Consider the following 141,410-nt stretch of genomic DNA (forward strand, 5'->3'; position numbering starts at 1 on the left):
TAACCAAACTTAACAAAGTTATTAAGATTTCCATAGCAAGAAACTATGAAAGCATACAAATGTATATATTTTTTGAATTTATTTTACTTGGTACGAATATCTTTAGCGTTACAAATTTATTGAAATTGTTAAAGAAACGAAACCCCAGAAATGATACAAAGGTCTGACGCAAGCCGCAAGTAGATTTACAAATCGACGTAACTAACAAAATTTCGGCACAATAAACTAAGATCTAGAGCCTATTAAATAAAGGTTATTTTTAGCAAAGCGCACCTGCGACATTTTATTGCTAACATTGAAACAGTCGAGCGCAATTAATTAAAGCGTCCATAAAACCTTCTGCTTTTCAATCACGAAAAGACAGGACTATTAAATCTCAGATAACATTTTATTAAATGCAGATTTGAATTACAAATGACGAGGGTCGCTCATAGCTCCCATTTCAACTGTTTTGTAAATTAGCAAATTATTGAATCAAAGTAACTGAAACTCAGGAATATACAGACAGCTAGAATAGATAAACAATCAATTGATTGGGCAATATCGGATTGTGATTTTCATAAATTTAAATACTTTGATACAGTGGATAAGTTGAATGATAAGTTTGGTGCTATGAGAGACCCTGAAGTAATATCAATATCTCTGCCGAATTTTTAACAAACATGATAAGCGTAGTAAAATGCGTGATATCGATTATGCTCGATGTAATTAAATATTTTATTTCTAATAGTGTTAATATTAATGTAAATAGTGATTGTTTTTGTAAATTTGCCTATATCATTTACGTAAATTTTATCTTTCTGAAACCCTGCAAATTATTGTTCACACTCCTTCTTCTTTTTCTCCACCTTATCCCACTAGGTGGGGTCGGCACAGCTAATTTTTATCTTCCATTCTCTTCTATCAGCCGTCATCTCAACACTCACTCCTCTCTCTCTCACATCTCTCTCATTTTTTATACATTGGTCTACATTTAAATTAGTCTGGTGTTTTCCTCCTTTCTTTATGCTCTTTCTTGCTTGCTGTTCGTTTTTAATTTTTTCGTTTCTATGTTTTTGTTTCTCTAGTGTTTTTAATTTGCTTATATTGGTGAGGACCTTTAATTATTGGCTTTTTGATTCTATTATTTGTCATATTATTATACTATGTTAGTTGAATGTTGGTTCTCCTTGTAGTAAATAAATAAATATTGTCATTCACACACTCCCTCCATGTCTTCTTTGGTCGACCTCTTCTCTATCTATCTTGCACAACCATTTCCATACATCTCCTAATAACATGCATCTGTTCACACTACATGTGCCCTATATGCTTAGAATATACAAATTAAATATACATTTACGTATAATGCAAAGATAAAATTATATTTTTAAAATTTAACACAATATTTTTGTATTTGATTTTTCATAACCATGTTTAGTGGAAACTTGGTAAGTATGATTTTTAGCACTACCAAAGATCTTTGGCTCAGTACGATCAACCTGTATAGTTATAACAATCACAGAGGATCAACTTTTGTCAATTTTTACTATTTTAATTTATCCATTTTAAAAGATTTAAATAAATATTATTGTCATTAAATGTTGATAGGTCTAACAAAATAAGTTTCCTCATTTGTACCGACTTTCAGAAATATGGCTTTCGCGACGTCGGCAGTAGGAGATCTGGATTATTTGAATTTAAAATAATCCCCCTAACTGTAATTTGCTAATTGCTGATATAGCTGTAAGGAATAAGGTTAGGTATCTATTTGTCACTACTATTGTCAGTGTAATATTATTATTTTATTATGAAATAGTGTTTGATTCTGACAGACAAAAAGCTATTAAGCTAAGGTAGCTCTTAAGCTAACAGGTATTAAGTAGATTATTTTTTTACATTCTCAAAAAGGAAGAGGTTAGAAATATTACGAAATTAATTGATAAACAGTTCCAAACTATTAAGAAACACTAAATTAAGTATCGCTTTCAGCATAAGCCAATTCCGTCAGAGAGAAAAAAAACGATCGACTCTATTTTTGAATTACTCTTGTACATCACTATTTTAATTTAAAAGGACCTTAACTAGATGTAATTAAAGCCACCTCCACACCAAAGTGTCTTTTTATTTGTTTTTTTTTTATGCCACGTTGTTTTCCTGTTCTTTTAATTAAAGAATTTTTACGGCGTCACATAATGTATACTTAAATTCTATTAGTTGCGGTACCGCAGGCGTACTCGCGTTCCAGCTATAGTTGAGTAGATTCTGGCTGTTAGTAAAACATGAATAAACATATGAGTCTCTCTCATTAAACGAGTGGATTGATTCGCGACAGAGCAAAGTCATCGATGGTCTTACAAGCTAGTCCATAATTAGAATTTCGGACTTTTTGGAGGGAACGCGAGGAGCGAAGTTGTGTGATTGGTTTCATTTTGTCTATTTAGTGTTTCTTCAGGCTTAAATGTGTAATAACGATTGTTTATTAACTGTTTAGTATTTGTAAAAGTGCACAAATGTCGAAAAATGAAACGAAGCCTTAATTTCGCGGGATCCTCCAAAAAGTCCACTAAAAAAGTCTCAATGAATGACTACAATTTTATTGAAATTGTGGTCATTCACAATTCACAATTATATTTCATCTCATATCATTACATCTTATTTTATTTTATTTCATGCCAATTGATTAGGTTTCTTTTGTTTTTTATTATTCATAAACTGTGAGTAGTTAAAATGGCGAATTATAAAACTCTTATTACTTGACGCTGGCCAATGCACAAACCGTGCCGGAGTAAAAAAAATAAAGAAGAAATAGAAGAATTAGAATTCCCTATACTACCAGTTCTCAGTATAGGAATAGGTAGAGGAGGGTAGGTAGTAAAATTTGCATAACGCTAATTCTTAATTAATTGGACTACTTTTATCATAAGGACTACTATTGTGCTTAGAAGATTCTTTCTAATAGCATGTTCGGGATAATCCTAAGTAAGTGAAAAATAGTACTCGATTTATTACAAATACTTCGTTTTTCTCTGACGGAATTGGTTTACCCTAAGAGCTATAGTTAATGAAGTGTTTTTAATGATTTGGAACTGTTTATCAAATAATTTCGTAATTTTATAAACTCTTCCTTTAAGCATCTTGATTAACTTTTTTCTTTTTAAGAATGCAAATAAATACTTAATACCTGTTAGCTTAAAAGCTATCCGGTCATCGTTCTTGTCGAACCTGTCGCTTGCGACGAAGGGCTCGGCGAGTAAATTAGCCCACAAACACAGCCCACTAAGTTTCTCGCCGGATCTTCTCAGTGGGTCACGGTTCCGATCCGGTGGTAGATTCTGCGAAGCACTGCTCTTCCTAGGGTTATCGTTAGGAACGTCGTCAGAATTGAGCCCCGTGAGCTCACCAATTTGTTAGGGTTACGTTGAAATGGCCTCTCAAGGCTATCAGATAAGGTAGATTTTTTTTTATAAAAAATAAGATTTACCTTTCCCTAATAGATTTATGTCTGCCAGAATCAAACAAATTGACCATGTCCATAATTTACATCTAAATTTAATGTTTGTAAGGATTATAATGAGACTGCACGTTTGATTGAGTACCACCAAACAACCGACCGGAAATCGGAGTATCAAGGCAATTTAAACCTTAATACCTAATCTTCGCACCCACATCGCCCGTGACATCATTTACCCATCTTGGCTCATAAATAAATAATAGTTTATAAAAACTAACAAAATACACTTTTATAGAAAATCCAACTAAAAAATAGAAAATATTTTTTTAAAAATTTAATTTAAAAATAGTGTAAGAAAAAATAATTTTATTGTAAAAAAAAAGCGTGAGGTGCTTTTCATGATGTTATCAAAATAACGCTTCTACTCATATCTGTTCATAAAACATTTATAACTACTGATATCATGTACCCAACGCTTTTTTTACAATAAAATCATATTTCTTACACTATTTTTAATTAAAATTTATTAAAATGTATTTTTTATTTTTTAGTTGGATTTTATATAAAAGCGTATTTTGTTAGTTTTTATTAACTATTATTTATTTTTCATTTTTTTAGTTGAATTTAATTATTTTTTTTAATATTAATTTGTCATCGGTCCTTAATTTGGTATACTTAATACCAAATTTCGAGTTAACCCGAAGTTTTAAACAGGGTCAAAATCATGTTCAAATATTCCGTTACATACATACGTCTGAAGCCAATAAAAGCGTATTAAAAATACTATTAACACGCCAAAGTTACCTTGACATACATACGAGTATAATAATATATTTGTACACGAGATAATGTTATAAGTAATTGATAGCATCGAATACTGAAACTATAATCCCAATATTTAGTCCAAATGAAAACATCCATAATACCTTAAGATATAAAATTTATTAAAGCCCACATCGAGTATCAAATAATCTTCTTTCTATAAAACATCTATATATTAATACGTGAAGCAAAAACTTTTTATCCCTTTTTACGAAAATTGCGCGGACGGAGGAGTATGAAATTTTCCACACTTATAGAGAATATAGAGAAGTGCACAATGCTAATTTTTTTTTTAAATAATGCATAAAAGATACATTAAATCAATAAAGAGAACATTACACACACTACATACCATGTATTTGACGCACGCACACATGCATACTATTTACTGTCAAACTTTTGTTCTTCACGTCTGTGGTCAAATTGAGAATAGATTCAATTTATATTGTTTGTCTTTATTAATATTTTTTTATAGTGTAACCTTGGCGAAATTTGTGATTACAGAAGTTTATAATACAATCATAATAGTGTACAAACTTACAATTCCAATAAATTATAGTCGAAATTCGACTACTGCGGGACCTCTAGTATTATTAAATTAGTCAGAGATAGTGGACGTTGCTCTCTTAGAACAGTACAAGTACTAATTGCTTTTTTTTTCCATAATGGCCACTATTCTCGAAGAACTATTATGGCTTCACCCCGGGGATTTATTATTGCTTACATGGGTGGACGAGCTCACGGCCCATCTGATATAAAGTGGTTACTGAAGCCCATAGACATCTACAACGTAATTGCCTCCAACTTTGAGACAAGAGTTCTAAGGTTTTCAGTTTAACAGTACAACGACTGTCCTACCCTTCAAACCGAAACGCATTACTGCTTCACGGCAGAAATAGGCAGGGTGAAGGGTATTACTTAGTCGTGCGGACTCACAAGAGTCTTATCACCAGTAGAATATATCTTTCTTATACTCAACGTAAGATAGAATCAGAAGCAAGGCCCAGTTTATGAAAGTTTTAGTCCTAATTAGTATTTTTTACTTACTGTGACCCCGATAGCGGGTTTCTAGAATATACAGTATCGACAGTGCATTTCCAGAGGTCTTTTTTTGCCACGTACCATCCGGCTATGGAACGAGCTCCCCTCCACGGTGATTCCCGAGCGCTATGATATGTCCTTCTTCAAAAGAGGCTTTTGGAGAGTATTTAGCGGTAGGCAGCGGCTTGGCTCTGCCCCTGGCATTGCTGAAGTCCATGGCCGGTAACCACTCACCATCTGGTGGGCCGTATGCTCATATATATAATAATATATACCAATCATGAAATCCTTCAGAATGTATTTTGCATGTAGTTAACTAGAACTCTTTTGTTTGAGTGATCCATTCAGACATTTACATAGACCGCAGTTAATTTTATTAAAATTCAATATCATTACGCACAATAGATTTACAGAACCCAATTGACTTGTGCATGAATCCCACTTTGACAATATTGATGTTTCTCAATATCAAGAAATTAATGAACAATACGGATTTTGCTGCAGATAAAACGATTAAGCCATATAAACGATTAAGTCATTTAATGATGCGTACATAATCCGTTATGTACGCATTATTAAATGACTAGCAGACCATATGAATGATAAGGTGAATGATACCAGTTATCTTGAGATATAAGGTCGAAATCTTCATGATAATTTACAACAGGTACTCTACGCTTCAAAACGAAAAGCGTGATAGATTAGCAGTAGATAAATGCAAGGGAAATCGCAGTTGATAGAAGACTTTTGAAACACATTATCTCTTTGAAATTTTATTAAAAAATCTTACAATTTATCACAATGATGCACAATTAATATACATAATTATTAATTTATTTACAGTCAAATAAAGCACCGATATGTCTAGATTTTTTTGTTCATAATTTATATTTAAATTTTGAATGGTCATTCAAAGAATACAAATTGTATTTTAAAATTACGTAATCAAAAGATAACAGTTACTACTGTTTTTTGTAACAATAAATTTAAATAGGCGTCAGTCCACAAAAACAAAATAGATTAAAAATCAAGTTGCACTTTTCAATGAACAAAATTTACCCTATGACTATTTTGTTTAACATAATGTTTAATAAATAAATAATTATAAATCCTTACAACATTATTTATGTGACACCAACAACTTCTTTATAACAATGAATATATATATATTTGAAACAACGGAATTTATCCAAACGAAATATCCTCTTTAAGATTACACGTTAACAGTGGTTTTAAACATACACTTTATAAATAACTAATAATATGTAATTAATAATGTATTTAATTTTAATTACAATGACAGGTTGTGCAATTTGTTATTGTTTTAACGCGAAGCTTGATGCTTTTGATACAAGGATATGCGTCAATTTGTAAGAATCATACATACAAAGGGACCAATTTATCAAATTACGTACTAATTACGTACGTACTTACATTTTATCATAAATCAGTAATGAATATTACTTCTGTAACTATGTGACGGGATATTGATTTTACAAAAATAAATAATAAAATTTATACGTCTTGTATTATGTATATATTAATAACTATATATTGAGATTTACGACCAAAATACATCTTTCGAACACCAAATAAATATATCTTTCACAAAGACATAGGCTCCGACCGCAAATCAGATTTGTTTTTTTTTAAGGCTTAGGTGTATGAACGAGCTCACAGCCCACCTGCTGTTAAGTAGTTACTGGAGCCCATAGGCATCTACAATGTAAATGCTGCCACCCACCATGAGATACGAGTTATTAAGGTCCTAGAATAGTTACAACGGCTGCACCACTCTTCAAACCGCAACTGATTACTACTTTGCGGCAGAAATAGGCAGGGCGGTGGTACCTACCCGTGCAGACCCACAAGACGTCCTACCACCAGTAATTACGCAAATTATAATTTTGCGGGTTTGATTTTATTACACGATGCTATTCCTTCATCGTGGAAGTCAATCGTGAACATTTGTTAAGTACGTATTTCATTAGAAAAATTGGTACCCGCCTGCGGGATTCGAACACCGGTGCATCGCTACACACGAATGCACCGGACGTCTTATCCTTTAGGCCACGACGACTTCAAAATGTATATAAGTCATAAAGACGTACAACCAGTTATATTTTTGTAGTTTAATTAAAACTTGCTCTCATATTTACCTGAATTTTAGTGCTTAAAAAGGCCCGTCTTTATTATTTTACAGTAATAAACAATTTTAAACTCACCTTTATTTTTTATTCTGTCCCTTGTCCATACCCTTTACCTTATTTTGTCAGTATCTATATCAGACAGCAAAACCCTTAGCTTTGACGTTAAATTTGTCATCGTTAACATTTTAATATCACTTTTTATTTGCATATTTTTCTTACCTTTAAAATATTACCTTACTTCTGTCGTAATTTTGGATATTATTTTAGGTCCATTATTAGGTTTTATTCGGACGAAATATATTTGGAATAATGATTATCTTGAATTACTGATACAACATATTACAAAATATATAAAGTATCTTATAACAATATTATATACAAATAACTTTATGCTCTAGATTTAAAGTCTTAAAATTCTAATTTCAATTAACACAATTATTTGTATTGAAGATTAAATACAGTATAATATAGTTAACCGTGAAATCGAAGTGATATGAAGACAGTAGTACTCGGTGATATGTGAATTATATGTATGAGAAAAACTATTAATAGTTACAATATTATAATTACATTTTTGTTACACTGCAAATAGACAAGTCGTATTTACACTATCTTACTAGTATGATATTTTTAATTGATATTAGTTTAGTATCTAGGAATATTTTTCTAATATATTTATTTAGAAATGAATTTTCCACATTCATGAATACGATATAAGGAATTAAAGATATTCTCTCACAAACAGAGTTTGGTAAATCAATAATATTGAAATAATAAAAAAAAACACATTTCATTCTATATATCTATGATTCGTCAAAATGTTGTAAAACAGAATTATTTTTGTACACGCTTTTTATATAAAATCATAACATTTACGTCATAAGCTTTCCTTAGAATCTATACTAATATTATAAAGAGGAAAGATTTGTTTGTTTGTTTGTTTCGAATAGGCTTCCAAACTACTGAACCGATTTGAAAAAATCTTTCAGTGTTTAGAAGCTACAGTATTTCCGATAGACATAGGCTATATTATTTTTTGAAAAAAGTTAGGGATCCTTACTAAAACTCCAATAATGTAACCCAAAGTGTAAAAAAGTCACAGTCAGTCTATAATTTTGGTCACTCAGAGAAATTTTAAAAGGAGACTACTCAATAAACCTTAAGAAAACTGTATTAGACACCTGTATACTGCCTTGTTAATTATAAATTCAGCATTAAACATAATTAATAAGCATTTAGGACAAATGATAAAAAATAATTGAAATCTATCACAAATCTGTTTTCGTTAAAATGAATATTTAAATATGCATCAGAAGGAGTGATGCAAAAATATTGACTTTTGAAGCTCAAAGTCAAAGGAGAAAAAGGCTGCATTAACAGTATGATTTAATTACTAAACATTTATATATAACTAGCTGACCCGGCAGACTTCGTAGTGCCGCAATCGATAAATAAAAGACCTAAACATTTGTATAAAATAAACTTAAAACAAACAAAAGGAATCCGTCCGACGCGGGGGACATAAAGGGAAAAACAAAATTGTTATTTTTTTTAATTCCGAGCATTTTCATATTTATCTACCTTTTAAGCCTTCTCTGGACTTCCACAAAATAATTCAAGACCAAAATTAGCCAAATCGGTCCAGCCGTTCTCGAGTTTTAGCGAGACTAACGAACAGCAATTCATTTTTATATATATAGATATAGATTAAACGTATAACAACTTACTATACTATTATTATATAAAATGTTACACATTATGTATTTACACTCTCACTAGTGGTCCTATATCCATGCAAGATCCTCGGACGGCTAACTGATAGGTAATGTTATTAAGGAGATAAGGCTGGGCCATTTCATTTTTGGTTTTCATACTCAATAATAGTACATTGTGCACCATGGGAGAAAAGTAGAACATTTCCTCCCGCGTGTAAAATTGCCAAACACGCGGTATGAGATGTCCTACGTTTTTCCCGCGGTGCACATACTATTTTTTCTCCTGCCAGGCCGAAAGTTCGTGGAGTACCGAGCCGGGGTCCAGGGGCAAAGCCCTGGCAGGGGGTGGGGGGAGAGCCCACTTATATACTTATGGGGGGGCTACTTAATTTTTAAATAAACTACTACTAATTGAATAAGAACTGTCTGATGAACTTGTGCGGAGTTATGTGTGGGTCAGTCTCAAAGGAAAATCATATCACTCATAATTATTTATTGTATACGTGTCCGAGTGCCGTGCCGGACTCCGATGGACTGCCTCGACGTTGACATGAGCCGGCACAAACTCATCTTTGTTTAATACTTCACTATTAAATTTTATTGCCTTTGGTTTATTTCACTTTTACACTAAACACAATACTGCAAATTACCCGAGCACAACAATGGCGGAGAATTTTAGGTGCGTGAGAGCAGACGTAGACACTAATGCGTATGCGCACTTGTCAGTACCCAGGGAGGAAAAGTTGCACTTTCTTCCCTGTACAGCGGGAGGGAAACCGAACTTTCCGCGTAGGTAGAAGAAAAAACATTTCAACAATTAAAACGGATTTCCGTTTTTTTTTTTTTGAAATTAAAATTAAAAAGGTATAAATAGGTAGGATCATGGTATCTAATCGCGTGGTATCATTCTGGGCCAACAAGTAATTGCAAATATAACTTGAGGGGGTTTTTATTTAATTACAATACTATATTTCCTCAATGTACATGTCATTCGAGAATACATTCTATCCACGTATTTACTTAAACAAATCGGTAGCTTCTTGCAAGAACTAAAATATTTGCATCAGTCGATATGGTTTACATCCTTAAGGAGCCTTATTATAGGCCACGTACAATCCTTAAAACCACAACATAAAGATCGATATTTAATTAAAATAATAAGGTATTACCCATTTCCCAAAACATAATATCTTATCACTGAAGAAGGAACACTTCATTATCCACATGTCCTTTATTAAGTACTTTGATTTTTATTGGACAGCTGTTAACTGAGACATATTGATTGTTGAACGTACTTAAATTTAAGAATTTCAAACCTTTAATACGCGAAATGTATAAAAGGAAATCGGCTTTCAAGAACCATTGTTGTACACCTTAAATTCGGGCAGTTTAAAAAGTTATATATATTGTTTGAAAATTAAAAAAAAAAACTACTAAATCATTCCAACTTCAGCCTTTACAATTATGTTTGGGTCCATATCTAGATTGGTCACCTCACGTCGCCTATCAGCGTTCCAAAAGCTAACAGCAATGGCGTCAAAAGAAGTGTCACATAACTGGATTTTGTTTTCACGCCACTCTGAAGTTCAGCTAGACTTGAACCTGTGAACAAATTTTGAGATGAGTTTTTTGTGATTTTGAACGGTGTAATTAGTATTTTATTACTGTTTACACAGGTAGATATGCTTATGGCTTGCCTAGAGTTAAGTGGTTACCAAAGTTCATAGACATCAATAACCTAAATGCCACTACCCATTTTAATGCAAGGGTTCTAAGTTAAGCTTATAGAAAACCAGTTTCCCCACCTTTCAAACCGAAACACACAGCTGCTTCAAGGCAGGAATAGGCAAAGTGGTGGTACCCAGGTGGTACCACTTAACACCAGGTGGGCTGTGAGCTCGTCCACCCATTAAAGCATAAAAAAAAATAAAAAAAATATCGGTTGTCTGTAAAGTCGATTTACTGACGATAGTTGAAGGTGACAATGTCATAAGGAAATACTGATGGAATGGTTTCATTTTTCAATTATCGCAATTATCGTTGCTATAAACAATTGACACCACATTTACTCTTCACTGAACTTCATACTTGACGCAAATCATCTAAATGTATTATTGTATAGCAGCTGTCCACGCGGATGCATCGCTCACATCACCTCAGAGCGAGGTAACGCCGCATGAGTCATGTTTTTTCGTGCGTGCAGCCGGCTCCATCGAATTATAAGACGTTGTCACGTCAAAAAAAAACCACCTACGTGGACTCACAAAACGCTCCACCACCAGTAATACCTACCATGTACTAGCCACCAGTTGTTAAATTTTTGCAATGAAATCCAAAGTAAAAAAAAATAGGCAGTTATTATCTCAATAAGTTTGCAACCCCCCCTGGTATAAAAGTAGTGTTAGGGGTAAACTAACTGATAAAATACTCTTCTTGAGTCTTTTTTCAAGAAAGTTATTGCAGCGATTTGAAAGTACGATCAAGAATCAAAACGTCTATCATATAGAAGGAATGACCTCGATATACAACTTCACTGATATGTCAGCCCGATAGTACCTATTTCTCTCGGAATTCTAAAAATATCTTTGAACTAAAGATCCAGCAGTAGTCGAAATTCGACTATAATTAATTGGAAATGTATAATAAGTTTGTACACTATTATGATTGTATTTTATACTTCTATAATCACAAATTTCGCCAAGGCTTCATTATAAAAAAATATTAATAAAGACAAACAATATTTAATCTATTCTCAATTTGACCACAGACGTCAAGAACAAAAGTTTGACAATAAAGAGTATGCATGCGTGTGTGCGCCAAATACGTGGTATGTAGTGTGTGTAATGTTTTCTTTATTGATTTAATGTATCTTTTATGCATAATTTTAAAAAAATATTAGCATTGTGCACTTGTTCTCTATATTCTCTATAAGTGTGAAAAATTTCATACTCCTCCGACCGCGCAATTTTCGTAAAAAGGGATACAAAGTTTTTGCTTCACGTATTACTATATAGATGAAACGAAAAGTAATATATTACTACACAAACTTTTATATGAAATTATTTCTTTACAACTTTCTTATATCTATATCTCACATTCATAATAACCTTGCTAGTCTTATTTTTTATCATGTCCAAACTTTTATTTCATAGTGTGTAGTTTAGATTAGTTCTCATCCCTTGAATGTCATTAAAAGTGACCGACGGATTATATCACCCAATGACTTGCATATACTATAAGACACAGCACAAGTCGTTGTGGTGGTGTGGTACCAATTTTTCTAATGAAATACGTACTCAAAAAATGTTCACGATTGACTTCACGGTGAAGGAATAACATCGTGTAATAAAAATGAAACTCGCAAAATTATAATTTGCGTAATTACTGGTGGTAGGACCTCTTGTGAGTCCGCCCTGCCTATTTCTGCCGTGAAGCAATAATGTGTTTCGGTTTGAAGGGTGGGGCAGCCTAGTAACTATATTTGAGACCTTAGAACTTATATCGTAGTATATCGTATTATGTAGTAGATGTCTATTGGCTCCAGTAACCACTTAACACCAGGTGGGCTGTGAGCTCGTACACCTTTTTAAGTAATAAAAAAAAACATATTATGTATCGTCACGAAGCAATTATGTTTAAAAGATAAGACACCCATATTAAAATACAATTGAGAATCAGATCTCATATCTCAAGTAGGTAGGAGGTATTGACGCTTTATCCATAGACCGCAGTATCCAATAAACAAAAAATGTCTCTTCAAACGTTGTAATAATTACAGTTTATTATCCAAATCTATCCTAAGGCAGCTAGACATCCGAAGAAGGCTCTCTTCCATCTGCCGGGAATGTGTTATGAGCTTCTTCGGGCACATCATGCGGTCTCCCAGAAATGAATTAGAGAAGCTCATAATTACGGGTCGAATAGAAGGCAAGCGCGCCGTGGGCAGAACACCAGCCAGATGGTCAGATCTAGCAAGAGAAGCACTCGGTGTTAGTCTGTACCATGCAGCCCATGCCACCCGTGATCGAGCACATTGGAAGTACATCGCATGTGATCGCGATCCTCAGTAGTGAGGGAACGATATAGAAGAAGATCCAAATATTTATTCTCAGCGTTTATTAAGTCCAACTTTTCGTTATAAAAATCATTGCTGAAACAGAGAAACGAGTGATTTCGGTACAACATTTTGTGAGAGTTAAGTTACAATTTCCTTGAGTTGTCGCTGTATGTGAAACTAACGTAAAAAAGCTTTCCCCAAAGAATAATAATATCTAAGCTTTCAGTACGTACACAAATCTTGGTTGATTCAACGGCAAAGCGTACAAGTTCCTTAATTTCTTAACTAAAACATGTTTCTCTGTAATCAAGCCGCTCGCAATAAATACTAGAGTAACGGTGATTGTCAAAGTGACGTTTCTGTACGATTATTTTGTTCCTTCAATTACATAGTCTATATATTAATACGTGAAGCAAAAACTTTGTATCCCTTTTTACGAAAATTGCGCGGACGGAGGAGTATGAAATTTTCCACACTTATAGAGAATATAGAGTAGAAGTGCACAATGCTAATTTTTTTTTTTAATTATGCATAAAAGATACATTAAATCAATAAAGAAAACATTACACACACTATATACCATGTATTTGACGCACACACGCATGCATACTATTTATTGTCAAACTTTTGTTCTTGACGTCTGTGGTCAAATTGAGAATAGAATATGGTTTGTCTTTATTAATATTTTTATAGAGTAGTCTTGGCGAAATTGTTGATTATAGAAGTATAAAATACAATCATAATAGTGTACAAACTTACAATCCCAATTAATTATTGTCGAATTTCGACTACTGCGGGACCTCTTGTTCGTGTAATTTTTTCTTTGTCTCAAATAGCTCATATAGCATTTTGCTAACTTTAAGCTAATGCTCAATACCACCAAACTGCTTTCATTGAGTAAAACATCAAGAATTATTTACAAAACATCGTGTTCTAAGCAAACCAAAAGTTTAACCCACTCAAATTTGTTTAAATAGTTCAATTACTTTGTGTAAAGCAAGTACCCGAATATACTTCATCTCTAAGATAGTCACTTAAAAGGAGGGCATCGTAAAACTTTGAGAGCCACTAACCTCGACTATTAGGAACCGAGTAAATAAGACATCCAACACTTTGAGCTATAATATACTAGAAACTTCGTCAAGGATCTTGTGTTCAAGACTTTGTATTATACGGATGCCTCTTGTGTCAGTTTCACAATTAGAAAGTTGTCAAATTTATTTTATTATTATGACAATTGAAGGTCTGAAAATAGTTTTAATATACATTACTTGTTCACAATAAAATGGAATATCGTTTCAAGTAATTTAGTGTAGAATTATATTATGTACGACACATTTTTACATTTGTAATATGTGTAGCTAGCAAGCAGGCTTTTGTGATTCTTATCGTTTCCTTGTCAAACCCTTTTTTCTTTTAGAAACCATACAATATAGATCGAATTAGATAGAGCCAAGATTAAGATAGTTATGGTTATAATAATAATAGTTATTATAATAAGGGATCCCTTTTTTCCAAGAACATTATAATATCATTTACTTTTATTCATCTGTATAAGAAAAACTTTGACCGTTTTAAGTGGATTTCGCTATTATAATCAATTACTCAGTTTGTTATTAAACTACAAAAGAATTTGGTCAAACTTAAACTTCAAAATGTAAATTGATGAATTTAATACAAGTTATAGTTGTTTTTTTTTTTAGTTCCAAAAAAACTTGCTGTTACGAATTTGAGATAAGCTTAGTAATGGAAAAAGCTTTAGCAAAAGCATAATTGAGTCGACTATTATCAAAGCCGGCAATGTGACTTTTGGACAATTATTGGTAAATCAGAAAAACGAATTATTGACTTTGTATTCCATTGGCAGTCACAAAACTCTTCTGAAAGACATCTTAGATAAATAACAGGTTAAGTATTAACCTTTATTTAATGCAGGTTTTGAACCGTATTCTTTGAAGGAGACGATTATATTCAAATCAATCTGTATTGACATATCAATAACATTTTTTTGTCCAAATGCACAGATTGCCACCTTTGATAATAGACGACTCAATTAAGGAAACGATTTTTAAAAGGTACAATGATTTTTTAATTCTACTTATAATTCAGCAGTAGGAAAAACCAAAATCATCGATGGTGCATACGAGTGAGGTCTTGCTGTAGACATTTTTTTTTAATTTTTTTTTATTACCCTTGTATGCAGGCGAGCATACGGCCCACCTGATGGTGAGTGGTTACCGTCGCCCATGGACTTCAGCAATGCCAGGGGCAGAGCCAAGCCGCTGCCTACCGCTTAATACTCTCCACAAGCCTCGTTTGAAGAAGGACATGTCATAGCGCTCGTGAAACACCGTGGAGGGGCTCATTCCATAGCCGGATGGTACGTGGCAAAAAAGATCTCTGGAAACGCACTGTGGATGACCGCAGTGGCTCCAGGTAATTACAAAATAAATAAATAAAAATATTCAAACATCCCTTTGCTATTCAAATACTACATTTATGTCTTCAAGTACTATAATATAAAGTAGGATGTAATTACAGGCCAAACTAAACATTGAACTAATTTATTTCATCCTATGGGAAGCCCGAGATATTAAGTCTAACTATTAAAATTATTATAATATCATCGGTTCTTGATACATCTGCAAATTTTGTCGTTAATCGAACGCTTTAAGCTGGTTACTTTAATTGCATAAAAAAAATCAGTTACATAAATCTATTTATGTTGATCAGTGACCTTTTTTTTTTTCTTTTTCGGGCCGGGGGCCGAACCTCCTACGAGGTCCCCGCGCCTAGGGGGCGCGCGGGGTATGTGGGTATGTGAGACTCAACGATCTGCAGGTGTTGAGAGCAGATCGCGGGCCCAAGGATTTTAGGGCCAACCCACTTAAACGACTCCCCTGCACTCTTACACCCGACGTCCGATCTCCGTCCGACCCGTTCAGAATAGAGAGAGGGGGTTCCCGCGGTCAACACTACAACCAGACACGCGGCGCCACCCCGAGGACGCCCGACCGACGGGTCGTCGAGGCGATAGTCGACGACCAACGACGTCGGTCTCCGCGGTACGGCGGCCCTACCAGGCCGCCCGGGCGGTGCCGCTGGTGTTCCGGCATACCCCGCTGGGCCAGAACCAGCCTGCCGGGTCGGAACGCGATACACCGCCGACCGGGTTGCTCTTCAACAGTATGTTCGGCGACGACAGCGACGACGAAAATGCGGACCGCATCGCAGTCCGCAGCCGCCGACGCGCCGTCCCGTCCTCCTGGTGCCAGCGCGCTAGAGTGACGGTAGCGTGCGGCGCAGCCTCAACCCCCTTAGGTCGCCCCGTGACCATCACCGGGAGGAGACTGCCTCCTCATTTGATCAGTGACCTGTGTGAAGCTAATAATGGCGTGTTAAAAAAAAATGAATTAAACAAAATAAAAAGTCAGTTTTCTGTCCTGCGCTACTTATTAAACAATTTAACACTATACTCATAAAATTTAACAAATTGTTTCTAGATTCAAATAGCAAACATCCACAAAAGTCTAACTAGTAGTTCGGTAGGCAGCGGCTTGGCTCTGCCCCTGGCATTGCTGAAGTCCATGAGCGACGGTAACCACTCACCATCAGGTGGGCCGTATGCTCGTCTGCCTACAAGGGCAATAAAAAAAAAAAAAAAAAAGAAATACTTTCTGCAACAGATTCATCCAATTTTTTCTTCATCAAATTGAACGTCTGTAACTGACCCACGGGAACAATATCTGCTGATGCCTCGCCAGCTATAATAACATTCATTGTGCATGAACAACAATAACAAAAAAAAAGAGAAACGTACAGTATAATTGCCGGGTCGAGCGTGAAATTGAGAAAAAATATTGGCGTAACCTTAAGAAATACACAAGGAAAAGTTTCTCGCTTGAGTTAATGTGGCTCGTGTGCCAGCTGCAATGTTTTGTGGAAATTTGGGTGGGCGAGGTTGGAGTTTTCGAGCAGAAGGCAATGTGTTTCAGTTTCAATTATAATTGCTTTTTATCGTTTCTGACTACTCGACTGGTTTATGTCAGCATAGACACCTACAACGCAAATGCGCCACCCACCTTGAGATATTAGTTCTAAGGTCTCAAGTATAGTTACAGCGGCTGCCCCACCCTTCAAACCGAAACGCATTACTGCTTCACGGCAGAAATAGGCGGGGTGGTGGTACCTATCCGTGCGGACTCACAAGAGGTCCTACCACCAGTAATTACGTAAATTATAATTTTGCGGATTTGAATTTTATTACACGATGTTATTCTTTCACCGTGGAAGTCAATCGTGAACATTATTTGTTGAGTACGTATTTCATTAGAAAAATTGGTACCCGCCTGCGGGATTCGAGCACCGGTGCATCGCTTCAACACGAATGCACCGGACGTCTTATCCTTTAGGCCATGACGACTTCACAAAATCTCCCAAATTTATCTCCAAATTATCTCCCAAAACATATTTAACTATTCGGGCTATAACATAGACCTGAGATCATGATGGCTGCTTTCGTGTTTAAAGTTCATTTTTGCTCTATTTAGGCTGATGAACCACGGATCTGCCTGATATTATTTAGATATATCGATGTCACTACCACACTTGAGGTCGAAGACTTTATTGCATTGTGTAACAGTTTTCCAATCCTTTAAATTGGATCGCGTAACATGACTACTTCACTTTAGACCTCAAGACATACACATTTATAAAAAAGAAAAAAAGTACCAGCTACCAACCTTGCAATACGTGAACTCTTGTAACAGCTTTCATTCGGATTGGAGCTTCCAAAGCACACGTGTAATTGCCGGCATCCTCCATTTTTAGACGAGCGACCTTTTCGAAAGAAATTTCAAATTATAAGGCACATAATTTTCAATTTTGCGAAAATGTTTCATTCAGAGAATCATGTTTTTTTTTTTATCTTAAAAGGACAAACCAGCTCAGAATCCACTTAAGACTTAGCGCTTACCGAAACCTATGCTATATTTAAAGTTGAGAGATCAGATCTATCGATCTGTGTCTTATCTTCAAATCTGGTCAGTATTCTTATGTTATGGATGGAAGTTCTGAAAATAGTAGAAAGGGTAGCCGTATACCAGTTTTCTGCAGGTTTTCTGGAGAAAGGAAACCTGTTGGTGATTGTCTAATATCACTTCCAGATTCACGCAATGCCAGCGGCACAATAAATCTTCTCTCTATCATTGAGCTTTCATCAAAGACATCTAAAGCCATTTTTTTCTAAAATGTTTTTCCCCTACCTATGCTGATAGCCTTGAGAGGCTATTTCAGCTTCACCCTAACGTGTAGGTGAGCTCACGGGGCTCAAACAGGAGTGTTGCTAACACTGGCCCTAGCAAGAGCAGTGCTTCGCAGAATCTACCACCGGATCGGAAATGCGACCCACTGAGAAGATCCGGCGAGAAACTCAGTGGGCTGTATCCTATGGATTAATTCGCTCGTCGAGCCCTTCGTCGCAAGCGACGGGTTCGACGAGGACGGTGACCGGCGCTTGTGGTACCTAAAAGCACCGTTACTGGATCGGGGGGATCCGTAATGACGTATTTTGGGCGGTCTATTTCATAATCCTACACATTTATACTAAATTCAACAGCTCGAGTCATTCTCTTACTCCATTTTCTAATTCCAATCCATTAATATGAAAAATAATGCTTAGATTTTTCCTAGTCTACCTATATTTAGGTTTGATCTTAGATTTCATCCGATCCCATACTAAAGGCCTTTAAAAACATCAAGCCTAAAGCTTCTCAGGTCATTAATATTCACCCTTAAATATTATCTTTTAAGTGTAAGCTTCTACGAGGGGCTAAGAAAATATGGTTGGCTTCGCAACGTTATTCTCGTTGAAATTTAGGGGTGTACACCACTTACGTTGTACCCGCAAAAATATAGAGGTAATTTGGACGCACGGGTAGAAATGGCCTTGAGGCAGTAACTTTGGACCAGGGTTCGAGTGACAGCGGTGTTAGTTATAGCTTAATAAATTTGGCTGGATAAATAAATCTAATACTGATAGATATAAAATTTGCCTTTATTTTTTTAGTGACCCATAAATAAAATTTTCTCAATTATTCGAATAATCTTATTGAAGATTGCATAACAGCTGTTCTATTCGTTGATCTAGAGCCCAAAATTGTTTTGCGAGAGATTAAAGGATGACGGTGCCTATGACATGTGTGACATATGTATTAAGACAGCAAAACATTACTTGGATTTTTAGGTTTTTGTTCATGTAAAAAAATTGTTGTTTTAAATTTCTAAAATATTAATAGTTTATGAAATATTGGCAAAACACGAAATGCCATTTTTTTTATCTTTAATTGTTTATAAGTTTTGCAATTTTTTATGTGCTAATACACGCATTGGCACATTTTTCTAGGCGTCATTCCGGATCCAATGAGCTATCGCACATAATTTTAAGAGCAGTATCTCTATTTTGTACCATTTTCAACTTGTCGACTAGACTATTCCTGACCACCCGAATCGCTTCTAAACGCACCATACAATTTTGTGCCCTACCGTCGTTTCGTTTACTACCCTAAAGACATCTCCTAACTGGACATAAAGCTTTAAAGCGGCCATAGCATACTCGTTTGTACACTAATCTAGTTTATAAACTTAATTTTATCTGTTTTATCTTTGAATTAAGCCAGTTTTTTACGAGCTCTCGTTACTGTACAATTGTATTTAAAAGTGCCTAAAATTTGTATCCTACATCCCAGGGGTCATGTCCATGTAAGTACACAGGACAGCGTCGTTGTTATGAAATCTACCTAAAACAGGATTTGAGGTTGTGTGATTGCCATTAAACTTATTGGCTTGACGTCAATTTATTATTATCTTCATAGGCAGATCAGCGTACGGTCCACCTTATGTGGTGAGTGGTTACCGTTGCCCATGGACATCAGCAATGCCAAGGACAGAGCCTGCTGTATACCGTCAACCCATATTAACTCCGGATTTAGTATTTTATTAAAGCTCTTTTAGTTGACAAAACTGTCAATCTTTGGCATGAACCACTATATACTAAAATACGTCTTCGGTTCGTGAAAGTTTTCAACCAGCAGTTTAGATAGAGTGTGATGCAGGCATCAGAATTTGACGATCTTGTGCAAGCATTTGTGTTTGGACATTTGATGCGCAAGCGTGGTATGGACATGTGATGCGCAGAGAGATGATGCATGTGACTAAGAGATGTATGGAAATGGTAGTGCAAGGTAGAGGGAGAAGAGGTCGACCGAAGAAGACATGGATGGAGTACGTGAATGACGATATGAGAAAGAGAAAGGAGTGACTGCTGAGATGACGGCTGATAGAAGAGAATGGAAGAGAACAATTAGCTGTGTCGACCCCACCTAGTGGGATAAGGTGGAGAAAAAGAAGAAAACAGTGCAATCATGTGTTTGACCACATACCAAAGAATGTCTGCATTTGAAACTTATTTAGAAACTCCAGTAATTATCTAAAATACCAGCTAAATCTTAAGCTTGTGTCCTCCAATAACAAACAAAAACAATCTATTTGAAACTTTGAAATCTAATCTTAAGATGCGACTGCTACTGTGCTATTGATATTGCTATTACTATCTTAAGACCCGTACCATTGTAATAAAAACATCAAACAAACCCACCTGTAAATGACTCGTCAAAGTTAAATGGTCGGTTTCAATTAAAACACCTCCTCTTGCTTCGTCCAAAGACAGGGTACTGTTCCCTCTGTACCAATGCATTTCCGGTACATCCTCGCCTGGATGTAGATTTAGAACAGCGCATTTTAGAGACAACGTTTCGCCTGTTTCCAAAAATGCTTCTTTGCTTAATCTCATTGCGGGAACTGCAAAAGGAATGACTGGTTAGTCAATAATTAAATTTGTTATTATGTGTTTTGACCAACCATATTAACCGACAATATAAATTCGCTTTTATTAGCTTGGTATGCATGTATGTTTTCTTTAGTATGTAGCGGAATTCGAACAACTTTTTCGCCGATTTTCAAGATGTCCAATTGCACATGCATCGAGGACCGATAACCAAACAATAATTCGCTGTAATAATCCGACCGGTGTTAATGGGATAGAAATATTAAATTAACTAGTTTGTTTTGTAATTTTTTGTTTTTTTAAGCTGCATATAGAACTACATTATTTGTAAGTATGCTGGTCTACCTACGAAAAAAAAACCGCTTAAAGTATACCAAAATAAAATATGGAACACTTACGGTGCACATTTAATTGAAACCTCCTAAGCATGGGCGGATGTGTGGACACATGACAGCAGTAGACTCCTGAATCTGACACCTTAGCATCGGCAAGAGCTAGCTTCCAGTTCTCGCCAGCTAAATCGACTCTGTACCTGTATAAGGAAATGTATCTGGTACTGGTACTGGTATCGGGTATAGCAATTTGATGAATATGATGGGTTAGAAGGACAGGCGTTTTGTAATTCTTCAATAAACGCAGACTTACCCCTCATGTTTGGCTTTGAAGCCATCATAACCTAATGGATAAGTTGTAGTAGTTGTTGTGTGTTGTTGTACAAAGCGTGGCTTTAGAACTCATATGTCAATAAAAAATAAAAAAAGGCGGGTGACATTATTCATACTATGAGCCTCGTTGTCTATTTCATTCCAGGCTTGTCTTTGTATAAAAAAAATATCTTGATCTTGTGTTGAGACTCGGATTACTCATCATTTCTGCGATTCCTAATACCATGAAATGACATCATGACAAAATACCCTATTTGTTGAAAAGCTTCACTGAGCTTAGTGAGCTCCCCTGACGTTTTTCTATTCCTAAAGCCCGCCTCAAATAAATCACAGCAAAATTTTTCTAACAGTGTTAAACTTTTCTAGCCATATATATCGGTCTTGCTCGAGAAAATACACACAAAGCGCTCTTTGAGCTTGTAAGGCTACGTTCACACGATCGAACTTTCCGTTGAGCTTTTCAGTTTGTTTATTGTTTGTGTGAATTTTGAAGCTATTTTCATACAAATGTAACGAATTTGTTTAACATGGCATCTTTTGTTTCTCTACTTGTTTAAAAAAATAGGTCTTTTCAATAAACTGCTAATTAAAGAGAAGGGTGTTTAGTCTAGAACACCATGCTTGCTAGTGCCCAAATGAGAATGGTGCCCGATCGAACATTATGGCATGAAATGAGGAGGCCTTATACCTAGTAGTGGATACCAAGGGCTGAAAGATGATGATGTTGACGATGTAGTTAACATGTTAGAGTTCCATTGAATTTCTCTGATCTTACACAATATTTTTCTACTTCTTGCCCTTATCGCACATTACGTGGAGGCAGCTCAGCTATCCGATAGGTTATATGATTAGCGTCTTATTAATATAAACACATTTACATCAGATTTGCCATACCAAAACTATCACAGTTTAAAATAAGCTTTTCTTTATTTTCATCTACCCCCAAAAACTGTTATTCAAGTTATTCAGAACAATTAACAAAACTAACACACGAAAATCACGAAAAGAAAATTTTAGGTTCATATTGCTCTTGAAATAAGGACCTCGGTAGTATGCCTCCTAATATGATTTAAATTGTGACGTGTTTTGCATAGCACGCAATGTATTGAATAATCAACTGGCGAGCGGGGTCAACAACCTCGAGGGATGGTTAGTGTCGATTGCCAGCTGGCTTGGCTTTCCGTTCCGTGTACATGTATAGTGAGCTTACTACATATAATAACAACAAGCTTAATGAACAATGTTTTCCAATATTTTTGTTTCGCTTTGTACCATATGTTTATTTGCCTTTGAAACTATCTTTTTCCCCCTTTAATATTATATACACTTTGAGGATGAAATACTCTATAATCTACGTCTGTGCTAGAGTATATTAAATAATTATTTCGTTTTCATTTGAAAAGAACGTAAACTTACAAACGTATATGAAAACTAAGTGTTATACTCAAAACAGAACTAAATTTTCTATTGTTAGAAATATACAAAAACATAAAATGTATACTCCGTAATTCAATTTTTTCTGGCGTATTTTCTGCAAACGTTATGCATGAGACGTAACAATGACTTTACCTGGCGTCAGCTGTGTGTGTTTCTAAGTCTACGGTAAGCAGCTCCAAGTTTTCATTATCCGCAACACGAATCCAGGACACCTGCGATGAATTTTAAGTGTTTCAATATATTTTTTTGATACCTACATTATTATTATAGCTACAGAGTGTTTTTTTTATTCTAGAGCATTTAATATTATTATTTTTCATCCAAAACGAACTCTCTACAGCAACAACACCCTTTAACCTATGCCTGGTCTTTTAAGTAGTCGCTGGAGCCAGTGGACATCAACTACATAACGCTGCCAGCCCAACTTGAGACATGAGTTCTGAGTCTTAGGTTTTACAGTACAACGGCTGCCCCGCCCTTCAAGCCGAAATGCATTACGGCAGATATAAGCAGGGTGATAAAACCTACCCGTGCAAACTCAAACAACGCTCTATATCCCAGTACGATTGAAAATAAAAAATAAGGACCCGCGGAGAGATGGGAAGATATTAAAGTAAGCTTCGCAAACAAGATCCATTACCGTTTTGTCCCTTAAAGCAGTTACGCGACAGTCGAAGACAACTGTCGAGCCTGTGTCGGCATCGATTATAGTATCTTCGGACGTGACGTCATCAAATGATGGCGGTCGGAACCTGTAACAAAGGTATATTGTTATAACTCACAGTCCACATTCCAGTTTAGAAATTACCGAAGTCGAAAATGCGACGTGACGCCAAGTCGAAAGTGCCTTTGGATTGACAACTGCCAATATCCTTCATCTCTGATTTTTGATGGCTATAACATCGAAACAGCTCAATCATAGCTTCTCATACGTTAAACTGAATTTTCCTACAAATTCTGAAAACGTTTATGATATTTTAAGTACTTTTATTAGCTATTGAGTCGGTGGTGCAATAGTTAGCGCCCCTGAACTGCGCCGGGGGTCGTGGATTCGATTCTCACATTGGGCAAATGTTCGTCTCATGAACAGGTTTGTTTGGCTACACGGTAACCTCTCACCATCAGGTGGGTCATATGCTCGTCTACATACAAAATAAAAAAACATATTTAAAACCTATTGACATATTGACGTCAGCAATGTATTATGGGTACATCAATCGCGGCATATTACGACAATTTTTTTTTTTAATTCTTATTCATATTTCTGGAAATCTTAATTATGCGAATCAAAGTGTGCCTTTGAAGTTATTGGGGTCCTTATTCAATCAAATAGCAGGTTTTGATTTTCGCTTATTTTTGTATGCGCATATGCATCTACTACCGGACCAAAATCGCAAACCGCTGAGAAGATGCGGCTAGATATTCGGTGAACCAGTTTATTAGATTTGAAGCATTCGTTATTAAATTTAACGTAAAGTCCGTATCTTAAAATAAGCTTCCGGTATACGTAGCTGTGCGGATATTATCCTATCTCCGAAGTTCAGCTTATTGGAAGTTACCTAAATATTTGTCCACAAACATTCTGTTTTTGTATTTCCTTCTTTACTATTCTCTTGTTCATAAAATATTGTTCTTCGAATAAGATATAAAAAAACAATAAAATCAAAATACTCGAGTTGTTTCTGTATTGTTTATTTCAGAATAAACAGCCAATATGTGTAGCTCTCGCGGCCTAAGCGATGCGACTGCAATTAAAATCAGACAGGGGCCAATAATTTATTTCAGTAAATACGATTTTATTATAATATTCACAAACGACTTCCATGTTAGAGGAATAACATCATAACATAATAATTAAACACGTAAAATACTTAAATTAGCGTAGTTACATTACAATGGAGACTTGAGTTGAGAGACTTGTAAGGTGAATTTTAGCATTCAGACTTCAGCAAGCGTTATACATCGAGTGGGCTGTGAGCTGGTCCAAGCTTCTGCTTCTTCTTTATTCCTTATTTCAAATTATGTGGGGTTGGTCCAGAATGATGCTGCATTAGGATTTAGCATGAGTTTTACTTCTGGCCGCCGCCTAAGGTAAAATCTTCTTGGGTTATATATCCTATAGTATATCCATGGCAACATGCCATAGCATACCCGATTCTGTGGACCGAATGGTAAACAGTCGACGTCGCCCTAAACACGTCATTACGGATCCTCCCAAGCCAGTAATGGTACTTTTAGGTACCTCAAGCACCGGTCACCATCCTTGCCGAACCCATCGCTTGCGACGAAAGGCTCGACGAGTAAATTAACCCATAGACACAGCCCTCTGAGTTTCTCGCCGGATCTTCTCAGTGGTTCGCGTTTCCGATCCGGTGGTAGATTCTGCGAAGCACTGCTCTTGCTAGGGCCAGTGTTAGCAACACTCTCGGTTAGAATCTCGTCAGCTCACCTACACGTCAAGGAAAAACTAGGTAAGAAAAAAAAAGCCGTAGGCAGACATTCTGTTCCTTTTACATTATCTGTTTTTTGTTTTATGATTTGCATTTTATTATTACAAACATTCGTGCGCTGAAACACACATATAATTCAATAATCGAGACATAATACATTTGCTTTGGGCTAACCAAAATTTGGCAATAAGTTTTTCGAAAAAAAAAATCGTAATAATTGCGTAAAGTGATTTACGATGAACGTTTCGTCGGCACGCAATTTCCAATTTTGCTAACAGTAATTCTGCTTTTTTTACGTATAAAGCCCGCAACAACTTGATTGATACTTTTAATTTCCTGTTATCGTGGAAGCTGAATTTTAAAGCTCGTATAATCGTACACTATGTGTTTCTTTTATTTATTGCTTAGATGGGTGGAGGAGCTCACAGCCCACCTGATGTTAAGTGGTTACTGGAGCCCATAGACATTTACAACGCAAATGCGCCACCCACCTTGAGATATAAGTTCTAAGGTCTCAGTATAGCTACAACGGCTGCCCCACCCTTCAAGCCGAAACGCATTACTGCTTCACGGCAGAAATAGGCGGGGTGGTGGTACCTACCCGTGCGGATTCACATGAGGTCCTACCACCAGTAAAAAATCATATCAAATCATAAATATCTAATCATAAATGTTTCAGTTGGGTTTGCATGAAAACCATCGATTATTTTGCGGCAAGTAGAAATAGAAAGAATGTTATGACGTAGAAGCTCTTGATGGACTCCAGGGTGCCTTAGGTAATGAATTATGCTTGATTCATGATTAGTGCTTTCTCATTCAGCCCACAGACGTTCACTGCCGGACATAAGCCTCCTCTAAGGCTCGCCATAATGACTAAGCTAATAAAATTGTAATTGTTTTTTTTTCCTACCTGTTCTAGTAACTTCGGGGGGTTATACTAGATTTGCCGAATTAGTAGGTGAGCTCAAACCTGATGTGTAATTGATTTTAATATATTCTTGTTAATATTAATAGAAACGTGACCAATGTCCATAAATTTTTAAATGTAAAATAACTCAGTCGCAATTAATACGTACCAAATTGGGCACGTAAGCGTCTAGTTTTAGTTCAGGTTAGGTTAATTAATTATATAGAATAGTTTCGTTTTAAAATTCAAGTTTTTGGTCAGACGTGTTCGGTAATAGAGGTAAAAATATCCTTGGTACGTACAAAATTAACGATTTTCAAACGATATAGGACCTTTAGTAATTTTTTTTAAACATAAACCTTTTACTGATTATTAACCTAGTTAATCTAATCAAGTCACTTATGATTTATGTATAACGTAAAGAGACACAGACTAATACATATAAACTAATTTATGGTTAAACTTTTTTGTAGTGAAAAATTTATTAGGGCTCAATCCGATGAATCATATTCGAGTTTAGAGACAAAACCATGATCATTGATATGACGATGCGTTTAATAACGTTTTCGGCAACAGCTACCTTCAGCTCATTGATGATGATCACTGATGATTCTTTACTCCTCTTCTTCTTCTCAAATAAGTTTAATATCCAACTTTACCATGGGGAGTGCTTACACATATGTTCCATGGGGAGTGCTCTGAGGAATTGTTCGAGATGATACCGGCATCTCGTTTTTACCATCGCACCGCCCGCCACCGGAGTAGAGTTCATCCATACTACCTGGAGCCACTGCTGTCATCCACAGTGCGTTTCCAGAGGTCTTTTTGCCACGTACCATCCGGCTATGGAATGAGCTCCCCTCCACGGTGTTTCCCGAGCGCTATGACATGTCCTTCTTCAAACGAGGCTTGTGGAGAGTATTAAGCGGTAGGCAGCGGCTTGGCTCTGCCCCTGGCATTGCTGAAGTCCATGGGCGACGGTAACCACTCACCATCAGGTGGGCCGTATGCTCGTCTGCCTACAAGGGAAATAAAAATTAAAAATACCAGTATTTTTCTAGAACAGCTTCGATTTTATGTTAATTGCATAGTTTTATTATATTTCTTAAGATTGATGCCGAAATTTAGCCTGCGATACTATGGGTTGCTGAGACAGCTACAAAAGGATGTTGTTTCACTTAATCCCAATCCTGAAATATTTTCCAAGGTCCGAAACTGGCGACAAATATGTTTGTAAAATACTTATACGTACATACGTGTTATATGTCAGCATGTTTAAACATTAGCGTAGCTTTTCTTGTCTTAACCGAGTTCACAGAATGAATAAATAATGAACTGAAAGTAATAATCAGAACTCATAATTCACTAAGGGAATTGCGATGCTTAATTACATCGTATATACTAACGTTCGGAGCTTGCGATACATTTTGACCGGCAAAACTTGCCTTAAAGTTTTAGGTCGAGGGAATAAATTTCTTTAAAAGTTCTTCAGATTTATGTTATTAGTTATTTTCCATGCAGGGTTCGCAATCATGTAGTTTTTTTTTTTTTAATTTAATTTATAAATACGCTGTAATTACCAATGTGTTTCTTTGTTGTCCGAAAGACGCTTCAGATTATTGCATTTTTTTTAAATCATTTTATTGAATTAAAATTTAAACTATTGTATAAAAATTAGTAATTATTAAACCTCGAAAAAATCCAAACGCTATGTAATTAGTAGTGGTAGAGCGGATTCCTATGTACTACTGCCATCTAGTTAGTTTCTGCCATGAAGCAATCATATAAGCGCAGACATTGTACTACCTACGTGACGCTTATACGCTATTTGCAAATAAACCCAAACACTTAGCTGTGTAGGTCTAATATCCTCGGAAATATCCTGTAATCTCTTTCCGTGGGTGTCATTAGAAGCGACTAAAACATTCACTAATGGGCAGCTCTGTACCCTGAATATTATATATACCAGGGCACTAAATCGGAAGTCTTTTTTTATAGTTTAGATGGGTGGGTCACAGCCCTCCTGGTGTTAAGTGATTACTGGAGCCCATAGACAACTACAACGTAAATGCGCCACCCTCCTTGAGATATAAGTTCTAAGGTCTCAGTATAGTTACAACGGCTGCCCCACCCTACAAACCGAAACGCATTACTGCTTCATGGCAGAAATTGGCAGGGTGGTGGTACCTACCCGCGCGAACTCACAAGAGGTCCTACCACCAGAAAAAGTCCGACATTTGCTGGTGGTATGATGTGGGTAAATAAAATCTTCATACATATCTCTGCGACAAACATCCATCATCACATAGTGATAACAAAACCCTAGGCTTAAGTAATCGAACAAGCCCGGCCACAATCGAGGCTTATCTAATATTATATCTACTGTCAAAAAAGTAATAGATACCTCTGCTTTTTCATATAAAACGAATAAATCACAACCATCACACCCAAGACAAACCCGAAAATGTTCAAAATTCTTTCGCTAAAACATTATTTTATTCAACAAAAACTAACAGAATTTTTATTCAGGTCTCATGATATTCGTGGTATAATTTACATTCAGGAAATTCTGCAAATAAAAACACATGCCGCTTGCTTTTATTTCACAAAAGAAAATGTGACCGTACCAGAGCCGGTTTTATTCAAACGGGCAAGTTGTACCGACGTGCCAAGGATACAAATTAAATGGTCGTTTGTTACATGAAAGTGTAATGCATTAGTAAATCAAAATTGTTCGTAAACGTAATTCTGTTTGGAGAATTAAAGTTACATATACGCTGACTGCAGGCTGAAGTGGCAATGGGCCTGTCACATCTGTCGAGCCAGCGACGCCAGGTGGGGGAGGAAAGTCCTCGAATGGAGGCCACGGATGGGTACAAGGAGCGTGGGGCGTCCTCCAACCAGGTGGACTGACGACTTAGTGCGCACGGCGGGAAGTCGTTGGATGCGGAAGGCGGAGGACCGCATTATGTGGAAGGCATTGGGGAAGGCCTACGTCCAGCAGTGGGCAGATAAAGGCTGATGATGATAATGATGATGATGATACGCTGAAGGTGTAGACGCTCAGTGTATCAAGTGATGCGACTATATTTCAATTCTAAAGCAAGTAACATTTTTAACACATTCACTGCCATGTAGGTCACCGGTGCCCTACGCGGCGCACTGAAGTAATTACATCGATTTTTGATACTATGTGCCTCGATTGCCTAACTTTGCCTTCTTTTGTTTGATAATGTGTGTTTTAGTATTTAGCTTAGTCTTAAGGCCTTTAGATCTCTCAGAAAGACCCCGTCGTTTCGGATCCTCCCGATCCACTAACGGTGTTTTTAGGTACGACAAGCGCGGGTCATCGTTCTCGTTAACGAGAACGATGACCCGCGCTTGTCGTGCTTTAAAGCCGTCGCTTGCGGCGAAGGGCTCGACGAGTAAATTAACCCTCAGACACAGCCCACTGAGTTTCTCGCCGGATCTTCTCAGTGGGTCACGTTTCTGATCCGGCGGTAGATTCTGCGAAGCACGGCTCTTGCTAGGGTTCGTGTTAGCAACGTCGTCAGGTTTGAGTCCCGTGAGCTACTAGTTAAGGTTACGCTGAAATAGCCTCACAAGGCTCTCAGCTTAGGTAGGAAAAAAAAAAACTCTCAGAAATAGATTCATTCTCAGTATCTTTGGATTCGTCTTTTCCACAGTCTGCTAGATATTCCGGTGCCTTAATATGAAGAACGAAGAGGAAAATCGACATAGTTACTTCAGTGCGCCGCGTAGGGCTCCGGTGACCTACATGGCAGTGAACGTGTTTACAGAAAGAAAACGTTATCACTAGGACTGTATTTTTCAAAAGTATTTTCTCGGTGAATTGGACTTTGATGTTTCTTTGTTTATTTGAAATCCAGTGCTTCTCGTCCAGTCTTCTCATCCAGTAGTTCCGTTTCAAATTCAATCATTACGTGACTAGCAATTTTTGAATTATCCTTCACATATGAATTGACTGGGACAGTATTGATAATATTTTCCCTGAGCTGTTTTTATTTCTGTTCAAATTTTGTTGATTATTTTGATTTTGATTGATTTGTTGATTTATGTTGGCCGAAATTGTTTTCTTCGGAGTCATAACGGAGTTCACTAACCAATTACTAAGCTTGTAGTTTCTATCTCTAGTGTTGGTGCACAAACTCGCATCGATCTGGTGTGAAAGGTATCTACCTGGTATCGTTCGGCAAGGTTTAATTCTATAAATCCCAAATACTTTTGCATTACATTAATTAAGCAACAGATTATAAAGGTCTCAATTGATTTTGTACTTTCGGCAAAAAGGTAAAGAAAAGTTTTGATGATGATGCTTGATGCTAATTCAATAGATTACCATCCGCAACCAATTCTGTGTCTATTTTGATGTATGCCTCTATAAATATGATTTTAATGAAATCGAAATAAGCCATAGTGTTAGTAGGTTAAAGATCTATTTCGAAAATGCTTCGTTTACAGATTTGATCAACAGTTCAGACGGATGTATTAGTTTTCCCGAATCACTCCTGAGCTTAGTGTTTCTGAGCTAATTTTTCATGTGATCACCTCTGAAATTCCCGAAGTACCCAGCCTTTTTGAAATTATCTTAAGGGCTAATTAGTTTTAATACATTTTATTTATTTAATAAAGTGTTAATAATTTTAAAGTTTTAAGTGTGAATGCAAAACAATATCATCGAGTGTGAGTCAAAGTGAGCTCAGCACCTGGCAAATCTATATATTAATACGCGAAGCAAAAACTTTGTATCCCTTTTTACGAAAATTGCGCGGACGGAGGAGTATGAAATTTTCCACACTTATAGAGAATATAGAGAAGAAGTGCACAATGCTAATATTTTTTTTAAATAATGCATAAAAGATACATTAAATCAATAAAGAAAACATTACACACACTACATACCGTGTATTTGACGCACACACGCATGCATACTATTTATTGTCAAACTTTTGTTCTTGACGTCTGTTGTCAAATTGAGAATAGATTAAATATTGTTTGTCTTTGTTAATATTTTTATAGTGTAGTCTTGGCGAAATTTGTGATTATAGAAGTATAAAATACAATCATAATACAAACTTACAACTCCAAATTAATTATAGTTATAACGCACACATCACACATCCCTATTTACTCTACTAGTCGGTCTTGAAGGGGAATGCATGCGGGCGGAGCGGCAGAGACGTCGCCGGGCAACCACATAGTTTTTTTTCAGAAAGCTGTCAGTCGATATAGCACCAATGAAATATATTTTTACATCGTTATACTTAATTATAAAATACACCTTAAACTGGTATTATTTTAATAATTCGTTATAAGTGGCGTCCCAACTAGTGGCCGCGAACCCAGCTTAAACTGGATTTCGTACCGTAGTTATTAAAATCATAGTTCATTGTGTGTGCTAGAAAGAATGTTCTAGAAGATGCCGCCACGCAAAGTACGTGCAGGTGCTGTGAGTGATAATCAGTCCAGCTCGGAAGATGAAGCCGCAAGACCTTCGTCAGTACTTATGTCTGGGGACCAGTTGACCTCATTCCTTGCCGCCTTCGCGAAAACTCAGGCGGAAGTGAATCGGCAACTCGTCGAATCCCTCATGACATCGTACGCGAGAGGTAGCTCCGGTGCACCCCCTGAAGTTTCCGACGCTGCGATAGCATCCTCACCGACACCCACGTCCTTAACCAGTAAGTCCGGCAACATGGCTAAGTGTACGTCACGCTTCGATGGTCAGAGCCGTGATCCTGAAGTCATAGAAGCATTCATCGACTCAGTGGAGATTTTTAAAGAGTGTGCGTCGATCAGCGATGATCTTGCATTGCGAGGACTGCCTATGCTGCTGCACGGTGAGGCTGCAGTATGGTGGCGAGGGGTCCGGACCGAAGTGTCTTCGTGGCCCGAAGCCGTCAAGAGACTACGATGTATGTATGGTATTCCACGTCCAGCCTACAAGATTTTCCGTAACATATTCGCTGTCGAGCAAAACGAAGAGCTCGCGGATTCGTTTATTATTAAAATAAGGGCTATCATGTCGACATTACCATACGTATTACCCGAACAAGTGAAGTTGGACATGATATACGGCTTATTGGATAGGCGTATTCGAAAACGTTTGTCACGAGATGCGGTGTCCAGTATTGAATCCCTGATAGATAAAGCGCGAGCTATTGAAGAATCGCTCATGGAAAATGCTACTATGAGCATAAAGTCAACGTCGTCGTCGCGTGTGCAATCGACCTGCTATCCGGCGGCCGGCTCGCGAAGTTCACGCGTCGTCACATCGGATGGTGCGACTTTAGCGGGAAGCATCGGGCCTGCGTCTCCGGCGCATCCTGGATTACTGCCACAGAGTACCGCGGTAGTTCAGCGGTCATGGGTGCAGTCTCCGCAGCGTTCATCGTCGTCTTCGACTCCAATCAGTGCCGATAAAAATAATTCCGCGGTTAAAGTGAAAAGTGAGATAAATGATAAAAAGTTATTTTGTGTTTATTGTAAGTGTCGTGGTCATACACGTGATACGTGTCCTAAGAACTCTAGAAAGTCAAATGATAGTAATAAGTCTAGCTTGTTTTGCTATGGTTGTGGTGAAAAGGGTTATATTCGAGCAAATTGTCCAAAATGTAAAGAAAGTGTTTCGACATGCGATGTTATTTATCAAAATACGTCACAATCACAACATAATGTATTCCATTCACTTGATACCATTTGTAATGTTCAATGTAATGATACTAATGTTATTGTTGCTCAGGGTAGACCTATTTTAAATATCGAGATTTGTGGGTATCCCGGTACAGCGCTTATTGATACTGCCGCTCGGCGTAGTATCGCGGGTTCAACCTTGTACTCACTTTTGTTACGTTTAGGTATTAAATTTAATTCACAAGAAATGTCAGTGAAGCTTGCTGATGGTAGCATACGTACTGATATTGTTAAGTTAACGTGTGTAAATGTAAATTGTATGTCTAGGTGTATACCTGTAGAATTTGTTGTATTCCCTAACGCGTCAAATAACGAGACACTCTTAGGCATCGATTTTATTACAAAATTTGAGCTGGTCTTGAATTTTTCTACTATGACATGGTGGACAGCTGATCGACCTCGGGTCATTCACCCTCTGCTAACAGAAAGTACACGCGGGATGGTTCAGTGCGCCTCTGTCAACCTATTGAGGCAGGATGAGGGCACTTTGTTGACACAAGAGGAACGCTCCAGCTTAGAAAATCTTCTTGATGAGTATTCTGATATTTTTGACAAAGTCGGAGAGCCAACGCCCTTTGCTGAACATCATATCGATACGGGTGACCACGCCCCTATTGCTGTACCACCCTACCGAGTCACGCCCGCGAAGAAGGAGATTATTCGCGCGGAACTCGATCAGATGTTAAAAGACGGAATCATCGAAGAGTGCGAGTCTGCCTGGTCTGCACCAACCGTTCTGGTACCAAAGGCTAATGGTGGGTATAGGTTTTGTGTAGACTATCGTCGGCTTAATGCTGTCACAAAGGGTGATGCGTATCCTATGCCACGCATTGACGAGCTGCTGCAGTCAACTAAAAAAGGCTGCGTGATGAGTTCCTGTGACCTTCGAAGTGGTTACTGGCAGTGCAGTATCAAGGATCAGGATAAAACGGCCTTTGTCACACCGTTCGGTATGTATCGTTTCAAGCGTATGCCATTTGGACTAAAGAATGCGCCAGCTACGTTCCAGAGACTTATAGATAGATTTCGATCGGGATCCTCGCTTAAGGACGTTACCGTATTAGCCTATTTTGATGATATATTGGTAATCTCAGATTCATACCAACGCCACCTTTCAGATCTTCGTGCAGTATTCGACCGTCTCCGCTTGTTTAAGCTTCGAGCTAATCGAGACAAGTGCGTCTTTGCTAGAGAAAAGGTCAAGTATTTGGGTCACGTGATCTCTCAGGAGGGTATATCTCCGGATGAAGACAAGGTACGCGCGGTATTAGATATGAAGGAGCCTAAGTGTCTTCAGCACTTACGCACTTTTCTTCAAACGTGTTCCTGGTTTCGCAAATTTATACCGGACTTTGCAAAGGTAGCTGAACCACTCACACGCTTGACTAAGAAATCGTATGTTTGGGAATGGAGTTTGGAGCAAAGTAAGGCGTTTGAATCTCTTAAGAAGTTGTTGACCACGTCTCCTATTTTAGTACAAGCGGATTACACTAAGCCGTTTTTACTGAGGACAGACTCTAGTAACTATGCTTTGGGTGCTGCTCTACTGCAGGGGGAGTCGCCCCATGATGAACATCCAATAGAGTATGCTAGTCGTTTGCTTACCACAGCCGAACAAAATTATTCTACTACTGAGAGAGAGGCTCTCGCGGTAGTTTGGGCTGTCGAGCGATTCCGTGGTTACATTGATGGTCATCCAGTCCGTGTGATGACTGACCACCAACCTCTGAAGTGGCTGTTTTCCTTGAAGTCACCAAGCGGTAGGTTGGTTCGCTGGGCAATGAAGCTGCAGGCTTTTGATCTGCGTATCGAGTATACCCCAGGTAAGGCCAATGTATTAGCCGATACTCTTAGTCGACCCGCGACCAGTGATGGGGGAACACCGGCATGCGACATTTGCCCGGTTGTCATAGACGTACCACACTGGGATGCGACTTCGACCCGGGAAGCTCAGTTGGCTGATGCAGAGGTTGCCAAGATTATCCAGGACCTCGAAGGTAAGGATGAACTTGCTGTTAATCGCTGGACTGAGAGAGGTTATCTTTTGAATCAAGCGGTTTTGTATAGGTATGTGGCTGATACTGATTCCGAAGAGCCTCAACTCGTCATACCAGAAAGTCTGCGGAGTAAAGTCATGTTCGAGTGCCATGACTCGCCTACTGCCGGTCATAGTGGTATCGATAGAACATTGCACCGTATCTCGCAAGGCATATGCTGATCAAGGTCGTTCCTCTCCCGAAGAATATTTAGAAGGTGACTTGGTGTTAATGAAGACCCATGTTCTTAGTAACGCTGCGAAGGGTGTTACCTCCAAGTTCAACCCGAAACGGGATGGACCTTACGTCATCTCTAGAAAGGTGAGTCCTACTACTTACCTTTTGGCTCATAGATCCGGTGAGGTTTTTGGTAAGTACCACGTATCGGATTTAAGGCGTTATCATGCTAGAGAGGGTGAATGTCCTGAGCCGGTCGTACCTAAACGTGGTAGAGGTCGCCCGCGTAAAGTTATTGCTTAGATGTCAGTCCGCGTTATTTGTGTTGTTTGACCAGGTGATAGGTCCTCACCTGATCAAAAGGGGGAGTGTATAACGCACACATCACACATCCCTATTTACTCTACTAGTCGGTCTTGAAGGGGAATGCATGCGGGCGGAGCGGCAGAGACGTCGCCGGGCAACCACATAGTTTTTTTTCAGAAAGCTGTCAGTCGATATAGCACCAATGAAATATATTTTTACATCGTTATACTTAATTATAAAATACACCTTAAACTGGTATTATTTTAATAATTCGTTATATAGTCGAATTTCGACTACTGCGGGACCTCAAGTCTTTATAAAATATGATTTAACCCGATCGAATATCGTGAAGGATTTTCAGTGCGCTATTTTTGCTTGTTTACCTCAGTAGTTGTTTTTGTTCGTTCTAAAACCTTTTCGGGGAACTTTTACTTTGGAGGATTAAATCATGGATATTCCCAAAGCTGCTTACCATCGGTTTTGAGAAGACATACTGTACTCTTAAAAATATAAAAGAATAATATAACAAGAGCTATTTTTCTCTTTAGGATTATTTCATGCTTCTTTGATCTATTTGATACGAAAATTTATGTCAGAACCAACTATTTTTTTAAGCTTATATGTACAATATCAAAAAACAACATCAGCCGGTATTGTGAGCGGGTCGGTTCATAAATTTTGAATACATCATGATACAATTCATTGAAAATTCATAGAATTATGTTTGCCCAGTGAGGCAAGCATAATTGAAATTGAGAATTGAGATGTTACTATATCGGCCCACGTAACTACTTACAATTTTACAACAAGAACCGGCATTAGTTACATTTAACGAATATCAAAATGTTTTTACAAATAATAGTACAGGATCCCTGGTACACTTTTCATCATTTATTACTAACAACTACTCCGTTTTGACTAAACGCCCAACTTTTTTCCTTACACTAACGTTGGCAAGTGGTAGCTCACAAGGGGTAAGCAAGGATAAAATATGTTGATTTCACGAATTTTAGAATTTTTTTTTGTGAAACTTTTTTTTTGTGTGTTAATTATCGAGATAATTATCTAAGTAACGTGAAATCAACATATTTTATTCTTCACAATCGATATGAGAATCGAATGCGATTGAGGCAGAAGTCTGCCAGGTCAGCTAGTTTTAAATAATATTTGAATTTGATTTTTTTTTAACTTTAATTTTTAAATATATATTTTTTTAAATAGCTGCAGACTATCCATATACTTTATCAATCTATAACCAAACTGGAATTATCTGAATGATCGTAATTGAAAATGTTCGTTCCGGTGTCACGAAGCCCTTTCTGTTAGGCCTGAAAAGGATCTTCATTAGACCGGCAAATGAGATGCCGCAGTCGGCATTGCCAGAAATTACTGGCGGCGTTAAAATGTGTACTGCTAATGAATTGCTTAACGCCTCGCTTTGTTGTACGCATTGATGGCTCTTAAATTATTTGTGCGTTCGTGTCGTTTTCAATTTTGCGGTACCAAAACAGTAACGATATCATGAATTTAAGCTTTCTCTAATTTTTCATTTTTTTTTGTTTAGGCATTTTCAGATTAGAAAACGCTTCATCACAATCAAGTCAGTCATTTATTGATAATACTTATTTATTTATATTTTTCATTTTACGCATTTGAAAACGCCCACACGGATGACAATTTAAGTTGAAACTTTTTTTAAAAGCTTAGAAATCGTACTTCTTTGAATATTTGTTAAGTACGTATTTCATTACAAAAATTGATAACAGCCTGCGGGATTCGAACACCGCTGCATCGATATATACGAATGCACCGGACGTCTTATCCTTCAGGCCACGACGAGTTCAACTTTCCGTTTGATTATAAGTGTAGGACGATCATCATTGAATGTAATTGAGACTTCAATTGAATGTCTCAAGGTGGATAGCAGGATTTACGTTGTGATATATGTACTGTAGGCTTTGATAAAAACTTAACGCTAAACGAGCAAGTTCGTCATTGTCTATGCCTTTAGTTCCCAAAGTGGTCCATGTAGATCACTTTGAGAGACTCTATGCGGGTCTACGTTAGCGACAAAAAAATGAGGGTCCACAATTCGTAAGCGGGGATCCACGATTATTATTTTTTGTCAATCCATTATGTACATCCCTCACATTAAATATTTTTTTGTTGTGGTTTGAGCTTGGTAGAAATGTAGCTACATGGGGTCAACCGAAACTAGCTACATTTGAAAGTGGTCTATGAGACAAAGTCTGGGAACCTCTGGTCTATGCAACAAGTAAATAAAAATCTGCAGATTCAACAAAAGCCTTGTATTATTATTAGCATCAAATATTGCGGGAATAACGAAAAGAAGAACTTCCACCGAGCCGGTGAAATTGCTCGCTAGACCGTCGGTCCGAATATTGTTATTTGTACTTGTATATACGCAAGCTTATCTTGAAAAATTCGTAATCGAGATTCAGGCATCTGTCAAATGTCTTGTGTGTTCTATAATGGCTACCGCTACAGATACTCGAAGCTAAGTACTTTAAAATACAAGAAAATATGTTTAAGTGTTCTACTGGTGGTAGGACCTCTTGTGAGTCCGCACGGGTAGGTACCACCGCCCCGCCTATTTCTGCCGTGAAGCAGTAATGCGTTTCGGTTTGAACGGTGGGACAGCCGTTGTAACTATACTCTGAGACCTTAGAACTTATATCTCAAGGTGGGTGGCGCATTTACGTTGTAGATGTCTATGGGCTCCAGTAACCACTTAACACCAGGTGGGCTGTGAGCTCGTCCACCCATCTAATCAATAAAAAAAAAGGTCGCACGTACTCTGACTAAATCCCGATCTCGTTCAGTTTGTTAATGTCTTCTTTCACTGGATTCTTTACTGCATTTTTATTTTCAGCTTCCCTCTAAAAATGCGATCGTAAAGCATCTCGTTTGAGAGCAACATTACTTCAAATCGGGCAACAAACTTGATGACAGCTAAACAATTATATTATTGTTTGAATTATCTATCTTCTTATCGCATACCCTCATGACGTATCACAATATCTAATTTAGAACGTTATATTACTAAACACAATTGTTATGTAACACGTTAAAATAAATAATGCAATTTATTTTCTATTTTTTAGTTTGATTTTCTATAAAAGCGTGTTTTTTTATCCATATTTTTTTACTATTATTTATTTTTCAATTTCAATTCAAGTAGCATTATGTATCATAAATTACACGGGTCAACACCAAATTCGGCATTGATTGCAAAGCATAAAATTACGATATTTTAGATCGTAACTAGACGAAAAAAAAAAAAAATACACGGCATTAAACAGTTTGCTTTTGAACTTTAATAAATTGACCGCATAAGAAACAAAATGCATCAGCATCGTATTTACACTTTCGTGACATTTTAAGTTTTTTTCTGGGCTTGTACAAAACACCTGATCGTTGTTTATGACTCGAGTGCCGTCTAGTGGCACCGCGTAAACGTAAAATGAAAAATGAGTATTGTTACTATAACTATCACAAAAGCAAACTTTATACCAAAAAAGGTATTATATTTTCGTTTTTGTGAATAATTAACCGGAAAAACCCTTGTATAACAAAGAACGAATTTTTTTTTGTAGAGTTGTGTTATTCATTGGTGCACATTCACGTAAATACAACAGTTTCTAATTTGCCAAGTGAAAAAAAGGAGGCTCTCAAATTAATTTGTTATTTTGACTGCCGAAAGTGACAGAAGTTGAGAACGGCGTGTTTGGGACGTGTGATGAGACGAAATGAAAATGAGATTGGTAAGAGAGTGTTAACTATGAATGTAGAAGGATATAGAGGAAGAGGTAGACTTAAGAAGAAAAGGATGGATTGCGTGAAAGAAGATATGTGTAAGAGGGGAGTGAGCGAAGAAATGGTATATGATAGAGGAGTATGGAAGGAGAAAACATGTTGTACCGACCCTAAGTGAGAGAAGAAGTAAATAACCGGCCGAACGGTTTAAAATATTGAATTTTTACCGGTCCTTAATAAGTACGCCAAATTTCGAGTTAATCCGGCGTTTTGAATGGGGTCAAAAAATCAGGTTCAAAAATTCCGTTACATCTTAACACAGATACTAACATACATTTTTTTTCCTTCCCATGCTGATAGTGTTGAGATTCTATTTCAGCTTCTCCTTGACGTGTAGGTGAGCTCACGGGGCTCAAACTGGAGTGCTGTTAATACTGGCCCTAGCAAGAGCAGTGCTTCGCAGAATTTACCACCGGATCGGAAACGCGACCCACTGAGAAGATCCGGCGAGAAACTCAGTGGGCAAACATACATAATAACATACACGTATGATGCTAGTAGAAGTGTATTAAAAATCAAAATACATGATGTGTTCGTTTGTAAACGTACGACTTGATATTATTTTAGAGTATAGATTTTTTTACCAAATGAAAAACATTAGTCATCATCAAAATCAACTGACACAACCTTCTACAAGGAAATCACAAAGAATGCCATAAGGTAAGCTTTATGCATAGACATCAATTTGGTTCAGCAGAAAAATCATAAAAAAATACACAATAATTATTCGAACCCGTCAAGACATTGCAGCGCTTTATCCCTCTAGAGCCTTATCTATATACATATACAGTCTACATTTCTGTGAAAAGTTTACAGCGTTCGCGTAACAACATCCCTTGAGACTGTATCGTAAAATATCACGACTTAAAACTGTGTCAGTTCAGATTTCGTGAACAAAAGTAATAAAAGAGACTGCTTAATGTGAGATAAAATGCAATCGAGAAAATAAGTCCCTCGTTCAATTTAAGAACTTTATTAAGTACTTGCAGCGGATAAGCAAATAAAGCATAGTTTTCATTTTGAATCCTATGTTATTTATTCATAGACAACGCGAGGCCCACTACAACGCGAGACCTACTACGACGCGAGGCCTATTACAACGCGAGGCCTATTACAACGCGAGGCCTACTACAACGCGAGGCCTACTACAACGCGAGGCCTACTACAACACAAGGCCTACTACAACGCGAGACCTTTTTTTTTATTGCTTACATGAGTAGATGAGCTCACAGCCCACCTGATGTTAAACGTAAATGCGCCACCCACCTTGAGATATACGTTCTAAGGTCTCAGTATAGTTACAACGGCTGCCTCACCCTTCAAACCGAAACGCATTACGGCTTCACGGCAGAATAAGGCAAGGCGGTGGTACCTATCCGTCCTACCGGACCTCTTGTATGTCCTACTGGTGGTAACCAGTAATTACGCAAATTATAGTTTTGCGGGTTTGATTTTTATTACACGATGTTATTCCTTCACCGTGGAAGTCAATCGTGAACATTTGTTAAGGACAACGTATTTTATTAGGAAAATTGGTACCCGCCAGCGGAATTCGAACATCGGTGCACCGCTAGATACGAATGCACCGGACGTCTTATCCTTTAAGCCACGACGACTTCAGAATGCGACTATAATGCGAGATCCAATACAACACAAGACCTACTATAACGCGAGATCTACTACAACGCGAGGCCTACTACAACGCAAGGCCTACTATAACGCGAGAACTACTAAAACGTGAGGCCTACTACAACGCGAAGTCCATTATAAAGCCAGGCCTACTACAACGCGAGGCGTACTTTAAGGCGAGGCCTACTACAACGCAAGGCCTACTATAACGCGAGAACTACTAAAACGTGAGGCCTACTACAACGCGAAGTCCATTATAAAGCCAGGCCTACTACAACGCGAGGCGTACTTTAAGGCGAGCCCTACTACAACGCGAGGCCTTCAACAACGCGAGGCCTTCTACAACGCGAGACCTACTACAACGTGGGACCTACTACAACACAATTCTTATGTAACTAGGGCCATGGCGGAAAAGACAACAATAATTTCATATATTCAGTAAATCAACAACATATGACGTGATATTACTATTTTAAATAAGATATCACTAAAATATCTTGTCACTAAAATTCCATGTCACTAAAAAAAATGGATTAACGACAGGCAAATCTAATTAATTAATCTACAAAGAACAATAAATACCCTTGACATTAATTTCATTATTAACTAACTAAATTCTCGATTTTGCAACTGCGAAGTTGAAATTGCATCATTTAAAAATCTTATTTAGTTCAATTGCTTAACCAAATCTTATCTTGAAAGTTATCCTTTCTATTATAATAATAATATATGTATTATGCACAATAAAATAAAGTACAATGGGCGATGGATGAAAATTTTAAAGCAACGTTTCTAGTCTACCGTCTTTAAATATAGTCATATTATATTATATGGTTCGTAAGTTCTGGATTGGCGTCTAGATTTAAATCATATGAATGATCGTAGCTCCTCGGAAGATACCCAATCATTTTTCCCAAGAGCGCGATAAAAGTAGCGAAAGCGTTTCTTTCTAGTGTACTTTGAATTAGCATTATTTACTTTTTATTCCTCTCATAAAGCTTTAGATACGCCGGTTCATTCATGAATATAAAGCACGTTTTTATTAGTTTTAATACTTTCAATGAGGCTATTGCAACATACACAGCCATTTTTATTATTTTATTTTATTTTTATTGGTTAGATGGGTAGACGAGCTCACAACCCACCTGGTGTTAGTGGTTACCGGAGCCCATAGACATCTACAACGTAAATGCGCTACCCACCTTGAGATATAAGTTCTAAGGTAAGTATAGTTACAACGGCTGGCCAACCCTTCAAGCCGAAACGCATTACTGCTTCACGGCAGAAATAGGCAAGGCGATGGTACCTATCCGTGTGGACTCACAAGAGGTCCTACCACCAGTAATTATGAAAATTATAATTTTGCGTTATTACACGATGTTATTCCTTCACCGTGGAAGTCAATCGTGAACATTTGTTAAGGACAACGGATTTCATTAGGAAAATTGGTACCCGCCTGCAGGATTCGAACACCGGTGCATCGCTAGATACGAATGCACCGGACGGCTTATCCTTTAGGCCACAACGACTTCAAAACTTATTATCTCATTTTGTAATTTATTGAATACTTTCATGATTCCATAGTTATAGAATGATGTTACTTACTTGTCGTGGAAATGCTTGTTACTGGTCGCGTAAGAGTCGAAGATGTAATTCAACATGGGAGAGTCAGACTTTCCTGGCTTCTGGCGTCTCGGCTTGGCTGTAACCCTCATGCTCTTGAAGACGACCGGTAAAGGCATCGAAGACGATGAAAGCGATACTGATTCGGTTGCTAGTGGACCTGTAGAAGATATTGATTTTTAGTATTTGCTAATATTTCTATTGTCCAATTGGATCGGATCAATGAGCTCAGTAACGACCCGGTATGGCTACTGAGCTCTATAGACATCACAACGTAAACACCTTGATCCGCCTTGAGAAATGAGGTTGTAATCTCAATAGCTCACAGCTGTCCCATTAATTTGGACCGCATAACTGCTTTGTGGCACAAATAAATAGGACAGTGGCAGTCTGTTCCGGCTAACAATACGAACTGCAGTCAGCAATTATAAAATTTAGAGAGAGCGAGAGAGAGAGAAAGAGCGAGAGAGAGAGAGAGCGAGAGAGAGAGCGAGAGAGAGAGAGAGAGTATTCTTTATTGTACACCAAAAAACAAATAAACAGTGTGAAAATTTAATGAATTTTACTGATTTTACCGATTTAATTTTTATAATGGGATGAAATTCGTTTATCATAGAAACTCTTCGTCAAGACGTGGTAATGAAATATTTCCTTAGGAAAATTGTTACCTGTCTGCGGGATTTAAAAACGGAGAGTATGCTGCTTGTCTTATCCATGACGACTATATTGGTACTCATTTTTGGGGCTACTATACACATGTACAATAGTAATTATTTGGGTGCTCTTGATACTCAGACTTCGTGCCTCTGAGCAGATATGGGTGGAAATCGGTAATGTGTCTGTGACTCCTAAAACAGCTCTACAACAGGTTGGCCTAAAATACATCTGGCGAACTACGATGTGTAATAAAAGCCATTATATTTACTATACATAAGTAACTTAACTAGTGTGAATTTACTAGAAAAAAAAAAAGAAGACATCATCATCATTCATCATTCTCCTGCCCCTTTCCCAACCTGGGGTCATTCCAACATGTTTTCTCCTTCCATACTCTTCTATTATATACCTTTCTTCGCTCATTCCTCTCTTCCTCTATAGCCTTCCACATTCATAGTTAACATCCTCCTGCTATAAAATCTTCTTATAAAAAATACTTAATATGGATCCATAAAAAACTTTGTGTGAGAGAATGTGCTAGAGAAGTTTGTGAGTGCCAGATGAAGTATGATATTTCTAAATGGAAGAAGAGGTTACGCTGCGTCAAATCCACGTAGTTTGATAAGAGCTAGAAGAAGACGAAGACACATCTAATGTTGAGCTAACATAATAAGAATACAGTTTTGCTATTGAGAACAATTTTGCTTCCTGCGAATTCTAACGAAGATGTACCTGGTCGAATTCTACTTACACATTCTTATAATGTAACAAGAGAAAATGATTTTGAAAGTACGAATAAATCTAATAAAAATCCGATAATTACCGGTGTAATTGGCTGTTGAAGCGATGGCCCTAGTGAGCACCGCCATCAGCAGCGCGATGCGGTGCATGCCGCCGCATCCTATCCGCCGAGCAGGCTATCTGAGGACAAAAAAGTCAGGTTTCGTTACTAACTGCAGACAAAGAAAAACGAAGCTGTGGGCACAGAGATTTTCAATTTTTAAGAAATATTCTTTGAGCTCACTAGGAATGTAAAAAATAATCGAGTTTTATATTAATCGAGTATTATTTTTTTATAATCGATTTTTAATAATCGATTATAATGATTACTCCCTTTTTTATAGATTTTGTTTAAAGTTAAGCAAAGTTTTCTTTTGTATTAATTGTTTTTGTTTTGTATACATTTCAATAAAATGTTAAATAGTACTAAAAATTTGTAGCAATAGCTAAGCAAAGCGACTTTTTTAATATATAAAAAAAAACGATTATCTTTTTGAAATTTTTTTTTTTTTTATAAATCGATTTATTTTGAAAAGAGAAAAACATCGATTGTTTAGTAATCGATTTCCCCCTCCAAGTCACATCCCTAGAGCTGACTACATTGAGTATAGTCTGAACAAATACATATTATGAATATTTGGTCGATTCATTCATTCGAAGGAGGTTTTGAAATTCATCCAATGAAAGTCTAGCTCGAAGTAACGTTTTCCAGTTCAAGAAAATCTAAAAATAGAAATCTAACTTAGGATGTCGGTGGAAAAACATTTTATGTTGACCGAAATAATCGTTCGGGTGGATTAATTTCCGCCATTATGTTTAATATGTACATATTATATCTAAGAAGCTATGATGATGACGTCTTATGAACATTGCTTAGGATCTCTTTTTTAGTTGAATCATTTATTGTAACGAGAAATGTGTTTACTGATGCCCACAGCTTATCAATAAAAACATTGACAAATTGACAATAAGTACAATATGACAGATGTCACCTCAATTATAAGTGCAATCGACAGTGCAATAGTTGAAAACATCTTGAAATTAGAAAAGTAAGATTATTTGAACGAAAATACAATGAATAACTTTAAGAAATATGAAATCCAGAGTAAATACTTTTTCCTTTACCTTCACGAAGGCAGCCCAGATGAACTATGATACATGTACTTAAAATTAGAAATTAGAGAGATTAAATATAAGTAAAACATTATTTAATACGGATGAATGTAAGCAATAGTTGTCGCTACAGGAAGCTAATTTTGTGTTACAGTAATTTCGCCTTCAAATAAGAACTGGGAAGGACCCACAAAAATTTTTACATGAACAATACACCCAATTTATACGAATGATGGTTATATTAATATTATGCAGTAAAAATTCTATTGTATATGTCGGCGCAAATATGACTATTTACCTACCTATTATAAAAATAATAATGATTCAATGTGATAATAGGATAATCTGGTCATCAACTAATTACTCTGTGTTTGTTAAGATGAGAAATTGATGTAAAACAGTCCTGTCAAAACTTGTAAACACGCTGACGTGTACCAAGCCCTATAAATACGGCCGTGCTGTCTGGCGCTAATTCCATTCCCGATCCTGCGGACAGAATGGAAAGCAGTCGACGTCGCCCAAAACACGTCATCTCGGATCCGCCCGATCCACTAACGGTGCTTTTAGGTAACTCAAGCACCGGTCACCGTTCTCGTCGAACCCGTCGCTTGCGACGAAGGGCTCGACGAGTAAATTAACTCTCAGACACAGCCCAATGAGTTTCTCGCCGGATCTTCTCAGTGGGTCGCGTTTCCGATCCGGTGGTAGATTCTGCGAAGCACGACTCTTGCTAGGGTTCGTGTTAGCAACGTCATCAGGTTTGAGCCCCGTGAGCTCACCTACAAAAGTTAGGGTTACGCTGACATAGCCTCTCAAGGCTCTCAGCTAGGTAGGAAAAAAAAAAAAAAAAAAAAAAAAGGCGCTAATTCATTCGTGTCCGAGCCGTAGTACAGTACTGATCTCTCTGAACGTTGTCACGTTTCTCGTGAAATATACGCAGTTATTGTGAAGTTCTGGTGAAGTTTTGTTTCGGAAGCCCAAACAGGAGTCATCGTCAATAAAGCAATAACCATGACGTCAGCAATGCTGACGTCACACTTTTTAAAAACGTTCCATCTGTATCTCCTACGACATCAGAAGTGAAGGATCAGGACTCTACTCTCACTGGCGTGACGTGTTTGACCATGTTCGAAGTACTGCGGAAAAACATGTTGCAGATCAGAATACCAGTAACGGTATCTGAGATCACGGGTTAGAAATTCTTCGGGAACAGACAGATTCCGATCCATGTGCTTGGTGCGCTACGGTTGATATGTACCTCGATGAACGTCTACTGGATGGTGCACGGCTCATTGTAGTCTGCAGTGGGGCCCTGAAAGGCGGTGCCTTATCATGATTGTCGCGGATTTCATACGTAAGTGTCACATGGAGGCATTTGCGACTTATTTCTCGCTCGTTATGCAAAATTCTTGCTGCGACGCTTATCAATTTAAGCAATGGTAAGCCACAAAAGCGTGAATGCAGCATACGCAAGTCGTGTAATAGCGTCTGCTACCTCGATGGAAGATCTGAGCCACGAAGAAACTTTATCACATGGCATTTACTAGCGGAAATACGACACGTAACAAGCTGTTGCAAGAAATTAAGCCAAGTGCAAGTCTCAAGTGGAAGTTCGATCGCAATAATGGATCTGTCATGATGTCAAGCAAGCAAGCAAGTTTTCGTGGGGAAGAAAATTGACACGTTTGAAGTCGTCGTGACCTGTAAGATGAGGCGTCCGGTGCGTTCATGTCTGACGATGCGGCGGTGTTCGGATCCCGCAGGCGGATGCCAGCTTTTCCGGTGAAGTGTGTGCTTGTGCGTGCTTGACAAGTGTTCGTGGTTGACTTCCGCAGTGTGGGAGTAACATCGTGTAGTAGAGGTGGAACCCGCAAAATTGTAATTTGCGTGGTGGCTGGTGGTAAGATGTCTTGTGAGTCTGCGCAGGTAGCCGGAGGTGAGACTTCCGCGGTCGCAGCCCACCCAGTCTGCGAGAACCGGGCAGATCGCCTCGACGGTACGGAGGCCGGCCGACGGGTCCACCAAACGACGAGACCACGCCTCCAGCACGGACTGCCGAGTCTGGAGCCCCCGCGTTCCGGCTGCACTTGCGCTAGGGCGCGCCGCCTCGTAGGAGACTGTGAGGTATCCTTGAATGACTTTGACCGCGATCGCGCGCTGCCGCCGTCGCAGCGCGGTGACGTTCTAAATAATTCGCGTGCCATACCCCCAAAAGCTTTTTACTTTAAATGATACTGAAAACAAGATTGACCTTGACGAGACCAGAAAGCAACCGGTTCCCCTCGTACTAATGGACAGGTAGAGCGCGTTATGAGTGTCCTAAAAGCAATGTTAACAGCGGTAGACTAGCAATACCAGATCGTGGCAAGATGTTGTAGGTGAGGTTCAGCTAGCTATTAATTGCACGATGAGTCGTGTAACGAAAGCATCGCCACTCGAGCTTTTAATCGGTAAGGTTGCAAGACCGTCGTTGATGTGTAGCGATGTAGACTGAAATTGATATTGACGAAATTCGCGAGATAGCGTATGAGAACAAAAGATTATGATAAGGCGCGATTTGATAAAACAAAGGCGAAAATTTTAAATTTTCCGGTAAGCGTACGTACAAATATGCACACGATAGGTTGAGGAGGATATCAGTAGGTCATGTACCAGTCGAAGTTGATGTTGACAATGATCCTATTAAAGATGAGTGAGCCTAAGTTGTGCTGGAAACTCTAGTAAGACTCTATCGGCCGTATTGTGTTCGACCGTACTAGTAGCTATTACGTAGTCGTAGCCCGGTAGAAATCGATGTCTCTTGAGGCAACTCAAGTAGCCCGTGGGTGCGCGGTGCGCGTTTGGCTCTGACGGAGGTCGGGGTCTGTAAATACCATCGTGTGTAGTCAGCGGGTGATGCACACGGGCGATTCACGCTGTGGATGCGCATCATGAGGGCAATTGCGATTGCTGGTCGGCGGGAGAGCCGTGGCGATAGAGGCTTATGTGAAGTTTCGATAATTTAATTATGCTTAATTAAATGGTTGAATGAATAAACTACGGTGGTACAAGGCTCTGATCATCCTCTGCTCTTTAATTTGCTCTAAACTAATTAAAGTAAGGATTTTTGTTGTCCTATTTTGTGTGATTAGTAAAGAACAGTATTCGGTGTCATTTATAAAACTGGTAATTGAACACATCACCTAAATCGAGCGATGTGTTTTATGTTGAAGTTGGGTGCCGGATGGAGGTCCCACTTATTTGCGTCGCTCGATGGAGGTGTCAAGGTTATCGTCACTTGATATAGGTGGCATGAGTTACTCTCACTAGATGGAGTTGATTGTAACGACAGTTTGTGATTGATACTGAATACTGATGAAATACTACTCAGATTACTTAGTTTTGTAATGACTCGGGTTTCTAATGCTTATTGAGCATTAATGAAATTTTTCAGTTGTATAGTGTGTCGCTAATAATTGGGTAATTAAATTATCTACTCACACAGGTTAAAGATCTTGTTGAAAGCTAACGTTATGGTTTGTAATGAAAGAATCCTAATCCTCAATCGTGAATGAATCAGGATTGGCCGAGACGAAACCTGTTTGATATTACAGAAGGTTATTTTCCTAGCAGGAGCGTCGCACAGCGACGTGTGACATGTCAGAATGGCCGTGTCGTGATTAACGACTTTTAGTAATATTAAGACGTTCTTTTGACTATTATTTTAAATGATGAAATGCTGTTTTGATAAATATCACAAAATGTAGGGTAGACTCCGTAACGCCACAGTATAAAATAGCGGTACGTGAACAGAGTCGTGGCGTTCCGTGTCAGACAGTCATCCAGTCCGTATCAGACGGTCCGTCCGTCAGAGTCAATGAGTCTCTGGCAGTCAGTCAGTCTGTTGGTATGTGGCACGAAACTATCGGTTTACCCTGTCATTGTGAAAGTTGTGTGTGTTGAGTTTCAATAATTATTATTCAAAAAGTTTCATTGACTAAACTGAATTCAATCGAACACGAGTGATACCGGAAACTACCGCTTAACCATCCCCGCCGCGCGCCGATTTATATTTCTTACTGCTATCCTGATAGTTACTTAAAATGTTTACCAATTTATGAGAAAGTCAGTATCAACATCAGCAGTAAGATCCAGCCGTTGGCCTTTGTCTTTGTTGACGGGTCGACCATCATTAAAAGTAAGCCTGTACATTACCCCTATCCTATTTTCCTTCCTTGAACCAATTTCAGAGCCCCTGTGGACCACGGTCATAATACATAAGGCTTAGGCCACAGCATCGTCCTACCTACATCCTTTAGAGCCCCTGTGGACCACGGCGTACGAGACCGCTCAGCACCACATCATCATTCCCATGTGAGCTCTTCATTACGCTATTTATTTTCAGAGCCTCTGTGGACCACGGTCATAAATATAAGGCCCAGGCCACAGCATCGACCTTCCCAATCCTTTAGAGCCCCTGTGGACCACGGCGTACGAGACCGCTCAGCACCACAGCATCAAACCCTCATAAGCCTAAACAAAAGGCAAGAAAAAAAAAAAAAAAAAAAGAACATTACTTTTCAGAGCCTCTGGGGACCACGGTCAAAATGATTGACTATGACTGACTAACTTTGACCGACTTAGGCCTAGGCCCCAGCATTGTCCTAGTTCCCACTTCCATTAGAGCCCCTGTGGACCACGGCGTTCGAGACCGCTCAGCGCCACAGCATCAATCCTATCTACGAGAAATCAAATCGTGCAATTATGCGTGGAGCATTTGTATCGATATATCACGAGTACATAAATCGTGCGAGTAAGCGTGGAGCATTACAAGCACTTCAATATCATCGCTCACCTTCCATGTACAGCATTCCTATACTTATAACAATTTTGTATAAAGCTTCTCAATCTTTATTCTGTACTACATAAGTACCACAGTGTACGCCCACTACTTAATTACCACAGTGTACGCCAAAACAACATCCTTATCCGGACACCTTAAATAAATCTACGAGAACCTCCGAGAAACCTACGATCAAATCGCATTAATAGTCTCAAACCTACATAGTTACAAGTAACGCAAGTAGTATAACAGATGCGCTACTCAGATAAACTTTTTATTCCTGCAGGTCAATGAGAATCAAAGAAAAACCTACGAGAATCAACGAGGCTGGTGCAGAGCGCGCACCGCCTGTCAGTATGGCCGTGTCGGCGCAAATATGACTATTTACCTACCTATTATAAAAATAATAATGATTCAATGTGATAATAGGATAATCTGGTCATCAACTAATTACTCTGTGTTTGTTAAGATGAGAAATTGATGTAAAACAGTCCTGTCAAAACTTGTAAACACGCTGACGTGTACCAAGCCCTATAAATACGGCCGTGCTGTCTGGCGCTAATTCATTCGTGTCCGAGCCGTAGTACAGTACTGATCTCTCTGAACGTTGTCACGTTTCTCGTGAAATATACGCAGTTATTGTGAAGTTCTGGTGAAGTTTTGTTTCGGAAGCCCAAACAGGAGTCATCGTCAATAAAGCAATAACCATGACGTCAGCAATGCTGACGTCACACTTTTTAAAAACGTTCCATCTGTATCTCCTACGACATATACATGTTATTGTTTTATATGTGTATTTTACTGGATATGTTTATGTTTATCTCTATATATTATTTCTTCTGTGCGTGTGTTTGTCACTGAACTCCTCCTAAGCGGCTGGACCGATTTTAATGAAATTTTCTGTGTACCTTCAAGTGTATTCGAGAATGGTTTAGATTTACAAATCAGCCCGGCTGATGGCGCTGCAGTCGGTATCTAGGTTATTTATCTTTCCTAGAAAATTTATATTGCAAAACAACGTTTGCCGGGCCAGCTAGTTTGTATGTTTTTTTTTTTTTTTTTTTTTATTAATATTGTAATTAGATAACTATTTTTATTTTAGATTACGTCGTACTCTCCAATTTCCAAAATGATCTCCACCTAAAGGTTGATTTTAAGTTAAGCTTTGTGTTAAATTTTTCACATTTACTTTTTCTATACATTAGTCGTTATTCCGGTGTACCTAAGTTCATTAAGATGTTTTGTATTTGTATTTGCACAGCAATAAAACAAACGATTCTATTGTCTAGAATACAAAGTCTAAAATACAAAGTGAATACCACCCATCTTGATATCTTAGGTTAAGTTTCAACAGAAATACATACACATTACAAATTAGTTACGTCTGCTACTAATAAACGGAATCAACACAAAAGATACGTAGTTCGTACAACTTTAGAATAACAATACTTCACACGCCACCTTCAAACCGTTAACAAGATTCTTGTTCGAAACTCTTGAACATCAGAAACATCAATTACAACAACCTTGATTAGCCAATACCAGTAAACAAGTTTACAAGTCCCAAGATACACAATATCTCATTTACAAGATCATGTAGTATCCACATAATTACGTAAAACTTTAATTAAACATTTGCTAGGGCGCGATCAGACAATGTTCCCTGGAGGCTAAGTAGGAAAGTTTATCCGATATACATACATAGATAGCTATCTGTCGATATCGCTGTGTGCCCCAATGGCGGATGCACGCAAAGTTAATTAGAACTGGCTGCTATTTTCCAACTTGAATTGGCATTTTGTACCTACAATACATTTTATTACGTTTACAATCAAAAATGTATATTATTTACATTTTGTGCAATTCAACTCTATTCTTGTTGTACACATTTGGTGTTATAAGTTTTGTGGCTATTGGTTATTAAATATAATTGTTTGTTAGCTATCTAATACTTAAATATTAATCCAAAGATCTCCATTTAAATCCGTAGTGGAAGTTAGGTCGTTCAATGTAGAAGTTAAATGACGAAAATGTAAAAATATGAACAGTAATTAGTTTTCCTCAGATTTGTTTTCCATATATTTGGTACAGGATATATAATAGTATTTAGAGATACAAAGCAAGTTTTATCTGTTGAACTTTAATTGTAATATTCACCCAATAATAAACAATATAAATAGAACAAAACATAACAAGCAAACATAATCAGTAGAAATCAGTAAACAGTACCCAGTACTAGAGCTTTTATTTAATCAAGAAGGAAGTTACTCGTTACAAAGTTAGGCAGATATATTGTATTTGGAACTTTGGATAATTCGGATAATTGATGCCATTCATCAAGTCTCACAATACCGCTCATTTAAATTGCAGGAGTATTAGAGTTTGAGAGTGTGGTACTTTCTAGGCTTTTGCGCACAGTCCTCTTATATGTACTGAATCTGCAAGTTATCTATCGACTGCATTTACTTTGTGAATGTATTGCCTAGTGCTCAACTGGAATTACCAAACACGCCTATTACTATAATCTTAAGCTCCAAGCAGATCCCACATACGGCACCAAGCTTTATTTATAACGGCTCTAATTATTAGGTATTCAGAACTAAAGTTGTTAAAACGTATTCTACAGAAGACTGATTGGTCTTGAATTTATTTGCCCCGAATTAAAATCTACGCCTAAAGCAGACGGGTGGGCGAAATCATGATCATTTTTAGCGAGAAGCAGTTGCCAGCGGTCGTCGATCATAACTTAAATGCCATTATCCATCTCGAGATAATAAAGTGAAAATTGTGACTATATTGAATTAAGGACATCTCATTTAAGCATTTCTGAAAATAATTCTCCTATTTTGCCAATAAAAAGTTTTGTAGTCTTTGGTCTTATGGTGGTCTTATGGTGGCATCCGTGAAACCTCATCATCTGACAGTAATTAACAGCCGAATTGAAAATAAGATTGAAGAAATTAAAGACTAAATTTGTGAAATGAATTTCAAACTTCAAACTGGACCACTGAACAGGTTTTGCGTGCACACTACAAAAAATGAAAATTATGTGGTAGCATTCCGATTCCAAAGGGTACCCCTACAGATTTTGAAGATTATTGGAAATCTTGGGGTTAATATTTCGAAATATGTTCAGCATCTGAGCATTTGTAAAGTTAAGGCAAATAGGCTTCCAAAATTCTGGGAATCGTCAATAGAGAGAAGCGGCATTTCACATCTACACAATAACTTCCATATATAAGCTATCTTTATAGAAGAGATATCTTGCAACTTTTTAGTAATTCTGATTCACCGTTCTTACGGTTTGTTTGAACCCTTTGGATCTACGGAGTAGTTTCATTGAGCTGTGTGTGTTTATAGCTTATATTCTTGTTGCTTAGAGAAATTTTTTTGCGATCTGAAACCACTGCGTAAAACTCAAACATAAAAAAGCTTATAAAAATATAAATATAATAAATTCGTATATTATATTGTGTTACTTATAATATTTTGTATTCAAGTTTAACAATATTTCCTATGTGTATGTGCATTACTATAATTATCATGTTGTATTTGTTATTTTAGCTGTTCTACACACACTCATCACTTTTAATTATTATTCTCATAATCCTCTCGCAGGTCTGCTGGAAGAGATTTCTTAAAGAAATAAGCAGTGCCTTTACATAATTTTCCTATTACTCTGTACTATGTCTTCTTTTTTGTGTGTACATAAATAAATAAATAATAAATAAATAAAAATAATAAATACCTACCGACCGATGCTTGTACTACGTGCATATAATTATGTATGGATGTTTGTCTTAGTGTCCATTGATCTGGCCGTGATTAAAATTTGTACAAAACAGTTGTCAAAACGTGTCTGTATCAGCAGTTTTAGGTATAAAAAAAACTATTATTGTTGTAAACAAATGTTCTAGTACAACACAATGTACATATTATGTTTTCCTCCATTACTTCGAAAAGGGAAAGAGGACGCTGTAAATTGAGTTCTAATTTATATAACGATAAACTAATTTCATTCTTCGCTCAAACAACTTGATACTCAAACAATCAGACCCACGCGTGTTTGTACACGGCGGCGAAGCAGAATTCGAAACGCTAATGTACGGAACGTGTGAGTCGTCTCTAAATGGGAAAACTTCCATTGGCTCCGAACGCGAAGTTGCCGACTCCTAATGCTTTTGACTCGTCGTAGGTAGACGTACATTTGAACGCAACGAAGTAGAAAATGGATGCACGCGGTTTGCGCGAATTCAATTAGTGATGCATTATGTATCATTGTTTGATGCTAATTATCGTGTTTAAGTTAGAGAAATATAATTGTTCTATGACGAGTTACATTTTGTATAAGTTGTTTAGAGTAATGCCGTTTATTTCCTTCGTAAATAGATAGACGTCATTATGATCGTTATCTCTTTTGTAATCTGTCTGACTTGTTGACACAGAAGATAGCCATTAACTGCTGGGCTTAGGGTCGTTGGTTCTATTTGGAGAAAGTCGTGTGACCGACATGTTTGTTTGCTTTAATTTATGTCCCAGTCTGAGTGAGAGTTTTTTTTAATTTTTATTGCTTAGATGTGTGGACGAGCTCACAGCCCACCTGGTGTTAAGTGGTTACTGGAGCCCATAGACATCCACAACGTTAACGCGCCACCCACCTTGAGATACAAGTTCTAAGGTCTCATGTATAGTTACAGTTACAACGGCTGCCCCACCCTTTAAACCGAAACGCATTACTGATTCACGGCAGAAATAGGCAGGGTGGTGGTACCCACCCGCGCGGACTCACAAGAGGTCCTACCACCAGTAATTACGCAAATTATAATTTTGCGGGTTTCATTTTTATTACACGATGTTATTCCTTCACCGTGGAAGTCAATCGTGAACATTTGTCTAGTACGTATTTCATTAGAAAAATTGGTACCCGCCTGCGGGATTCGAACACCGGTGCATCGCTTCAACACGAATACACCGGACATCTTATCCGTTAGGCCACGACGACTTCAAAGTCGAGTCAATGTTATATGTATACTAGTTGACCCGGCAAACGTTGTTTTGCCATATTAATTATTTCTAGGAAAGATAAATAGACTAGATATCGAGTGCAGCGCCCTCGAAAGTATCAGTAACTCAGTTACGATTATAAATACTACTAACATAAATTAACATAATATATATATAATAAATAAATAAAAACCCGTTAATATTAAATCAGAACCTCGGCGCTCTAATTACGTTTCGCAATCACCTAAATGCCTGTAAATATTCCATTAGGAGCGGTTATTTGTTTTCGAAAAAAAAAAAACCTCCTGTACCTTGATTAACATTCAAACGTCTCATTTTCGGCCATAATTGAGGGTGTCATTAGCATTGCCAGCTTGTCGCACGGCAGAGGCGTGTCCGAACATTATTAGCATAACGTGTTTTCATTTCAAAAAGGCTTTTCTACTTAATTACGTAATGACCTTCATTTTGTTCTAAAAGACAATGACATGACGTCTATTTATAAAAAAAGGTTGATGTAAATTTGGAAAATTCATTCTTAATTGGAGACGTGCTTGTGAATAAAATAGTCTTATTTTCATACTCAATAACATCAAAGTGAAAAAATAAGTTGAATGTTACATAATATCTCATCTTTGATATGTTTGTATGCGTAGGTACAAAATTTAAAAATAGTAGTTTACTTTTAATCATGTTTTTCAATTTCTAACCGCCATATTGCTGATTTTCGAATATAGGTTTCTATACGCGGAAATATTCTTAAAATTGCTTATTAAGCTATTGCATAGCTTTTATCGCGGGCCTTGAGCGCGGCGACCGAATCATGAAATTCCGTAACGAAAAAAACCTTACACCCCTCACTCCGCCTACCATGTAGATCGCGTTCAACACATTCACACGTTTGCGCTTGTGTAGTGTTTGTGAATAAACGCGTGGCGTAACGTCACACTGCATGCGCATCATGAAAAATCTGCCTATCCCTCTCTCGCGCGATCTAGCTTATGAGTGTGGAGGGAACAGTTAAGGTTTTGCTTTTATTAATGTTTAATATAGCGTGTTCTTGTTTTATTGTTGTTTTAATATTAAATTATCATTGTCTAATTATAATTGCATATGTTGATAAAAAATGCTATGCAATAGCTTTACCGCGGCAGTTCCCGAGTGCCACACGTTTTTTTTTTGTTCTAGTTGCTTATATCGCCATTGAATATGAGACTTCCCAGTAATTTAGCTAAGTATTCACTTCTTGTTTGCCCGCTAGAGAAAATGCAAACTTTGAGAACATCAGGTCACTCACAAGTTTGTATTCCCTGAATCAAGCTATGTTTTCTTACTTCAGGGCGCTGCCACAAATATTTCTATCGCTTCGCTGTGCATCGCTTCGTACCACTATAGAGCGCGATGTAGCTTCTTATATACCACGTCATATGTCAAAATGATTTAAATAATCCCAGGGGCTCAGTTTCAAATCATGTGGGGGGCTTTGTGGGACATTATTTATTATGAAACTATGACGTAGACTCTCAAATTTTTTTTCTCTTAGCCCCAATTTAATATCTATCAAATATTAAATGCCGCATCTACACTTTATCATAGATTCGTAAAATAAAATAGCTTACTCTACCTAATTAAAACAGTGCATCATTGTACTTTGCAATAAACGATTAGATCTCTATCGTTTTTCTCAATTAATTAATCCACTATAGAACAAAAGTGTAGTATATAAATAGCACCACAAAAATTAACACCACATAGATCGTGATCTTCTGAACTCTGACCGACACGAACACAATTAAAAAACAGGTTTTTAATAAACAACATTAGACATTCAAAAGGAAATTTATTACTGATGCAATAAAGTAAACCGGCGGAGTAATATAATAGAAATAAATTACGGACTTATTGCAATACTTTTGCGGGATGTAATTTCATGAATTTTAATATGAAATGAGAAACGTTTATGGCGTTATTAAAACAGCGGAGAACTTAATAGGGGTGTCCGGTCATTTGTTTTTTTGTTTGACGTTCGAGAGGCGTATAAAAATGTATGCGTAAAATCATTCAAAAAAATTGTGGTCTATATCTACGAGTAAAAGGAAGGAATCAATCTTATGTCTTTAAACGAGCAATTCTTGTATATAAATACATACATATAAAAACGGCTCAAACGATTTTCATAAAATTTAGGAATTTCGGGGGCGATAGATAAATCGATCTAGCTTATACGATTTATTTTCAGAAAACGTTGTTTTATTCGTGTTTTCAATAATCAACTTTATCGATAATTTTGATTTTTTCTCTAATATTTTTTTATTATTCTATCGGTAAGATCGAAAAATATTATTCATATTTCATAATTTTATAAATATGTAATTCGTATTTAAATATAATTTCTAAAAAACACAATTAAAAAAAAAAAAGATATACCGAGCAAAGCACGGTCATCTGCTAGTAAAATTATTAACCTAAGGTAAAAAAAAGTGTGACGTATAAATCCTGGGATCATAGCACCACTTCTACTCTTCTCTATAGATTCAACGAAATCGGGTAGCAGCAGACATTGAGTGTACTGCTCTGCTCTGATTGTACTGTATCTTTAGTGCCCCTATTATCTGCCCAAACGAGTGGTTGCAAACCTCCTCCTTGCATCGATAATCTTCAATGCTGAGGGTTTTTTTTTGTATTGCCCTTGTAGGCAGACAAGCATACGGCCCACGTGATGGTGAGTGGTTACCGTCACCCATGGACTTCAGCAATGCCAGGGGCAGAGCCAAGCCGCTGCCTTGTCTGCCTACAAGGGCAATAAAAAAATAAAATAAAAAAACTTATACATAAATATGTTTAAATATATACATGTATAGATAATAAACACCTATGACAAGGAGAATACAAATCAGTTCATCACAAAATGTTTACCCGATGTGGGAATCGAACCCACGACCCTCAGCGCAACGGTCAGGTACGCTAACCGCTGCACTGCCGAGTTAGTCTTTATACCAATAACGATCAAACTAAAATTATTCAAAACTAGTTTTACGATTAAATCTCGGTTTTTTTTATGATCATTATAATATTACTAGCTGACCCGGTAGACTTCGTAGTGCCTCAATCGATAAATAAAAGACCTAAACTTTTGTATAAAATAAACTTAAAACAAACAAAAGGAATCGGTCCGACGGGGGACACATCATAGAAAAACAAAATTGTTATTTTTATTTAATTCCGAGCATTTTAATATTTATCTACCTTTTAAACCTTCTCTGGACTTCCACAAATAATTCAAGACCAAAATTAGCCAAATCAGTTCAGCCGTTCTCGAGTTTCAGCGAGACTAACGAACAGCCATTCATTTTTATATATAGAGATATGCGATTTTTGTGTTATTAGCGTCCACGGACCGCGAAAGCCGATGAATATATTACAACAAAGACGTTCAATCTGAGTTTGCACCACATATTGTGAATGAAAAATGTGTTACAAATTAAATTTCCGTGGACCGCATGTAGTTTGTTTATGAACAAGTAACAGAGTGGCCATTAGTGTTTCGTGTGGCATTGTTAATAGCGTAGACAATGGCGGATGTAATGGCGGAGGGGCTCTATTTGTCTTCTTAAATATCCCTTTGAATTGTAGAAGTTTAGTGTAATAGCTATTTCATATCAAATAACATTATTGTAATTAAAAAATACTTCTTAAACGATAAATTGGTCCTGAGCCCAACTGATGCAATTCGATCGGGAAGTAGTGAAAAATTCAAAAATAATGATATCCCAAAAATCTCTTAATCGCTCTAACATCTAACGATAAATTAAGTGAAAATTTACCTTTGATATCTCAAAGCGCTACCTACATTTCCCATTTCCATTTGGAAAAAAAACGCGGATAACTTCAAAGAAGTCACGGGAAAGGTAGGTGGTAGTTAAATGATGCCAGTACAATATGCAGCCGATGAAGTGGGAGAATACGCTAATAAGCGGTTGTCGTGGCGTGCAACCTCTTTGACAGGATTGGACATAGACTAAGACAGAGACTTGACAGGTGATTCGGAAAGACAGAAGAGAGACTTTTTGGCGGGAACGCGAGGAGTGAAGTTGTGTGATTTGTTTTATTTTGTCTATTTAGTGTTTCTTCAGGTTTAAATGTGTAATAACGGTGGTTTATTAACTGTTTAATATCTGTGACGGTGCACAAATGTGGGAAAATGAAACAAAGCCGCTGGACGTAACTTCTCGGGATCCTCCAAAAAGTCCACTGAAAAAATCTCAGTAAATGACTACCATTTTACTAAGATTATATTATTATTTCATCCCATAATAATATCATCTCATCTAATTTCATTTCATGCCATGTTTCATATATTAATCAACTACATTTCATTTCATAGTATCATATTTCATAAAATCAAAAATATATATAAAAGATTAGGCTGTATGGTATGATACCTATGCCTTTCCATTTGGAAAAATAAAACTACTACTACTACTACTAGAAAGAATAGAAATAGAATAAGGACGAACGTGACTGGTGGCAGTCATTCTTTTAAATGCCTTCCTAAACAACATACACGAACCAAACGGCAAAGAACGAACTGACTGTTTAGTGTCTAAGGGAAGCCACATACTCATTTAATGAAAATAACATAACATAACATTATTATTTTTTGCTTTTGTAGGCATACGAGCGTACGGCCCACCTGATGGTAAGTGGTTACCGTCGCCCATGGACTTCAGCAATGCCAGGAGCAGAGCCAAGCCGCTGCCTACTGCTTAATACTCTCCACAAGCCTCGTTTGAAGAAGGACATGTCATAGCGCTCGGGAAACACCGTGGAGGGGAGGTCATTCCATAGCCGGATGGTACGTGGCAAAAAAGACCTCTGGAAACGAACTGTGGATGACCGCAGTGGCTCCAGGTAGTATGGATGAACTCTACTCCGATGGCGGGCGGTGCGATGGTAAAAACGAGATGCCGGTATCATCTCGAACAATTCCTCAGAGCACTCCCCATGGAACATGCGGTACAAAATACTGAGGGAACCGAAGTCCCTCCGCAGTTCGTCTATGCCAATTAAAGAGAAAGTACGGTATCAGATGAAGATAATATTCGAGAGACAGTATTTGCCTGATTGCGAAGATAATTTACCGAAAAATAGGGTGTTAATTGAAATTTTCAAACAAAACGAAGAGCTTAAGACGGAATTTTAATAAAAAAATCAGCGGTACACTCAGAGCGCTGTCAAACTCAACCAAGAAGGACTGAAGTTTAATTAAGATAACATTCTGTTAGCCGTAAGAGATTTTCGGTTCGTAACACGAATTTTTGCAAGTTGCCTCCTCTAGGGAGGCCCTAACCCTTTTAACTTTATTTATCAGAAATGGAACGGGATCCTTAGGGAAAACTTCGTTTTGCATGACGCTACGTTCTCTTCGTTTTTTTTTTCAAATGGAAATGGGAAATGTCGGATGTGTTGATGTGTCGGGTTTCGTTTCTGGCTCATTTAGATTGAGTGAAGTTTGATAATGGAGTTGATGTTTGTCACCCCTTTCGATGGAGGTTTCCGTGGCGAGAATGACACACGCTTTCACGATAAAATGTTTCCGTGTGGAGTTTTTGCGTCAATGATCGCAGCAATAGGTTAGTGTTGAGTCATGTCTATGATTTAAATGGTGATTTTTTTTCTAATTCAAGCTACTTTTACGGTTTTTAGTTCTGATTTGTATTGTATTCTATTTTATTCATTGTTCAAATCAAGTTTGCAATATTGTATATTTTAAGTCCTTAGAATATGCTATTTAAATATTATATTTATCAATTTTAAAACTCCAGCGGCGATCAATATAAAACAATTTTCTTTTAACTTCGACTCCTATAGCCACCAAGTTTATACTTGTCCACCGGTGCATATAGATCTATCTATAAGAGAAGTTGTTATGAGTTTCCTATTTCAAAGCAAAGATCTTCTACCGAACGCGAATCTTCTTGGTGAATAGATGGTCCCAATTAAGTTGCCTAAAATTATACATTTATGATAAATGTCATATCAACGCTTACAATAAACACGGCGAAAAATTTTGTTCCTTTGCAGTCATCGATTGGAGTCTGTTAATTTATTTACATTGCTCATTTAAAAAATCTTCGTGCTACGCATTCCAATATTAACTAGCATACGAAACTATTATTTATGATGCTTATAATATGCGTTGCGCTGCGCAAAGACCATTAAAAAGTTTTCTATACTCTTTCTATATTTGTTTTCTCCTTCATATTTATATTTCATATTTATAAAGTTTTGAAAAAGCTCAATTAGAAAAGCGATATCTTAATTTTGTGAGCCGCTGTCTGATCTTTTAATCTTTTTTATCGTACTTTTGAAGTAATGATCATGAATATAATTCTCAAGCGAACAATAAAATTTTTACTAAATGCGGCTAAGTTACAAAAAAATATCTGTGGACTTGGAATTTTCTTTTTTATGCAGTTAATATATAAGCGTCTAAGATCTCTGCTCACCGAATCTTAAACAGTTACTAGAGTTCGGAGATACCACATCGTCACACTAGTCCTCTTAAAACATTTGATTGTTATCTCCATTGCTTTTTCTTTAAACATTTTTTATTTATTTATTACATAGATAGGTGGACGAGCTCACAGACTAACTGGTGTTAAGTGGTTACGGGAGTCCATAGACATTTACAACGTAAATGCCGCCACCCATGTATGAGTTCTAAGGTCTTAGTATAGTGACAAAGGCTGCCCCTCCCTTCAAATAGAAATACATTACTGCTTCACGGCTGAAATGGGCAGGGTGGTAGTATGTACACGTACGAACTCACAAGAGCTCCTACCACCAGTAATTACACAAATTATAATTTTGCGGGCTTGATTTTTATTACACGATGTTATTCCTTGACCGTGGAAGTCAATCGAGAACATTTGTTAAGTACGTATTACATTAGAAATATTGGTATCCGCCTGCGGGATTCGAACGCCGTTGCATCGCTTGAGACGAATGTATCGGTCTTATCCTTTAGGCCACGACGACTACAAAATATATGATTTTGTTTCGTATGATGTAGGAAGGCAAACCGTGTATGCTGGCCATACCACCAGTACGTATATTTAAACTTAGGAATTAGGGATTGGCGCAGGTATAAATAATATAGACGTTGTTGGTACTGACAGATTTGATGCTTGATACAGATTGCTGTTGACAGATTTTAGGGTATCATGTCAAATATTTAACAAAAACTGTTAACATTTTCGTATGCTTCTTAAATAAATTGAGCAAGTTTATTTATTTCAACAAAAACTATTATACTCAGCGGCTGTAATTGTACACAACCTTTTGTTAAAGTTAATTGGGGTGTAGTCTCTGCGAAGGTCCAATTCATGGAAGCACGTATTAGTTAAATGAACATATCATATGTATGTGTTTGAGAGAGAGAGAGAGAGAGAATATACTTTATTGCACACCAAAACACAATTTACATTCAAAAAAACAATAAAAAAAACAGATACATTTGTACAATAGGCGGTCTTATCGCTAAAAGCGATCTCTTCCAGACAACCGTTTAATTTATAGAAATTCTGGAAAATATAAAAAAAAAATATAGCAGGTATGTTGCGGTGTACTATAGATAATACATTATAGAAAATATATACATACAATAAACAAAATATATACCGTTTACATATAATATGAAATATGTACCAATTATATACCAATATACATACTTACATACAATACATACTAATATACTTACATACACATAATACATCAACAGTATGGAAATAATAAATGATGATGCAAACAAACAGCACTAAGCAGTGTTTTTATTATTTTGTTTTGTTTTCGAAGATTGCCTTATTCCCTCTTCGAACTGAAACACGCGCGAGCTCAAAATAGGTACCTCTAGTATAATACTAATAATGATAGAGGGTACAAGACCGCGCGGCAGATCACCGTTACGATGGACCGACCAAATAAAGGCAGCCCTAAACGGTCCCGTTAACGAGTGCACAAGAAGGGCCGCGGTACGCGAGGAATGGCGACGTCTGGTGAAGCGCACCACCAACGGAAGTGATGACCACGACCACTCTGCCAAGAGTCCATACGACTGAGAAGAGAAAGTATAATACTAAGTAGTAATTACACAATATCAAATTTTCATAAACAACTTTTCTAACACCACTGTTGGCAGTCCAACACAATCTTTCCAACACCAAGTTATTCCATACTCAAGAATATAATAACAATATTGGTTATTAAAAATGAAAATCAACTGGAATCACTGAAAATACTGAATATCACTGAACGAATCTCGAACGAGTAAAGGCTACATCATTACCCACAATATTTCAGTCGACATACACCCACGATATATTTCGTGGAACACAAAGACGGAAAGTACAATACCTTTGGCAGCAATCCACGAGCTAGTGGCGTTAAGTGTCTCAATCTAAGCCCATTCATGAGAAGACTCGGTCAATTGATCACAAACTTAGCCCATTTCTTTAATAAGCTCTCTCAGATTCATAATGGCGATTGGACGACGTCCGCCAATGCCAGTGAATGATACATTCATATTTTCTAAAAATATAACTTTTTTGTATTGCTCAATTGGTTGGATGTGCCCATCTGTTGTAAAGAGGTCACCGAAGACCATAGACGTAAACACGTAAATGCCGCCACCTACCTTGCGATATGTGTAACCGCCCTGTCTATTTCTACCCACCAACCTGTCTATTTCTGTCTACCTATTCCTGCCCACCGTCTCTTTCAATAATCGGTCATCTGCTTCGGTTTAAGAGGTGTATATTTTTTATCACACTTCTGCAGTTAAACAACTTTTAATACCATCTCGTATTCACCAATCTACAAATGACGGTACAAAACAATTTGAGCACGCCAAATCGTACAAAACAAATAAATAAAATAAATAAAAACAACATTTTTTCTCAAACCCACAGCTCGTTTTGGCTCGCCAACGAAAATACGCACGTAGAATAAAACTAATAAATACTATTACGATAACGTGACCCATCAAATAACAATTACATAGACACGTAACAATTTTCCGACACGAAATATTTTCGCGGTGTGTTGCCACGCCCCGCGATCCTACACTGACGCCACACCTTTTGTCACAATTAAATTACTTAGAAATTTATACTAATCTGTAGAGACATGTTTGGAACTGTTTATGTGACATCTATGTTGTGGTTTTAAGCCCCTGGTGCCACAGAGAGTCTTTAGTTCATTCTGTATTCTAGATGTTTCTCCATTCTCCATGGAGAGTGTTCTAAAGAAATTTTGAAGATTATTTTATAAACCATAGTAAACTTCATTCATACTAGAACTAGCTTGAGCCCTTGCGTTCACGATCTTTTCAAAGAGTATTTTTGGCACATTCACATCGTTAATATGTATGTTCGAAAATAGTTCTCTGAGGTCGGTGGCAGTTCCACTATACCCCTAGCTCTGCTGATGTCAATGAACAACTATGACCGAATGTGCCATGTCCTTTTGCAGACCATAAACATACGAGATTTTTGTTGTATTCGCACCCAATCAGGCAACAATGCAGGCTATTAAATTATTGTTATTGTCAGATTTTGATGGTAAGTACCAAAGGTAAGGACCTGCATGGTGTTCGAATACCCTATAAACATAGCAAGGTCCCTGGATATTTAGAAATTTTTGTAATAAGCAAGTGATGCCGTGGTCTTCGGTCGTCTCTTAATAGTGAGTCGTGACGTTTTGAAAAACAATCATAACAGATTTGTAAAATTAAACAACTATTAGACAATAAAGTACTGTGAACTTACATTCCGAATTTGATCGTCACAGTTGCGACAGCTCATGAAAAGAAATTAGATGGTGTGGATATTTGCCAAACTTAGTCGATAGCAATTATGAAAATGCTAAGTATATTCAAAGTTAATCATCTTGGCCTGCTGTCAAAAGTCACTAGTAACGTCGTCCAGCTTATATGTCATTGCGATCTCGTGGAATAGTGCCGCAGTCTCTGAACTTACACAAACTTATTCAGTTCTTGTGGGATCTTGGTCCACAGAGGGAAGGATTTGAGAGTGATCTTGTGTTTGGAATTTTCATGATATTCTTGAGTTTTAGGAAACGGTTCCATCGTGTTTTTTTTAAATCTACCTTTCGCATTACCTTCCATTAAAGCAGACTTAATGTATGCTTTATGCCTTTTGTATTTATTCATTTATCTTTCTTCTATTTCCTCGGGCTGCTTTGGAAATCCAACCAAACTTAAGCCGAATGCCTTGTAAGAAGTATTTTGTAATTCACTATGATACAGTTGATCAAACCAAATATATGCTTGTGACCGCGACACAACCTCAGTAAATAATGAAAAAGAAAAAACATTGCCAGTTACATTAAAGAGAGAGAATCCCACAAATATTTTTGTCTGTGATCAGATGTCCGTAAAATGTACCGTCTGCCTCTCTATTAAATTACGTTTGGCAACAAAACATCCTCTTTGTTATATTTCTTTGAACTTTTCTCTAAGCCCATTTTAATATTGAAGGCTTTTTTTGGGTACTTTTTGGTGATGGCTCCGATCAAAAATGGTCACCAAAGAGTATAAGATACCGCAATGTGAATGTCTATAGACATATTTTTTACTTCTACGTACAGATATGATAATGCAGTCTGTTATGAAGTTGGGCCGCCGTACCGCGGAGACTGGCGTCGTTGGTTGTCGACCATCGCCTCGACGATCGTCGCTCGGGCGTCCTCGGGGTGGCGCCGCGTGTCTATTTGTAGTGTTGACCACGGGAACCCCCCTACTCTGACCGGGTTCTGACCCTGGACGGAGATCGGATGTCAGGTGTACAGGTGTAAGAGTGCAGGGAAGTCGTTTAGTGCGGTAGGGCCTTAAAATCCCATGGGCCCGCGGTCTGCTCCCAACACCTTGCAGATCGTCAAGTCCCACATACCCCTAGGCGCGGGAACCTCGTAGTAGATTTGGGCGCCCCGGCCAGAAATAGAAAAAGAAAAAAAAGTCTGTGACGAAGTTAAGTTTTTTTTTTTGTTTTTTTTTTTGTTTTTTTTTTTTTTTTTTTTGTTATTGCTCGTGTAGGCAGACGAGCATACGGCCCACCTGATGGTGAGTGGTTACCGCTGCCCATGGACTTCAGCAATGCCAGGGGCAGAGCCAAGCCGCTGCCTACCTATGTAAATAAAATAGACGACAAAAGTACTAACCAATCGTTCAAGTGGTCCTTCGACCGCTCACACACATTCTTTCTCATATTAATAAACCTAATAAATCACAATCAACAAACACAACACTTCCTGTGCCCTAACAAGACCATTTGCGTAAATGGACAAAATTTACTACTTACGAGTACTCTGATTCGCTTTATCGCTTCGTATGCTTCGAAACAAAGATACAGTTTTGAGAAGACGATAACATTTTTATAGTATCTCGTTATGTTTTATATAGAATTGCTCAACTGTATAGGGGAATAAAGTGTGAAATGAGACATCGTAAGATTGTAATCGCGGGGTTAATAATGAAACACATAAAGCTACGTAAACTTATTGCTGATAAAGCAATAAAATCTGTTTCTTTTTGCAATCAAAAGGAGTCATCATTTTCCTGCCCTTCTCCCAGTCACCTGGGGTCGGCGCAACCTGTTTTCTCCTTCCATACTCTTCTATCATATACCATTTCTTCGCTCACTCCCCTCCTACCCATATCGTCTTTCACACAATCCATCCATTTCTTCTTAGGTCTACCTCTTCCTCTAAATCCTTCCACATTCATAGTTAACCCTCTCTTAACAACCTCATTTTCATTTAGTCTCATGTCCATACCATCCCAAACGTGCACTCCTCAGCTTCTCTGTCACAGGAGTATCCTTGAGTATTTAGTCTATATGTATGAAGTCGTCGTGACCTAAAGGATAAGACGTCCGTTGTATTCATATTCAGCGATGCAACGGTGTTCAGATCCTGCAGACGGATACCAATATTTCTAATGAAATACGTACTTAACGAATGTTCACGATTGACTTCCACGGTGAAGGAATAACATCGTGTAATAAAAATAAAACCCGCAAAAATTATAATTTGCGTAATTACTGGTGGTAGTACCTTCTGTGAGTCCGCGCGGATAAGTACCACCACCATGCCTATTTCTGCCGTGAAGCATTAATACGTTTCGGTTTGAAAGGTACGGCAGCCGTTGTAACTATACTTGAGACTTTAGAACTTATAACTCAAGATAGGTGGGACATTTACGTTGTAGATCACTTAACACCAAGTGGGCTGTGAGCTCGTCCAACCATCAAGCAATAAAAAAATAAAAATAAAGTTTAAAGAATGGAGACATCAATCAAATGTTTTAAGAGGACTAGTGACGATGTGGTATCTCCGAACTCTAGTAACTGTTTAAGATTCGGTGAGCAGATGTTAGACGCTAATACATTAACTGCTTAAAAAAGAAAATTCCAAGTCCACAGATATTTTTTTGTAACTTAACCGCATTTAGTTAAAATTTTATTGTTCGCTTGAGAATTATATTCATGATAATTACTTCAAAAGTACGATAAAAAAGATTCAAATACCAGACAGCGGTTCACAAAATTAAAATATCACTTTTCTAATTGAACTTTTTCAAAACTTTATAAATATGTTTGCTCGTGTGTCAGATGTAATTTATATTAAATATAAACTGATGTTATATACTTAAGATATAAAATTAATGAGCGGAATTGAAAAGTAAATGATGATTGCTTTGCTAAGAATCACAAATTATATTGGATTTTGCTATTATAATTTAGTTAATCTATGTATTAAATACGTGAAGCAAAAACTTTGTATCCCTTTTTACGAAAATTGCGCGGACGGAGGAGTATGAAATTTTCCACACTTATAGAGAACATAGAGAAGAAGTGCACAATGCTAATTTTTTTTTAAATAATGCATAAAAGATACATTAAATCAATAAAGAAAACATTACACACACTTCTTCTTCTCAGTCGTTCACTCCTGGCGGAGTGGTCGTGGTTACGTAAGTCTTAATATTTGGTTGCGGCTTTTGAGAGACTTCTCCATCTTTCTCTATTTGTGGCGGTACGTGTACACTCAGTAAGGGAACACTTCGTAGATAACTTAACCAAGTCTGTCCACCTTGTGGGTGATCGGCCGCGAGAGCGTTGACCGTCTACTCTTCCTTGAACCACTAAACGTTCCAATGACCTTTCATTACGAATGATATGTCCAAGCATATTAAGGATTCGCAATTGCACAATCGACGAAAGCCTTTGTTTGATTTGGAGCTCTTTGAGGATGGATACATTAGTGCGGTGAGCAGTCCATTTTACCCTCAGCAAGCGTCTCCAGCACCACATCTCAAGGGCGTCAATCTTTTTACGACATTTTTGATGGATCGTCCATGTTTCTGCTCCATATAGGAAAATAGGAAATATTAAGCACCTCATTAAGCGAACTTTGGTGTTTTTAGTTATGTGGCGATCTTTCCATATTTTTCCATATTACACACACTACATACCATTTATTTGACGCACACACGCATGCATACTATTTATTTATTGTCAAACTTTTGTTCTTAACGTCTGTTGTCAAATTGAGAATAGATTAAATATTGTTTTCTTTGTTAATAATTTTTATTGTGTAGTGTTGGCGAAATTTGTGATTATAGAAGTATCAAATACAATCATAATAGTGTACAAACTTACAATTCCAATTAATTATAGTCGAATTTCGACTACTGCGGGACCTCTAGTTATTATAATTAACTAAATTAAAATAAAAGTTTCGTTTTTCGTAATACCGTTTACTAAAACAAGATTTATAAGGTTCATTATAAAAAAAAATTACAATACAACCAAACAGCTCATATCTGAGCATATATTTATTTGCACACACAAAAATATATCCTTTACACAGATTTTTTATTCGAAGGATCACAAATACGTTTCGAAGATGTACGTGTATGTATAGGTTTATGTTATTTATGTGTGTAATTGTGTATGTACATATTCTGATATATTATGTATTAGAGTTTTATTATTATTATTTCTTTATTTATTTTATTTATTTAATAAGTTGCACCAACAAAGTGATCATCAATACAAAACATTGACAGATTGACAAAAGTTCATGGCAGATGTCACCTCAATTATAGGTGCAATCGACATTGCATTAACATCAAAAATAAAAATAAAATATACAGCTAAGATTTGGATACATTTCATTCATTGCTTAAGATTAATTTAATTGGGAGATGATCCGCGACAGATTTTTCCTGTAAGTAGTGAGACAATTTGAAAAAACATCTATTTCACCTAAAATAAGTTCAGCGCAATCGGACAACTCCGAAGGAACATTGACGGAGACCGCGCTACCGTGGACATTATTATTATTGTTATTGTGTATTGTATTGTAAATTGAATAGATTGTACTCATCTACCCACTCATGTAAAGCTTTCCATCTTTAAGAACGGTTAGCTGGTAGATAACTCGATTGTTGAGTTAAGCTCGCCATTTTTTTATATCTTATCGCAATTACTGTATTATATTAACTGTGTGTACAAATAAAGAATAAAGAATAAGATATTAGAGCCTCCTAAAGTCTGCATTAAAAGGAAAGGTTAACAACAGAAACATCGCCGAGAAACGATAAAATATTTCAGATACAATTTCTTTCTACACATTTTGAGATTGCGAGTGATTTTGACGCCGTCTCAAAGTTTTTACGTTATATCTTTTTAAATTGTCTTCGGTTGAACGGATCATTAGTCCTAACCGATTTGAAAAATTCTTTGACTGTTTGGAAGCTACGCTATCTCCGAGTGACATAGGCTATATTCTTTTTTTTTTTAAATAGGGATCCTTACTAAGACTCGAATAATGTAACCAAAGGTGTAAAAAAAAAAAAAAAAAAAAAAAAAAAAAAAAAAAAAAAAAAAAAAAAAAAAAAAAAAAAAAAAAAAAAAAAAAAAAAAAAAAAAAAAAAAAAAAAAAAAAAAAAAAAAAATTACCTAAAATATTCTTTACATCACGTGCGCTGCGAAAAATATTTGTGCAGGACGAAATAGGGTTTTAAATAGTTTTATCAAACAAATAGAATTAATATAGTTCATAAGTAATTACGTAACATAAATGTATAATCTTAAGTTATTTTATAGTCAATATGTTAGTGTATCAGATCAGAGAATGTAAATAGACCAATAGGAACGATTTGTGGAGCGCTTTCACTACGGTAACATACAGATCAAGGGACCCCCGAAAGTGGCGCGTCGATAGCGCATCGCGAGATGGGGTACTGAAATAAATATAAAAGGATGGCCATTTATAGGCAAAAAAACAGTTCCCAGTGAATCTTCGACAAAGAACCATCAGCAAGATAGAAACAGTTCTCAGCAGATCATCAAGACAGAAACAGTTCTCAGTGGATCTTCGACATAGAAACATCATAGAAACAGACAGTTCTCAGCAGATCATCAAGACAGAAACAGTTCTCAGAAGCTCTCGGGCAAAGAAACATCAGCAAGACAGAAACAGTTACCAGCAGTTCTCCAATAGTACAGTTATCAGAAAACCACCAGTGAATCAGCTACCAGTGAACCAGACAGTTACCTGTGAAACCTCGCTACAGAAGCCGAAACCCATCGAAAGAAACAGCCGTCTTCTACCAGCGCACAAACAGACAGCAGAAAACCATTATTACACGACTCGGAAACAGCCATACAGACCGGGTCGTGTACATTTCATGGTCCATTCGAGCCGGATAGAGGACACATTTCATGGTCCATTCGAGCCGGATAGAGGACACATTTCATTATTCTCTCGAGCCGGGTAGAGGATACGTTTTGAAAAGGAAACTGGAACAATGCCGATAACGCGGTCAACAGGAAGAGGACGGATCGAAACAAAACAGTCGCCGCCCTCAGAAACCACAGCTACAACACAGAGCATGTGGACAGAAACAACCGCGAATACCGTCATGAGTCTGGTAGCCCCCACAACAGAATCATCGTGCGCAACAGCCAACACGGAAGCCACGACGAAACTCGCAGAGAAACCTGGGAACTCAAAAACAGAGGCCGTCAAACAGTATATAGTCAAACAGAATGACGTGCCAACAAAACAGCGCGCCGGTACAGTCAAAACTGACCGGTCGCGAAACAGAAAAGAACAGAAGATAGCCAAAGCTAGAGAAGAGCTCGCCCGCCTACAAGTGGAATTGGCAGCCGCCCGACTGGCCACGCTCGAAGCTGGATCTGATGACGAAAACAGCGAATCAGAATACAGTAAGTCAGAACTCGATGAAAGAGTGGGCACGTGGTTGGAAACCCAACCCACAAAAACGGAAAATCACGACCGACATAAGGAAACACCGGCGGGAGCCTGCGACAAACAAGACTTCTCAGATCTAACCGCAGCAATAACACTCGCCGTCAAAGCCGCCCGCGAACCAAGATACACAGAATTGCCATTATTTAATGGAAATCACCAAGACTGGCTATCCTTTCGTGCAGCCTATCACGAGACGATGAATTCATTTACAAAAACAGAAAATATAAACAGACTCAGAAGGAACCTGAAAGGAAGGGCAAAGGAAGCCGTTGACGGATTACTTATAACGCCCGGGACACCAGTGCTACGAGGCCCCTACTGTGTTGTGCTGTGCGGATAGTGAGTGCCCAAAGCGTGCGTGTTGTTATCTAGCGGTGTTGTTTCGGCGCGGAGACGTTCCGAGCAACGTAACGCAGGACCCGGGAACAGGTGAGTTGTTCGACACTTTCTTTTTTAACATTGGTTAATTGCGGGTAGTTGTCGATCAGCCTGGAAAAGCTGCGTACTCATTTTATTCTAAGAATAAAAACCGAGTTACGTTAGCGCCTTCGAGTCTGGCCATCTGTGTCCGTTCCCAGTCCTCCCCTACCCTTCGGGGTTAGGAGGGGCTGTTACTAAACCCGCGTAAGCCGATTTACGGTGGTGGACCACGGCAACGTCGGGAACCCCGTATATAGTTTGTTTTCAGATATAGTAGTTCATAGTAGTTTCCCTTATTCCTTATTGTTTAATTTATAATTTTTTATTTCTTTTCTATTAGTATTATTTAATTATTAATTTCGATTTTGATATTTTGATATTAATTATTATAATTGCATTTTAACCACAACTAGCGCCACTGTGGCAGATTCATTCTTTAAAACTAAGTTAATTTAAATATACCCTCCATATTTGTAATATTTTAATTTTGTAAATACAAATTCAATTTTTATGTTTCCATACTGGCGAACTGACCGACCTTTGTAAGTGGCCATTAATAGTATAATTCACTTTTATAGCATATAATCATTCCTTAGTTTTTCTCTTTGATAACTAGTACGAACACATCGTAGGTCTCCCGTCGTTGCTGGCTGATAGTAGTTGTTTGTAGATTATAGATTTAAATTAATTTTATGTAGTTGTCGGAATTCTATCCCCACCTTACTTACAAGCTGGGGTGGAATCCTGCAGGTGCATTGGTATCGTGTCGGGGCGATTGCGCTCTCGACGCATACATGTACAAAACTGTTAATAGTTCCTTTTCTTTCTTATAAGTTAATCTTAATTTGATTCTCATTTTTATTTTATTTACACTATATATTAGTTTATTACTTTTTAGAATAAATAGGTTACAATTTAGATACACACAGATTGGACCGAGCCGTCAGTGGTAAGTCCATGTACTTTAGTAGATTTGTTTTTCTTTTTGTTAATTTTCTATGCACACTACGAGTGGCCGGCCGCGGCGGGCGCCTGCAGGGTGGATCGTGGAGTGAGTGTAAGTCTGTCTAATCTTAGTTTTATTTCTTTTTCTTTGTCTTATTTCATTATATTTTACAATTCTACAAATTTTCCCATTTTCCTTATAGCATTATTATTTAGTCAATTAAGTAGCTTAATTTCTTTTCTTAGTAAAGCTAACAATACATTGGTCGGTAATTAGCTTACGGTGTACAGTCACTATCACGGATGTACCGACAATCGTGGTGACCCGTAAAAATATCGGCTAGAACATGTCGGGGGGGACATCACCCCCCATAATCAGCACACCCGGCCCGTCCTGCAAGGGACGTCAAGTGATGACGAACCTCAGATTCCGACCTTCACCGGCAACCCGTACAGTCTCGATGGGACTCGGGACGGACAGTCCGCCCGGGCCTCCGGTCGCGGCCCAGAGGACTCCGAGGATCGAACCGGAGGAAGATATCCTTCCCCCGTTGACCGATCCCTCTGGGCCCTCTCGGCCGCGGAAGAAGGCCAGGTCCGAGTCCGACCGAGGCTCATCGAGCGAAAAGGACAAGCGTCCAAGATTAGGCCCCTCGTCTAGATCGGAGGGAGAGGAGAGTGCGACCACATCCTCTGCACATTCCTCAACCGAATCGGTCACTCCTTCCTCATCTAGGTCTTCGTCCCCCTCTGGGAGTCCAATCCCAGCCCAACCAATTCCGAAGCCTAGGGCTCCCGCCAGGACAGGGACAGCCCTAAGGCAAGTAAGATCCCCTCCTCGCTCTCCTTCCCCAACGTTATCCCCAATCCCGGTAGACTCAACCCGAGGTGCCCCCGCCCTAAGCGGCACGGCGGGCAACCTGGACTCCACCAGGTACATGGACCTCGAGTCTACCAGACCTCAACAGGTCCTTAAGCCCAACCCCACTCCCTCTACCTCCTATGCTGCCATGGCAGCTAGGCCAGGTATTCCTACCGCCCAGAGGACTTCCCAATCCACACGAGCCCCTCCCCCGAGGCCGAAGGGTCGCGCCCAGGAGGAACTGCGCCGGCACCCGCCAATTATGGTGGAGGCCCTCCCAAATTGGTCCCGCCACATGGCGGCCATTAGGGAGCGCCTGGGCCGCGCCCCCTCGGCGCGACCCTTCGGCACCGGTTTTAGATTTCTGCCAACGTCGGTCGAGGAGTATAGGGCGGTCCAGGCCTACCTTTCGGAGGCCTCTGCCAGGGACGGTACCATTAAATGGTACTGTTACGCCCTGGCGGAGGAGAAACCTTCGAAGGTGGCAGTCCGGGGCCTCCCTGCCGACACAGACGAGGCAGAAATCATCAATGCCTTGAAGGAGCTGGGATTCCCGGCTCGATATGCCAGGTGCATTAGGTCCCAGAGAGGGCGTCCGGGCTGCGTGTTTCACGTAGCCCTGGACCACCTCTCGAAGGACGACCTCGCCCGCTTGTACGCAGTCAACGAACTGCTGTACCTGCCGGGGGTGACGGTCGAAGGATGGCGTCCAATCCGAGGGCCTGCGCAGTGTCATCGCTGCCAGGCCTTCGGACACGCCTCCTACAACTGTCATCGTGCGGTCCGTTGCGTAAGGTGTGCCGGGGAGCACATCGTAGCGGACTGCCCGAGGCCGAGGGACGGCCCGTTCTCCTGTGCCAACTGCGGGAAGGACCACGCCGCCGTCGACAGACGGTGTGCCGTCTTCCGCAAACGGGCCAGGATGATGGGAGTAACCGTCCCTCCTCCTGCTCCACAGGCGCCTCGAGCCGGGAGTACAGCTCTTCCGGCTTCAGTACCTGTAGCAAAAGGGAAGGGGAAGGGGAAAGGGAAAACTTCCCAGCCCCCTCCCCCTTCCCACTCCGCTCCGTCTGCTGTGGTGGTGGAGGCACTGCCATCGGCGTCTACGCTGATGGCCCAGGCCAACCCGCCACGGCAGTCAAATAAATCCAAACCTGCTCCTGCTCCCCGTGGTCGTACCACTGCTGGTATTTCATTACCTCAACCACGCCCGACTAGCGGCCCTACGTCCACCAAAAGGGAGAAGAATAAAAGGAAGAAGACAAAAAGGAAGCTAAAAAAAAGGGAGGAAAGAGAAAGATTAAGGGGTATATCTGAGCCTATAGTGCTAGAACCCCAACCAACCAACACTGAAACTATGGAGGTCTCCGAGGCCTCCCTTACTGCCCAACCGACATCAAGTCAACCATTGCCTTCAGCCCTTCCGGGCGAAGGCAATACTAATAACAAATTAAATAGCCAGCCCCCCCTCCCCCCCCGCCCTCAGCGCGAGCGCCGCAGCGGTCGACAGGCCTCCCAGCCTGCCGGCTTTACTGCATGGCTGCTCGCAATGTGGGAGAAATTGTCCGAGGTGATCTCCGGAGTAATCCGTGAGATCGCCTCGGGAGTCAGTCCCTTCGGGGCGCTCCTGTCGGGGTTCTACCGAATGATTGCGCAGTTCAATGGCTAGCCAGGAGCTGCGCATCATTTATTGGAACCCCGACGGGATAAAGTCCCGAAGGAACGACCTGCTTGTTCTCGCCCGGGAGTATAACCCAGAGGTTGTGCTCCTGGGCGAGACCAAGCTACGTCCTCAGGATGCGTTCAGGATTCCAAACTACTTCATGTACCGACGTGACGAGCTTACCCCTGCCGGGCGGCCGTTCAGGGGCACTGCGGCCCTCGTCAGGCGGGACGTGGTGCATGATCAGTTGGATTTGCTGTCCTTCACATCGACAAGGTCAGTCGGTGTGAGGGTACACACCTCGGGGGGAGATATGCGGATTTATGCCGCGTATAGACCCCCGGGGCCTGAATTTCACCCTGAGGACATAAGACGGGCCCTGAATCACGACAGCCGCCCAGCTCTGCTGGTCGGGGACCTCAACGCGAAGCACGTCGCGTGGGGCTCCCGACTTAACTCAGCAGTGGGCAGGCGGCTGTTAGAAGATGCCGATAGGGGCGACTACTCCGTGGTCGGCCCCGACGAACCCACACACATCCCGACCGCCGCGCGCTTTCAGCCCGATGTGCTGGATGTGTGTGTGCACAAGGGGCTACGGTGCCCCGTAACGATCGAGGCACTGTACGACCTGGGTACCCCACATCTCCCTATCCTGGTGACACTGGGAATGGGGCTCACCCGGGTTGCGACCTCGCCCCTACGACCGAAGGTCGACTGGGAGCTCTTTAAGAGACGACTAGTCGACCTTCCCGTGATTCAGGACCCCAACACCCCTGATGGGGTCGACGATGCGGCAACCCGCCTTGTTGACTCCATCAGGGGAGCGATCGACCAGGCGACGACTCTTGTGCCCAGCGGCGGGCCCAGAGGTATACTCCCGGCCCATCTGAAGGCGATTATTCGCCGGAAGAGGGGCTTGAGGAGGCTCTGGGCGACAACTCGTTGTCCCAGGATAAAGCGCGAGCTTAATGAACTGGAAGCGGAGCTGGCGACAAAGATTAGCACCTTCCGGGGCTATGCCTGGCAGGAGAGGATCGAGGAGGCCCGCGAGGACCCCTCCTCAGTATCCCTTCACCGGCTTTGTCGCCAGCTCTCAAATCGGCCTGCCCCGACTTGTCCACTCGTGGACGAGAGGGGCAACCGATGCTTCTCGGCTCAGGCCCGCGCCGATATCCTGGCCGAAATGCTGGAGCGGCAGTTCGCTCCTAATGACTCTGCACCCTCAGAGGCCGCATTCCACCAATCGGTGGAAGAGAGCGTAGCAAGCCTACTCTCCTCCCCGGTGCCACCGTTGGGAGATGGTGATTTCATCACTCCCAGCGAATTGCGCCTCATCATCAAGCGGATGAAGAGGCGCAAGGCGCCGGGCGAGGACGGTATTCCCTCCCTCGCTTTTTTCCACTTCCCTGAAACGGTCGTGTCATATATGACACGGCTGTTCAACTCCATTCTGTCCACAGGACACTTCCCGGGAATTTGGAAATTGGGCAAGGTTATCGCCTTGCCCAAACCCGGCAAGGACAGGAGAAATCCCTCCAGTTACCGTCCGATCACGCTGCTGTCGCACGTGGGCAAGTTGTTCGAGCGGCTGCTGCTGAGAAGGATGTCGCCGTACATCCTTCTCAGACCCGAGCAATTCGGGTTTCGTAGCGGTCACTCGACAACGCTGCAATTGGTCCGCGTCATGCATCACTTGGCGGATCGGACCAACGCGCGCCAGTACACGGCCGCAGTCTTTCTCGACATCGAGAAGGCCTTCGACCGTGTCTGGCATGCGGGACTGATCCACAAGCTGTTGCAGAACACGGACCTCCAGCACGCCTACGTGCGACTGCTGGGGTCGTACCTGGAGGGAAGATCCTTCCTTGTCGCGGTCGAGGGCGCCAAGTCGTCGGTGCGCCCAGTCACGGCCGGAGTTCCGCAGGGGAGCGTCCTGGCACCATTCCTCTACGCTCTCTACACCAACGACATTCCCACGCTCGAGGGCAACCTCGAAGCGTGGGAAGCCGACGTGAAGTTGGCGCTGTTTGCCGACGACAGCGCCTACTTCGCGTCATCCAACTTCCCCTCTGCGGCCATTTCGAGGATGCAGAGGTTATTGGACTTACTGCCCCAGTGGCTGGACCGATGGAGGGTCGCGGTCAACGTGGGGAAGACCGCGGCTATTCTCTTCGGTCCGGTCCGCACAAGAGTCGTCCCGGGACAGCTCAGTCTCCGTGGCGCTAATGTCGAGTTTAGATCCAGCGTCCGGTACTTGGGGGTCGATATCGACCGGAGTTTGAGGATGACCGCCCACGCCGATAAGGCGTTGGCGGCCGCTCGCTACGCGAGATTCCTCCTCCGGCCGGTGTTGGCCTCCAGGTTGCCGGTCAGGACTAAGCTCGGCATTTATAAGACGTATGTCCGTTCCCGTATCACGTACGCAGCTGCGGCCTGGTATCACCTCATCCCGCAAGTCACGCGGGTGAAGTTACAGGCCCAGCAGAATCTGGCTCTTCGCACGATAGTCGGAGCAGGGCGTTACGTCAGTAATGCCGTAATCGCCCGGGATCTGGATGTGGAGTCGCTCGAGGAGTTCATCCGGAGGCTAGCTCGTAATATTTACGAGCGGGCTGACGGTGGACCCCACGAGCATCTCCACAATTTAGCTCCCTTGCACGCTAGACCACCTGATGGTCTGGCGCTACCAAGGGAGCTACTGGAACCCCCGGCTATGGTAAGATAGTCGGCTTAATCGGAGTGATATGGGAGTGCTCATAATGAGTGCCCCCATGGGACTGAGCTGTCCACACTCGTCACTTCCCCCCACATTGTTGGGGTGCCCCCCTATGGGGACCCATTTTCCACCCCCGAGGGTGGACCACTCCCCCGTTTGGGGAGTGTTTTAAGTCGGCCCCTCCCCGTGACGGACTTCCCCTTCTGGGGAGCCCGGAGCGGGTGAGCGCCAAACTAGTGCCGCGGCTCCCCCTCTGATTTGTAGAGGCGGGGCCGCGGCATGGGGCCGGTGGCGGGCCCCTCGTAGCCGCTGACTGTTGTCCCCGTGTAAATAGTAGTGTAGTTTAGTTTGTAGTTAGCTTGTAGTTAGTTAGTAAGGGAAAAAAAAAAAAAAAAAAAAAAAAAAAAAAAAAAAAAAAAAAAAAAAAAAAAAAAAAAATTTGGAGGACAACACGACGCCGGAGGATCCTGCTGCCGGGCGTCATCCCTGGAGCCATTCAAGCCCATCGTATTATGTATAAGTATATATGTTTTGTCGATGTAGTGCGCCGAGACGCGCATAACGAGCAGCCCCCCCCCTAGTATAACATCTTGCATCCACATCACCCCTGCCCTGTGTGGCAGGGAGCTCCGTCCCGGGTAGTGGGGTTTGCCCCGAGGCCCGTTCCGTGCCCCCGAAAGGGGGTACGACGACCCTTCTTGCTTGATTACTTATAACAAATGCTGATCCGTCCGACGTCATAAGAAGTCTAGAAGCGCGATTCGGAAGACCGGAAACGATAGCCATAACGGAGTTAGACACGCTACGAGCTCTGCCAAGACTAACAGAAACACCAAGAGACATTTGTATATTCTCCAGTAAGGTGACCAACGCCGTAGCTACGCTTCGTGCATTAAATTGCACACATTACTTATATAATCCGGAAACTACCAAAACAATGTTAGAAAAACTCACACCAACACTGCGTTACCGATACTACGACTTCACCGCGGTACAACCGAAGGAGGATCCGGATCTGATTAAATTTGAAAAATTCATGAAAAGAGAAGCTGAACTGTGCAGCCCTTATGCACAGCCCGAACAGGCGGGGCACTACTCGCAGCCCGCACAACACAACAGACGCACACAGAACGTGCACATAGTCAGTGAGAAGCCATCACGAGCTAAATGTCCGTTATGTAGTAACACCGAACACACCACAACAGACTGCTACATATTCAAGAAGGCAGACTCAAACACAAGATGGGACATCGCTAAGAATAAACACCTGTGTTTCCGATGTCTACAGTATAAGAATAAAACCCACAACTGTAAACCGAAGACGTGTGGCATCAATAATTGCAAATATACTCACAACAAGATGCTACACTTCGACAGAAAAATTGAAAAAACAGACAACAGTGACAACGAAACAACAGAGAACATTAATTCCGCTTGGACCGGAAAACAGAAACAGTCCTATTTGAAAATAATCCCAGTCCAAGTACAAGGACCGATAGGCACGGTTGATACATACGCGCTGCTCGACGATGGATCGACGGTGACACTCATAGACGAAATCATTTGCAAGAAGACTGGAATAACAGGATCAATCGATCCGTTACACATACAGGCGATTAACAACATAAAATCAACGGAAACAAGGTCAAGAAGAGTCAACCTCACGCTCAGAGGCCTCAACAGTCGAAAAGAAATAATACAAGCGAGAACAGTTAACGACCTACAAGTAACAACACAAACAATACCAAAGGAACAGATAGATGAGTATTCGCACCTACGAGACATCAGTGACATCATCACGTACGAGAACGCGAAACCTGGAATCCTGATTGGCCAAGACAACTGGCACATGTTACTAGCTTCAAAAGTTAGACGAGGCAACAGGAATCAGCCAATAGCGTCACTGACACCTCTAGGCTGGGTACTGCATGGAGGTCGCACTCGTACCCTAGGCCACCACATAAACTACATAAATCATGCTAGCGAAACCCAGGAAGATGATGAAATAGAAAATCTAGTAAAACAGTATTTCGCTATGGATGCGCTATGCATCACACCAAGAAGACCAAAAACAGACCCAGAGGAACAGGCGCTTCGCATCCTCAACAGCAATACAGTCCACACAACAGATGGAAGATACGAAACTGCTCTGCTCTGGAAAACAGATAATGTCAGTCTACCAGACAACTACAATAACTCGTTAAAACGACTGATAAATATAGAAAACAAACTTGATCGTAATCCGGAACTAAAACAAAAATACACAGAACAGATGGAAGCACTCGTAGCGAAAGGCTACGCCGAGCCCGCTCCAAAAACAAAAACAGAGAACAAAACGTGGTATCTACCTCACTTCGCCGTCGTGAACCCCCTGAAGCCGGAAAAACTCCGAGTCGTCCACGACGCCGCCGCCAGAACAAGAGGGGTAGCTTTAAATGATATGCTGCTTAAGGGACCGGACCTACTCCAATCACTACCAGGAGTGATAATGCGATTTAGACAGCATAATATAGCAGTAACAGCAGACATCAAAGAGATACAAGTGAAATTGAGACCTGAAGACAGAGACGCGCTCCGCTATCTCTGGTGCAAAGATCAGCGAGATGACAAGCCTCCAGAAGAAAACAGAATGACCTCGTTGATCTTCAGTGCGTCAAGTTCTCCTTCCACAGCAATATATGTAAAGAACTTGACCGCCCAGAAACAAGAAGCCACGCACCCGGAGGCGGCAGTCGCAGTACAGAACAGACACTACGAAGACGACTTCTTAGACAGTTTTAAAGGTTTAAAAGTTGCAGTGCACATAACTACAGACTTTCGTCGAAAACACGAAAGAAAGCCGACCTCGAAGACCTTCTGGACCGACAGTAAGATAGTGTTGAGATGGACAAGAACGGGATCACGCTCGTACAAACCGTACGTTACCCAACGCCTGACAGCTATAGAGGACAGTTCAACAATAAACGGGAGGCGATGGTTTCCCACGAAGCACAACTTAGCCGACGACGTGACCCGAAACGTCCCAATGCCATACCAAAATGAACATAGATGGTTCAGAGGGACAGAATTCCTACACCAACGAGAGGACTCCTGGCCGACGGAATCAGCGTCAGAAACTACAGAACCGACGGGTGAAGTAAATATAGCAGCTGCAGCACCGGCGGGAGCCTCATGGCCGAGGCGTCGCCATGAAAAGTGGAAGTGCCAGTCACGAAATACACACATGCGAGGGAAAAGTGATAGCGACATATCCAGGTCCCGACAACGTGGGGCGCACTGTAGACATCAGAACCAAGGGTGGAGTTCTACGGAGACCAGTACGAAAACTACTGATCCTGCCCATCGAAGAAGACCATCCTGCACCGAGAAATAATGCGACGGACTCGCACGGCGGGAGTAATGTGCAGGACGAAATAGGGTTTTAAATAGTTTTATCAAACAAATAGAATTAATATAGTTCATAAGTAATTACGTAACATAAATGTATAATCTTAAGTTATTTTATAGTCAATATGTTAGTGTATCAGATCAGAGAATGTAAATAGACCAATAGGAACGATTTGTGGAGCGCTTTCACTACGGTAACATACAGATCAAGGGACCCCCGAAAGTGGCGCGTCGATAGCGCATCGCGAGATGGGGTACTGAAATAAATATAAAAGGATGGCCATTTATAGGCAAAAAACAGTTCCCAGTGAATCTTCGACAAAGAACCATCAGCAAGATAGAAACAGTTCTCAGCAGATCATCAAGACAGAAACAGTTCTCAGTGGATCTTCGACATAGAAACATCATAGAAACAGACAGTTCTCAGCAGATCATCAAGACAGAAACAGTTCTCAGAAGCTCTCGGGCAAAGAAACATCAGCAAGACAGAAACAGTTACCAGCAGTTCTCCAATAGTACAGTTATCAGAAAACCACCAGTGAATCAGCTACCAGTGAACCAGACAGTTACCTGTGAACCCCCCAGAAGCCGAAACCCATCGAAAGAAACAGCCGTCTTCTACCAGCGCACAAACAGACAGCAGAAAACATTATTACACGACTCGGAAACAGCCATACAGACCGGGTCGTGTACAATATTGATGACAGAATAAAATAATGTACTATGGCTTTGTAGAAACACATTATTATTTACTAAAAGCCGGAGCGGGCCGCTAGTACTATAATAACCCCATCACAGCATATATGGTGGAGGGAAGAAAATAAAAAAAAACTGTAAACTTTAAAATTTATTACAAGGCTCATTCAGTTTTTTATGTTAAAATGAACTGAAAATTTTATCAAAATGTTTATATGGAGCTGTTAACCATACTTTGTAGGAAAAACTTAGTCTTATAAACGCAGTCATAGTCTTAGAACTGCTTCACATTATAATGAATATCTTAAGGCACTTAGTATTAAATTTTCATTGCAATGGATGGATTGACGATGACCAGCTTCTGAAGAGAACAGTTTTAAGGCAATTGAACCTTGGTTAAATACTCCTTCAGGCTACACATTAGTCTACCTTGAAGACAACGAAAAATGTGGCCGTCTTATAAGATCAAAAGACCATAAGAGTGATTAATCTATCTTAACATCAAAATGTTTTTCTTGAAGCCAGAAACTTTCGAGCTAAACCCGCTGGACAATAATGTATCAATCAAGTGACAAAGAATAACTTTCGCGTTCCATTTCTACGAAAAATCACGGGAAGATTGTTAGAAAATATTTCTGTTCGAATTTCTTCAAGAAACTAAGTTTATCGTGAGGTTTTTATCAAAGGATTTGACACCATCGTAAAGATTCTGTCCCGAGTAAGGGCTGATTGTGAATTTCGGAATAAATTTGGGAACTTAAAAACTTGTCGACTTGCTGAACCTTTTGCTGACTATCTTTTCTCTCTAATCCAAGAAACCTTTTGTTTGGGATTAATTCAATACTAAAATCGAATATTAATATTAATTTAGTCCACTGGTTAGTAATCTCCGACTACAGCACGGGATCAGAGTATAATTCTCGATCAGATTCTGTGCATTTTAAAGATAATCCGTATGTTATTGGTGTTTTTTTTATTGCTTAGATGGGTGGGCGAGCTCACAGCCCACCTGGTTTAAGTTGTTACTGGAGCCCACAGACATCTACAACGTAAATGCGCCGCCCACCTTGAGATATAAGTGTAAGGTCTCAGTAGAGTTACAACAGCTGCCCCACCCTTCAAACCGAAACGCATTATTGCTTCACGGCAGAAATAGGCAGGTGTAGTTGTTGTTGCTTCCTAAATACATTTCCGGCATATGTTGTGGACAAGGAAAATTCTATAGTAGTGCCTCAATAAGAAAAGCTTGTTTTTTTAATTGTTTCTACCGACAGTAATTGTGGAATGCTAACTGACGTCAGGGCTTTAAATTTTCTGATTGAAATTCTGTTATCGTATTAATTTGAAATTAACTCAATAGTAATCGCAATGACTACAAATTATCAATTCGACCAAACATTAGAACAAAATTCGTCGATATATAAGAAATGGTTTTTTGAAGAATACTATATAAACAATTAAACTTTCCTCTCGATACAATCGCATGATAGAGTCGCATCGACGCTATGCCGGAAGACAATCTAATCTATTGCGACACTTTGCGGAAATCCAATCTCACACGAAGATATTTATCACATGCCAACTCGATATACCGGTGCATAGAAAATGTTCGGGATAGTGTTGATAAATTTACTGTTTTTTCATATTTTTTTTACCTTTTTTTACATTTACATTTTGCTGATTCATTGGTTAAAAAATGTAACAAAAAAAAACAATAACATTTTCATCTCTGAATGATTGCTCACGTCACATATACATTGATTTGAATTCATCATATTTAAATTATATCGATACAAAGATAGCTTTTCGTAGCGATCACAAGGAACTTAATGTTCGCAGTCTTAGAAATTGATGAGACAATAATAATTATCGAATCTTTAAATTTTTTTAGGCCGTATAGGCAGACGACCATACGGCCCGCCTGATGGTAAGTGGTTACCGTCGCTCATCGACGTCAGCAATGCCAGGAGCAGAGCCAAGCCGCTGCCTACCGTTGTTTCGATAAAAAATTCATCGACTTCTAAGCTGTGGCAGGCTGTATCATTTTGACGTTAATAGGTTATGGTGATAATTAATTTCATGCTATGGCAAAAAAAAACATAATAATAATAATAAAAAATATTCCAAGCATAAATTACAAAAATTCAAAGAAAAATATCGAGGTTTGGCGCTGTGGCGCTGATTTTCTACCAGCACCTGCGTAACAATGTGCACACCAGCATCAGATCGATCAATCATTCTCTCAGTATAGCAATTTTTTTTTCCAGCCTAAAAAAGTATGAAATATAGAAAAAAAATTACACAAAGTATTATTTGTGGTTTCGCAAGTCGTAGGCGTCTAATTGTAGGCTTTAATCCCGCCTTATTAAGCTGTAATAGTGGTAATTAGGGCTTCATCGAGCTAGTCTGAAAATCAACTAAAGTAGAGAGATCTTTGGACCCTTGATCGAGTTCTTTTACCAAGAGTGTTTTTGGTAAAACTTATATTTTGTTGAATCTACTTTCGTTGGGTATTAGTTATATTAGTAAGGTAAGGAGTGTGTTCCTAGGAGGATATTCTCATCTGAGATTTGCTATTGGTTTTAATATCATCATTTATGACCATCTCTGCAATTTTTTCACCGCATAGATTGCTGAACAACAAAAGTCACATCAATCACAGACAAAATGACGAAAAATTGCCTTAGATGGTATGGCCATATCATGAGACGGGACGAAGATCATGTGGTGAAGGTCGCATTGGGCTTGCCAGAACAAAAGAAAGGTAGAGGCCGCCCGCCATCGATCTGGTGGTCAAACATCGAAAGAGACCTTAAGAAAGCCCAATTGCCAAAACCGACAACCCAGGACAGATCAGCCTGGCGCCGTAGAGTGAGGAGACCCGACCCCAGATGACGAGAACAGGGACGCATAGTAGTAGTAGTAGTAGTAGCATATATTGCTAAACAACTTCAGACCTGGTGTCAGGTTTAATTGAAATATTAATGTTAAGTTTCAAACTAGAGCACGATTTACGTTGCAATGAGAAAATTTTTGTAAATCATCATCTCGACTATCAAAAAGATATTTATTGTGCTTATCAACATCACCAAATATTTTCGCGTTAAAATTTTCACTTCATCATCTTTTCACTTTTGATTTTAATGTTATCATCTTGTCCAATGAATATCAGTACCTATTGAATACTAAAAGATACTGTAATATGTATTGGCCTGCATCTACTCATAGCTTTAGGTAACGATAGCTGCAGAGTATTATCATAACATTTTTATTTTGTCTGTCCACAGACTGGCCTCCTTCAAGGCCAATGTTCGATCAAACATTGGCCATTGTATCGACAATGTTCGATCCTATGCTGCCCGCGTCTATCGCACTTTTATTTTGCTTTATTTTTATTATTAAAACAATTTTTGTATTTTAATTAGGTCGATTATTCGTATTGCTTGCAAAATGTGTTTAAAAAATTTATTAACTAAAAACTCCACACAGTTCACGAACCAACATAGTAGTTTGTTGCAAGACACATTCTTCCATGAGAAATTGGAATCCAAAAACTTTGGAGCGAACACGATAGCTTTCTACTTTTACACCCAAGCTAAAAGTCGTAAAGTGAATTTGTAGCATAAACTGTTTGTACAAACAAATACAAAAAAAAAGAATACCCAATCTTCTCGCGTAGAACTCTCAGCCGAGTTCGACACGTCCGTCCATGTTAGCAAAGTTGTGACTACAATTTTTTATCTTGTGCTTTCGATTGGGAAATTCGATTTTTTTTCATGTTTTTTTTTCTAGCCCAACATATTTTAATGTAGGCATCCATTTAACCAAATTTAATGGAACGCTCTAAGTCAAGCCGTAGTGTATTTCGTGCTGTGAAAAATGCCAGTTTTTTTTTGTTCATTTGTTGGGTGGACGAGCTCACAGCCCACCTGGTGTTAAGTGGCTACTGGAGCCATAAACATCTACAACGTAAATGCGCCACCAACCTTGAGATATAAGTTCTAAGCTCTCAAGTATAGTTACAACGGCTGCCCCACCCATCAAACCGAAATGCATTGCCGCTTCACGGCAGAAAAAGGCAGGGCGGTGGTACCTACCCGCGCTGACTCACAAGAGGTCCTGCCACCAGTAAATACGCAAATTATAATTTTGCGGGTTTGATTTTTATTACACGATGATGATTCTATTATGTGCATTATCGTTTAGTGAATATTAGAATCAATAATAGTAATGTCGTTTTTTTACATACCATTCGGTTTGGTTTTAGACTTTTAAACGACAACCATTATTTTAATTAAATTGAGAATTATTACTTTGGGTAATTAAAATTACAAAAAACTTTATTTCTCAAGCCACGTGACGGCTTTTACGTTTGATGTATGCTCATTAAATATCATGGAGCTCACGTTTATCTACACTATTTACATGTTTACAAATCATTAACAAAAAGCACTCAGAAAATACGTGAAGAAATTTTTGAGAAAACATCAACATCAGTTCTGTATAATAAAATGTCTGGGAAATCCATTTGAAACGGAAAAATTGAGACTTCATTTCTAGAATTTGTAGCCGTCGTATACCTAACAGGAGTACGTCTGAGACGGGAAAATATTATTTTGACGTTTGGTTATAAATATCTTAGTATCGTGATAATGAACTGTCTTGTGTTATTAGAGGTGAATTCTTTTCTATTATATATTATTTCAGTTTTCTTTTACGTTTTCATCTTTTTATTTTAACTAGAGGTCCCGCAGTAGTCGAAATTCGACTATAATTAATTGGAACTGTAAGTTTGTACACTATTATGATTGTATTTTATATTCACAAATCTATAATCATATCTATAATACACATTTCTATAATCACAAATTTTGCCAAGGCTACACTATAAAAAAATATTAATAAAGACAAACAATATTTAATCTATTATTCAATTTGACCACAGACGTCAAGAACAAAAGTTTGACAATAAATAGTATGCATGCGTGTGTGCGTCAAATACATGGTATGTAGTGTGTGTAATGTTTTCTTTATTGATTTAATGTATCTTTTATGCATTATTTTAAAAAAATATTAGCATTGTGCACTTCTTCTCTATATTCTCTATAAGTGTGGAAAATTTCATATTCCTCCGTCCGCGCAATTTTCGTAAAAAGGGATACAAAGTTTTTGCTTCACGTATTAATATATAGATTTTGACATTTAGTTGAAAATATATTATTATCACAGTTCGTATGCGACTTTGGACTATCACCTATTATTTTGAATCACAATGTTAATTTGCTGGATGACTTTAACCATTTGAGATAAATATCTTGTGTCGTCATCATCATTCTCCTGCCCTTTTCCTAGTCACCTGGAATCGGCGCAACATATTTTCTCCTTCGTGGATTAGTGAAGTCATTTTTTTAATTGGTCTACGACAATTTTGGACGTGGATCTCTACAATCTCCTAACAACAAAAGAGTAGAAAATGTAGCGCTATTCTTCGTAGCTTCCAGTCCGACTTTACTAACGAACTCTCATAATTCTAGAGCGGCGCCATCAGCGCAGAATGCTGCCCAAAAGTCACTGACTCTCCGTAGCTATAAACGGAGCACACTATATTTTAATAAAAACAAAGTTCAGATAGTTTCTAAATTGTTTCATAAAGTTATTAATTTTGGTATATGTGTTTTAAATGACATTATGATGGTTCGTATTCTGGATGTTTCACAGTGAGAACATGTGATTCTTGATAATATTGACTAATTTTTTTTGGCAAAAGGTCAATCAAATCACGAATAATAAGCGTTTACGGGGTTATTTGAGCAAGTAGAAATCACAAAGTGAATTTCGAAACTCCACACTTGAGATAAAGAATCAAATTTTCAATAGAATGCAAGTGCAAAACTCAATTACGAGCATGTTGTAATGACGGCTAGTTTCCGTCAGAAGGAATGGACATAGAACGGTTTGGTTATCTATCTAGAATGCTTTTTAGGATTTAAAATTACAATTACAACATTAAGCCCTTTGTAGTTTCCTCCAAAAATTATTGTCATCCGTCTTAAATAATTTTATATAAATAATTATAACAATTAGTATTGGTCAAGAAACACAGAACCATACTAGGCCAATACGGATATTGATTCAATGTACAAAAATTCAGATAAAATTATTAATATATTGCACTTTTGTAAAACTGTAACATAAGTTTGTTTGTATATTGAAATAATTTACAAATGAACACAACGGTGTGGTGTGTTAGGAAAGTAAGTTTCTTCTTTGAACTAATGAATGAAAACTCTGGTAATTATCAATTATCTCAACTAGTCGTAAAAAAGAATTTCTTAGCAACAAATAAATCCCCATCAATCGTATTCACACCCCAAACGTATCATGAAGCTTTTTAAGAGCCTCCCAATAAAGAAGTTCATAAACAAGCTAAACAAACTTTCTTATTATCTCCACGATACAGTTGCCGAGGGCGAAGTCAGTCTGAAACCGCAGTTTTAATTAGAGTTGTTCTTCATGCCACATGTTATCAACTTTTTATCGCACAAGAAATTCAATTACTAAAGTTGCAATCCTACGTGTGAGCTCCAAGCCAACAACTGGCAGACGAAGACCGACGACATGAGAAGAGATTGGCCTCGGAAGCCGAGGCCCATTTTAGCCCAAGCATAAATATTTTGTGGCATTGCCAATTATAGACAGTTTATTTGGATTTCGATACAAATTATTATTTTTGAATGAAAATATCTTTGTTAAAGACAGGCGAGAATGAAATTGTTTTTTTTATTTACTGCTTAGGTGGGTGAGCGAGCTCACGGCCAATCTAGTATTAAGTGGTAACCGGAGCCTATAGACACCTACGACGTAATGCCACCACCTACCTCGAGACATAAGTTCTAAGTTTTAACAGTGCAACGGCTGCCCTACCCTTCAAACCGAAACGCATTACTGCTTCACGGTAGAAATAGGCAGGGTGGTGGTACCTACGGTGTGTCTCCGAGACGACGTCCTGCGGGATTTTCCAGGGGATGGAATCCCGTCCTATTATCAGGACGGGTACCGGCGACGACGAGTCTTCGGCGCGCACTGTGCGGTACCGTGGGTTTCGTGGAGTCGGAGTGGTGGGGCTCGATGGGGTTTAGTCGGTAGAATTGGAAGAAGAGGAGGAGACCTGGATTTCCCAGCGTTAAAAAAAACGGGTGGTGGTACCTACCTGTCCGCACTAAAGACGTCCTACCACCAGTAATTACGCAAATTATAATTTAACGGGTTTGATTAAATATTTTATCATATTTAGTATATTACCAACCTTACAAATTGGTTGGAAATAAATAAGTCCTTGCACGGACTAAAGCCATAACATTCATACTGTGTCGTTATCAGTAAGCCACATCACAGCTAGAAAAACAATAACAATAGAATAATTAAAGTTTTTCACTTAAACAGTTAGCTATGGTAGCTATTTAATTATCAACGTACACGAATACTGCTACCATTATTTCATAATACATACTTATTCTTCATTAATTGTTTTGTTTCAATTTTTATGATTTGCTTTTATGTTCGGCAGCACACCTTATACATTGTAACACAATACTAAAATCGCTTCAATACGGAGGTAAAGAGGCAATCTCACGATCCATTAGCTGCACTATATCTGTGGAATACGTGAGCGACATAAATGAAGCTGTACCTAACGCTGCGAAGATCGAAAGGGCGGTAATAACCAAATATGCAGAAATGAAGACTAGACTCCGTTGCCCCAAAATTATATATTTTTATTGCCCTTGTAAGCAGACGAGCATACGGCCCACCTGATGGTGAGTGGTTACCGTCGCCCATAGACTTCAGCAATGCCGGGGGCAGAGCCAAGCCAGTGCCTACCGTTAAGTACTCTCCACAAGCCTCGTTTGAAGAAGGATATGTCATAGCGCTTTCATCCAAATTCCCAATAATAGAGTGGATTTAGGCTAAAGATTTAGCTGTTGTAAATGTTCATCTTACATCTGACGTCTGCAGCAATACGAATAAAAGAACAGTTATTATGTAACAAATTCTGGGGACTGAAATAAAATTTAAATTAGGTAAATACGGCTTTCAATTTGGAGATCGTTTCGAACGCTTTTAGGAGCTCAAGCAAAATAAAACAATCCTCAATATACATATTGGCCTCTAAGATTGTTTTGGTAATTGAGTTATAATGGAAAAATCTGCTTTACTGATTATCATTATGGATATAAGTGGATATAAGTATGTTAAGCCCAGAGTTGGCGCATTACCTGATTTCTGATATTTGGCCCCACATTATTATACCAAACTAAGCTCAGTGATTTAGGGTTTACGAGGGTATGAATTTCCGGTCTATTAAATACAGACTATCCATCTATCCGCCGAAAATCCAAAAGATTACGCTTACCACGAAATTTCCGGCTATTCCCCTATCTTGAGTTTAATCAATATTAGTCAAGGTTGGTAAATGTACCACGTTTTTTTTTTATTGCCTTTGTAGACAGACAAACATACGGCCCACTTAATGGTGAGTGGTTACCGTCGCCCATGGACTTCAGCAATGCCAGGGGCAGAGCCAAGCCGCTGCCTACCAAGTATTGGAAATGTACCTATACGTTTTATAACTTAGTATTTTTATTACAAAATTCATAGGAACACTAACTACTGCGCTACCGAGTTTTAATTAAAACAAAAGCTCTAACGACCTCGGGCTTCTGAAACTGCTTCTGCCGACCTCACCTTCCCACTCATCTAACGTATCTCTTACTATTTGCCAAATAAAGTATACTTTACTATCATCATGGTTCTGACCAACATTTTCAGTTCAATAACTTAAAAGCTAATGTCGGCGCCTCTCATGTTTTTTTTTATTTTTATTGCCTAGATGTGTGGACGAGCTCACAGCCCACTTGGTGTTAAGTGGTTACTGGAACCCATAGACATCTACAACGTAAATGCGCCACACACTTTCAGATATAAGTTCTAAGATCTCAGTATAGTTACAACGGCTGCCCCACCCTACAAACCGAAACGCATTACTGCTTCACGGCAGAAATAGGCGAGGCGGTGGTACCTATTCTTGCGGACTCACAAGAGGTCCTACGACTAGTAATTACGTAAATTATAATTTTGCGGGTTTGATTTTTATTACACGATGCTATTCCTTCACCGTGGAAGTCAATCGTGAACAATTGTTAAGTACGTATTTCATTAGAAAAATTGGTATCTGTCTTCGGGATTCGAACACCGTTGCATCGCTATATACGAATGCACCGGACGTCTTATCCTTTAGGCCATGACGTCTTTAAAATGCGCTCTAATATGGCTATGGTAGCCTATCTTGTTCTTAAACGTGCGCAAACAGAAGCTACACACGTAAGAACCCCACCTACGAAGTTGTAAAAAATACTGGAAGGCGGTCTATTTTTCAATTTATTTCGTCTGTAGTCCAGTTCGCGCCTTTTTTTTATTGCCTTTGTAGGCAGACGAGCGTACGGCCCACCTGATGGTAAGTGGTTACCGTCGCCGATGGACTTCAGCAATGTCAGGAGCAGAGCCAAGCCGCTGCCCACTGCCTCCTGTCGTTTTCAAAGACATACTTTACTATATAACCTCTACGAAATCAGCCCACCTGATCAGTCTTTGTAATAAAACGAATGAGATTTTTTTTTGCCGCAAACGTCCAGTCGTCATAGTTTTCACGTCCCTTTAACTTCGGCACATTTATTAAATAGCCACCTGACGACATTATAACTTACTTTCTGAGACACGATATGAATTTAATATAAAAATTATTTCAAAAACTTTTGCACTGGGCCCATAACCTAATAAAACGCGGTAAAGATTGACTTTAGACTGACATTTATTAGACGTAACATAGACTTAGTATAATCATAGCTAATAGTAGAGTGGTGCTAGTGGTATTTCAATCTATACTAATATTATAAAGAGGAACGATTTGTTTGTTTGTTTGTCTCGAATAGGCTCCGAAACTACTGGACCGATTTGAAAAATTCTTTTTCCATTAGAAGCCGACATTGTCCCTGATGAACATAGGCTACTTTTTTAATTTTTTTTTATTTTTTTTTTTTTGGTTTCATATGTGTTTTAATGTTTCCGAAGCGAAGCGAGGGCGGGTCGCTAGTGTCATATAAAATAATAATTTAGTACTTTTTTACAACTAAACAACCAATCATAGTCTAAAAGGTGGGTTACTCATGATTCGTGTTATCTCGAGCGTTTTGATGTCCACGGTCACAAGACATGTCAAAATGACTGTACACTTAACTAATTAACAATCTATATATTAATACGTGGAGCAAAAACTTTGTATCCCTTTTTACGAAAATTGCGCGGACGGAGGAGTATGAAATTTTCCACACTTATAGAGAATATAGAGAAGAAGTGCACAATGCTAATATTTTTTTAAAATAATACATAAAAGATACATTAAATCAATAAAGAAAACATTACACACACTACATACCATGTATTTGACGCACACACGCATGCATACTATTTATTGTCAAACTTTTGTTCTTGTCGTCTATGGTCAAATTGAGAATAGATTAAAAATTTTTTATTAATATTTTTTTATAATGTAGCCTTGGCGAAATTTGTGATTATAGAAGTATAAAATACAATCATAATAGTGCACAAACTTACCATTCTAATTAATTATAGTCGAATTTCGACTACTGCGGGACATCTAGTTTATTTATAATTTCCACTCGTGAACTTTAAAGATTAAAAGTATCCGTGCGAACAGAATCCTAACAAAGGAGTCGTCCTTGATAGCAAAAGGAAGTGTTTCTTCAAAAATATATACAAAATAAAAGCAGGAAAATTTTCCTTGAATTTCCTTGAAGGAAACGTGTCATTCAGAAAGTCAAATTGCATCAAAGGCCTATCCATCACCTTTCCCTTGTTAAGAGGTGTTGTTTAAGGTCTGAGACGATGTCCATTCGTCATCCCAAATAAATTGGTTTAGGTAATTTTCTTATGCGACCTTTCCTTAGAAAAACAAGTAGAAACATTTTTGAGGGATGTTGGAAAATAATGTTTATTTTAAACTAAAGAATCATCTGTTTGTTTAAATTTTATACCTTTAAACGAGCAATTCTTGTATATATATATATAATCTGAATCTCGGAAACGGCTCCAACGATTTTCATAAAATTTAGTATACAAGGGATTTCGGGGGCGATAAATCGATCTAGTTACGATTTATTTTCAGGAAATGTTGTTTTATTCGTGTTTTCAATAATCAACTCTTCCCGACATCTATTGGCGAATAATAATACTATTTTTCTTAATTGAGGGCAACTAACCGCTTTAAAGACACAACAAGATGGCGTTAATTTTTCTATTAAGATACGTACTTAACAAAATGTTCACGATTGACTTCCACGGTGAAGGAATAACATCGTGTAATAAAAATCAAAACCCGCAAAATTATAATTTGCGTAATTACTGGTGGTAGGACCTCTTGTGAGTCCGCACGGGTAGGTACCACCGCCCCGCCTATTTCTGCCGTGAAGCAATAATGCGTTTCGGTTTGAAGGGTGGGGCAGCCGTTGTAACTATACTGAGATCTTAGAACTTATATCTCAAGGTGTGTGGCCCATTTACGCTGTAGATGTCTATGGGCTCCAGTAACCACTTAACACCAGGTGGGCTGTGAGCTCGTCCACACATCTAAGCAATAAAAAAAATAAAAAAATATCATAAAAAAAAACGGTTATCATCTAGTGTTACTTAATACACTTTGTGATACAAATTAATTTATTGATCTTGATTCTTGATTCTTCTTGATTTGATGAATGTACTTTCGAGGTAAAAATATCATTGTTCAGTTGTTTTCGATCAAATCTACATACCAATAATAATAATAATAATAATATATGGCATACCGTTAAAAACAAAAAAAACTCTCAACCATTTTTTTATACATGCACGCTCCGGTGTATGTTTGTAAAAAATATTAACTCTATTCCCCCTGTTCATAATGTCACGCAAAATTACGAGTTCGTGAAAATTTAATTAGAAAAATTTGTTTGCATTCATGCTACGACTCGATATTGAAAACTGATTACATTATGTTTCTGCATGATGAATATTTGATAATTCAATTGATTTGTAGTCAATTTTACTGTTTTAAAGATATTAACTATGTTACTATTTTCCGATTAGATTTCTTTAACATGCTTAACTGAAATGGTTGTCTAAAATCAAGATTCGAATAATACGACGTGTTTATTATATGTTTATAACCTAGTGTTTATTTTGACTCGTATTTACTATAATTCGTTAATGGCGTTAAGTTCGCCTTTATACAATACTTTTGTTCAATAAAGAATTTTCAATCAATCAATCAAGACGTAAACAGTATAAGCTAATCCGTATGATCTTAGTCAACCATATCGATTTGATTTTCTTAATACACGTACTTTAAATTTAAAATAATTAAAAAACCATCATATTTGTACTGGCCGTCTTGTGGGTCCAAAATATCTCGAGATTGACGTGGTCGATGTCTATGGGCAACGGTGACCACTTTACGCCTGATGGGCCGTGAGCTCGTCCATCCGCCTTAGTAGTTAAAGAAATATATATCGTAAGGATGTTCCAAGAATTTTTCGAACTCCCAAGTAATTGCAATTAAGCTAAAATCTCCATTACTGTGTACGCAGAAAGCATAAAATTTCATCAAATATGTGTACAATTTTAATAACCGTATTATATTAAAAAATGCTACTAAATAATCTGTCATTGATTAATATAAAATAATAACTAGAAATAAATAAATAAAAAGAGTTTCAACAGTAATAGAAGATACCCTATGGCTTTTCAATAAAATAAGTTTTGCCCTGTGTACTATGGAGTATCTATGGCTTTTCAAAAAAAGAAGTTTTGCCCTGTGTACTATGGTGTATCTATGGCTTTTCAAAAAAAGAAGTTTTGCACTGTGTACTATGTTGTAGATTGCCCTAAATTTATCGATAGTGATATATTCATACCATACGTTTGAATCATAACGACACACAGATAAAAAATTGAAAAAAAAAACCCATCAAAACTCACATTACAGATAATCCTGAAGGTAATCCTGTAATGTGAGTTCTGATGGGTTTTTTTATATAAAATTTTAATTTGTCAATAAAGATACCTGAAAAGTCACTGGATTTGCTTTGGTTAGCCTTTCAGGTCCGGTTCCTATTCACTTTAGAGTTCCGGCGGCGGCCCATATCAATAAAACAATAACTCAACAATTTGTACCGGGTAATTCATTCATTAATTTAAGGTTAATTATTGCAAATATATTTAGGTACTTAACTCTTAAAAACTAATAAAAAAACAATTCCCGAACTATTTACCTAGGAGACCTCTTAGCGGTGTCCCCAAATAAAAAACTTGACTTAGGTCCATTACTTCACAGGAAAAGTAGTTTTTTACAAAAACAAACTCTAAACCACAGGTTCATTCACACAAAAACAGCGAACATTAAATTTCCTCACAAATTATCTATTTTAAATCACGTACATCGAAAGTTTGAACGAAAAGCTCGTCTCAACGTACCGCCCATGTGCCCGGCACAAAAGCTAAAGCCTTACTAAAATCTTGAAAGCGCCACCTAAACAAACCGTTTTCACGTCAACCAGAGACTATCGCTTTACTGTTCATACATCGATGTGCATGTTTCACTGACTCGAAGAGCTTCCAAACAAAACTCATCGATGTATAAGGTCCTGAAATAAATTACCACAGTTATAGAGCGTAATTTCGTAGCATGTGCGATAATAACACTGATGTGTTTAACGTAATGAGGATGACTATAGTACGTAATATGAAACCGTAATTAAATTACTAAGGAAAATTAAGAAATTTAGATATTACATACGATTTAATTACACACAAAGGGAATATAATTCTTCTCTTCTTTTTCTCCACCTTATCCCATTAGGTGGGGTCGGCAAAGCTAATTTATCTCTTCTCTCAGCCGTCATCTCAACACTCACTCCTCCCCCTCTACCTTGCACTACCATTTCCATACATCTCCTTGTCACATGCATCTTCTCTCTACGCATCACATGTCCATACCACGCTACCGTCCGCTCTTTAATTTGTTGATTACCGGGGCTATTTTCACACTTTCTCTGATAGTCATAGGGGAACATAATTTGTGTTCCCCTATGTACAGCGGGAGGAAAAGTTACACTTTCTTCCCTGTACAGCGGGATGAAAACCGAACTTTCGGCGTAGGTAGGAGAAAAATAGGATTGCAGGGATCGCCTTGGACATAGTGGGTATGGAGCCGTCTGTCATATATCAGACACTTCAAAAGATTGGTATCAGCCGTATGTTCGCATATCGTACTATCAACAGATACGACAACACCTCGTCTGTCGAGGACCAAAATATATCGGGGCGGCCGCCTGTTGTTAGAATTACAAAGGCTATTAATGCTGTTAAAGCCAGAACTCGTCGAAACCCCATTAATAATCTTATCGCGAGAAATGAAGATTCCCGCTAGGACTAAAGACAGTGGATCAAAACGCCTTCGCGATATGCAGGTGAAAGGCACCTTTTTACCGATGGAAATTTTTCACGATTGGAGAACACAATAAGAAAAATGATAAAGTGTACACTCACAGTTCTAAAGAAGCTGCTCAAGTTGTCGGAAAGGTACAACGTGGTCATTATCCTGCGTCCGTAATGGTTTGGTGGAGCATGTCTTATCAATGAGTCACAAAACTACATTTTTGTGAAAAAGGAGTGAAAACTTTAGCCAAAGTGTATCAAGATACAATCTTTGATCTCCTCACAGTAATACGCTATTTAAAATATACTGTGGACTTTCCTGCAGGACTCTGCATCTGGTCACAAGGCACGAATTACCCAAGCCTGGCTTACAAACAACGCACTGGACTTTAGAAGAGCTGAAGACTGGCCCTCATCTAGCCCAGACCTCGACCCTTTAGATTGCAAATTATGGTCAGTTTTAGAGGACATAGCCAGCTCTAAACGACACGGTGACATTGAGTCTCAAAGCCTTTGGACTAGCAGTGGCGAAATTTCCTGAAAGGCCTGTATAAAAGCCAAAGGTGGCCATTTCGAATTTTTTTTTTGCTGAGACCGTAGTAAATATGTAGGTATAAATTTTAATACTATTACATTACTTCATTAAAAAAAAATCATTTTCATTTGTAACAGAACTTATGCCTGGACTAAGTATATATATGTTACCGGCAATCTGTATAATACGGTATTCTATACAATACCTAGGCAATGTATAGAATAGCTAAAACGTAATGCGGAATTTACATTACAAAATTAGTGTCATGCATGTTGAACTCAGTTTCACGAAAGTTGTTTCGATATATGCGAAAGTAATTTTGTTAAAAAATGAGTGTCGCGAAATCCACAGTATCGCAGTAACCATGGCACCTTGAGCATCAAAGCTATATTTTGCTATATTCAATGTAGCTAAAGAAATGCTTATATACCTATAAACTTAAAAAAAGACTATCAAGAAAAAAATGACGTTGGTAGATTCGGGGATGGTTAACAAGAAGGCATTTAGGTGCAATGAAGTTAGTCTCTGAATTAGCAGATGAAGATCCTGAGAGCTATAAAAACTATTTTCGAATGAGTGAAGATAATTTTGATTTTTTACTGTAGGTGTTTCGGGTCCCAGAGACACCCTTGTCGCTGATATTCATTAATAAAATCTATATTTTTATCTGTACTCCATCGTTGGTTTGCCATTTTCAATGCTCGAAGCGCGCGCGAACTGAAAATACACACGTCCGCACAGCGCAGGCCCTTTCGCGACATTAGTTTCCCGTAGCGTCTACACTATGAAATTAGTTGCATGACACTAATTTCACCAAAAAATCGCGCAGGGCACGAAACTAATTTGCATGCATGAAATTAATGCATGCATTACGAAAGTATTAAATTACACGTGAAACTGTTGGTAAAACTACTGTCACGAAATTAATTTCATGCCACTAATTTCGTAATGTAAATTCGCCTTTATGGTAATGGTGATTAGGACAAACATATGTGCGACGAGCAGGTTTGTTTGCTCTTTGTGTGAGTGCTTATTATGTATACATGTATATTTAAACGTATATGTATGTCAGTCACTGGTACCCATACCACAGGGAATCGTAATTCGGGGTCGGACGACCATACGTGATTGGTTCCCAGTTATTTATTATTATTAAAACAAACACGTCAAATTAATAAACCTGCGTAACCACTGATGTTATTGTTACTCCATACGTATGACAATCATGTTTATTTCCACCGTAAACCAGTCACGCGTTCCGACTTGAAGAATGAGACAGCCGATATCCATAGTAATAAAATAGACGCGAGTGTGTGTTTGTTTGTTACGTTTTCACGTCTCAACTAGTCAACGGATCATCATAACTTTTTATTTATTGCTTAGATGGGTGCATGGCATCACGGCTCATCTCGTATTAATCATCTGGTTCAATGCCGCCATTACCTTTTTAGTCGCAAGTCACAATTTTTATAGTACAACGGCTGTCCCATCCTTCAAACCGAAATACATTACTGTTTCGCGGTAGAACAAGGCATGGTAGTGGTATCTACCAGTGCGGGCCCACAAGATGCTCTATTACTGATAATTGTCCAAACTTTATTTTTTTGCGGGTTTGATTTTTATTAAATGATGTTATTCCTTTACCACGGAAGTCAAACATGAGTATTGGTATACGTATTACATTACAAAACTTGGTGCATGTCTGTGGGATTCGAACACGGCACAACCGCATCGCTTGATACGAATGCACCGGGCGTCTTATCCCTTAGGCCACGACGACTTTAGACTGATCTTTTGCATACAAATTATCATGAGAACAGAAAATGAAGTAGAGTAATTATCATCGACAAAAAAATATGTTTAAAAATTATTAATGCGAATATGGCCCCTCGTATCGTATCGCATTGTCTCGATATCGTTCATCTATTTATCACGTCATTAGGGACCCACCCGATTCATTAACGGTGCTTTTAGGTACCTCAAGCACTGGTCACCGTCCTCGCCAAACCCGTCGCTTGCGACGAAGGGCTCGACGAGTAAATTAACCCATAGACACAGCCCACTGAGTTTCTCGCCGGGTCTTCTCAGTGGGTTGCGTTTCCGATCCGGTGGTAGACTCTGCGAAACACTACTCTTGTTAGGGCCAGTGTTAGCAACACTCCGGTTTGAGCCCCGTGAGGTCACTTACACGTCAAAAAGAAGCTGAAGTAGCCTCTCAAGACTGTCAGCATAGGTAAAAAAAAGATGTGTGTTGTCGTGGGACACCGGATAGTAACGAAGTTCCTTATTATAAAAATATTAATTTTAAGTTCTATTCGAGGTATAAAGAAAATAATTATTCGGGTATACATTTTTTACTATGATTTTTTTATTGATAAAAATAAATAAGGAACTACTTTACAAAGTTATCAACTTTATTTTATTCACAATAATTTATAAAAATATATTATAGTAATATACTAAGAAACAGCTATTTATATGAATAATAATAATAACCGTCATCACGTAGACTATACATTAGACACTGTATAGCCATTATACTAAGACTATACATAAATAATAAAAGTCTTACGTTACGGACGTTTTTTTTCCGGATAAGGTACCCCTCAGCATCGTCCCATAAGGAACTTCGTTCCAAAAAAAATCTATCTATAAAATAAAAGTAATCTAAACTGTTTTTAAATTACATAAATTACACATTAAAATAAACCGACGATGTTTGCTTTAAAATGACAAAAACACCTAACCATCAATCAAAGTACAATCTTGATCCTCTTTAAGCATCTGTACCGAATGCTTTTAGAGCCGCGAACCAGCAAATAAAGACTGGCTCTGGTGAAAGGGCAACGATTTTGGAAACTCTAACGAACTCTTCCAATTCGTACAGTAGCGTATTCGGGAATTTAGGATATCCATAATAAGTAGTAAATATGTGGGAACAAATCACGCACGGTCACCCGACCCCAAATCAGGATTTCCTGTGTTATGGGTATCAGACTGATGTACATAGTTATATACGTTTAAATATATATGAGTAGGCTGCTGGTTCCATGGTGCTTATAAAATGATGACATCATCGTCGCTGACGCCATTCTCTTCATCATTATCATTTCCTTCAATCTTCTTCTGAGTCGGTCTCTTCATTGCTGAAGGTCGTGTCTAATCTGAAATGTTGACCATTCGATGCACAATGCTTCGCCACGTCTTCCTGTCCTCGGCGGTTTCCTTCCATACTGACCGTAATTAAGACTCGCATCTCCAATGAATTCCATATAATTACATTTCAGGTTACCACGGTAACAACAGAGAGCTCCACCTCCAGCTGTCGACGCTTTAAATACGAGTGACTATTGTCGCACAACACATTCTGTCTCGAGCATCCGAACGAAGCGGAGCTCCCTGCTGTTATTGTTGTACACTTGAAATTCAATAAATGGAATTCATTGGAAAAGTGAGTCTTAGTCATTGTCACTATGGAAGGCAATGACGACAACTAACAGTGTGGCGCCATTAGCTGGAGTCATCAGTCTCTGACGTCACCGCTCACTCCGTTATATATACTTGCTTTCGTACACCGGTAAAGCAGATTCAATTTAGGACGAACAATAATGTACCTTGGTCAGCCCCCACGACCCCCGCTAAGTACGTTCCCTCGAAACGTATCGTAAATCAGCTAAGGTAATAACGTCGGTGGATTTACGCGCCACATAGGTACCTCAACCCTCTGATATGGGGGTAAAAGGTACCCGTTTACCGTACTTTGCATAAATAGTCCTATTTGCAATTCCCTTTATTTGACGATCCAATAAGGTCGCCATCATGGCGGTGTTATCTCTGTCTACGCAGTATCAATGTTTGTTTTTTCACACGTTGTGGGTAGGTTTATTATTTTTTTTGCAATGAAATGTAAATGACGAAATTTAGTGAAATGAAGTCTAGTGACTCCAAATTAATGAACCTTTTCCAAATAAGACATGACCTAAAGGTCTTTGTTACCAGGTCATAAAAATAAACAATAACATGTACAGACTTAGTTGATTTTAGAGGTTGTACTATTTGTGCGTGGTTTTAATTTTACAATTTTATTCTTTTGATATGTAATATATTTTATAGGAATTGGTGATTAGCATAACATTTAACTATTGAACGAAATTAGATATATTATGTAGTCTAAATCTATAGAAAATGGGAATAAAATCAACGTTAATTTATTAAGTGACGATTATTTGGAAAGAAGTGTATAATACTTGAATTCAACTGTCCGGACTTTTTCTTCGGCAGCTCGTCTTTAACTGGTTCCTAAAGGAGGTCGTGTTCATGCTGTGATATAACTTACTGTTTTATGAACCACTATAGTTTGAAACCCGTTATTTCATTAAAAGCGGTTCGCCAGCAGAATCAATACAAAAAAAACATACAATCATGTAGATTTATTGAACACTGCTAATCTAATGAAAGAACAAAATTAATTAAAACAAAAATAATTAATTCGCATTAATGAATATTTATTTATTTATTTATTTATTGACCAATTCTGAGTATTGTTCGAAATTTCCAATTGAAATCGTATCTCATTTGGAAGTTAGTTCAGAATCAATTCCAAATGGCACCCCAAGATATATTGCCTAAATCGAACTAGTAAAATGAGTTTGAGTAGCTTTACACTCAGATTTAGATGAGGCTAAATTAAGATATTTTTATTATAATTTTATTACATTTTAAATTTAATTTAAAATTATGTCAGATATACTTTATATTCGTCTGCTAGTTTTTTTTTTTATTGCTTAGATTGGTGGATGAGCTCACAGCCCACCTGGTGTTAAGTGGTTACTGGAGCCCATGGACATCTACAACGTAAATGCGTTACCCACCTTGAGATATAAGTTCTAAGATCTCAGTATAGTTACAACGGCTGCCCTACCCTTCAAACCGAAACGCATTACTGCCTCACGGCAGAAATAGGTTAGACGGTGGTACCTACCTGCGCGAACTCACAAGAGGACCTACCAACAGTAAATATAGATAGACTTTATATTCATTTGCTTCCGAAGCAAATTTGAAACCATATTTTTGCATTACTGGGTGGACGCGCTCACAGCCCACTTGATGTAAAGTGGCTACTGGAGCCCATAGACATCTACAACGTAAATGTCACCACCTACCTTGAGATATGAGTTCTAAGGTCTCACTTTTAACAGTACAACGGCTGCCCCACGCTGAGCGCTATACTGGAATGTGAAGGGTAATAATATATTTTGAAGTCGTTGTGGTCTTAAGGATAAGACGTCCGGTGCATTCGTACGTAGCGATGCAGCGGTGTTCGAATCCCGTAGGCGGGTACCAATTTTTCTAATGAAATACGTACTCAACAAATGTTCACGATTGACTTCCACAGTGAAGGAATAACATCGTGTAATAAAAATCAAACCCGCAAAATTATAATTTGCGTAATTACTGGTGGTAGGACCTCTTGTGAGTCCGCACGGGTAGGTACCACCGCCCCGCCTATTTCTGCCGTGAAGCAGTAATGCGTTTCGGTTCGAAGGGTGGGGTAGCCGTTGTAACTATACTGAGATCTTAGAACTTATATCTCGAGGTGGGTGGCGCATTTACGTTGTAGATGTCTATGGGCTCCAGTAACCACTTAACACCAGGTGGGCTGTGAGCTCGTTCACCCATCTAAGCAATAAAAAAAAATATTTTTATTGTTATGTAAAAGCAAACGAGCTCACGACCCGCCTGGTTTTAAGTGGCCCGAGTCCACGAAAATCGCAACCGAAAATTCTCCACTCTTAAAACATAAAGTCGAACACTAATACTATACTATATTAAATATAATACAACTAAAAAATAACTATAGGATCGTCCATTAATAAATTAAATATCTTTGCCCTTTCAAGACTGGAAACTGAATTAATTAGATATTTCCATAAAAACTAATGTTAAGGGTTGGTTAACTCGCCAGAAATTAGTAACGGATAGGGCTGTAAGGATTTTTGCGTTGCTCAAATTTAGCTTAGATCATCATAATAAAATCAATATACTTCAAGTATAGTAAAAATATAGTAACAAAAGTATAGTAAAATTGAAATGAGATTTACTAAAATATTTATGCGAAAGCTATACCCCGTTTGATCTATTTATTTATTATTTCGTAGAAGGGTCAACGAGCTCATGGCCAACCTGGCATTAAGTGGTTACCGAAACCCATAGACATCATTACAATGATAATGATGACGGTCTTAGAGATCCTCTACTAATCTACATAAAAAGACTAATCTACCAGAAAACCTAATTCAAGACACATAATACCTTTACCTTTTTAACAGACTTGAAACCTTTTTCGACTTTAAAAAAAATCGTTTGACGTAACGCGCATATTTTGAAAATTATTGACGTTTGTTGAAAAGTATCTATCGCGTCTTGTTAATGGTAAGCAATGTATTACATACTTATTTTATAATATTTTGAGATCTGTTAATTTTAAACTAGCATTTTCTTTATTTAGAATACGTGAATCTCAATCATGTGTATCCAGACTAGTTACACGACCACGTTACGGGTTACGGATTCCTAAATATAAAAAGAAACAAAATGTAACGACCAAAAAAATTTAACTAAAAGCAAAAAATGATTAAGTATTCTTCAGCCCTTCTTAGAACGAGAACATTCATATATCTGCCATAATGTTTAGTCATAGAGGCTTTTTAAGATTTGCAAGCAAATCGATATAAGTAATTCCAAAAGGCAGTGTCAATTTACGAGCTGTCACCAATTTTGGACCAACGCTTATTAAAATATCTTCTTTCGATCTATAAATTATGTCCACTTGTAGAAATCTGTATCGATATTCACTTTGTTATTTTTCTTCGACACGTGTCCACCCAATGCTGAGTGTAGATCTCTTCATATGAACTCCGTTTAAGTCTCTTGTCTTTGTTGCTTCGTTATTAAAATTAATTTAATAAATCGTAAGTGTACATTTAGAAGGGATTGCTTCAATAGGGTATGCAGGAAAATTCACGAATTGTCGAGTTTGAAGGACATTTCAAGTGCTATTTCTCGTCAATACGAATTAGACCATTTATCCAAATGACGAATGTGCTGTCTTAAGTAATCCAAGGTCAATTGTCGAAGATATAGTGTTCCAATGAACATCCTAAGTTTTCAATTTCGCATAGGCATTGAGCAGGCGGGATTAGCCCTTTGTTGTGTAATTTTTAGCAGAAAAGCCATTCGTGCTTGCTAAATTGAGACTCCCTATGAATTAAATTCAAACATATAAGTATATACATTTAAGTGGGATGGTATGGCAAAATCTAGTGGATATTTAGTTAAACAACAAAATCTTTTATTTAAAAAAAAAAAACTATTTGAAACATCGCCACGTCAATTGGTAATTGTCATTTATATTTTATTATGTCAAAATAACATTAGTGTTTTCTTTGCTACAACGATAAGTCTACTTCCGTTCTTCATTTTGTGCAGTATTCTATTTTGTGTGAAATGGTTTTGCTAAGGCACCAACTTCTTAAAGTCACCTTTCTCTAACTTCTTGTAATCTTCTTTTTTAATTTTTTGTAATCGTCTTTGACCTCTTCCTTCTCAACAACAATTGCACAAAGTGGTATCTTTTCCTATTTCTTTTACGTTTTAGCTATTCTATACATTATAATTCCATTTCTTGTAAGCTTAACTTCGAATTCACGCAGTATGGGGTTGCCAATGATCAGCTTTACAGTTATTATATCATCTTCCACAATGTAAAATTTGATATCCGTAACACCATCATCAATCTGTAGCTGAATAGTAAAAATACCTTTGATAACTACGTCTTTGTTATCAATACCCGTAAGACGCACTTTTGAATGTTTGTCATAATGTTCGATATTATTTTCAATTTTATTCAAATTCTATTTGTATAATAAGATTCGCGTCATTTCCTGTATCCATTAAAGCCACCATCTCCGTTTCATTTAATAACACTTTCTTGTAAGGGATTTTTTCTTCTTCATTTTTCCTCTGAATAATTAAAGACTTTTTAGCCTCATTCGTACATTCGTTTCCCTTGTGGCCGAATTCATTACACTTAAAGCATTTAATGCTTTTTGTACAGCCGGGGAATCGATGGTCTAAATCACCACAGTTGTAGCATCTTTTAAAATACAGTTTTCTTGATGGCGATGTGCGTGCATCTGAATTTACTTGCGGAACTGCCTGGCGATATGATAGTGTACTTATTTTCTTCCGAAAATGACTGTATGCGCCCAGTTTCTTTCGATAACCACTGTAAATGTCTAGTTTCTTTCGAAAATCTTTCAGATCTGTAGCTCCATATAAAATTGCTTTGTTAAATTCAGGATTATTGATACCATCTATGACGTATTCCATTAAAGCAGCATTATCTACTCTTCCATGCAGTGCTATTTCCTTCATAACTAAAAAGTGTTGTTGTATAGTTTCATCATTTTTTATCTTTCGTGAAATCTATGTTTCTTGTGAATCTTAGCACTATTAACCTTAGGGTCAAATTCTTCAATAAGAACTTCCTTCAAAGTAGAATAGTCTTTAACTCTACCAATAGATCTTAAAAATAGCTTTGCTGTCCCACCCAAAAGTTTCTTTGCAAACATCAATCTTTCCACTTTAGTCCACTTTATCAAATCAGCAACATCTTCAAATTCATCAAAAAACTCCGAAATCGGGTAAGTATCATCTCCGGTGAAAGGTGTCATGGACTGCTCCAAAACACGAAACGAGATGTGCACCTCAACATCTTCTCTTTCGTCAATATCATTATTCTTCTTAGGAGGCATTTTTTACTTTAGGAATATAGTATAGATTTTTTGCGATAAGCAGATAATGGTCTCATTGAACTCATAAATAGTCGTTTATGATTTTCAAAATAAGTCTTCGTCTTAAGTGATCTTCAATAAACAAGCTTAAGTAAATAATCTTAGCTAATCTTCATAATAAGTCTGCATAAAATAACGTTACAAAAGACTTAATCAATAACGTTATTCTTATACGTCTCGAAGTTTTCGATGCACACGAAAAACGCGCCGGTAGCGGTCAACTTATCTCTGTAGAAATTCGTCAATCTACTGATTTATCACCGGACAGCATCCTGAGCGGCACCCTGAATGGCATCCCGGACGAGGCCCCAAAAAGAAAGACGTTGGTGGATATTTAGTTAAACAACAAAAAATTTATTTAAAAATAAAATACTATTCGTAACATGGCCATGTCGACTGATGATTGTCATTTATATTTTCTTATGTTAAAATAACATTAGTGTGCCAGTGTGAATTGACTAAAAAGTACTAATCGTCCCACCACTTAAATGTGATGCGAAAAATAGTGGACTTTAACACTGAAATCTTTATTTGAAACAAAAAAAAACATTCGAAACATCGTAATGACATCCAATAACTAACATTGACATTCATCTTTTATTTTTAAATATAAAGTCACCAGTGTGAACCAATTAAAAACTGTAAAAATAGCATGCAAGCTATAACTAAAAAGTACCGATCTTCCCACATAAATACATACATATATCTACATTGAAATAAGACTGTTTTACCGTATCAGAAGGGGTTTTTAATCAAATGTATTTTATTATGTCCGTTGTTTTGAATTTTAATTAATTACCGTTTTAGGATGTTCCAACCAGAGATGTTTATCTATACTAATATTATAAAGAGGAAGGATTTGTTTGTTTGTTTGTTTCGAATAGGCTCCGAAACTACTGGACCGATTTGAAAAATTCTTTTTCCATTAGAAGCCGACGTTGTCCCTGATGAACATAGGCTACTTTTTTTAATTTTTTTTTTTTTTTTATTGGTTTCATGTGTGTTTTTTAATGTTTCCGAAGCGAAGCGAGGGCGGGTCGCTAGTGACGAGATAAATGTATTACGAATTTACCTTCTAAATTCATTTTTATCCAAACTCAACAAGATTGTCTTTCTTTGTTATCTATAACTGAATCCCACCTAAGACGGACACAGATACGTAATCGGATATAAGCTGACCACGTAAATTCGCCCTTTAAAGGAAAAATATTTTTACAGAGCTATTTTTATAATAATCGCGGTTTTTCTTTTAGGAAACTAGGCGTATTTCAATCGCGCAATCATCCTTATTAACATGTCGGTGAGTTGCGTGACGAATTACCATAAAACACAATCTAATTAAAAAATTGATTAATATGGGAAAGCAGGAGTCATTACTTTCGCTGTCACTGTATCTATCAATGTCTAGAGCATGCAAATGTTTTGTCAATGATTGATTTATATTGAAATATTTTAAGAACACAATCGAATTAATCTAGGTAAAAGCAAAAATGTTAATTTTAGAATGTTTCTACAAACCGCTTCGTGATGGTTATACATACTGCATGTAATTAATTAGCCTAGAACAATTTGTTTGTTCTAGGATACAGCAAGGAGTATACTATAATGGCTGTGGCTTTTTGCTTTATTTAAATTGTGGTACACCTTGAGTTTGGAAGAGTGTGGCTTTTTAAAGCCACGGTGAAGGAATAACATCGTGTAATAAAAATGAAACCCGCAAAATTATAATTTGCGTAATTACTGGTGGTAGGACCTCTTGTGAGTCCGCGCGGGTGGGTGCCACCACCCTGCCTGAAGCAGTGATGCGTTTCGTTTTGAGGGGTGGGGCAGCCGTTGTAACTATGCATCTCGGAACTTGTATCTCAGGGTGGGTGGCGCATTTACGTTGTGGATGTCTACAGGCTCCAGTAACCACTTAACACCAGGTGGGCTGTGAGCTCGTCCACTCATCTATGCAATAAATAAACAAAATATAACTGCCGGGGCGAGTGTATAGCACAGCACAAGCATGGAAACGCGATGGTGAATTAAAGAAAAGGTGCATTGCGCAAATATTACGGTATATGTAACCAAAGTTTTGGCGACGTAATAAATTTTAGAACACACCCGAAAATCCAATGTCCTTATATTCCGTGATTTTCGTACTCCAAAGGTTTTTCGAGAGAGTTTTGAAAATTGGAACATAGCAATGACAATTTTTATTTGAGTACTTTGTGTTGATATATTAAAATTTTAAGTAATATGTAGTTATTCGTTTATTGTTAATGAGAAAACAATATAATTATACGTATCATTGATTCTGACTGCAATAGAAAATGACAACAGCGCTAATTCACAAAAAAAATATTATTTTGTTACCTATTAATAGAAACATAGGTGTTTTTTTATTCAAACGTTAGAATTAAATAATTATTTAAGACATGAATTTGATATTTAAGACATTATTGAAATTAGTCATTACAAATGATTCAGCCATGCTAAATCTATTATTCTGCTAAATTGCGATTGTTTTTGAAAACATTTTGTTGCGCTATTGGTACGACTCACTTTTTATCTAACATTAGTTTGAGAGAGCTGATTGCACCGAATAATTCATTATTTGGTCACGCATTGATATGAACCATGATAGTTTTTTTTATGAAATTTGGGTAAACTACTATCAACTGCGAACTATTTGAAATCTTTAAAGAATACTGTCATCAGCAAAACAATAGCAGTTGCTTTCAAAATAACCATTAAAGTCATTTCTCAACTCTGGCTTGGCCGCGAAAAATCAGAAACGAAACGTTCGCTTGAGTAATAAACTCGATTGAGGCTTAGCTGAGGGCAAATAGAGCTGGATAATTGGAGTTTATTGAAGGCTAGGTCGACTTTGGCTCTGATTTTTAATCCAGACGAAAACGGGATGGGACTGTGAGTGGTTTTTCGTATTCGTACGATATTTATGTTAAGAGGGTCTTAAAGAATGTTGGTTACAATGGTTGGTTGGATTGACGTTGCATTAAATCATTTTTATTTGTGATAAGGCGTATAATAGGCCATACGACTGTATTTGCTACCACGATGCAATTGGGTGTCCTAATTTGAAGGGTTATTTATTATTGTAAAATATAATTGAGGATTCGAATTCGTGTCTCAAATTGATTGCAATCACATCGTGATATCTATGGACTTCGGCTAGTACCAGGCACCCAAAAACTTTGCCACCCACCAATGCGATAACGACAAAAACCCCGCAGGAGATTATATTATAGTTGTTAAATAAAAATAACACTGTTTTAATTTAATATAGTTAAGTTAAGGCAATTCCACTGTTATCCAAAAGATTGGGTCGATTATTGATGAGTTCGAAATTTAACATACCCCACTGAACGGTCAATTAGTTCTTTTGTCGTCTATTTTATGTACGTATGAGAATGGTCAATTCGTTTCTTGTCGTCTAGTTCGCGGCCGTCTTTTAGGAAGTCAAAAAAAGTACTGCCCGTGGCTAATCACGTACGTCCTCGTTCTATTTCTCCCTTTATTTTTGAAGTATTGTCAAGTATCTGTCTTAGTCTGTGTCGAGTCGTTGTAGGTCTTATGACCTATCAAAGAGGTTGCATGTCACGACACCCACCACGCATTTTTTTTTTTTAATTGAAGGATTCCTGGTGGCCCGATGGCCTTTCCAGTTTCACCAGGACAGGTGGGCGAGCAAAGGCTTAGCCAGGTGAGGTGGGATTTGCTAACAGCTGCCCAGGCGCCTCCGAAGGAGACCTAACAACTCAAGACCAACTGCTTCACGAATGAATACTACCGGATTGGAATCGCGACCTGCTGATAAGATCCGGCGAGAAACTCAGCGGGCTGATGCATGGGTTAGGTTGCACATCGACCTCTTTGTCGAGTTCGACGAGTACGGTTACCGAGCTCCCTAAGCCTGCTCCTAGTGTTGGCGCTGAAGGCGTCTAATGCAAAGGTTTTTGGATCTCATGGATCCATAAAAATGTGTCTAGGGCGTGGACGGTGACTGGCTCCTGTGTGATCAGGATGCGGGGCGATAAGGCGATTATCATGAGGCATAGCTTTATCGAAGTACCGTTCCGACGCTGACTTCATGTATATCCGGATTGATTCGAGGCCCAGTTCGTCGTGTGGGTCAACGATCCTTACGAACCACGGAGCTCCGAACCCCCATTCCCTAAATGTGGGGTAATGATGCGGAGATACAACCTTCTTTCCCAAAATATGAGAACCGTCTGGGCGCTTTGCCCACTCATTGTACATTTTTTCACACGTTTGCTTATAAATAAAGAATGTTTGATATCAATGTCCACTACAATAACATTTTGCCAGTACTTAATATTTTAGTTCGAAGTTTAGAGTAATCTAATTCAAAACGTTATTCGCATTTAGGTCTCCACTCAGATGTCTGAACCATTACTTCGTGATAACAGGATTAGCAAACTTAAATAGCATCCAAAGTGCAGTTAACCGTAGATTACCCTTATCATCAGTTTCCATTGGTATGTTAAGCTGCCTTAATTGATAACAGGTATATCTGCTTTGGGAGCTCTGAAGTGGAGCTGTCTAGTAATTTGTATTATAAAATTTTGTAACAAAACGATGTTCGTTTTATTTTTGTCGTCGCTGAAGTTTTAATTTTTTTTTGCACTAATATTCTATTTTAAGTCTGTTGTTTTACAGTATAACGGCTGCCTCACTTTATAAACAGAAACGTATTACTGCTTCACGGCATTCTGTGCAACGGAAGAAGGTTTTCAGCCAATCCCACAAAGTAGGAATCTCAAGCGCCCAAACTTTAACGTTACTTAAAACTAGCCATAGATGCACGATAACCGCCACTATTTAAGCGCCGTTGAAAATAAAAACAAAATCTCTGTTGTGGTACACTGTATCACGACTCTACAAGTTCTCTCAATTAAAAGTTGACAGTGGTATCATTTATGGATTTGTCAACTGCAAAAACGGACCCAACGCTTGCGAGTCGAGAGGTCATTTTTCTTTCGACTACAAACTAAATTAGTCCTTTTACTTTTGAAGAAAGGATTGATATCGACAAACAGATTCGGTTGCCTTTAATCTGGTGCCGGACGCTTTTCTCACGTCCCTTTAATGGAATGGAAAAATAAACTTTGCAAATAATCATCTATTTTTCAATAAAAACTACCGTACATTCAAACCGCAATGCGTTTTCTTAACATGTTATTTGTAATGTTGTATGATGAGTTTGTTATTTTAAGCTCTAGAAATTCAAGTTATTTCACTATGAAACAATCCGGGTGGATTCAGGCATATTCTGCTTAGTTAGTTGTGTTGTAATACTGAAAAGTTGAATCTAGTATGTTTGTATACTGAATAGAAATAATAGAGTTATAGGGGATAGTAGATTAATAGAACATAATTATTTTAGAATATTTTTTGTTTGTTTTCATTTCGATATTTACCATGTCGTTCATCACACAGGCAGCTCCGCACCAAATTCTACACATTTTGGATTTCGACTTTGACTCTATCCTACGGCGCGCGTTTTGGTATGTTTGATCGTAAAAAAGCCTCCACTCAAACGTCCCTCCAAACGGTCCTCACCGGAGTGGAGTAAATGAACTGTTCCTCAAAACCAAAAGCAGTAGACTTGAGGAGTATTGACTTGAGGAGTGTAGACTTGAGGAGTATATATCGACTAAAAATACCAAATTCGAGTAAGTTTTGGAGGAATTCTCGAGGCATCCTCGGCTGAGTTAGAGTAGCGGAATATTTGAGGAAATGTCTAAAGACATCTGGGTATGAGTCTGGGTCTGTGAGTATCGGTGGAGACTCGTGTTGTATTATATTACATTCTGTTGAAGTATAATAATATAATATTCCGATATGCGACAAGAATGAGGTTAAAAGTTAACTTGTATCACCTATATATTTCTGATGACTAAAAAATAATACAATGGCTATAAAAATATATAAAAACAGGAAACAACGATTAATAACATTAAGTATGTAGAATAATTTAACGTTTTACAAACAAACTAAATGATTTCCGAATTCAGCTGCCGGCTTGTGTCAATTTGGCTTTGACGAGATTGAACCGGATTTAACCGGATCTCATTACGAGGGTGTCCGGGGGTGGTTACGAACCCGTTATTGCATGTGCATGTAAATGTGTTTACCTGTTTTGAGGCTCGGGAATTCAGGGGATTTATCCTCGTTAACAGTGTATGTAGTTTGCTGCTAATAATTTATCGAATAGTTTTAATGGGAATACCAGATTTGCCAAAAATATTCAACATTTATTATATTACGTTGCACTGAATTAAGTGAGAAAAACTCTTTACAATTAATTTTCACCACGGCGGTGCGCTGGTTCTATATTTTTGGAAGGAAGTTTTTGCGAGGGCGAGTATCGCTAAAAGATTAACAAAAAGAGGAGCAGTCCGAGGCCAGGTTATGAGAAGTAGACGTACCTGCCAACCCGTCGTTAGCTTCTTACAGGCTGCAGAATTCAACGTCACTGCTGGACGACGCGTAATGGCGGCGGCTGGCCTGACGACTTAACACGGCCCTTCTAAAGGGTTTGTTCATAAAACTGGTATACCACTCGCGCAACGATGAGTATAGTCGTCAGTAAGAGTTCGTAATTTAATAGAAAAGTAATAAAAGTCCATAAAAATATTTAGGTGAAAAAACAAGCGGCGTGTGCGTGTACAACGCGCGCGGCGATAGTCTTCTTTTTTTGTTCTTCTTATTTGTTTTAAATTTTTTATAACTGGCCATGCCGTCGATGCTGCGGATAGCACATGCAGATAATCAAAAATTAAAGTCACAATTCTGGACTTCACACTGAAATGAATTTGGTAAAGCTGTATGATATAAGTTATGTCGAAAAGCAAAGATTCAAAGGTCATCTTTATTGGATGACCAAACGGAAAATTAAATAGTTTCATTATTGCACTCCTCCTCCCTGAGTTGCATTCTTCAGGTATGAGGGTCGTGACCGTCTCCTCTCATTATCTTTCTCAGGATGCAGTTTCGCCATCTTCCTCTAATTTTTCATTAATACGGTCCAAATGACGAGGTCGAAGATATGAATCTCAGGGATTGCATTTTGTATTGTGTCTGAAAGGTGGAGAATGATGATTGCATGATTGATACTTCATTGTATCTTAATATAAAAATTTTGATGATCTGCTCTGAAAATATGAACTAATTCATTTTTATCTTTGAAACATTCTTGCCAAATAATATTCTTATGCCAAATATGTAGGCACTAAGGATCATATCCAATTTTGTTACCAATAATTTTCTTTTGGAATATACATACATTTGTATAATGTTCTGAATTACTGTGGTTTTGTTTGCAATAGGTCTTGCAAATATCTGAATCTATTTCATTTTCTTATTACTGAATATATAACAATATGTCCATATTTGTATTTACTTTATCTGTCGTCTTCATCAGGAATGTAAATAATACTTATTTCTGTTTGGGTTTATATTCTATCGTATTGTAAATTTCAGCAAATAATTTAAATGTATGATTGAAGATATTCGTCTTTAATTCACTTAGCGACAAGAATAAGGCAGCTGTCAAAGAAGCGCCAACTATGTTCTTTTTTAGTTTCTATGATATTACTTTGAAGATTGGAGTATTTTGCCAAATATATTTAGAATACACATGTAGTTGGAAATATACCATAAAAATATTGAAGTTTTTACATTCCATACCTCAGCTCGAACCTAAAGCTTGATATTCAAATTCGGCTTATAACGCTTTTTCTCGAATTCGATTCAAATCAGTTGAAAAGACAACATGATTAACTATTCTTGATTACACCAGGTTTGTGTATGACGATTGTGTTTAATAGTTTCAGTCTAAAAGGTACTTTTTTTTAGTCTGTTCTGTACGAAAAAGTAGTGACAACCCTATTTTGTTTCAAAAATATTTTGAAGCCGGACAAATAATAATATTTCATTAAGAAATAATAAAATTTTAATGAGTACATAAAGGCGTTTTTCAAGGGTGCAGACGCCAAAACCACAGTCTGAGAACATATTGTGGGCTTACTCCACATAAGTATTAAATATTATTTTGGATTCATTATATACAATATATACACATGAGAGAGATATATATATATATATATAATATATATTAATTTACTATATATAAATTACACACACATAATATAACAATAATATATACATGTACTATATACATTCACACAACAAAATACTTTTACGTTATGTACGTTACGATACGAGTCTGCCGGACGACGCGACGACGTAATGGAAACGAACAATTCTACGTCATACGACCGAGATTGGTGTAATGTGTGAGCCAGTGTGAGGGCAGTTAGTTAAAAGAAGGGAATTGTTTACACATCATATCGTTCGGACAAAAAGTATTTATTTTTCGATAATTTGTTTGTTGTTGTTTAACCTATCTCTGTGCTTGTCACTCCTTCTTTCTCTTTGTTAACTTCTTGTGTGTATGTGATTAAATAAACTGTTTGTGTTTGTGTACGGAGTGTACCTACATTATTTGAAACCACCTACCAACCATCACAACCACCGAAGGTAATTGAGCTAAAACGCATTAATACAACCAAAATATTGTAAAGGAACCGTAAATGTGTACTATACAGAAGGCTTATAATGATAAATAATATTATGTATGATTTGAATATTTAGAGCACTATATCAAATAAATCATTTACGAAATGTATATGACGGTAGCTTTAATGATAAAGACGTAAGATATTTAGTACATGCTTGAATCTCGCTAACGACATTTTCAAGATAAGTTACCTAGCTTAAATAGAGGATTCTTTTAATAGCATAGGGACCGTCGGCCGTCGCCCGTCAAATTCACCCACTCGGTGGGAAATCTTCCTTTTGTCGTGACACGCAAATGTGTGTATTTTTGTAAAAATTGAATTAAAAACACTATGTCAACAAGACTAGTCGTACGCAAATTGAAAGGGATTTACTTAGTTTTTTACTTAATTTATTTTGCTGTCGTAGGCACGGAGCTTAGGAGAAAAATAAATTTGCCTTTGTAGAAGAAATGAAAATGATTGAATTTTTTAATATCGTGTCGACTGTGTTCAAAATTTCATATTCAGAAAACATCATTTTAAACTACACTGTATTGACAGACATCTTAATTCATTTGCTATTTTCTAGTTGAGCTTGTTTAGAGTAGGTTTTTTTTTAATTTTTTTATAGCTTAGGTGGTTGGACGAACTCACAGCCCACCTGGTGTTAAGTGGTTACTGGAGCCCCTAGACATCTACAACGTAAATGTACCTGAGTCCTTAGAGCTTATACCTCAAGGTCATTCCGATAGAGGCACCCGTCACGTGCGGACGTGCTCATCGTCCACTCGATCGCCCGGTCTTTGTTCGCCCGGCTTTTGTTAGCCCGGCCATTGTTCGCGCGGCCTGTGTTCGTGATACATCTGCCGACCAAGTGTGTTTCCTGGAAGCTTTTATTTGTTTTGTTTTAGTTATTTTTGTGTTCGTGGAACATTTGCCGACAAAGTGTTTTCCTGCAAGTATTTATTTGTTTTGCTTCTTTTTGTAATTTCTGTTTTGTTGTGCTTTTTCTTTGTCCTGTAGTAATCGCGCCGCATTGCCACCTGTGTTCAATAGAACCGCTCAGGTCCGAGAAGTTGGGGCCTCGCCGCAAGGCGAGTGTTTTCAAGACCCGGGGCCGCCCCACCTGGGTACTGTTACACACTACTCTACAAAGCAGCTTTGCCCTAATCAGCTCGTTTACAAGCTAACTGTGTTTTCCATTAGAGTCATCATTTTTAGCTTTCATGTAAAATCAAATCATATTGATTAACCAGTTAGAATCTGGAAGCCGTCGCGAGCATACATAAGTTAGAATCTGGAAGCCGTCGCGAGCATACATAAATTTGAGAAGTCAACAATAGTGTTGTAAAATTGTGAAATCTAATAAAGACAGTTTAGTCGTGAAAAGTTTTTGTGTTTTTTTTAAAAAGAAGTTTGAGAAAGGCCGTGTAACAAATTGGTGTCAGAAGTGGGATACCAGAGAAGAAATCTGAGACAGACCGTCAAAGATTCTGGTATCTCGAATCCGAGCCATCAAACTTCAAGAACGACCGACAGTAAGCCTTGCCCTAAGGACAAGCCTGCGTCTAAACACAACTCAAGAGGACGACGGTAAGCCTCCGCTGTTAAGCGTGAGCCCGCTCCAGCCGCGACGTGACGCACAGAGACGACAGTCCAGCTGCTTCTCCAATTCTAACTCACCCACCATCAATCAGCATCCAGAACATAACTACCAGCATCCTGCTCCTGACGAGGCAATACGGTACGACGTGCTTCTGTGAGTGCTCTACACTTCAAATTCTCCGAAAAATTTCAAAGTCCTTAATCTTAATTTTAATTTTCTAAATTTATATTTAATTCTAACCTGTATTTCAAGTGCTATTTTTGTATTCCAATTTTATCCAGCACATCATAATTCAAATCTAAATGTCAGTCAAATCGGAATCTTCAAAGAAAAGCGAAATGACGGACAAAATTACCTTATCCTTTTTAACCAAATTCATCAAAACTTATAATGGGGACAGAGAATCACTCCCCGCGTTTTTAACTAATTGTGATAATGCAATGTCCTTAGCTAGTTCGGATCAACAACCCGTCTTATGTAAATTTATTATCTCACAATTAGAAGGAAAAGCCCAAGTCGCATGTAGTCTAAAAACGTTTACTAAGTGGACGGAACTAAAAAACTTTTTAAGATCAACCTTTGGAGAGAAAAAACACTCCATTCATTTACTTTCTGATTTGCAACATTGTAAACAATTATTAAATGAGGATGTTACTAAATTTTCCTTAAGAATTGAACAAATATTAACGCGTATTCATTCTAACATTCATTATAGTTGTAAGGACGAAAGGGAGCTTCTAGGCAGAACCGCAGCCATGGAGGATCTTGCCCTTAACACATTTTTATTGGGATTAAATCCATCACTATCTAATATAGTTCGTTGTAAAAATCCAACAACCCTCAGTGACGCCATACAATATGCCATTGATGAGGAAAAAATATTCAATTTATACAAAATTAACACAAGATCCCAAAAACAATGTTCAGTCTGTAATAAAGCGGGCCATACTTCCTCAGAATGTTTTAAAAATAAAAAACCTTTTTCTAAAAACGTTTTCCAAATTCATCATCAAAATAATTTTAATAAAAATAAAAAACCTATTTCAAATAATTCTTATATTAAAACGTGTAATTATTGTAAAAGAACCGGTCACACGATTACGGAATGTCGCAAGCGTCAATTTAACGAGAATCGCCGCGAAAACGCAAATTCCGCGCAAAACGATAACTCGTATATGAGGTCTCATGTTGCACCTGCGCAACCGTGTGAACAAGAAAATTTAAACTAAATCGGATTTCGTTGCCGTGTCCTTCGAAATCTAATCAAAATCATAAAGACACGACTTATACTAAATTTTCTAAATTCACGACTCAACCAAAAGAATTGAGTTCTTCTAACTTCACGACTCAACCAAAAGAATTGAGTTCTTCTAAATTCACGACTCAACCAAAAGAATTGAGTTCTTCTAAATTCATGACTCAAATAAAAGAATTGAGTTCTCCTAACTTCCCGACTCAGCCAAATAAACTGAGTTCTACCAAGTTTATACCTCGACCAAAAGAGTTGAGTTCTCCTAAATTCACGACTCAGTCAAAAGAATTGACGAGTTCTACTAATGATAAAAAACTAAATGATAAAATAACAAACAAAAAATTTTACTCAAATTCAAAAACCAATCAATACAATTCTAATTTTATTAATTCTAAATTCATGACTCAATCAAGACAATCGAATGATAACAAAAATCAGGGCCGTACTCAGAGTCCGGATTCAAAAAATAATTTACCTAATTCTAACTTAGTTACAAATCCTAAATCTAAACTTATGTACGAAATTAACGATTACAGTAAAAAGGTGTCTTTACCTCATATTTACTTAAATTCTAAACATGCCTCTGAAAAACTATGTTTCCTTATTGACACAGGATCCACCATAAGTATTATAAAAGGATCAAGTTTATTAGAAGTCCCGAATCTCTCGAACGAAATCGTGAAATTAAAAGGGATTAATAGTTCAGAAAATCCTGTTGAAACATTAGGTACTTTCGAAATGGAATTTAATTTATATAACGAAACTTTTAAATACAAATTTCACCTTACAAATGACGATATTAATTTAAATAATTACGATGGAATTATTGGTAGCGATTTTTGCAATTATTTTAAATCGAACATCAATTATTTTTCTAAATCCTTATCTGTAATGAATCATTCTATTCCTATCATTTATACTCAACCAACTTATATCATTCCGGCTCGTTCCGAAGCCGTCATTGAATGCACAGTGTCAAATCACGTGCCCGAGCTTTTTCGTAATAACGAAGCTCTTGTTCTAGATCATACCTTATGTGAAGGTGTTTATGTCGCTAATTGCATAGTTACAATCAAACAAAATAATAAAATAAATATTTCTATTTTAAATACTACAGAGAGCGATATCGAAGTGAAAGATTATCACGTAACGTTAACGCCTCTCGAACGTGAATGTTTTGACTACGAATCTTGTTTTAATATTAATTCTAATGTAACTTCTAAATCTGATCGTATTAACAAAGTTCTAAGTCTTATCCGATGTTCTCATTTAAATGATGAAGAGCGTAAAGTTCTTTTAGAGTGTTGTTCACAATATACAGATATTTTTCACATCGAAGGTGAACCTTTAACTTTCACAAGTGCTATTGAGCACACCATAAATACAGGCAACGCACCTCCTATCCACGTTAAGTCATATCGTTTTCCTGAATGTCACAAAGAGGAGGTCGATTCTCAAATTCGTAAGATGTTAGAACAAGACATCATCCGACCTTCTATTTCACCCTGGAGCGCTCCGGTTTGGGTTGTGCCAAAGAAAATGGACGCTTCCGGTAAACGAAAATGGAGAATCGTTATAGATTACCGACGCCTTAATGACGTTACCGTTTCAGAGACTTATCCGCTACCTCTTATTACAGACATTCTAGACCAGTTGGGTCATTCCAAATATTTTAGTACGCTGGATCTTACAAGCGGATTTCACCAATTACGAACCAGCGCTCAGGACGCCCCAAAAACAGGTTTTACAATTAGCACTAATTCGAGCATGTCTGGACATTACGAATTCACCAGAATGCCTTTTGGGTTGAAAAATGCCCCTGCTACTTTCCAACGTCTTATGAACACTGTTCTATCAGGTCTACAAGGCCTCCATTGTTATATTTATTTGGACGATTGTATCGTGTACAGCCAAAATCTTAACTCGCACATTACCAAATTAAAATTGGTATTCGATAAATTTCGACAATTCAACCTCAAACTCCAACCAGACAAGTGTGAATTTTTAAGACACGAAGTCACTTATCTTGGCCATATTATCACCGATAAAGGTGTTTCTCCTAATCCCGAAAAAGTCAAGGCCGTTTCACAATTCCCAATTCCGAAAAATCCTAAAGAGATAAAATCATTTTTAGGCCTCATAGGTTATTATCGCCGTTTTATCGAAAACTTCTCTAAGTTAACTAAACCACTTACTTCCCTCTTGAGGAAGGATGCTGACTTCCTTTGGAACAAGGAACAGCAACACGCATTCGAATTCTTAAAAGAAAAACTAGTTACTGCCCCTCTACTTCAATATCCAAATTTTTCAGAACCTTTTAATGTTACTACAGATGCAAGTAATTACGCCATAGGCGCAATTTTATCCCAAGGTCAAATAGGCAAGGATAAACCGATAGCGTATGCATCACGCACTTTAAACAAAGCCGAAGGCAACCATTCCACCACTGAGAAAGAGCTTTTAGCCATCTTATTTGCTGTTAAAACTTTTAGGCCATACTTATACGGCAACAAATTTAAAATTGTAACAGATCACAGACCTCTTGTGTGGTTATTTAATGTAAAAGACCCCGGTAGTAGGCTCATTCGCTGGCGTCTTAAACTCGAAGAGTATGACTATGAAATAGTTTACAAGCAAGGTCGTCTTAACTCTAACGCCGATGCTTTATCTCGTTGCCCTATCAACGCTATAAATATAAATAATTTGAACAATCTTAGTTATGAAAAATATTTTAAACTTCAATTTATAAACAAACTTCCAACATCAGACACTGTTATCGAAGAATGTTCTGAAAGTCTACATTTATCTAAATTTAATACAATCGCTTGCCCAGTTTCATTAGATTTTGATTGTTCTATACCTCACTGCGAGGATATCTTAAACCAACTCGAAAATACTGAAGAGTTACTAAATTCCGAACGCGAAGTTCTTGCAATTAAAAGTATTAAAAATAAAAATAAAACTTTCTACTTCTTATACACTAAAGTTCATCATTACGAAGAGACTCATTTTAGAGATATTTATAATTTATTAATTAAACTAAGAAATATGTTAATAGAGTGTGAAAATATCACAGATTTAGCATTACCAGATTTTTCAGACCCATTCTCTAAATTAAATTACACGAAAGTCTATAATATAATTTCCTATGTTTTCCATAATACTAATATCAAAATACATATTTATAAAAATAAATTAATTTATCCGACTCCAATAGAAGTCCCTAAAATTTTAAAGGAAAACCACGATTCACCTATCGCTGGTCACCCAGGATCACAACGCATGTATAAGCGCATTAAAGCTATGTACTATTGGAAAGGTATGCGTTCTGATATTGAACAATATGTAAAAAGCTGCAAACTTTGTCAAATTAACAAACCTCTACGTAAATCAAATAAAGCTCCGATGGAGATCACGTCTACATCTACTAAGCCGTTTGAACGGTTAGCCTTAGATGTCGTAGGCCCTTTGCCCGACTCAGGTTTTCAAAATTTCAAGTTTATTCTAACTTTACAAGATGATTTAACCAAATTCACGAGTGCTTACCCTATGGTTACTTCTACTAGTGAGGAGATAGCTCGTAATATCGTACATTTCATGTCTTTGTTCGGTTTTCCAAAAACCATTTTAACTGACCTAGGTACTTGCTTTACGTCAGAATTATTTAAACAACTAACTGAAATCTTAAAAGTAAAAGCTTTATTTGCAACTCCGTATCATCCTCAAACAAACGGAGCTCTAGAACGCTCACACGCTACTTTAAAAGAATATTTAAAGTCCTTCGTTAATGAAAATCAAAACGATTGGCATTGCTATTTATTTACTGCAATATTAGCCTATAATACTACTCCCCATTGCACTACTAATTATACTCCACACGAGTTATTATTCGGTTACAAACCGTCCATTCCAAGTTCTTTATATGAAAGCACCAGTAACACAACCTATAATGAATATATTCGCGCATTACAATATAGAATGCGTTTTAGTCGCGAAAAAGCGATACAAAATATTATTAACAGTAAAGAAAGGTCTAAACAATACTATGATACCAATTCTCGCGAAATTTTGTATAAAGCTGGTGATATGGTATATTTAAAACACCATCATAAATTGAGAAAAGCTCTATCGCCCATATGGAAAGGCCCTTACAAAATTACTAAAGTACACAATAAACATAACGTGACCTTACAAGTAGGTCGTAAACAAATTAAATATCATACCAACGAAATTAAACCTGCTACAATCTAACTTCTACGTCTAAATTTATTCTATGTGTTTATTTTCATATAATAAAGTCTACTATAAATAATTTTAATACGACTATCTTCAAACTTAATCAAAACGAGATCAAATTGAATTCTCAAATAAATAAAATGAACGAAATATTTTCTCAAATTACAAAAACTGATAATCTATTATTGTATAATTCTAAGTTAAATAATTTACTTAATATTATCGAAAGTTCTCTACTAACTATTTCAAATTTTCTAGACACTACATTAAGTTCTATATTATTTTCGAAGGTTAACATCCTACACCCTAGCGTAATTAGTCCCTTAGATCTTTATAATGAATTATTTAAGCATAGTAATCAAATAAATAAAAGGCTAGACTTTCCAGTCACCCTAAATATTCAAAATATTCATTCATTGATCGATGTTTCTAAGCTTAGTTCTTATTTCTATAATAATAAAGTCATATTCGTATTACGAATTCCTTTAATAATTCCAGACAAGTTCGTTGTTTATAAAAACATACCTTTACCTACACCTCACGATGAGTCACATCGCACTTTCGCTTTAATTAAACCGTCTAACTCGTACATCGCTTTAAGTGACGATAGACTGCATTATGCTACGCTGGATAATTTTGATAATTGTAAAATGATAAACAATAACTATTCTATATGTGAATCAATAACTATATACTCAAGTGTAAGTAATCCTAATTGTGAATCTAAATTATTAACAGAGGTTATTCTTTCATTGCCCTATGAATGTATTTCTAAAATTTTATATGGTCAAATTGATATTTGGCAAAAACTACTAAATAACAAATGGATATACGTTCAATCAAATAAAAGTAAACTTACTATCAAATGTAATGACGTCATCCATGATTATTCTATCGAAGGAACAGGAATTCTTAAGTTAACAAACAATTGTATCGGTTACTCTAAGACCATTCAACTTATACCAACGAATTCTTACTCTTTTATTATTAAATCTCCTTTAAATATAAACTTTGATATTACATCCGATGATTGTTGTAAGAGAGACATACTTAATGAAAGTTTACCACATTTGTCGCCAATCTCTATTAGCAAAATAAATCTAGATTCCTTGAAATATGCTACGCACCAAATGGACAATTTAGAAAATGAATTAAATAATATTGAGAAACAATCTCATTTTATTAAATATGGCTCATACTATTCTACGTTTACTTATATCCTTATCGTGTGTTTGTTTCTATTTTTAATGTATAAGATTTACAGATATTTTAAAAACAGAACGTCCAATTCTGTATGTTGTATTCAAATATTTAACGGATGTTATAACACAAAATCAACCAATAAAAAATCTAAAGTTTCAAATTCTATCGAGATGACTGAGATATCATCCAATGATGAAGATAAAATGTCTATACAATCTTTGCCAATTAGGCAGAAGCAGAATTATAAATCTACTATTTATAATAAGGATCAATCCTCTTCAAACAGAAATTTAAATTTCTGATTTAATTATTTAATATAAATAATAATAATAATATATTAAACATGAATAATATTTTATATAATCTTGTAATTCTAATTTTTCTAATTCTAATTTTGAATGTTTTATACAAGTTTAAACATACATTGTAATGTTAATTTTAATACTAATTCCTAACTTTAATTTTATAAATATTATTAAGAACGAATTTTCAATATTTTCTGTTTTATTTTCTATTTTCAATTTAATGATTTAATGATTTTTGTAATGACTCCTCAAATTTTATATTATTTTCGTTTAACTACGCTTCATCTTATTGAGGATGAAGCTTCGTCAAAAAGGGGGAGCTGTTACACACTACTCTACAAAGCAGCTTTGCCCTAATCAGCTCGTTTACAAGCTAACTGTGTTTTCCATTAGAGTCATCATTTTTAGCTTTCATGTAAAATCAAATCATATTGATTAACCAGTTAGAATCTGGAAGCCGTCGCGAGCATACATAAGTTAGAATCTGGAAGCCGTCGCGAGCATACATAAATTTGAGAAGTCAACAATAGTGTTGTAAAATTGTGAAATCTAATAAAGACAGTTTAGTCGTGAAAAGTTTTTGTGTTTTTTTTAAAAAGAAGTTTGAGAAAGGCCGTGTAACAGTACTCAGCGATCATGGACGCTGTATTCGTGGAATTCCTCCGACTTCGTCACCCACAGCTCGCCTCAGAGTTTCTGGCTTTCAAGGCCAATCACACTGCGAGCTCTCTCGAAGACTCCGCCGTGCTCGCTGCTCCTGCGTCGCCTTCGTGCAAAGCGTCTACATCGAGCACCGCAGCCTCCGTCGTGCCTGCCGTTCCTGCGTCGCCTATACTGGCGAGTAAAACTACTGCGTCGTCCGCCGTGGCCACCGTTCCAGCAGCGCGATCATCCGCGGCCTCCGTCGCGCCCTCCAAAACTCCTGCTTGTAGGTCACCTGCGCCCGCCTCCTCGTCCTCCGACTCTGACTCGGAGATGGAGGTCGACCTCGCCCCCGCCTCATCGACGGATGGATTCACCCTGGTACAAAAGGGTAAGAAGCGTGCCGCGGAGTCTCGAGCTCTCGCGGCCGCTAAAATTAGCAAAGCCGCGAACGCGTCGCGCCCCCGCCCTCAGACTCCCGTTGCGCCTCCAGCCCGTGCCACTCCGTCGCCGCGACCGGTGGCGCAATCTAAAACTCAGACCCCTCCCCCGGTTATCCTTCAAGAGAAGGCAGCTTGGGACCGAGTTTCCCTGGCCCTTAAGGCCAAAAATATTAATTTTGCCAGCGCCCGTAATCTCGCCAACGGGATTCAAATAAAAGTAACGACACCCGACGACCATAGGGCCCTCTCAAGTTACCTCCGAAAGGAGCGTATAAGTTTCCACACTTATACGCTCCAGGAGGAGCGCGAACTCCGCGTTGTCATACGTGGAATCCCGAAGGAGCTAGATGCCGATCTCGTCAAGGCAGATCTGATAGAACAAGGCCTACCAGTAAATTCCGTGCACCGCATGCACACCGGCCGCGGTAGGGAGCCATACAATATGGTTTTAGTCGCCCTCCAGCCTACCCCCGAGGGTAAGCAAATTTTTAACATTCGGACCGTCTGTAGGCTCTCCGGTATTGCCGTCGAAGTCCCCCATAAAAAAGGCACTCCTAGTCAGTGCCATAACTGCCAACTGTACGGGCACTCTTCCCGTAACTGTCACGCGCGCCCCCGATGTGTTAAGTGTTTGGGCGATCACGCCACGGCCCTCTGCGCTCGCGACCAAAAAACCGCGACGGAACCGCCTAGCTGTGTCCTGTGCCGAACACAAGGTCACCCCGCGAACTACCGTGGATGCCCCCGAGCTCCAAAAATAAATCGCCGCGTCGCCCGTCAAAACCGCCTCCGAGATTCCGGCCCAGACATCAAAGCCACGGTACCCTCTGTGCCGAAGGCTAAGCCTGCTTTCGTGCCGGCGTCGGTGCCCAGCGTCTCGGCTTGGGCTAAACCGTTGCCGTACACGAACACGGCTACAACTCTCTCCCCCGCGACTCGTCCCACCCCCGCGATACGTCCCTCCCCCGCGACCTGCCCTCCGACCGCGTCCGAAAATCTCGCTCTAGCGATTGACTTTTTTCAGTCGATCAACTTTGAGCGTGTTAACGCTTTGGGTGACGCCATTCGCGCCGCCTCCACTGCACAACATTTCATCGCCGTTGTGCAAGAATACGCTGACGTATACGCGTCGTTAAATACGTACGTCCTCCCCTCACTCCGCCGGTAATCAATGGCGTACATTAGTAGAATAAAACCCTTATCCGTAACAATAGGATTTTTTAACGCTTACGGTCTCGCAAATCAACGTGATCAGGTTTGTGATTTTTTGCGTGACCATCAAATTGACATTTTCTTAGTGCAGGAGACCCTACTTAAGCCCGCGCGCCGTGACCCTAAAATCGCGAACTATAACATGGTCAGGAACGACAGGCTCTCTGCCCGTGGTGGTGGTACCGTTATTTACTATAGAAGAGCCCTGCATTGCGTCCCGCTCGATCCTCCCGCGCTCGCTAATATCGAAGCATCAGTGTGCCGAATCTCACTGACGGGACATGCGCCGATCGTTATCGCGTCCGTTTATCTTCCACCGGATAAGATCGTTCTAAGCAGTGATATTGAGGCGCTGCTCGGTATGGGGAGCTCTGTCATTCTGGCGGGCGACCTAAATTGTAAACACATCAGGTGGAACTCACACACCACAACCCCGAATGGCAGGCGGCTTGACGCGTTAGTCGATGATCTCGCCTTCGATATCGTCGCTCCGTTAACCCCGACTCACTACCCGCTAAATATCGCGCATCGCCCGGATATACTCGACATAGCGTTATTAAAAAACGTAACTCTGCGCTTACACTCGATCGAAGTCGTTTCAGAGTTAGATTCAGACCACCGTCCCGTCGTCATGAAGCTCGGTCGCGCTCCCGATTCCGTTCCCGTCACGAGGACTGTGGTGGATTGGCACACGCTGGGCATCAGCCTGGCTGATGATCCACCATCGCTCCCGTTTAACCCGGACTCTACCCCGTCTCCTCAGGATACCGCTGAAGCCATAGACATCTTAACATCACACATCACCTCGACATTAGATAGTTCATCGAAACAAGTTGTAGCGGAGGACTTCCTTCACCGCTTCAAATTGTCCGACGATATTAGGGAACTCCTTAGAGCTAAGAACGCCTCGATACGCGCCTACGACAGGTATCCTACCGCGGAAAATCGTATTCGAATGCGTGCCCTACAACGCGACGTAAAGTCTCGCATCGCCGAAGTCCGAGATGCCAGATGGTCTGATTTCTTAGAAGGACTCGCGCCCTCCCAAAGGTCTTACTACCGCTTAGCTCGTACTCTCAAATCGGATACGGTAGTAACTATGCCCCCCCTCGTAGGCCCCTCAGGCCGACTCGCGGCCTTTGATGATGACGAAAAAGCAGAGCTGCTGGCCGATACATTGCAAACCCAGTGCACGCCCAGCACTCAATCCGTGGACCCTGTTCATGTAGAATTAGTAGACAGTGAGGTAGAACGCAGAGCCTCCTTGCCACCCTCGGATGCGTTACCACCCGTCACCCCGATGGAAGTTAAAGACTTGATCAAAGACCTACGTCCTCGCAAGGCTCCCGGTTCCGACGGTATATCTAACCGCGTTATTAAACTTCTACCCGTCCAACTCATCGTGATGTTGGCATCTATTTTTAATGCCGCTATGGCGAACTGTATCTTTCCCGCGGTGTGGAAAGAAGCGGACGTTATCGGCATACATAAACCCGGTAAACCAAAAAATCATCCGACGAGCTACCGCCCGATTAGCCTCCTCATGTCTCTAGGCAAACTGTATGAGCGTCTGCTCTACAAGCGCCTCAGAGATTTCGTCTCATCCAAGGGCATTCTCATCGATGAACAATTCGGATTCCGTACAAATCATTCATGCGTTCAACAGGTGCACCGCCTCACGGAGCACATTCTTGTGGGGCTTAATCGACCAAAACCGTTATACACGGGAGCTCTCTTCTTCGACGTCGCAAAAGCGTTCGACAAAGTCTGGCACAATGGTTTGATTTTCAAACTATTCAACATGGGCGTGCCGGATAGTCTCGTGCTCATCATACGGGACTTCTTGTCGAACCGCTCTTTTCGATATCGAGTCGAGGGAACCCGCTCCTCCCCACGACCTCTCACAGCTGGAGTCCCGCAAGGCTCTGTCCTCTCACCCCTCCTATTTAGCTTATTCGTCAACGATATTCCCCGGTCGCCGCCGACCCATTTAGCTTTATTCGCCGACGACACGACTGTTTACTATTCTAGTAGAAATAAGTCCCTAATCGCGAAGAAGCTTCAGAGCGCAGCCCTAGCCCTAGGACAGTGGTTCCGAAAATGGCGCATAGACATCAACCCAGCGAAAAGTACTGCGGTGCTATTTCAGAGGGGAAGCTCCACACGGATTTCCTCCCGGATTAGGAGGAGGAATCTCACACCCCCGATTACTCTCTTTAGACAACCCATACCCTGGGCCAGGAAGGTCAAGTACCTGGGCGTTACCCTGGATGCATCGATGACATTCCGCCCGCATATAAAATCAGTCCGTGACCGTGCCGCGTTTATTCTCGGTAGACTCTACCCCATGATCTGTAAGCGGAGTAAAATGTCCCTTCGGAACAAGGTGACACTTTACAAAACTTGCATAAGGCCCGTCATGACTTACGCGAGTGTGGTGTTCGCTCACGCGGCCCGCACACACATAGACACCCTCCAATCCCTACAATCCCGCTTTTGCAGGTTAGCTGTCGGCGCTCCGTGGTTCGTGAGGAACGTTGACCTACACGACGACCTGGGCCTCGAATCAATTCGGAAATACATGAAGTCAGCGTCGGAACGATACTTCGATAAGGCTATGCGTCATGATAATCGCCTTATCGTTGCCGCCGCTGACTACTCTCCGAATCCTGATCATGCAGGAGCCAGTCACCGTCGACGCCCTAGACACGTCCTTACGGATCCATCAGATCCAATAACCTTTGCATTAGATGCCTTCAGCTCTAATACTAGGGGCAGGCTTAGGGACCCCGGTAACCGTACTCGTCGAACTCGACAAAGAGGTCGACGTGCAACCTAACCCATGCATCAGCCCGCTGAGTTTCTCGCCGGATCTTCTCAGCGGGTCGCGATTCCGATCCGGTAGTAGATTCATTCGCGAAACAATTGCTCTTGAGTTGTTAGGTCTCCTTCGGAGGCGCTCGGGCAGTTGTTAGCAAATCCCACCCCTCTTGGCTGAGCCTTAGCTCGCCCACCTGTCCTGGTGAAACTGGAAAGGCCTTCGGGCCACCAGTAAACTTTCAATCATAAAAAAAAAAAAAAAAAAAAAAACCTCAAAGGTATAAGCTCTAAGGTCTCAGTATAGTTACAACGGCGGCCCCACCCTTCATGCCGAAACACATTACTGCTTCACGGCAGAAATAGGCAGGACGGTGGTACCTACCCGTGCGGACTCACAAGAGGTCCTACCACCAGTACTAGGTGTGTTTAAAGTATATTTTTTTTACATGCCCTTCTAAAAAACCTCATGTCCCACCTGATATTAAGCAGTTATAGTCAACCTTCTTTTCTGTCGTGCGCTCCTGGCGTAGTGGTCGTAGTTATGCATCGTTTTATTGGCTGGTTGCGGTTTTTGCGGAGAATCCATCTCTATTTTGTAATATGCGCGTATAGTAAATAAGGGAACACTTCGTAGATGATTAAATAAAGTCTGTCCATTTTATGATTGATCAGCCGCGGGAAAGTTGAAGACTCTTCCTTGAATCATTAATCGCACCAACGAGCTTTCGTTACGGATGATATATCCAAACATCTTAAGGATTCGTAATTGCACAATGGACGAAAATTTTAATTTTTAAGCTCTTTCAGGATGGAAACATTGGCTGGAGTTCTTAAACAATCCTAATGTGAATGTTCCTATCTAATTTAAGATACGCGGTACAAATGTCGATAATGTAATCGGCTGTCACATCCTTCAGAGTAGAACGCATTAATGCTTTCATCGCGGAAAAGATTCGTGAGCATTTACTAAGTACGTGTTTCATTCGTTTCATATATACCTATATTTTAAGATTTGTTGTAACCGAATGTATTGTAATTAAAATCTCTATGGTACTATTACAAATCACATCTAAAACCTTGAAAAACATGTCGTAGTTCAGAGAAAATTGCAAGGGTGATGAGAAAATTAAATTTAACTTGTCGGTACGTGGTTGTTCGCGAAACTGTGTGTGTTGTAAACTAAATTTCGCTACAATGTGTAAAGTTGTTATCCTAAGGGAGTTATCTTCCTCTGTCCATCTCTCCTTGGAACTTGAGTAATGAAGCCTAATGGGATTACTGCAGTGACCGGTCCAAATTGATTAGCATGCCATTACGGTTTTATGATATGCCCACTATGTTAGTGAAGGTACTATTATGGTCGTTGATATTACATTCTTTGGAGTATGTTTATCGGAAACATAATATTATAGGGTGACTGAGTCGATGGGCTCCATTAACGGTGCTTTTAGGGACCTCAACCATCAGTCAGCGTCCTCGCCGAACCCGTCGATTGCGTCGAAGGGCTCGACGACTAAATGAACCCACAGACACAGCCCACTGAGTTTCTCGCCGGATCTTCTCAATGGGTCGCGTTTCCAATCCGGTGGTAGATTCTGCGAAGCACTGCTCTTGCTAGAGCCAGTACTAACAACACTCCGGCTTGAGTCCCGTGAGCTCACCTGCACGTCAAGGCGAAGTTGAAATAGCCTCTCAAGGCTATCAGCATAGGTAGGGGAAAAAAGAGTCGGTGGTGCAGTAGTTAGTGGCCTTGACTGTTTGTGCCGAGGGTAGCTGGTCACATTTTGTGATGAGCAGGTTCGTTTACTCTTTATCTGGGTGTTTATTATCTATATTTGTATATACTTGAACGTATATAAATCCGTATATTTATCCAGTCTCTGGTAGATACCCAAACCCAGGGTATCCTAAATTGGGCCTGGTATTGAGCCCGTATTAAGAATAACTAACTGTCTTCTGTACCAGGCCCTAACCCAGTAGAATAACGAAACGTTTTTAAAGTGTTTGTTGAAACTTTTCGCTATCAAACCGAGTACACAAGTATTGGAACAATGATGGTTGATTCAACATGCCACATGGCTCTTGTCTCGTGGGCTTCGTCTAAATATTTTATTAATTTGTCTTTGTTTGTGCCTTCACGAGGCTCTCGTCGTGTAGAATAGTGATAGCAATCAGCACTGCTCGACACGTATACCGATCTATTACCACAATATCGGGCTAACTGCAACAATATACCTATCCGTGATAATAGATAGGTCCCAGTAGAGCCAGACACTTTCAAGAAATGATTGAGGTTTGGTGTTGGTAATAAAGGTACAGTAGAATCTAGAAAACCATATTTCAGAGCAAGTTGTTGATGAATAATCATAGCCGCTTCGTTATGTCTATGCAAGTACTCACTATTAGCAAAACGATAACAGCTAGAAACAATATGTCTAATAGACTCTCCCTGATTGTAGCATGTCTGACTAATGTCGACCATCCCATCCTTGAGTATATATTTTCGGTAGTTGTTCGTCATGATATCTTCGTTCGTAATCGCAAAAATGAAACCTTCAGTTTCCCCAAAGAGGTTACTGAATCGTAACCAGGCCATGGAAGCTAATTGGTCTACATTAGGCCCTGCAACAGTCCGGTAGAACCTCCCGTTCAACTTCTTGCTCTTCCGTACGGCCGTGGGATCCGAAATATTCTCTGCCTTCGGCCTCTTCCAATTCCCCTTAGCTAGGACTCTGGAGTTAATCCCTTTTTGATTGTAAAGATATCCAGATACATACTCACGTTTAGCTTAAGGTAATAATCCCTAAGGTTGTATATCTCTCCATTATGTAGATCCTTGGCATTCAATATACCACGACTCCTACGTATCCGAAGAATATATAACCTCTTCACAGTTGAACGTGGATGATGCATTCTGTATGCCGTTAACAATCGCCCGATTTTTCTGTCCAGTCCATCCAACTCTAATTGCGTCCACCAAAAGAATAGCATAGGCATGACCCAACAATGAAACGCTCGAATCTTGTTTCCGCCTGATAAATGCTTTTTAAGACATTTTTAAGCCATATTTATAAGGCAATCGAATAACTTATCTCTAAGCGATTGTTTCATATCTGTATCTACAATACTCAGCACTTCGAACATATGTACCAAGATACTTGTGGGTTTCCGATTTACGAAGAGATTTAAGGACCACACTATGGTTAATCTGTAAGAAATCTGCGTTTACAACTTTACCTCTCTGTAAGTACTATAAACGCACATTTATTAATCCTAAATTCCATACCAATGAAGTAAACTCATCAAATCTAGTTTTTGGATGCAAATTCGTTTAAAAATTGAGAACATCCATGAAAAAGAAATGTGATATAGCCTCAGCTCTTCTGCGAAGTCAGTAGCGTAGCGTTGAATCTTTAAGTAATGTACATAAAGAATTAAACGCTAAACAAAACCGCAAAGGACTGTCGGACTCAGACTGTCGCCCTGAATAGGGAAGGGAAAATATTCTTCCAAATCCTTAACATGTCCTCTTCGTTGACATTGTATCGTTCGTCGGTCACTCGGGATTGAGAAATCTTCCAGTATTCCTGTATACACCTTTTTTGTTTACATTGAAAAACTCTATTGAAATAGTGCCATTGCGAATGCGGCTTGCACAAGCATAAACTTTTCTTTCCAGAGATCTATGCGCTCAATAGCATAGGCTACATATTTTGTTTGGGCTTTTACCAGTCCCTGCAAAGGCCTGATCGACGGAATGCATAACCCTTGGACAAGTATTTCCTCAGCACACAGAAGCGTTGCTTTATGAGTCCTGGTCCTATCAATACGCTTCTCAATTCTCCATTGCTATTGTTGTTTAGTAGGAGGTCGATGGGCTTTCTGGGTTAAATTTGGAAACTTAACCCCTGCCACACGACAAATCGCGACCGCACTACAGTACAGAAGTGAGTGCGTATTAACTAGATCCATACTTAAGTCTAAATATGGTGTTAAAATACTGTCCAAGACAAACCTACAAGCGAAACATTATGTTTTAAGCAAACGCGGTAATCGAGGTCTAGAACAGGGAGGGACTATTCTTGAATAGAATCCTCCAAACTATTGTTTATATTGTTGTTTATTATTTTTAGATTCATTTCAACGAAAAGAAACACAAGTTCGCTTTTTTTCATATTTTCCACAATTACTATTACCTACTACAATAGTGCTTGCTTGCTTAATGAGTAGTGAGTAGATAATAATATTATAACTTATACTACTTTTACGGTTTAGTATCGTTCTTTTTATTGTTATATTATTTATTTCTTTTTTTTTAAATACTTTACAGTTGATTTGTTATAAACCGTGAAAGTAATTCAAATTATGATCACTACTGTTTATTACAAAAAATTTATTTTTTTCTCTTAATCCGTAAGAATCATCTTAAATACCTACTTTCATATGTACTGCATTATCTCGAATCGTTTCTTATTTTTACATTTCGCTCGTTCGAAACGCTAGAAGCCACCCTAATTCCCGTGTTTCATTTTGTACAACGAAATGGCTCTACGCTTAAGTGCAAGCACCCCTTTCTTATTTATTCTCTAGCGTATAAGCCTTTTCATTTCCTTGGCTCATAACAAGTAGTATTCACGCTGCGTATGGCAATCGTGTTAATATGTTCTCTCTTGATTCCGCTGAAGATTATCCTCGTTGCCTTACACGAGCAGAAGTTCTTAAGGTATTCCCATGAATGAAATAGATCAATGAGAATTCTTGCACTCACCGCGAGTATTTTTTATTAAGCGCCTGTTCTACCATTATAATTCAGAATGCCTTACGAATTGACTGTTGAAATGGCAGGTCACATGCGATTTCGTATTTAAGCAAATCGATAAATCAAACGGCTAGATTTTTAACAACGATGACATACTTTCACCAATATTCAATATTAGACATCAGTAGCAGCGTTAGAGTTCGTGACGTAGCAGGTAAGCTGCAGGATAGTCGTCTCCGATGGTACGGCTATAAACCGCAGGCCCCCAGGCTACGTCGGAAATAGATGTCTCAATCTCTACATACTAGGCCCAAGAAACGCTGGTTGAATGTCGTAAAGGCGGAATTGAGGAGAATCACACCTCACCCAGAAGGATGTCGAAGACCGGGCAATGGAGGAGTTTAAGTAGGAAAACTAACCCTAGCACTAGACCGGCAATATGCTAGAAAGAAGAAGAATAGGCATATTTCAACTGCGGTTTGCAAAGACTGCTTCAAATGGCTTCATTATTTTACCCGTAAGCTCTATTTAAATTTGCAAACAAGGTATTTTTTTTAAACAACGTTATCGTATGTAAGCCCTTTAAAAATGTTCAGCAAAAAGGCGCATCTCGTTTTCATGCTTCAAATCAAATAATTCAAATTACTCGATGCAAATCAGCATAAAAAATCCTTTCAAATCTACGCAGGAAAATGTGATTTATCCCCAAAATACCAGCATCACTGATTGCCCTTCTAATCTCCTGGATTTATGTAGCGTAACGTGTATTAATTTTATGATCATTTTAGGACCGTTTCATTTTTTTTCAGTGGCTTTTTGTCGCAATTGACATTTCTGGGGGTAATTAGATTGTAAATGGTATTTTCTTTTTCTCCACAGAATTGGGTCTCGTAGACTTTTTATTGTAAAAAAGGAAACCTTATAACATTTTCTCTAAATTAAAATGAAATAGCCTATAATAATAATAATAATAATAATGTTTTTATTTCAAGTATCCATGACTCATATAAATTGTTAATAAAACTTGACCTATGTTATTAGTTATATTTAGATCACAATGAATTACTGTGGTAACATCCCATGGGAGATGGCACCACAGCGACCCATGTATATACAGTCCAGCCTGCTTGCGATCATGCTCAGGATACTGTTGGAGCTGGCTCTCACTCTGTTTACCAGAGATGCACACCTCTTACGCATGGTAGCGTAAAAACAATCTATGTGCGCGTCTGCAAACATCCCTGATGCGCTACAAAAGCGGGGCAGCACCACCAGCACCCTAAACGCGTTATTGTATTGAACACGGAGAGCATTGTACGATCTTTGAGTATATCCAGCCCACAAGCTGCACGTGTAAAAGTTAGTACAGTAGGCCCTAAAGAGGGTGACCTTGACTTTAAGTGAACACCGTGCAAACCTGCGAGCTATCATGTTTGCTCTAACCGACAACGCTCTCCGCTCTCGTTCAATATCTTCATCATCTTTGAGATCAGGGGTCAACACATGGCCGAGATATTTAAATTTATAAACTCTTGTCAATGGCGTTCCGTTGAGTACTACGGGAGGTATTTTATCATGCGTCCCACCCCTGGTCTCAAAGACCATGATCTCCGACTTTTTACAGTTGTACACCAAACCGTGTGATTTGGCGTATCCCTCACACAAAGAAACAAGTTGCCTTAGGCCACAGATAGACGCGCTCAGCAGCACCATATCGTCTGCGTAGCTGATGTTGTTTACGGACACCCCGTCTATGAAACAACCAATCCTGGTCCTACTGAGCTCGCCGATCAGCTCATTCATATACAGGTTGAAGAGCGTAGGCGAACTCAACCCGCCTTGTCTCACCCCGCACTCCAACCTATACGGAAGAGACAAAGCCCCAGCCCATCGCACATTGTTGATCTGGTTCCCATACCAAAACTTTAGAATGTTATTTATTTCCGTGGGTAGTTTAATATTTTCCAACTTTTTCCACAAGAGGTCATAGGAAACCAAATCAAACGCCTTGGACAGATCAAGAAAGCAGGCATAAACAGGTGTTCCTCGCCGCGTGTAGTATTTGACAGCATGCTTAAGACTTAAGATTGCACTCTCTGTCGACAAACCTGAACGGAATCCGAATTGGTTATCATGAAGATTTACATATTTATTTAGTTTAAAGTTAAGCATGCTGTCCAACACTTTGGATATAACAGTAGCTAGTGAGATAGGCCTATAGTTACTGCTATCTGCAAGGTCTCCAGTCTTATTTTTAGCTATTGGTACAACTATTGTTCGTATCATTTCCCTTGGCAAATAACTATGACCCACACAAATGTTATACAGCATTGAGAGAACCCTAGAGATGTGCACGCCCGCATAACGCAGGTGCTCAATGCTGAGCCCGTCATGTCCCGGAGACTTACCACGTGACATTGACCTAATTGTCTTTTTAACATCCTTAGACGTAAATGCCACTCCAATTTCCCTGCCGTGTTCAATATCAAGCACCGACCCAGCGAGTCCTAAAGTAGATTTTACAAAGAAGCGTTCTTTGAACATGTTGGCAATTTGTTCTGGTTCACTCACGCCACCGACGCTCACAGGTATTGTCGGCCTATTCTTTAATTTATTTGTGTGTTTCCAAAAGCCACGAAAATCACTTTTAGAATGGTGTGAGGCTAGAATATCCATTTTTATTTGGTCCTCATGATCTTGGCACCACTTTAGTCTAGACTTGAAAACTTTTCTAGATTCACACATATCATTATACGCATACCCAGAAGTAGGTTTACCGTACCCTACCCACAACAAAAACTTTTGCCTAGCTTCCCTGTGAGCCTCGGCAACATGCTTATTCCAGCCCACTACCACTCTTCTAGCACGTTTTACAGCGCCCTCCCGACCGTCCAATGCAGCTGCACTTAGGGCATTTACAATATCTGTATACAATTTATCTATAACTGCTATGTGATTTACTTCAGTACACACACCATCACAGCATTTACTGAGTTCATGAGGAAAGTCAATTAATCTTAATCTTTTATTACATTCTTTCTGATAAGATTCTATTTGATCAGGACTTCTCTCACCCCAAATAACGTTATTGGATTTACTTAAACAAACATCAAGTCTTTTTGCAGTTATTTTATCTAACCTACATTCAACTATCAAAGGATAGTGATCGGACCATAACACGTCATACAACACGTATACATTCTCAACCAAGCTCACAGCAGCTTCGGTAACCACGCAATGATCAAGCCACCTCTTTGACATATGAGCCTCGCTTAAGAAAGTATACGTGTTAGATCGTATTCCTAATAATTTAGTATCTATACATATCCATTTTTGTTCATCACAATATACAGATAACTCATCATAAAATTGTTCGGAAGGATGTGCATTAAAATCACCCAACATAAAAACATGGTCAATATGACAGCTCTTAATAATGGCACTCACCACACTCAGTATATCCGTAAAATCCGTAAGATTTGCCGCAATGTCCGTCGGCATGTATACACTAAACATTAAAAAGGATTTATCCTTTAACATAACTTTTATAGCACAAATACGTGGGTTATCACACTGAACAATCACTACATCCTGGAACAGACTGCGTCTCCACAGTAGGGCGACCCCACCGTGTGGCCTACCTCGCAGAATACCCGATGACGTATCCACGGCTGATACTCCAGTGCAGCTAAACTCTTGACTAATAGTATCAAGAAATGAGGTTTCATCGGGCAATAACCAAGTTTCTTGAAGCGCTATGATATCCGATTGTTTACACAAGTCACGGATATTTTGAACAGAGCGCTTAACATTCTTGCAATTAAAAGAAACCATTTTATAAATATCATTCATTATTATTAATATTGTGAGTGCCGGGTACTGACGTCTCGTTATTACGTTTCGGTCTGTAATGTACAAATCGTCGGAAAATAATTCCCTCAGGCCATAACTTATCATCCATAAACATATGCAGCTTTCTTTGGGACACAATAAACTTGTACGCATTGTGTTCACATTGCCGTTTGATGTTGATACGTTCTAAGGTCACATTCTCTCCTGTTTTCTTGTAGATGTAGTCAGTTATATCTGATTCTAATGTTGCCTTGTTTACGTTTGTTATGAACATAGGCGTTTTTCGATCAGCGGACCTAAACTTCTCGTTTGATTCTACTACTACACTACCTACACTGCCTTTAAACTTATTGTTACGTTTTTTCTTCGATTGTACCAAAGTGAATCCATCGTTATTTTGTACTGCTACAATGTTAGCATACGATTGACTCGGTGCGATCAGTGACGGCACTATAATCCTTTCACTCAGCTGATCGACGGACGATAGCAATGACTCGTCGTTCCCGTTACCTTTACTCGCTACGTTGTGGTGCGATAGGTTGTTGTCACTACCGTTCAATTCATACCGTCGAAGTTTTATGCCACTACCTTCTATTAGATTTTCGGTATTTGTAGAATTTGAGCTTAAGTTTTTTATTAATACTTGCTCCTCGCAACCAGAATTACTTTCTTGACTCGTAAACTCCATGTCAATTTTATTACAAAAAGCACCTCTCTTTGTATTTATGTTTGTCGAAGACATTGAGATCATGTCGCACTTTGTCCTCAAGTCTTGCATTTCATCCTGAGTCACGTACGACGATTTAATGGCCTTCATTTCAGCTTGGACCAGCACGAGATCTTTTAGTAGTTTGGAAACATCCAAGTGATCGAAGGTGATTGGTGGTAACTTGTTGAGATCTCGGGCCACAAATACTGGCAACGCATCAGGTTCTGTTTTAAAGATGGCAATAATGTCGTTTAACACTCGATTTTCTTTACCCTTTCCTTTACGAGCTGTACTTGGCACCTCAGCTGACAAAGATTCTAGCAATAACGTCTTTGATTTTTGAATTTGCTCACTAGTAAAAGCCGACGCACAAATTTTCACTAAACTGGCCTCATCTGCAATCGAGATTTTATTTTGTATATAAGCTAAAAGCTCATCGATAAAGATATTACACGATACACATTTTATTGTATTCGACATTTTTTTTTGACATATGACATATGACATATGACTATGTTATTAAACTTCTATACATGCAATCGAACCCGGAAACATGAAGACAAAAAAGTTATTTAGGGTGTTATTTAATACATCCCGAAATTAATTAGAACACTGGAAAGGTTTACATTCAATTAAGATATGCACGGACCGGCTGTCGTGAAAGCCTATAATTGTTACTGTGTCATATTTCATGGAACCATAGGGAGTAGGGTGTGTATTAGTTAATTAAACCCACCCTGGTGAGGTAATTGAAGTAATGAGCGAACAATGTTTTGGTGAATTTCTTTCTATTTGGGGTTTGAATGTGTATTTTTTTGGGTATTGTCTTATTGTTTTAGTTTTTGCTAGTACTTATAATTAAGTGAAAGTTATACTGGAACTAAAGTCACTAAGAGGGGGCAAAGCCAAAAGCCAATCTTCTAAATTGAATTTTTACTTTCAAATTAACTTTCTTGTTTCGTATCAAAATGTATCTATTATCAGTTAAGCCCTACTATTACGAGTATAATCACCGTTAGATGAGTGCTTCTATACACGTTCACATCTTGTTGCAAAGGGCTCTGCCGTCAAAATGCTGATAATTAGTGTGTAATGTAGTCATATAGTTTCAAAAGCCACTTAATCTTAGTGCGTTACCAACTAGATTCGTTTAAATTATCTCGATATTAGTTCTAAGGCTTCAGTATAGTTACAACGGCTGCCCCACCCTTCAAACCGAAACGCATTACTGCTACACGGCAGAAATAGGCAGGGCGGTGGTACCTACCCGCGCGGACTCACAAGATTTCCTACCACCAGTAAAAAGCTCGTATTTATTTTAAAGAAAAAGCAGAAGATATTTACATGTATCGAATGAAAAGGCACTATATTAAACGAACTACTTGAAAGCTGTTCGTGAGTTAATTTGATTAATACCTCATTCAAGTGCTAGAGATCGCAGAAGTCTTCTCAGTGTTTCTTAAAGTCAAAAGTGTTATAAGATCTGTTCTCTAACTTATTTGGATTACTTATGAATATATACTAGAGGTCCCGCAGTAGTCGAAATTCGACTATAACTAATTGGAATTGTAAGTTTGTACACTATTATGATCGTATTTTATACTTCTATAATCACAAATTTCGCCAAGACTACACTATAAAAAAATGTTAATAAAGACAAACAATAGTTAATCTATTCTCAATTTGACCACAGACGTCAGAAACAAAAGTTTGACAATAAATAGCATGCATGCGTGTGTGCGTCAAATACATGGTATGTGGTGTGTGTAATGTTTTCTTTATTGATTTAATATATCTTTTATGCATTATTTTAAAAAAATATTAGCATTGTGCACTTCTTCTCTATATTCTCTATAAGTGTAGAAAATTTCATACTCCTCCGTCTGCGCAATTTTCGTAAAAAGGGATACAAAGTTTTTGCTTCACGTATTAATATATAGATTATAACGGGAATGGCAGCTATTTGTTAATGGAACGAATTGTGTATAATGCTTTGCGATAGATATAGCCATTAAGGGGTTCTCTGATGTGTTACGGTAATAGTACTAGCATTAGACATTTCTATTTTGCTAGTAATTGGTAAAAAGCGAACAGTTAGGTACCACTTTGATATTTATGAATCGTAAACTGACCTGAACAACAAAAATTGTAAAATTAAATAGTCTAAAAGCTGTATATGAAACAGTCGGTTCAAAAAGCAACGAAACAAACACTAGTTAATAGAAATCCGAGAAAAGGGACATTAGCACAGCACCTTCGCTGTATTTGTATCTGTGCTCTATAAACAAACTATTCAGGTGATATTAATCCCGCCTCTAATCAAGGTAAAGTAAGTCGCTGCAATCAGCTTCATTATTGCAATGTAGCAGAGTCTTGCAGTTTGGTATAGACATTAAAAAAATTGTGAGATTGTTTTTAATAATAGGACATGATTTTAGTTCCGTTAAATTTAAAATTTAAGGATTAAAGAGTTACAAACGTTATTCACTAGGTTCTAACATCATTTTTTGATATTAGAGATGGGAAAGAATATACTTTTTGTAACAATTGTTAGTATTCCGATCGTTGTTGTTTCCTTTTCTTAACAATTTCGTTAATTCTGAAATCTTTGTCTCCTTTATAAAGTTTTGTTGATAGCCTACTTCTTCTTCTTCTTCTCTGTCGTTTCCTCATTACTGAGGGTCGTGACCACCTTGGTCCAGTTTTTGCACCAGCTTCCTCCAATGCTGCCTGCATTCGGCCTGCTTAATGGCGCCCGGGACGCTGGTGTTTGTGGCTTCCCTGATAATGTCCGTCCACCTGGTTGGCAATCTTCCTCGACTTCTCTTTCCTTCCTACAGAGCCTAAAACAATAGGATCGTGAAGATGCATTTTAATATTAGGATTGTTTTTTTTTTTGCTTAACGGGTGGACGGTGCAGCCCCCCTGGTAAGTGGTTACTGAAGCCCATAGACATCTACGACGTAAATGCGCCACCCACTTTGAGATATCAGTTCTAAGGTCTCAGTATATTTACAACGGCTGCCCCGCCCTTCAAACCGAAACGCATTACTGCTTCACGGCAGAAATAGGCAGGGTGGTGGTACCTACCCGCGCGGACTCACAAGAGGTCCTACCACCAGTAAAAATAGTAGAAAGTAGGATGTAGTTTCGCAAACGAAAATAAATATGTTAAATTTCTCTGAAACCTATGACTCTGTGGTTTCCAATACTCTCTAATGAGTGAGGACTTTTTGGCGGGAACACGAGGAGTGAAGTTGTGTGATTTGTTTTATTTTGTCTATTTAGTGTTTATTTGGGTTTAAATGTGTAATAATGGTGGTTTATTAACTGTTTAATATCTGTGAAAGTGCACAAATGTGGGAAAATGAAACAAAGCTGCTGGACGTAACTTCTCGGGATCCTCCAAAAAGTCCACTGAAGAAATCTTAGTAAATGACCACCATTTTACTGAGATTATATTTCATTCCATTTCATTTCATTTATTTTCATCCCAGTTGATTAATGTCTCAAATTAATCATCTTCACTTCATTTCACTCCATAATATCATTTTTCATAAAAATATGAATATAA

At 38.5% G+C, this 141,410-nt stretch overlaps 2 protein-coding genes across 3 annotated transcripts; both read right to left on the reverse strand.

Moving 5' to 3' along the window:
• Nucleotides 1-6,056: 6,056 nt before the first annotated feature.
• Nucleotides 6,057-95,893, reverse strand: LOC114239398 (zwei Ig domain protein zig-8). Of its 2 annotated transcripts, none has more exons than XM_028169567.2 (9): nucleotides 95,652-95,893; nucleotides 44,323-44,420; nucleotides 42,825-43,002; nucleotides 23,804-23,915; nucleotides 23,296-23,375; nucleotides 21,460-21,593; nucleotides 20,873-21,075; nucleotides 17,961-18,057; nucleotides 6,057-10,763 (listed from the first exon to the last, which is right to left on the reverse strand). In XM_028169567.2, the coding sequence occupies exons 2-9, from the start codon at nucleotides 44,387-44,389 to the stop codon at nucleotides 10,651-10,653; spliced, it is 984 nt and encodes a 327-aa protein (XP_028025368.2). In that variant the 5' UTR covers nucleotides 44,390-44,420; nucleotides 95,652-95,893; the 3' UTR covers nucleotides 6,057-10,650. The 2 variants fall into 2 exon arrangements, with proteins under 2 accessions (XP_028025368.2, XP_089584874.1); XM_089728748.1 differs by lacking the exon at nucleotides 95,652-95,893 and adding an exon at nucleotides 95,444-95,544 and having other exon boundaries at nucleotides 9,995-10,763.
• A 41,220-nt stretch (nucleotides 95,894-137,113) lies between these two features.
• Nucleotides 137,114-138,317, reverse strand: LOC149502671 (uncharacterized). The gene has a single exon (XM_089728749.1). The coding sequence runs from the start codon at nucleotides 138,314-138,316 to the stop codon at nucleotides 137,120-137,122; it is 1,197 nt and encodes a 398-aa protein (XP_089584875.1). The 5' UTR covers nucleotide 138,317; the 3' UTR covers nucleotides 137,114-137,119.
• Nucleotides 138,318-141,410: the final 3,093 nt, after the last annotated feature.

This window comes from Bombyx mandarina, chromosome 07 (assembly GCF_030267445.1).
Source record: "Bombyx mandarina strain Sakado chromosome 07, ASM3026744v2".
Lineage (NCBI taxonomy): Eukaryota > Metazoa > Arthropoda > Insecta > Lepidoptera > Bombycidae > Bombyx > Bombyx mandarina.

Excerpts from the sequence above, each read along its gene's own strand:
- LOC114239398 (XM_028169567.2), bottom strand. The coding sequence starts at position 44,389 with ATGCACCGCATCGCGCTGCTGATGGCGGTGCTCACTAGGGCCATCGCT. Across the intron at positions 43,003-44,322 it reads TTCAACAGCCAATTACACCG|GTCCACTAGCAACCGAATCA; the intron begins GTAATTATCGGA and ends TATCTTCTACAG. Across the intron at positions 23,916-42,824 it reads AACAAGCATTTCCACGACAA|GTTCCGACCGCCATCATTTG; the intron begins GTAAGTAACATC and ends CCTTTGTTACAG.
- LOC149502671 (XM_089728749.1), bottom strand. The coding sequence starts at position 138,316 with ATGTCGAATACAATAAAATGTGTATCGTGTAATATCTTTATCGATGAG.